Source organism: Camelus dromedarius, chromosome 5 (assembly GCF_036321535.1).
Source record: "Camelus dromedarius isolate mCamDro1 chromosome 5, mCamDro1.pat, whole genome shotgun sequence".
Taxonomy (NCBI): Eukaryota; Metazoa; Chordata; class Mammalia; order Artiodactyla; family Camelidae; genus Camelus; species Camelus dromedarius.
This window is the reverse complement of record NC_087440.1, coordinates 75,375,889-75,520,067: the sequence shown is the minus strand read 5'-3', so window position 1 is coordinate 75,520,067 and position 144,179 is coordinate 75,375,889. Positions and strand designations below refer to the sequence as shown.

At 39.6% G+C, this 144,179-nt stretch overlaps 1 long non-coding RNA gene, 1 other non-coding gene and 1 pseudogene across 2 annotated transcripts; 2 read left to right on the top strand and 1 right to left on the bottom strand.

Annotated features, from left to right (window-relative positions):
• The first annotated feature begins 50,342 nt into the window (after positions 1-50,342).
• Positions 50,343-50,964, top strand: LOC116153386 (large ribosomal subunit protein uL6-like; annotated as a pseudogene).
• A 4,698-nt stretch (positions 50,965-55,662) lies between these two features.
• LOC116153591 (uncharacterized) lies at positions 55,663-143,337 on the bottom strand. Its single transcript, XR_004137453.2, has 5 exons — positions 143,144-143,337; positions 71,736-71,831; positions 63,873-63,980; positions 61,271-61,386; positions 55,663-55,880 (listed from the first exon to the last, which is right to left on the bottom strand). It is a non-coding gene; the product is annotated as an uncharacterized LOC116153591 (long non-coding RNA).
• On the top strand, positions 69,380-69,452 carry TRNAG-ACC (transfer RNA glycine (anticodon ACC)). Its single transcript has one exon. It is a non-coding gene; the product is annotated as a tRNA-Gly (tRNA).
• Positions 143,338-144,179: the final 842 nt, after the last annotated feature.

Sequence of the window (144,179 nt, the reverse complement as noted above, 5' to 3'; positions counted from 1 at the left end):
TGTTGCAGCCAGACTCAATAAAAAGATGAAGAATATTTGCATCATTGCAGAAAACTCTATTAGACAGCTCTGCCCTATATTTTAACCCATAAAGGTAAAATGATCCTCTAATCCTAGTCTTATTCTCTTCTTACTCTTATAGTCCAAAGCAAAGTTTTTATTTTATTTCTACTTTTGAAGAAACAAGTTAAAAAATAGAATGAAACTAATTGTTTCTGAGTGTCTGCCATATGCTAAACATGGTTTCTTGGTTCACCCAAGTAGCTCCATTTAATTCTCCCCAAATAGCCTAAGAGTTCCTTTATTGCCAGGTCTGCTTTCTGAGATGCCTGATCTAGGTCATTTCCATAGTCATCTCTTCACTAATTTTTTTCATCATTAAATAAACACTTACTGGGTCCTTAAAATGGGCCTAGAACTGTTTTAAAGGTTGTCATTTCCCTGGTACTGCCTCGAGGAATCCTACTTTCTCCACCCTTGATCTTCAAGGAAATTCTCCAGCAGTTCCTCCTGTTGGAATGAATGTAACCCATTTTCTGTCTATCTTTCCACTATTTCCCTTTAACAACTCAGTTTCCTTCCCAAACCTGCCTGCTCCCCATCCCAACCCGTAGCCGATAGGCTATAAATCCATTTACTCCGTCTGCCAAAAATGCAAGTATGATCTAAATATCCCCCTTCCTTTTGACAGTATCATTTGGAAATTCACAATTTGCATGTGTATATTAAAAGGCAATCACTATACATTCATTGCTCTCAGAATGTCTAGTTATCTTATTTGAACACTAAATATATATTACAGGCCGTAACCACTCAGCTTCAACCAGTCTTCAGAGGCACTATTTTATTAGAGATGCATTGATTCCTTCATGGAAACTCAAAGCAAAGTGAACTGGAAAGAGTGGTAGTTGAAAGATGGCCACAAATTCCTCGACATTCCTCCCATCCAAAGGTGGAATGTGCTTCTCTTGTCCTTGGATCTGCGCTAGCCGGTAGCTGCTTTAACCAGTGGGGAATGGTGGAAGCTATGCTCTGCCAGTTCTGAGCTTAGCCTTTAAGAGAGCTGGCAGCTTCAACCATGTTCTCTCTTGGTAGCTGAGTCACCATGTTAAGAATGCTGACTATGTGCTAGAAAGACCACATGGAGAAGTCCTGAGACTACAAAGAGAGGGAGTTCAGCCTTCCACATGTCCCTGCAAGATGCCAGGCATGTTAGGGAAGCCACTGTGGACCCTCCAGAGCTGCCCATCCATCCACTGTGTGCCACCCAGTGACCCAAGTCTCTGCCAGGTGGAGCAGAACAGCCCAGCCAAGTTCCTGTCCCAGAAAATCATGATAGATATTTAAAAGTTTGTTGCTGAAGTCATTACACTTTGGAGTAGTTTGTTACACAATAATAGATAACTAGAGCTTAGGGCAACAGATGAGCTGTTAAAACTGGCTGCCTCGTTTGAACATGTTTCACTGTTCCCCTAAAAGAATCTTGAGGAGATAGGAAATAGACAGATTTTATGAAGAGAGTGTCATACATAGCATATGACGCTCCTGGAGATACAAAAATGATGCGGGTGAGAAAGGAGAAGGAAGACCCCACTGGTCCCCTGGATGCTCTGTCCTAGTATTCCACCTGCACTTTATCCAACTTTTAAGAAATAATTCCTTGCTGATATTTCCGTTTACTTGCCTGTCTCCCTATTAGGCTGTAAATTTCCTGAAGTCAGAGTCTCTTGTCTGGATGTGTCCCCAGCATCTAGAGAAAATATTATAAAGGTGTTATAACAGCATTCAGTTTCTATTGGGCAACCTAACCTCCATGTACCACGTACTTCAGTTTTGTCATCTATAAAATGGGGATAATAGTATGGAACCTACCTCACTGGGTGCTGAGCATTGATTGACAAAACATTGTCTTTCATGGATGAACTAAAATATCGATTACATAATAATCTTGCCCTAGGCTAGCCCTGGTGGACTTATAAGACCCAACAGAAGTATCCACTTATACACCAAAGATTAATGAATCACTAGAAAGGATCTCAGAGACCAGACCAGGCAGGGTCCTGAAAGACAGGGCGTTCCAGGAAAGCACATTGTGATGCTAATTGGAGATCTAGCTCTCCTCCAGCTATATGCAACTCGTAATAGGAGCTGACTTGCAGTGGCTCCAAAACTGTTATTGGACTTGAGGCCATTGTGAAAGAGACGACAGGAATGGCTTTTCAAACCTCAGGCTGGAGAGTCATAGCCCAGCTTCAAAAGCTGGTCCCTGCACTGGCCTCTGCTGGCCCAGGATCCAGTTTCCATAGGGTGTAATACATGCAAATGTGGTTCAGTGAAACAAGAGATCAGACAAAAGGTAGAGAAAGCAGGAGGAACAAATGCTGAATCCCTCAGGCTGCACACACATGGTTCTGTTGGGCTGGAGATGGCTTCTGGTGGGCAGATGGCAGGGGCTGAAGCTGCCGAAGCCCTTGTGGTCTCTGCTGGAGACTTCATGAATGAGGCTGAGCTGGACCCATCAAGAAGGGACTCGGCAAGTCCTGGGGAAGGTCAAGCATGCCTGACAGCCATAACTGCTAAACTAGTTTCTAGAAGGAGAAGAAAAATGTTTAAAGCCTACTGAGGAGAGAGTATAGCTTACAGGGTGAGGAGATGTTCTGGGGTTCATACACCCAAGTTCGTCTCCCTGTTCCATTACTTTCTTGAGCAATCTAGTTAACCTCACCAAGCCTCTTTCCCCATCTGAAAAGGGGACAGAAAAATTAGTGCCTGCCTCAAAAGTGTTGTGAGGATTCAGAAATAGCTCAGGACACCTTATTTTGTGATTACCTCATTTAAAATACCTTTTGCCCTCCTCCACTCTTTTTTTTTCCATTGCATTTAATGCCCTTTAACATTTAAAAATGTGTGTGTATATATATGATGCATGTGTGTGAGTGTGTGCATATAAACTTTATATGTATAGTTTATTCTTTATTGTTTCTCTCTATTACCATGCAAGGTTCAAGAAGGCAGGTATATTTATGTTTCGTTTTTTAATGGACGTCCCATGTACTCAGAAGGGTGACAGGTGCATAGAAGGTGCACAGTAAATATTTTTTGAATGAATGATTAAATGGAGGTAAAACACCCGACTCGGTAAACACTCAAGAGCTGCCACTATTATTTGCTCCCTCCTGCTGCTTAAATCCTGTCTGAATTGCACACCCCGAAGTTCCCTGTTCCATAATGCTGAGCTCACTCCTTTCTTACAGCATTGATCTCATTTTTATCTCATTACTTCTGTGTTTGTGTATCTTACTTTCTCTACCAGGGTAAAAGTGGAGCAATTCAAGCAAGAGGTTCAGTGAGTAAAGACCAGGCCAGGATGTGCAGAAGTTAGGAGAACAGGCTTTTGCATGAGGCTTCAGTTTGAATAGCCAGCTCTGCCACTTACTGGGTGCCCCTGGGCATTTACTGTCACTAAGCTTAATTTTCCTCATCAGTTTAACGAGTGTCATAGTGGTTCTGCACTCATGGAATTGTGTTGAGGATTAAATGAGATACTGCTTTAAAACTGCTCAGCTCCGTACCTGCCACACAGTAAAAGAGAAGGAAAGGCCAGCTGTGATTATTTGTTGCCTCCCTTGGGGTATTTTGCACGGTGCCTTTGCATAAAGCACCTAGTAGAGTAAACCATCACTGAACAAATGCATCTCAGATCTGACCTGAAACAACCAGGGCTTCACACAGTTCTCCTAATGTCCTCTCCCCGTGCCCTGCCTCACCCTCTGTCCCAGTCCTCCAAGCCAGCTGAGTTCCAGTCTCCCCTGCGGACTGACTGCCCCCGCCCCCCCCCCATATGTTGCCCTGCTCCCACTCGTAAACCAAAGCTGTCTTTCTTAGAGCAGTCTGGCAGGGCTGCAGGCTACTTTTCAGGCTGGTTCTCCTCCAGCTTGTCAGAGATCAGGTCAAGCTACAAAGGAAGAGAATAGATGCCAAGGACTTAATGCATTATAATGCTTGGTTCCCGGCCCATATTTGTGCTGAGGGACAACAATTACAACAGTATGACCTTGCATAACAAATGGATCTGTCAAACAAGGCCTTGCAAAATGACTTGCATGAATTCAAGCTTAACTTGTGATCTTCCAACACAAGTTATATCCATACTGGTCTACTATACACATTTGTCAAAACTGAAAGGAACAAGAAGCATTCATTCACTCATTTAGTCATTCATTTATTTCTCTACCTGTTCAACAATCACTTGCTAAGCGCTAGAATTAAGACTATGAATAAAACATAATTTGCACTTTGAAGGAGCTTATAGCATCGGGGTGGAGGCCACAGATAATCAGTGTTCTATGTAAAGCAGACTGAACCCAAAGACTTGTAATTAATTCTGGAAAGACGTGCTAATGTCTTAGCTTGGGCTGCTATAACAAAATACCATAACCTGGGTGATTTATAAACAACAGAAATGTATTTCTTACAATTCTTAGAGGCTGGGAAGTCCAAGATCAAAGTGACAGCAGACTCAGTGTCTGGTGAGAGCCTGCTCCCTGGTTCCTAAATGACCACCTTCTATGTCCTCACATGGCAGAAAGGACAGGAGAGGATTATGTGGTCTCTTCTGTAGGGGTACTAATGCCATTCATGTGGACTCTCATGATATAATCACCTCCCAAGGGAGCACCTCCTCATATCACCGCATTGCAGGTTAGGATTTCAACATACAAATTTTGGATGTTCGCAAGCATTCAGCATATAGCAGCTGGTAACTGCTATAGCAGCTGGTAACTGGTATGCTGAGGCAAGAATTTGGAAAATTGGAAGAAATATGGTATTTTATAAGTTTCCCTTTAATCATCTAGGTACCTGTCTCATTTTTAGTTCCCTCTGGCAAGTCAGACTTGAAGTCTCCTCTCTGTATAAGAGGACAAACGTGTTCTATAATCATTGTCCTTGTTGATTTTATCCACTTCTATGTGATCAGTATATTAATTTTTTCTGCTGAAGTAAAAGCAAAACTAAACAAATGGGATCTAATTAAACTTATAACCTTTGGCACAGCAAAGGAAACTATAAACAAGACAAAAAGACAACCTATGGCATGGGATAACATATTTGCAAACGATTTGATTCACAAGGGCTTCATCTCCAGAATATACAAAAAGTTCATACAGCTGAATAACAAAAAAACAAAAAATCCAATCAAAGAATAGGCAGAAGACCTCAACAAACATTTCTCTAATGAAGACATACAGATGGCCAATAGGCATATGAAAAAATGCTCAATATCACTAATTATCAGAGAAATGTAAATCAAAACTACAATGAGGTATCACCTCACACCAGTCAGAATGGCCATCATTAAAAAGTCCACAGACAGTGAATGCCGGAGAGGGTATGGAGAAAAGGGAACCCTCCTACACTGTTGGTGGGAATGCAGTTTGGTGTAGCCATTATGGAAAATAGTATGGAGATTCCTTAAAAAACTGAAAATAGACTTACCCTATGATCTTACAATACCACTCCTGGGCATAAATTCAGAAAAGACAAAAACTCTAATTTGAAAAGATACATGTACCCCAGTATTTATAGCAGCACTATATACAATAGCCAAGACATGGAAACAACCTACATGTCCTTTGACAGATGATTAGATAAAGAAGTTGTGGTATAGTCATACAATGGAATACTACTCAGCCATAAAAAGAATAAAATAATGCTATTTGCAGCAACATGGATGGACATGGAGATCATCATACTAAGTGAAGTAAGCCAGAAAGAGAAAGAAAAATACCATATGATATCACTCATAAGTGGAATCTAAAAGAAAGACATAGATGAACTTGTTTAAAAAACAGTTACAGACTCACAGACAAAGAAAACAAACTTATGGTTACCAGGGGGGAAAAGGAGTGGGGAGGGAAAAATTGGGAGTTTGGGATTTGCAGATACTAACTACAATATATAAAACAGATAAACAACAAGGTGTTACTATATAGCACAAGGAACTATATTCAGTACCTTGTAAGAGCCTATAATGAAAAAGAATATGAAAAGGAATATAAATATATATATATATATACAGACACACACACACACACATATATATATATATAAATCACTATGCCATACATCAGAAATTAACACAAAATTGTAAATCGACTAAATCTCAGTAAAAAAAGAAATTGTATTGCTGCTATAACAAGTTACCAAAAACTTACTATCTTATAACACAACACAACACAAATCTGGTAACTTATAGAAGTCAGGAGTCTGAAATGGGTCTTCCTGGGCTAAAATTAAGGTGTCAGTAGGGCTGCTTTCCTTCCTGGAGTCATGAAAGAAGAATTTGTTTTTTGTCTTTTCCAGCTTCTAATGCATTCCTTGGCTTGTTACTCCCTTCCATCTCCAAAGCAAATTGAGTCTTTTGCCCATCACATCAGTCTGGTGCTGATCCTCTGCCTCCCTCTTCCACATTAAAAAAACCCTTGTGATTACACTGGACCCACCTAGGTAATCCAGGAAACTCTTCTTATGCTAATATCAGTCTATTAGCAACCTTAGTTCCACCTGCAACTTTAATTTCCCTTTGCAAACCAACACAACACACTCACAGGTTCTGGGATTAGGCTGTCAACATATTTGGGGAACTAAGCTGCCTACCACATCTATGGAGGCTTTGCTGTCCACTGTGATTACCATACCCTAAATGTTCAGGATGAAGCAGAGGGAATACTTTTCAGAGTCCCAAGCTATTAGATGCAGATAGTTTTTCATGTGGGTTAGGTAGGATGCAGAGCCAAGTCTCAGAACTCACATCCCAGGACCTAGGCAACACCCTGCTACCTGTCCTCAACTGACAGCTCTCATCAGAAAGCCACAGGACAAGTGTGACTCAGATCCCACACAGCTAGCTCTCTGGAGGTGGTTCCGGACGCTGAATGATCCACTAGTCTTAAGATCTCTCCATTTCAAATGGCCCTTCCTCACTGTCTCCACGTTTCTTCTCCAGCCTATCTTGTACCTGTCTCCAAGCTGGAAAAAACTCTGTGGAAATTGAACTAAAATGTGTCATTCCTACTGACATTAGCATCTATTGAAATGGTTGCTTAGGTCACAAATCTAGGAATCATTCTCAATTCTTCTTTTCCCAGCACCCCACATGAAATCCTACGGTAATTCTTGTTGGTTCCACTTTTAAAATATATACCAAATTTATGTTCCTCTCACTACCTCCACCACGCCCACTCCCCATCAAGCCCCATCACCTTATGCCAGGTCTATTGTGACAGCCTCCTCCACTGGCTTTTCTGTGGAGGAGTTCAGAGTGTGCCTCCCCCCAGATATGCCACTTTGACATAAGGATTAATGTGAGCTGAAAGGCATTTAAGAAGAAGCAAACTCAAGAAAACACTCTGTCCACCCCCTCTCCACTAGGAAGGGCAGGATGACTCTTAAGCACTGGAAGCAAATCTAGACTCTTATCAACAAAAGGCAGCATGATCTACACAAGGCAGAAAAACCTACGTGGCAAACCTTGCTAAAACCATTTTCATCTTTCACCAACTTCCCCCATGTATTTACCTTCCCACAACTTGCCATCCCGAGAAGCTCAAAGCCCCTTTCCTTTTTCTGGTCACTTCTCTGAAAATTTATCATTCCTTTGTTAAGATACTATATATGCCAAGTTCTAGCCACCTCTCTGAGCTGCTCATCACTGAGCACTCCCGTGTGTATATGTGAGGTGTGCAATATACTTACTTCTATTTGTTTTTCTCTTGTTAATCTGTCTTTCATTAATCTAATTTACAGGGACCCCCGCCAGTGAACCTAAGATGGCTAGAAGAAAGAAAAGACTTTTTTCCTCTCCTACATTTACCTTCTCTCTTGCCTTTGGGATGTTCTTAACCCTGAAGACAAAGTGATACATTTTTAAAATAAAAAGCAGATAATGCCACTCTTCTTCCAAAATGACTTTGTTAGTGGTTTTCCATCACACTTAAAATCCACAATCAATACCATTGCTCACCAGGACCTACACAGTCTGGCTTAACCTCTCATCCCCAAACATTCTCTCCTCTTTTTTCCTGATTTAGGGCATTTTACACATGCTAATTTCCTACTGGTACAAAGCCAAAACTGCTCAAATAATGAACCTGGTTTTTGTTCTTTTTTTTTTTTTTTTACCATGCAACAAAACCTTTACTAACATTTTGAACTGGTTCAGTCCTCCTTCTCCAGGGCTTCCTATAGCCAGTCTCTTCACATTATTCAAGGTGCAATTTCTGTTTTGCAAGCTAAAACAGAAGCCATCCAGTTAAATCTGAATTCCAGTTAACAACCAATAATATTTGAGTTTATGTATGTCCTATGAATATACATATTGACCATCTTGTATTTTTATTTGCCAAATCTGGCAATACTATTTAAATATTTTAAATAATTAAGGTTGAACTATCTAAATACCCTCACCTACTTCCCTTTCTATCTTTTCAACATGATTTTGTTATTAATATTATGATTATTGTTACAGCACTTTTATTGATAAATTATTCATTTCTTTTTGCTATCTGTCTACCCAAGTAGGATGTACTCCATGAGGTAGGGACCCTGTTTTAATCACATTATATCTCTAGAACCAGAACTCAGTACAACTTAGGATTTGCACTAAATATTTGTTAAAGAAGTAAATGAATAGATAGCTAAGTTTCTTTGACCTTTGTGTCCTGACTGTATGGGGACCTCCCTCTTCCCCTCAAGCAGTGTCCAGCTATCTGGGCTGGGAGAGGGAAGACACTGAGAATTTGATTATCACAGAAGGTAGTTAAAAAGGGAAAAGCCCCAAATTATGTTGCAAAATATATTCCCATCACGTGTTTATGCAGGTTAGCACTGGACAAACAGAATAGGCTCTCAGCCAACATCAGACCCTCTGCCCTAGGATTACATACACCGTGAATGGCATTTCCCTTCCTGTTTGAGAGAGATGGGGGCAGCTGGCACAGGCCCCTGGAGAAATCCATTTGCGTTTAATTGTCTGGGCACTTAGGAAGGGATAGGGGTCACTTTTCCAGTTCTGCTTTTCCTGTTAATTTAAATGCATACATTTAAGTCAGGTCCTTCTTCCTGCCTGGCTGATAATTACTATATTTGACAGTTGCTAGTCCTCAGCAATGCCTGAAACTTGTGAATAATTTAGGAATGCTGAGTTATTCCCTAATCAAGACAACTGAATAAAAGCGTAATCTGGACCTGTAGCATCAGCAGCTCCTTGCCGAAAATGACAGCTTTAAAACAAAGGAAGTGACAGGCTTTCTGCGGGATAATGCTCATTTTTGGATATGACCTCTTTCTGATATTCATATCACAATAGCTACAAATACCACCTTGATACATAGTTAACAAGAAGGCAGAGGAAACACACTAATCCTATATCCTGGATTATATGAAGTCTTTATTCCAAATAGGCTGGGTCTTTGCTCCACAAAAGCCACATACCATGGTTGCTTTGGAAAATAGGGTCACTGTTCATTTGTTCAGTTACCAAAATGGTATGAAGTGCCTACTATTTGTTAAATATTGTGCCAGGCACCAGGATAAAATGATTTTTTTTTAAAAAAAGATATAGTTCTAAGCAGGACATACAGAAGTCTATCTACGGCAGAAGTAGATACCCAGCAAACAATGCCACAAGAAAATATATACACACATGTATAATTATCCGCTGTAATAAGCTTGAAGAAGAAGAACTTTCAAAATGAGATGAGGCCCTAGCATAGGGAAAGCTGACCTGGATTAGTGGGAGAAGAGAGGATTGATGTCAGGGAAGTTCTCTTTGGGGAAATGACATGGAAGAAGAGATTCAAAGGATGGGTGAAAACTAGTCAGGTGAGGAATAGAAGGAAGAGCCTTCAAACTAACTTATGTGAAACCTCAGTGACAGGTTTGCAGCATTTGAATGAATGAAATGAATAAACGAAAACCAGTATGGTAGGAGCCTAAGGAGCCAGGGCCAGAGTGGGAGAGAAGCAGCTGGAGCAGACAGGCCAGGTCAGAACAGGGCAGGAGGGCGTGCTGGCTGCCAGCAACAGGGTTTAGTGCAAAGGGAAGCCACCTTAGTCAGAAGCAGATGAGTAATGTGATTAGATTTAGATTTTTAAAAGTTTGCTCTGGCTCTTGAAAGAAGACTCTCTTGGAGCTGGCTCTTCAGAGTGGAATGAGGGTTCGACAATCCATCAGGGAGTTAGGAAAGATGTATCAGAATGCTAATATTTTGTATTTAAAATTTCTGTTTCTATGTATGTCTTATAATGCAGCACAGTAAGTAAATAAACATATATTGGAGGTGTATGCTTACTGTAAAATGATAAAACTACGGGATTAAAAAAATCTGATAACCAATGGCTTCGGCAAGTTAGAAGTCCATAGAGAAAAAGACAGATGGATTTGGAGATAGTATCTGTAGGGGAGGAAAAAGGAAAAAACCCTTTCTTCTACCCTCTTAGATATTACATCTGGACCTGCAAATTAGAATCACAAAAGTCAGGTTAACAGAAGAAAAGGTATACAAATTTTATTTGATGTTCATATTTTAATGTTTTATGCAGGGAGGCCTTCATAGAAAAGAAATATAGACCTAAGAACTAGTTAGACCCAGGGCGTTGTATATCATTTTAGCAAAGGGCAATAAATTTGTGGAGAAGGGACAAGACAAAGTAAGGTGGGACTGAATTCTAGGGGCAGCAACTGTGGGAAGGTAAATATATAGAGGAAGCTAATGGAAGATAAAGGTTATTCTGGCAAGACTTGTTTGTGCAGACCCATCTCAGTATTTGCTTTCTCTCTCTAGTGATGAGAGTTATTCTTTCCTCGTATGGGAGAGAGGAAGGGGGACATGTATGTCCTGCTTTTAAGCAGATGGGGAGGGGGAAGAGCCCTTTATACACTTGTTGCTTAATTGTGTTCGGCTTAAAATAATTCTATGGCAAAGGGGCATATTTTGGAGTGACACAGTCTGCTCCCCTTTATACTATGCCACCCTCACTCTGGAAGATGCCACATACAGTTGACCAGGTGAAAAAAAAAAAAAAAAACCTAATCATAAACAGGCAGCCACAATCAGAGGGTCCTCCCAGGACTTTGGATCTTGGAGTCACATTATAGACATCATTTGCTTTCCCTGCCTTCCACATTTCAACATGTCTGGCATGTGTCCGCAGACATGGCCCACCATGATACTGTTAATTATATCTCAGTTTCAGCTTCTTCAGGGAAGGACTGTTTATCTCAAGGTGCTCCCAGGGCCCCTTGAAGTAAATTCTGCATACTTCCCATAGGTTTCATTTTAAGTTCTAATACCCCAGATATACCCTGTGAATATGATAAAAGTTCATCCAGACATTTCCTTGAGTTTTTGACAATGGTCAAATGAAATCTGAATTGCTACTATCCATCTCCCTCCTGACCCTAGACTCTTATAAGGAAGCTTACAAAGAGTAATGGGCTGATGAAAGGCTTTCAGCTTTCAGGATTCACTTTGCATTCTTTACTATGAGGTCATCCATCAAAAGCCCAAGGCTTAGGTGGTCTCCACCACCATCTTCCCTAAGTTGAGATCAGCATCCACTGACTAGAAAATTAGAAGGGGAAAAAAAAAAAAAAAAGTCGGGCATGACTTCCTGTGCAATTGTGAAATTTGCTGGGGCTGTGGTGTGCTTGGATATGACTGAGAAATTTCACTGTCTTTAACCTCAATCTGCATAACAAAGCTGATGTTGGCTGCTTAGCATCATGGGAAGATGTTCAGAACCACCCACACTTGGGATGCTCAACAAAATACAGACAAGCACAGTTCCAAATCCTAGGACTCAGGATGAAGGAGGAAATCACCCTCCCTTGCCTCCTCCCACCGTGCGGAGGGCAGCCAGCCAGGGACGCAGGTGTGCAGCTCATTAAGAACAGAATTAGGCCCAATGGGATAGGCAACAGCCGCACAAAGAATGCTCTGCAAAGTACAGGCACTCCTCCTGCTCTGACCTTGGAAAGGGAGTCAGGAGGAAAATGCTGCCTTCCTCATTTACCTGTTCTCCACTCTGATCAACCCGGCAAGAGCCACAGAATTATTTTACTCCAGATCTGCAGCAGGAGGCCCCCAAGACACAGTTGTTTCTAATGATTTATTGAAGGCAATATCTGCTGAGTATATAGAGGTATGTCAAGAACTGTCCTGAGGGCTGGGGAAGCTAATGAAAATAGCAGAACACTACAAAGGAATCCCAAAATAGGTGGACACAACTAAAACATAATTTCTCTCTTAACATTGTTTCCAAATAAGAAAGCCACAGTGACTACATTTCTCACTTCCACCAACCCCAGTTTCACAGAATATGAGCTTCAAATGGGGGCCTTAAGCAAAATTAGGTCATTTCATGCCAAAGACCTATGGGGTTGCCATCAAATAATAGATTCTAGAAACCAATGCTCAGTGCCTAAAATCTATTCTATAGCCTTGTTTTCAAGAAGGTGGACACAGAGATCTTCAGCCTAGAGTTGTGATCAAAATATGGGCTGGAGGGAAGGAGGGGTGGGAGCTGCTGAGTACAGACTACAGGAAGAACTTGAGTTTTAGTAACCCTACCATCATAATTTATTCTAAAACATTGAAAACAACAAGAAAAATTTCATGCCTGGCTTATTTTCCTGAAAGCTCTTAGGAAGTTTTTTTTTTTAACATCTCTGAGTGACTTGGATACAGTATATAACAAGTATGAGTAATGTCAAATAAAAAATGAATTTGGACATGTAAGGAGAGACTATGTGAAAGGAGTATTGTTGTTACCCCAAAAGGTAAAGACCCTGATTCTTGTCTCCCAAAAGACAAGTTCACAGTCGGGAGATGGTGCCTTGTGTAGCGAAAGATTTTATACGATTTATTTAAAAAAAGGAAGAGTACACCCCCAAGAACGGGAGGCGGGCTGATCCAAGGCAGGAAAAGCAGCATTTTCTGTCTCTCCTTTTATTTTCTCACCTGCGCTTAAAGGTGGTCTCCTGACTGATTGACAGCTCTTGTCCCTGAATGCTTAGTCATGTTTGGCCCCTTTGCGCATGTCCTTACCCATGCTGTACACAGAGAAACCCATGGGGTACGGGGGCCTAAACCTCAATGTTTATTATAATACAGTGAGCATTGGCTTGTGTCTGGGTAAGTCCTTTCTGCTACTGTGCAGTCGTGGCTGTTGGGTTTTAACCAGTTTCTTGCTGGCACTCATTTAGAAGTAAAGACCCTTTATGCTGGAGGCAGGCATAACGCCATCTTCTGGACCATCTTCCCTCTCCTCCACCTGTCTGCCCGGGGCTCCCACTTATCTAACTACCTAACATTGTGAGCGGTGAATGTAGGGCAAATACTGCAATAGGGAAAGGTGGGGCTATTGCAATGGGAAGAGCACTCTGACCATAAGACATAGAAGCGTGTCAAGAGTTAGACTGAAAGGATTTCTTTTATAGAGAGGAGTAAACGAGGATACAAAGAGCCAGGGATGGGGAAGCAGGATGAAAAGGTGGGGTAATGAGAGACTAGAGGAGAGAATGTTTTATCATGAAGCCAGTCTAGTCGCAGGAGGGGCTGTGTCTTAGTGCAGACGGCTATAGCAAATACCATAGACTAGGTGGCTCATAGCCAACAGAAACTCATTTCTCACAGCTCTAGAGGCTGGAAGTTCAAGATCAGGGTGCCTTCACGGTTGAGTTCTGGTGAGACCCTCTTCCGGTGTGAACACTGCTGAGTACTCCTTGTCTCCTCCCGTGGCACTGAGCAGAGACAGGAGGCAAGCTCTCTCATGCACTAATCTCATCCATGAAGGCTCCACCCCCCTCCTCCTCTCAAGACCTCAGCTAATGCTAATCACGTCACAAAGGCCTCCACCTCCTAATGCCATCTCATTGTGGGGGGCTGGGGAGGGTTTCAACATGAATTTTGGGGAGACACAAACATCCAGCCCATAACAGGCTGTTAAGGAGGGCTTATGTGCAGGTTCAGGCTGAGAAGTGAGCAGAGATTCAATAACTGGCCAAAGGAGGGAATTTTAACCACAGTTTGGTTAACAAGCACTTTGCTTCTATTAATGAGTGAAGACAAAACAGTTCAACTAATCATTCATGAGGTGAAGAATGGGAATTTGGAGGGTCTGCATCAGACCTCTTCATGCGTAAACAAGATGGGGGTGTCCATGAGTCTTATCTGAGTTGTATGAAGAATGGAGTTTCTTTGCACTAAATCGTTTCCAGGAACACAAAGGGTGGGGGAGAATTTCTTAATCTTTGTTCTTTTCTGAGACCACAGGGCTCAGGTAAAACTTAACATTCAGTAAGGATAATCATCGAGGTAACGGGGCTGTTTATTTAAAAACAGATTGTCCTAGAAATACTCAGTTTGAATGGAATCTCTTCCAGTGTTTGGACATGGTATTTTGGCTCTTAAGTAATTGGGCATTTGCATCTTTTTACAGAAATCTACAATACAAGAGCCCTTCCAGTGTGCCATTAGAATACTATATTAACCCAACAAAGTCCTCAACTTACATATATTATAGTATAAAAAGTAGCTGCCACGCCGCCAAGGAAACCTCTCATTTATGACCAATCGGGTAAATATCTATTAAGTGCCTACAGTGTGCATCATGCTTATTACCTACATTTTTATGCAAATTCCACCACCCCTCAATTCCCCAACCCAACTAGATTTCAATAAAATCTAGCTTGAACAGCTAGTTCAAGTTATCCTACAACAAATGTATAATTTATATATGAAAGGAACTTTGTCAAAGAAAATGTCCCCTTCCCACCCTATTGCCGTATCTTCATCCGGGTTGGCTCTACAAGATCTGTACCAAGAGATATTGCTTAGCTGCTGGACAAACATATTCAGGTACTTTTAGACAATTCCTGTTTGAGAATATTGCAGTCCAAGGGGCATAGGGAACAACATACAAAATAAAAGTGATAAAAAATTAATTACAACTTAATCCTTAAATGCTTTACAACCTATACACACAACGTACTGAGCTGACATAATTAGCAGTATACATTTAGATAATCCATTTTAAAATATTACTTCTAAACTATAATCACCCTCAATTATGGAACAAGAATAAAGCATCATTTAGTATGTAACAGTGGAAGGGTGAACTGGCTGAGTTACATGTTAAAAAAGCAAGTCCCCCCACCCCACCCCACCCCCTGCAAGTAAATGCTTTGGAAGGGCCCTCCTGCCTCTCCCCTTACCCCTAATTATGCTTCTCCTTCTGCTCCCTCCACCCACCACCCAGAATTATTTCAAAGGAACTAAAAGCTCTTATTTATGGAGTTGCCAGAGTATTAATCATGTCTAATGGTTTTAACACAAAAGCCACCAACCTTTAAATGTGTTCCTTAAAGGCTACATATGCCCTGCTTCCTTTTGTCCACTTGGCTTCTCCTCCTATCCCTAAATTTGCCCATGATTCCAGTAAACCTCCCTCCTTCTGCTAAAATCAGCACCTCTCTTTTCAGTAAACCTGCGCTGGGGTGAGAGGAGAGAGTAGGGAAGGGACAGCAATAGCACAGAGACTAACAGCTTCAGAGAGACACCTTATTAATCTCTATATTCCCTACACCACCATTACTGCAGGGAAGGCAAAAGTTTTCCCTCTTCCCTCTTAGGAATTTTTTGGCTGGGCCTGCAAATTAAACTGACATAAAACAGATTAACAGAAGAAAAGCATACAGAGTTACATAAATTTTACATGACACAGGAACCCTCATGAAGAAATGAAGACCCAAAGAAGGGGCCAATCTACATGCTTTTACACCAGATTGAACAAAGAGAGGCAATTGTGGAACAGTAACTAAAATATTCTGAGTGGCTAAAGCAAGATTTTAACAAGGTTTGTTTGTACAGAGTTCTCTCAGCTTTGACTCCCTATTGAAGAATTTATTTATCTCCTGACACAGGAAAAGCATCTTTCATATGGGAGTTTTTACCTCCTGTTTTCAGGAAGGAAAGGGAAGATCAGAATGCCCTTCTTGTACCTGCTGTTTTGCAATGTCTTTAGCTCGAAATAATTCCCATGCCGAAGTTGCATATCTTAGGGTCCATATTCTGCCAACCTTCACCACCTAACACAGTAGTAGACACACCATAGACACTCAGTCAATATTTATGAAGTGAACGGGGAGGGAGGGAGAAAAGAAGGGAGGGAGGGCGGGAAGGAAATGTTACTCTTCATTAAGAGGCTAGAGAGCTCCCACCTTCTTGGGGGGACTTTACCAGAGGGCAAGTCCATGGCCAACAGTAGAAAGTAAAGCCATGAGGTGGGAGGAGAGCTCACCAGCATTCCCGACTTTCCTTCTGCTCCGTAGGTGCCAAGGGTGGGCGTGTGAGGGTTGCTTCTGGGACACAAAGAAAAGTCAGCTCTGGAAGCTTCTGCTGCCAAGCTAGCCTGAGAATTAATTGCTCTCTCTTAAACAAGTGCAGGGTCCATTAGCGCGGTGATGCGCTCAGGGCCTCGGGGCTCCTTTCTCTGGACCCAAGTGCTGTCATCCATCATCACTGACCGGGGAGAGCTAAGCCACACGGGTGTAAATGGATCTTGGGTGCAGCCTTTGTGAGCTACAAACACTAGAAGCCACCTACAGGTCACAGTTTGGTTTTATTTCCCATTCTGCATAATTTTCTGAGAAGGTATGGGGTAATCAGTAATTACTTAGACTACAATGGCCAGAGTTAATTGTTCCTCTTCCAACTGTGTCAAGAAAACAACAAGGGAATTGAGCCTGTAAGTGGGCTTTGTGTAGCAGGAGGCATAAAATAACACTTAATACTTTAGTTAGGGGGTTTTCGTTTTCAAAACATTCGACCATTTGCGAATGCATTATTCCCACCCGAGAGCCTTCTGAGATAGGTCTGGTCATTGTGCTAATCCTTCAAGCCTGTTAGGAGGGAAACAAAGAGGCTGAAGGCATGTGGTGTCACAGATGTGTCACTGTGAATGAGTGAGCTGTGCCTGTCGGACCATCTAACCACCACGTCAAAAGTGAAGCCGCATCAGAGGGAGCCCGAGGTGGTGAGGCATTGTCCACAGTTAAGCCTGCACAGATGGGGTGTCATTACTGTCCTTTGTCAGTAATCTGTGAAGTTTTGAGGATTAAGCATTCCGTCCCTCCCTAACCACCCCCCAGCTTTAAAAATAGTTAACAAATCCCAGGACTCCTCCTAGTTTTCCTGTCAGAAGAATTAGTTATCCATAAGAAAATGCAGAAAACAAACTCAAATGTAGGAATGAGCATATGCCATTGAAGATACAGATTTGCTTATACTTATATGATTCTATGTGTCTGTATACACACACACACACACACACACACACACCCCTTCTAAGTCATGACATGCTGATAGCAACCTAGGCTACAAAGTCAAAGATGTAAATGAAGCCACATCTCTCCAACATACCCCCATGTAAAAAAAAAAAAAAAACAACTTTCCAGTTCTAATTGCATCAGGGTCCCAGTAAAGCATTAATTTCTCTTTATAACACTCTGTGGCTCCAACCTTTACATAATTTATTTAAGAAATGTATTCCTGTCACAGCATTAATTTCTTGTTAACATCTCGTACTTTTCTGATTATAGATATTTCCCTGCCTATCCAGACTGCATCCTGTCCCTGAAACATCAAGAAGTCACCCCCTGCAAATGGAAAGAGTGATGGTTGGGATGGTGATGTGGGAGCATGATGTGCAGAATGGACATGCTGTAAAAGAGAGAGAAGAATCTATCCCTATCGCTTTTGAGCAGTGTCTCTTCTGGAGATGGATTCTGCCTGGAATAGCTCTTCTGCAATGCCATGCTGAATATTAAAATTTTTGTTCTAGGAAGTCGAAGAGGAGCCGAAGGTGGAAATATCTACATACACCAGAAAAGCAGGTTCTAAACATCTCCTTGGAAAGACAGGGGTCATCCTGTGATAAGAGAGGCACCCTAAATTTTTAAAAATCTGACTCTGTAATCACAAATGATTCCAATACTAAAACAAAGAGAGATGGTTCTGAAGAAATATATTTTGTTAATAAAAAGTCCAAAATTCTAGAATTGTGCTGCGCAATATGGTAGCTATTAGCCGCATATGGCTATTTAAAGTTAAGTTAAAATTAATCAGAATTTAAAATCCAGTCCCTTACTTGCACTAGCCAGATTTTGAGTACTTAATAACCATATGTGACTAGTGGCTACTGTTTTGGACAGTGCAGATATGGGACGTTTCCATCATCACGGGAATTTCAACTGGATGGCCCTATTTGAGAGCACGGAGATTTTTCTAAAACAACTTCAAAATCAGGATGGATCGTAAAGGTTTAAATAAATCAAATTTCTAACCCACAAAAAGTTAAACCATGTTACTAAAAGAACCTTGCGTTATGATCATGAAGTAAGTGTCTGAGACTTTCATAAGCAAGAGGCTAAAAGTACCAAGTGAAAATAAAAATTCAAAGTGAAAAAAGACTCTAGCAATTGCAGACTAATAAAATTCATGTATTTCACCAGCATACCCATACTAATGGCTACAGAGAATGTTGGTGCACAAACAGAAGAATGTGATGATTCTTAGGAAACAGCACGAACTCAAGACAAAATACTTCCCCTTCTCTTTCTGATAAGGCAATTTGGTAAGGCAATACAGTTTCACCAAAGATTTCAGCAAAGCTGTGACAGAGTTTTAGGACACAGCTTGTGGGCAGAATGAAGAAATGTTTGCTAATTCATAAAACTTGTAAATTTTCATGAAGGGTAGGACACTGGAACCTAAATGATATTGATTAAAGTATCCATGTCTGTCTGGAGGGAGGTCCCAAATGGCAGACCTAAAGGTCTAGTTCTTGGTTCTATCCTATTCAATAACTCTATCAAAAGCTTAGATTAAGACATAAATGTCACACTTACCAGATGGAAAATGACAGAAATTTTCACTGGAGGACAGAATCAAGCCGTAAGAGATTCTTAAGATAATTATAAAGAGAGAGAGAGGGACAGAGAGACAAAAAGTAACGTAATAAAATTTAGTAGGAATTAAGGTTATGTACTCCATTTAATATTTGGGGATGTTTTAGCAGTTTATAGCACTACTTTAAGTGATGTTCAGGAGGTCAAGTCCTGAAGGCTCTAGGTGACCTTGTGCTTGCTCTCTCTGTACGTCAGGAATATTGTTACCAAACTCAGGTTTGGCTGCTGGCTGCTCAAAAGCAAATATTCTAGAGACAAATGTTGGCTGGAAAGGAAAAGTTACTTTATTCAGGAGGTCAGCAACCTGGGAAGAATGAGGATGCATGTCCAAAAACCAACTCCAAAGATTCTGCTCAACGATGAGAGTTTTTAAAGGAAGAAAGGGAAAGCTACTTGCAGTTAATCATTTGGGGAGGGGGTCAGAGTCTTTGTCATCTTTCACTGTGTGCAGACCGTCTGACTCCACTGTCCTTTTCTGATGCTCTCTTGGTCACAGAGCCTAGTCACAACTGCTGGAGGAACAGCCTGGTTATCCTTTAATCACATACTCACCATTTTCCCTTCCTTCAATCTAAGAAAAGACTCAACATGTTAAGCACAGAAGAACAAGAACAAACGCCTGGGAAAATATGCAGAAGCTTGAGGGTCCTGAAATCTAGCTATGGTACAGGTTAGGGTGTAAAGCATAACTAGATTCTAAGACCAAGGAGCTGCTTACAAATCTCCACTGTCAAGCATTATTCCATTTCTGTGGGATTGGGGTGAAGGTACATTTTCTGTAACTTCATGCTGATACAGGGCATTACATTCTTAGAGTGCAAGATGTTGACATGGGTCTGTAGCATTTCTTTATTGACAACTTCAGTTGCCTGCTTGCATGTGCTGGCAGAGCCAGCTACAGTTATTTTAATGTCCACAAAGATACATACTTTTATGAGCAATAATGTTAACCCCATTCTCTTGAAGCCAGTTCTTGGAATTGTGCTAGTCATAGATTCAGTACTGCTGAAGATGGAGCAGCTTATGTCATGGCTATAGTCTGGTCATCATGTAGTCAGCTTTTTCCCTCTCATGGCAGTTATAGTAAGTTATAGTAAACAACTCAAGAACGTGCATTAGGAACTGTCATCTATGTCCTTCAGGGAGGAACTGAAGACCCTGTGACTCTATTGTCCTAATGACTAACTGCTTGAGCCTACTCTTTTGTGACTCACAGGAGGCCTGGGAGGCTTCAGCTTTCCTATAAACAAGAGGCAGAGGACATGGAGGGGCTTTTATACCTGGGAGGGTCCCACAGGGTCCTGCTCAAGCTTCAAAATCAGCTTTTATTCATGAAATTATAATTTGGGGCTGCTTTGAGAGAACTACACTGACATGATCAAGAGAAGTCACAAGCCATGGAAACAACCCAAGTGCCCATCAACATATGATTGGTTTAAGAAGATTTAGTATGTACATGCAATGGAATATTATTTAGTCATAAAAAGAATGAAATATTGCCATTTGCAGCAATATGGATGGACTGAGAGAATATCATACTAAGTGAAGTAAGTCAGACAGAGAAAGACAAATATGTGATATCACTTTTTTGTGGAATCCAAAAAAAAAAAAAATACAAAATGAATCTATACACAAAACAGAAACAGACTCACAGACAGTAGAAAACAAACTCAGAGTTACCAAAGAGGAAAGGGTAGGGGGAGGATAAGTTAGGAGTATGGAATTAACAGATGCAAACTATTATACATAAAAGAGATAAGCAACAAGAATTTACGGTTTAACACAGGGAACTATATTCAATATCTTGTTATAACAAATGGAAAATAATCTGAAAATGTCTGAAACACTTTGCTGCACACCTAAAACTAACACAATATTGCAAATTAACTATACTTTAAAAAACCATAAAAAAAGAAGTCATAGTCACCTCAAATTCTCTAGCGTTCAAGCAGAAGGTAATCCATAGTCTTACATCCCAGCCAGGAGGGAAAGGGAGGCAGAAACAAAAGTGAGAAGGTGTCCAGCAAGCCCACTTGAAAGGCATTAGATTTTGAATTCTATGCTAAGTCTCTCAAGGTCTCATCCCCACATTACTTCCTCTAAAATAATTTCATCTTAGTTTTAACCACCATGATTTATTTCCCTTAAAATCAATGGAAAGACATTCCTTTAAGAGAAGGCATTACTCTGCTTGTCCCCTGTCTCTCCTGAAAATTATATTTAAAGGAAGTAATAAAGACCTAGGGTAGATCTTGAGAAAGGTGACTAGAAGAATAAAACATTCAGAAGAAGAATTCCTCAATTCAGTTCAGCAATAAGGCAAAGAGGAGGAAAGAGAGCAGAAATACGCACAAATTAATATGCTAATTGGCATGACATAAATTCCAAATTCAAGAAGCAAATAAAGTGCTTTGGAATTGTCATTTATGTAAGGAATGGGGATTTTTATTCAGCCTCTAGAAAAGACTGATAGAGGACATGAGAGTGAGCTTCAGCTATTTGGAGGGCAATTATAAGAAAGATGAATTAAACTTATTCTGTGTTACTCCAGGGGATAGAATGAGGGCCACTGGGTAAAAGTTATGGGAAGCATATTTCAGCTCAATAGAAAAAAAGGATTTCCTAATAATTAGCTCTGTCCTAAAGTGGAATGAGATCCCTCAAAAGAGCAATCATCATTCTCGGTGGGATGTTCAACAGAAGCCATATGTCGGTGGCACTTGGGAAAGATTCCTGCTACCGGCAGGAGATTAAACCAAATGACCTCTAAGAACCTTTTAACTTCTGAAAGTCTACGACTCTCTTTCCTATTTCCTTTTACCTGCACAGATCCTACAAGGTGGATAAGTAGGGAGTGGCCAGTCTACTCAACATAGAATCATAAATCAGACTTCCCACTGTTCCCCACTTCCTCACTGTCTCCAGGCAAGATAATGTAGCTGACCTCTCAAAACCTGCAATGCATGGGAGTTGGTGATGTATTACACTATCTCTGTATCTTAGATTTATTTAGCTTTTATATTAACAATTTCATTCTTTTCATTTCCCTCCCTTGGATACAATGCGTAACATTGGTTTAACCCTTTTTTAAACATTAAATGTACAGTTGAAAGCACAAGAAGGGCTTATAGTACTTTATGTGGCAATTTGGGACTTGGTTTAACTGTTTGACTCAAACAAACATTTGTAGAGTAATTGCTTGTGTATGTGTGTTCAGTTACTTATAAAATATCTTTATTTTCTTAGACATGGCACCTAATTAAGGATTTAACTGAGGGATTAGGGTTCTTAACATGGTGCTTTGAGATTCTATTCCATTAAAGTAATCTCTAACACCTACTATTTATAAGGCTTACTGCTAATCACTATACGAAACACAAGGATGAATAAGATAAAAACTCTGCCATAAAGAAGTATACAGTTTAATGGCATACAAATAATGGAAGAAAGATAGAATGCAAATGTCTCTACAGAGTTCCATAGTTCTTTGGAGAGAAAATTTGCACCTGGCCAAGAAAAATCAAAGCAGATTTCATCCAAGAGAAGGGCAAAAAGCCATACCATGAAGGGCCATTATGCCTGGAATAATCTGTTTATTCTTGAATTTAAGGAAGTCAATGAATGTTTATGTTAAAGAGAGTCTTACAATAGGAATTATATTTAGGAAAGTTAATCCAGTACCAATGGGCAGCCTATTTAGAGGGTAGAAGGGGTAAGCTTGTAGGTCCTGGTTGGAGGGAAGCAACCAGACCTAGAAACCACATGATGGAAGTAAGAGTGGATGGGAGTAGCCAAACTGAAGACTTTATGCAGGTCAATCAAAGCATCTGAAAATTGACAGAAGTGGTGGAGAAGTCTGTGAACTCAAAATGGAGAGGACAGATTGAGAGAATTTCTAGGCATCACAGGCCTGAATAAGCCTGAAGAATTTGGTGAGTGGAGTAAACAAATGGAGACAAAGGAGCACAGGGGTTATGCTGGCCACAAGGGAAATTTCAGAGAACAAGATCCAAAGTGAGTGTGAAGCATAGTTAATCTAATTTAGGGCTTCATCTTGGTAGCTTAAGTAAAGATGGTGATCACTGGCACTGACAGGTTAGGATGTTGATGGACAGTTAAATTCCCAAGTGTGAAAATAGAATATCAAGTTAACTGGGTGGGAAATGGGAAAGAGTTAAGTGGAAAAGAAGATAGAAATCCAATCATTAAAGGATCTGGAGACAATCTAGGAGACTAGACATATTAATCATGCTTGTTTATTTTCTATATTTTTAATGCTTTGACCTCTGGGGTCTTGCTGATCCTTGAGAGACTGTGCCTCCCAGAGCTAGTCAATTTCCAGAGCTATTAAAGGACTCTTCTGCAAGGGGTCCTTTCATATGCAAACCAATGGATCCAAAGTCCCTACCCCCTAACCATCTCCCTTATCTGTCTTACACTCCAGTCCACCATCTACCTACCTTAATTATCCCAGGGCCAAGCACACAGGACAGCTTCCACACTCCTGAGCCCACTAAAAGTACTGAAACTAGCCAATCCTGAACTGCTTACTCTGCCTTGGTCATTCTTTCCCATGGAAACCACAGTGAAGGCTCCTGCCTACACTTTCCCCTGCTCCCTCTGCCACATAACTGACCCCATGCTTCCTTTTCTTTTCAATGGCAGTTGTCTTAAGCTGATGGCCTTGCCACACCTGAACAGTAATAAAATCTACATTCCAAAATACTAGAGATGACTGAAATGAGAAAAGGGAGAGCTGTTAAGTGTATAGTGAGAATGTCGAAGGCAGGGCACCATTTCAAATAAAGACATTAAGCTAAAGACAGATCATAGCCTGTCAGGAAGATTGGGAAAGACTTTAAAAAATAGAACTATTCACTTGAGAAGTACAAAGATTGAACTGAATATTGCAAGAAATATACCAAACCCCAGCTTGGTTCCCAAAGCTCTGGGAAACACAGGGATTGTAAGAAAAAGAAGTTACCAGATATTTGTCTGGTGTTTATTACCATATTCAGAGGCAATCTATAGTTTAAATTAAACCTGAGTAGAAGATTCAATTATGTGTGTGTAGATTAAATAAAATTTAACCTAGAAAGGTTACCAGAAACAGAGTAATGTGAGAGGAAAATCTAGTTTTAGTTGTGACCAGGGGAGAGGGGTGTTAAAAGCAGGTTAGACACCTAGATGGCACAGAAGCAGGGTAAGATAGGGTGGCAGACACTGTTGCATTAGCAGGATGAGAGTAGGAAAGAGATAAGTGCATCAAAGGGGATGGAGAGTAGAAGGGTTGGTAGCTGTGGTTTAACTATCAAGAAGAGAAATCAAAGAAGAAAGAGGTTCACATTGCTGCAGGGAGACCACCAAGTAAGGAGAGCTTCAACCCTAGAGGAATCTGGAGGACTGTTCAGTAAAAAAAAAAAAAAATGCCACCTAGAATCTCTGTGGTCCCAAACAGTCCTCTCCAAATGAAAGGCTCAGACCAAGGGGAGTTCTTGTGAATAACTTTAATCCAAATAGAACCCTGAGACTAATCATTTATGGGTATAAATATATAATGTGGGTATAATCTGTGCTTAATGATGACCATCACTAGGATCTGAGGAGTTGATCTTGTAGAAAACATAAAAGACATTACAGAGTCACCAGATACTTATCTGGTATTTATTTACCATGCGGGGGTGATTTGAAGTTTAAATTAAAGCTCAGTAGAAGCTTCAACTATGATGCCATAGGGATGTATTTAGCTTAGAGGGTTTTGTTTTTTGTTTGTTTGTTTGTTTGTTTTTAATCTCTGAAAGAGAAAAACAAAATTTTCATGAAGAGTAGCCCTCTTCCTATCTCAGCCCCTATTCTATCTCCAAAATATAACCTACATTAAAAATAAACCTATCAAAATATTTAGACAAAGGCTATAGAATAAAGGAAAACAAGGGCAAAGTAGGTGGGTCAGGAGTGCCAATTGGATCATAACAGGTTGAGATGTGAAGTTGGATGTTCAGGGAGGTAGTCCTGAGAAGGTGAGATATGAACAAATGGTTAAAGCAGATGAAGATGTGAGCCAAGGAGATATACTTTCTAGATGCCAGGCACTGTGCTTTATAGGCACAATCTCATTTTCATCCATATGAAACATTTACTACCATTATCAACACTTGACATGAGGAAATGGAGCAGAGAGAGTAACAAGCATTGCTAAGCTCACATAACTAGTAAGGGCAGATTCCACATGCAGACCCAGGGAGTCTGAGTGTTAAAAACCATGCTCCTTTAAAAGCTCTCTCTCAGCTTTTCACCACTGACTATGATGTTAGTATGAATATAAATTTGGCAGCCACTATGGAAAACAGTACAGAGGTTGTTCAAAAAACTAAAAATAGAACTACCATATGATCTAGCAATTCCATTCCTGGGTATATATCCAAATAAAATGAAAACACCAATTAGAAAAGATACATGTACTCCAATGCTTATAGCAGCATTGTTTACAATAACCAAGATATGGAAGCAAACTAAATGTCCATCAACAGATAAATGGATAAAGATGTGGTGTATATATACAATGGAATACTACTCAGTCATAAAAAAGAATGAAAAATTGCCATTTGCAACAACATGGATGGACCTGGAGGGTATTGTGCTTAGTGAGATAAATCAGACAGAGAAAGACAAATATCGTATGTCATCACTTATATGTGGAATCTAAAAAATAAAACGCACAAGTAACAAAACAGAAACAGACTCACAGATAAAGAGAATAAAGCAGTGGTTACCAGTGCGGAGAGAGAAAGGAGGAAGGATAATATAGGGGAAGTGGAGTTAGAGATACAAACTATTAGATAGAAGATAAATAAGCAACAAGAATATATTGTACAGCATAGGGAATATAGCCAATATTTTATAACAGCTTTAAATGGAGTATAATCTACAAAGATACTGAATCACTATGCTGTACAACTGAAACTAATATAATATTGTAAATCAACTATACTTCCATAATAAATAAAAGCAAACAAACAAACAAGTAAATGCTCCTTCTCTCCCCTTAAGTTCAAACCTGAATTTTACCATCCTCAGCTGGCCCAGCTACATGGAAGGAAGAAACCCCAGAGTAGAGAGTGCTGGATGAATGTCATTCCTGTGTCAGTGTATAACTTCCACCACAGGGAAGGAAAAGAAAGTCCTGGGCACCAGAAAGAGAGCCCCATGGCCAGGCTGTAACCTTCAGTGCACAGTGACATCACCCTTGCAAATGTGGCCCAGTTGGGATCCTGGAACCCAATGATCAGATCAAGGACATCTCCTCCTGGGAGGAAGCAGAGAGGAGGTGATGTTAAGCAAGGAGTTCTCCTTAGTCTCTCAAAATACTCCATTTCAATGGTTCTAAGGTGCCGCCCATTCATATTCATTCATTCATTTACTCTGCAACGACTGGCTGCCTCCTGTGTTCACTGTACCAGGCTCTAGGTGCACACGACAGGAGTGGCCCCTGCACCCCAGGTACTTCCAGTCCAGTGGGGAGGGGAGGGTGAGGAAGTCACAGCTGATGGCAGAATAAGGAATCAGGAGAGAAATTGTAAGCCTTTTGTCGGTGGGGTGAGGAAAATATTACCACCTAAATATGTGAAAGGATTAAAAAATAAATTCTAAGTTTGGAAACTTTAAAATTGAAAAACTATTCAGCTAAGAAGAAAGAAATAATGGACTTATCACTTTTGTCAAATCTAAAGATAGGATCTGAATGCAACATACTGCCTATAAATTATCTGCTCTGAGTGGTTGCCCTGCATCATCCTATGCATCAACAAAGATGTTGTGCTGCAGTAGGAGAAATGGGGATGGAGACCTGAGACTCTACCACTCCCATATACAACAGATGATCCACAGATTATCCAGTGAGCTCTGGGTACTCACAAAAGCCCTTAAAATCAGAGCTTTCTCTTGACTGAAAGAAAAGTGAAAGACAAAGAGATTCAAAGCATGAGAAAGACTAGATGTGCCATTGCTCATTTTACGATGGAGGGGCAGTGTGATGAGGAATGCAGGAGGCCTTGAGTCGAGAGACCAGCTTATGACCAGCAAAGAAATTCAGACCTCAGTCCTATGACCACAAGGAACTGAATTTCCAGACAACCTGAATGATCTCAGAAGCAAATTCATCCCCAAAGGTTCTGGAAAGGAAAGCACTTCTATCTGTATCTTTATTTCAGCCATGTGGGCAAAGGACCAGCTGAGCCATACTATGCCCAGACTACTGATATCCATAACAGTGGTATAAAAAATAGGTGTTGTTTGAAGCTGCTAAAGTTATGAAAATTTATTACAGCAGCAATAGAAAATTGATATAGAAGTCATCGCAGGAATATGACAAATCTGTTCTATGTTGTCATAGAGCCTAAGGCTTAAATCTCAGATCAGTCACTCACAAGATGTGTGACTTTGGACAAGTCACTTTATCTCCCAGAGCATAGTTCTAGGATACAAAGCCTCCAGCTATATATTCTGTCCCTTAAAGGATGCATGGTTTCACTGTGAGAATTAAGTAAGTCGAGATCTAGGAAAATGACTGGTGCTTCATAAACTTTTTTTAAACTAACCAAAGTCCATAATTTATTCAGATTTCTTTAGTTTTCACCGAATGACCTTTTTTCGTTCCAGGATCCCATCCAAGATTCCATATTACATTTAGTTGTCATATCTTCTTTTTAAGCTCCTCTTTCCGTGACAGTTTCTCAGACTTTCCTTGTTTTTGAAGACCTTGACAGCCTTAAGGAGTACTAGGCACATGTTTTATAAGATGCCTCTCTACTGGAATTTGTCAGATATTTTTCTCATGATTACACTGGAGTAATGGGGTTTGGAGAGGAAGATGACGAGGTAAAGTGTCATTTTCATCATACTGTATTAAGGGTACATGCTATCAACATGATTTATGACTGTTGGTATTGGCCTTGATTCCCTAGCTGAAAAAGTCATATTTGTCAGGTTTCTCAACTATGTGGTTTCTCTTTATTACCCCTCTCCATACTGTGCTCTTTGGAAAGACATCATCATGTGCAGCTCACACTTTAGGAATAAGGAGTTATGTTCCACTTCCGTGAGGGTGAAGTATCTCCCCAGGTTATTTGGGGTTCTTCTTCACGGGAGACTTCATCACCAAATTTTAATACACTTAAGTGCACTTTTAGTTCTCAAAGCCCCCAGAATTCTAATTCTACAGTATCATCTTTCTTCCTCTGAGTACAAACCAAAACCTGATGAGAGAAAAAAAAGGATTATCACCCAAGGGGCAGAGTGTTGTGCAGACAGTCATTTTCAAATGACATCTGTTCCAGTCATTATCTTTCCCCCGACAAAAGTACATTTGACTCAGTTCAGGGTTTTGAGAGAAGATCACACAGCTGTCTCTCACCTCTCACTAAACCTGTTTCCCATGTCAAGATGTCAGATGTCAGATTACAATCATCAGCTTTGAAAACCAGCATTCTCAAGAACACTTCAAACCATGCATTTTTGACATGAGCAGCAGAAAAAAGACCATCTATAGTATTTAATTCTCTCTCTGTATTAGTCTAGACTACAGTGGCAATCCTTGGCACAAATGTAATAACCAAGAGAAAAGAGAAAAAATTAAAGTAGAGCTGGATGGACTGAAAAAAAAATGAACTTCCCAATTACCGTTTAGGATAGAGAACTGACTGCCCTTACTGCTGGCTCTAACATATCAAGTTGCAGATCCAGTGGCCAGAGAGCAAAGTGTGGACATCCCACCAGAGAGGCTGTCTCTACAGTATTTCCAGCTCTGTCTCGAGGCAGGAGGTCAGAAATGCTGGGAGACTCTTTCTGTCTACAAAGTTTAGCCCCAATTGTGTTTTAGCCCCAATTTTTGCACATTGGAGAGTTTGGTCAGCTTCAGCAAGCTCTTTGAGGAAGATCTGTGCCTCAAATAACTAGGTTGAGACCTCAAATGTCCCATCAGTGTCGTCATTACCCACTGAGATACTGAGACACAGAGCTATATCAAGTGTTGACAGCCTCCTAGATTTTCCCCTAATAAAGGAAAGATGAAAATTAGCCTATTGGCAGAGGACAGGAAAGGCAAGAGAGATGCCAAGTAATTGTTATGAAACATGTAACATAAACAATCCAAAAGCTCAGGTAAAAAAAAATCTATATCAGGAACTTGTTGTGAGGATGAAAATCCATCATCAGGGGTAAAAGGAGCAACGAAAAACCCTCAGAATTCTATGGAACTGACCAACCAGTTTTTCCCCGAAATTCTGTGGTCAACTCTCCTCTTGGTTGTTTTCCGGAGACACAGGAACGATCTCCAAAGTTTAACTATTGTTGTCATCATCAAAAGTTAAGGTTTGAGCCCTGACTTAGCCTGTGAACATTGTTACCAGTATCAGGGCTCCCTTAATAGCCCTTATATCCCTTCAGGTCCTGGGATAATTTAAAAGAAGACCAGCATGGATCTGGCTTACCAGCTCACACTTGCTATCCTTGGGTGGAGTGAAGGAAGGAGAACAAGGCATGCGAGAAACAGGCATTAGGGCACATCATGCTTGCCTCAAAGGTCTGCAGCACTTTTCTCATAAGATGTATACACTACAGACCTCTTTCCCAGTACAACATCATTTAAGTAATCTCCTAATTCTGACCTCTTTCAAGAGAGTAATATGACTATCCACATCTTCTGCCATGTTCTAGGGCTAGTGGAGAGTATTATTATTAAAAATAATGGGATCAATTGGTGTGATTTGCCACAAGGGACTTTGTCCTTCGTCCTAGAAAGTTACTTTCAAGCCCCTTAGGTGCTCTTGGTATCTTGAGAAATTTATAATAATAATAACACAATAGCTTGAAATTATGATGTCACAGTGTCATCCTAAACACCGTGTATATGTTAATTCACTTAACTTTAATGCGACAATATTATGGGAAAATTGCTCTTTTTCAATCTATGTTTTGCAGATGGAGAAAAAGGCACAAAGAATTAAGTAACTTTATCAAGGTACCATAACTAGTAAGTGAAGGACTGGGTTTTACTTGGGCAGCCTGTCATGAGAGTGTGTGTTCTTAATCATTATACTACCCTTCCCCAGGAGCCAGGTTTGTTGGTCATCTGATGTGAGAGACCCTGCACCCCACCCAGGAATTCTACTCACTGAGTAGAAGAAAAGAGAAAATGCATCATATGAAACATGAGTGCCTACTTGGAGAGGCTATGACCTGACACCTTTATGCTTAAGTGGAGACCCAGGAATCTCAACTGGACATAGCCTAAGACACCAAAGAAAGACAAGTGACAAACAATCATCTGACTTGAACAGAGCCGCTTACTAACATGACCATTCTAAATTTTATCCTTCAAATTTTATTTTTCATGCACACCTCATTTTTGTGGTTCCAAAATGGAGCCAGACTTCATGTACAAGTATCCAACAGACAGGAAACACTCTCCCCTACTGTATATTAGGCAGAGAAAAGCTGTTAACAGGGAATACAGACGAACATCAATAAACCTAAGAAGTTTGTAGACTGTGAATGGGCTCTGGATAAACCAAGTCTCTGCCTAAAACATAGCCTGCAAAGAAACTTGGACACTGGTTCACTGAGTCTGTAGATGCGGATTCTAACCATGGCTTGAACATTGGAACATCTTGGAAAGAATGATGACAGAAAAGAAACAGGGCCGTCCTGTCACCTCAATTTTCCTCTGTGTAGCAAGTTAAGGTTTTCTTTGTTTTCAATTTTCTCTAATTTACAAGATGGAAATTTTCTACCAATTACACTTGTTTTCCTTTCTGAAAGTCCAACCATTGCACTTGACTCTGACAAAATGGATCTTTTCAGTCCTGCCTCCAGGCTTCTGTCTTTGCCCTTCCCTCTCTCTAATATGCCATTCCCCACATTGAGCTCAAGCTCAACTACCACTCCCACCTTCTTTCTTAACAGTTTTAGTAGAGCAATTACGGCTGGAGTCCTCTATAAACTAGTCAGGGATGACTAGGAGGTGATGAAACAAAACTTGCAAGTTTAGACTACTGGCTCAAAGTTTGGGTGGTGAGTAAAAAAATGAGAGCAGGAACATTAATACAGTTGAGAGTAGTGAGTTTTCTGACAAGAAGAACCCTGAGCATATTTGTAGTTAGAAGGAAGCTGGGCTCCACTTGTTAGATGAGAGAAGAAGATGAAAGAAGCAATCAAAGGACAGGTTGACTGCAATTCGAGGAATCAGAGAAAGAAGGAAGTTAACCTTGGAAAAGAGAAGATGGGATTATCATAATGTTAGTGTGAAGGTCTACAAGGGGTTAGACAAATTTGGGAAATTTGGATACCTTCTGACCTCCCACAGCCACTTTCAAGAAAACAAGATTTTTTCACCATCATTACAGGAATAGAAATGTGGGGTTAAGAACTCATTCCTGTCTTGGCGGTATAGAGCTAAAAATTATGCTGAATTAAGTCTGGTTGTTGAAAATGCTTATGTGAAAGTGCTTCGTGTGCTTGACTTAAAATGCCAAATGTAGTCCCTGAAAATGAAAACATAAATGTATACTCTAAAAGGATAAATGTGTTGTAGATGCTGTGAGATACGAACGAAGAATGAGAAAGATACAATGAAGAAGCGCTGACTTTGAAGCACCCTATTCGTTCATTTTCTGGAGGGGTCTGAAAAATCTGTGAATTACCCCTGTAGACCTGTGAAAGTTTTCAATTGCCATAATAAGGGAGGCGAGTTCCTTGAGTTTTTTTTTTTTTTTTTTTTTTTTAAAGCTTGAGCCCTAAGCACATGATATATCTTAAGGAGTAAAACAGCACAATTTCACAGAAGGGAAATTTCTGACCTTAGCAATATGTGACGTCCCAGTGCGTACGAGGATTAAGTGAACAGGCTTCCATAATACAGCAGGGAACTTGCAACAGGCACTGAGGCATGAAATGTGAAAGGAATAACAAAGCGTGTTTGGGTTACAAAAGGCAGCATTAAATGTTTGCTGATGCGACTGCGAGAGCTGAAGGCTTACACATGACACACTCTACACGCATAGAAGAAAAGTGAGAATGAGACTGTGTGTTGAGGATGACACTGCTAAAATATGAGCCAAAGAGAACAAGGGGACAGAGGCATAAGAGGCTGAATACCAAAAAAGCATCAGTGCTGAGGTCCACTTGATGGCAACAGGAGGGAACCCACATGGCAATCTGAGGATTTGTAAGGCTCTAAAGGAGCCACGTGAAACTGTCCAAGGGGACTGTTTCCATCTGCCAAGGCCAAGTGGGACAATGGGAGACCTGGCAGGATTTATGTGGCTTTTCCTAAAGTAGATGCAGTTGCTGATTTCTGGCCCATGTTCCCCACCCAGTTCTGGGATGCATGCATGGATACCAACGCTGGTGTCTGACTTGGAGACACACACAGGGCATTCTATGAGCAGGGCAGGGCAGCATTTGAAAGACCATAGGGAGAGACATCAACACCCCGCAGCCAGGGCATTAAAACCAATGATGGAGAAAACTTCTGAGTTGAGTTCCTGGATCTTCCTGCATGTTGTTAAGTCTCCATCCAGCCACTTTGACTCTTGTGGTCCTTGCTTCCACGTCAGCGATGGAGGGGTTTGGTAATGAGTTCTTACTGTACAGAATCTCTACCAAGGCGGTAGAAAAAGTGCTTCATAATCAACCATTTTACTCCTTGTTAAAAGCAGACAATAGAGAAGACTGAATAACTACAGAAATCCCACTTGAAAAGTGAGTATTATAAGAAGGTTTTAAGATTAAGCAAAAATAATGGCTTTAGTCCCCATCTCAGGATGTGGAGACCATATCAGTCAAAGGAGGACAAAATTGACAATGTAAAAATGATAGTACTTCAAAAAATAGCTTTGCTACAGAATTCTCTGCGGTAGTCCAGGCTTCAGATGAACACCTAATCTTTAGGGGAATCCATCCCAGTGGCAAATCTAAAACAGTTGATGTCCATCCCCACTGAGATTAGACAAAATAAAAAAGGGTAGGGAATCATATAATGCTTTTATATACAATAGAGTACTTTCACGGTAAGCAACAAAAATAAATAAAGCTAACTTAAGCAAAAAGGAAATTTACTGAAAGGATGCTGAGGATAGAGTAAAGATCCAGGCTAAAACCTGGCAGTTCCAGACACATAAGCTGCGGGAAGTACTCAAAGAGCCTCTGTCACTGAAACACTTGCACCAATCATCTCCCCCTCTTCGTGTTGCTCTCCTCAAGATTCGCAGTGCCAGAGAGAGGCTGCTGAGATTAGCTTGAGGCACATGTCTGCCCTTCAAGTAGAGAAAGTGGGTCACCTTGATGTCCAGGGTCCCCCAAGAACAGGCAAATGAAGAGAGGTAATTCACTACAAGGATATCAGGAACTGGTATGAAAGGAGCATGGGTGCTGGGCAAACATCTGCCTCAATTAAAAAAAAAATTGACATAAGAATTTTAATGCAAAAGCAACTAATTCATACCAAGAGACAGTAGGACAATCGCACTGTGATGGTTAATTTTGCAGGTCAGCTTGACTGGACCACAGGGTGCTCAGACCATTTGGTCAAGCACTATTCTGGATGTGTCTGGGAAGGTGTTTCTGGATGAAACCTCTGAAGGAGTAGACTTTTGAGGAAAGCAGACTGCCTTCCCTAATGTGGGTGGGCCTCACCCAATCAGTGGCCTCAAACCCAATCAGGGCTTGAATGGAACAAAAAGACTGATCCTCCCATAACTAAGAGGGAACTCCTTTTGCCTTGAACAGAGACAAAGGCTTTTTTTCCTGCCTTCAGACATGAACTGAAACCTCAGCTCTTTCTGGCTATCAAATTTGCCAGCATTCCAACTGGAACTCACACCTTCAGCTCTTCTAAGTAACCAGCTTGCCAACTGCAAATCTCAGAACCTGTCAGCTTCCAAAACTGTGTGAGCCAAATCCTTATAATTAATTAATTAATTCTCAGTTGGTTCTATTTCTCTGGAGAACCCTAATACTCTCATCTTCTTAAAGTGGAGATACAGAAGCTGATGTCTAGTAAACAGTTGAGGTTTAATGAATGTTTATAACATCTGATATGGACTGTAAATCAGGGCAGGGTCCATGCTGTCTACTCTCTTGGCTATGTTCCCCAAAGTGCTGGGCATAGTAAACAGTGGATGAATGTTTGTGAGCAAAAATGAAATATACACATAAAAACTCTTCCTTTGGTTTCTAAAAGTATACACGCGGCTATGTGCATGGAATGAAGTGTGAATGAATAGATTGGTCAAATAATATCAAGCACCAGCACACAGCATGTGATCTCAGCACAAAAATGGGCAACTGAGTGAGACAACTACAGTCTTCTAGGAAGAGGAATTTAACGTCCTGCTGATAAAAGTATAATCTTCAAGATAAACAACAGGGCCGATGCAGCATGGAGGGACTATCCTCTTCCAAAAAACCAAAATCAAAGTCAGAGCTGGTGATTTCTTGAATGTTGTTGACGTTAACTCAAATGAGCATGCCATCTTTTACTACCATCACTAAGGATCACTTCTAAGTGGAAAATCACTGGCTGACAATTGAGGAAAGTAATATCTGTATCTCATCTCTGAGGATTTTCGGGACCAACTCTTCTAGTTTACTCTCTTCTTTAACTATTCATTTGAATTGTGTCTACATAACCTGAAAATAAACTTTTTGTGATGTCAAATAACAGATTTATTGGAAGCATTTAGTGATTTTGGCCTTGTAAGGACATAGCCATAAAGACACAGAGTATTAATTCCTGATTCCAATATTACAATATTTTTTTTGGTATGGTTACCAAAACTTGAAGTCAGTGCAAATAAAAATTCCCATAAAGACGTAAAATAGAGGTATATAAATTCTTTAATATTCTCCAATCCCTTCATTTTAAGAAAACTGAGACTCAGAAAGAACAAGAAAATTTCCAATTATTACAGAACTAGTTTTTAACATGATTCAGATTGTCTGACTCATTTAATTCATTCTTGCAGAAAACATTAATTAAGAATCACCTTGTGAGAGGCATTGTCTAGAAGTTGAAGACACAGAAAGAACAGCACTCTCATGAAACTTGCATGGAACTTAGAAGGGAGCATCAAACAATAAACAAATAAATAAGAGAGTCCTAGATAATGAAGAGTTCTAAAGAAAATAACAATTCAGGATAATATATCAGAGAATGATGTGGATGTGTCCTCAGAGGGAGTTGTCAGCAAAGAACTCACCGTGAAAGCGACATCTGAGCTGAATTAAAGATCACAAAGAACCAGTCTTGAAAAGACCTGGGTAAAGGGTATTCCAGGCAGGGAAACAGCAGATGCAAGGTCCTTGGGAAAGTATACACTTGATAGATCTGAGGGACAAAGAGAAAGCCAGTGTGACTGGAGTATATGGATGAAGACGTAAGTAGCATGAGATTGAGGTGTTTACAGCCATGATGAGAAATTACGATTTCATGCAAAATGCAAAGGATACTCCCAGTCCAGTGCTCTCCCAGTCCAGTGGCCCCCATTATCATGAAGCTGAACTTTTTCTGGCAACAAATGCCTCCACTTCTGGAAAAATAGCTAAAAAGCAGGTTTGGCTCCTTGGCTGTAGAATTTCATTTATCTGTAACATGAGGCTGTTCAGTAAGCCATAAATGATTCCATAAAACAGATTCCCTCGGATGGCCCAATCCATTTAATCTACCAAAGAGGGGCCATTTGTCTCCCCTGGGCTGAGGCAGGGTTGTATGTCCAACCCGGACGTTATGTAGTCATCTGGGAGGCACAAGCCCAGCAAGTGAGTAATGATGGACTGCTCACCTCTGAGGAGAGCACTTCCTCAACGAACCCGCACCAGCAGCGCGGAGCCTTCCAGCTTCTTCTCTGGAACAGGGGCCAACTCCACAGGCTCCTTAGGGACAAGAGTAATTTTTGCTCACATTTTTTTTCCTGCCTGAGAAAGAGAGAGAGAGACAGCTCTGTTTTAAATCAAGCTCCCAGTCCAGGGCTTGCCTCCATCCTCTAATGGAAACTAAATGAAACAAGTGAAAGTTGTTTTAACACCCAAAGGAGTTAAAAACTCAGTCAGGCAGTCAGTGAATAATTGAGCCAAGTGGTGATCATGGGAGTGGCCAAGTCAAGGTGCTGTCTCAGGTCATCCTGTTTCCCCCTCTGGTAATTCTTTGTTACAGCAAATAGGATCCATTTTACATGTCAGTTTTCTACCAGACTCCCATCCATTCTAATCCCCCCACAGCATCAATTCCATCTCTAAACGAGGATCCATTTTATAAATGTTTATTCCATCTCTCTCTCTGCTGAGCAAGAGAAGTGGAGACTAGGAAATCTGAAAGTATGTATCTTGGTCTTGGGTCAACTTGCTGGTAGAAAACAGACTTTCCCTGTGCAGTCGTATTTATTCTGTAAAACTCAATTTTAAATCTCATATCTCAGAAGTAAATTAGACACTGAATTAAAATAGGGATAAGTGCTGAGAAAGTAATTATAAAACAATATTCCATGGGACAAAACAACAATGGTAACCAAGTATTACTTATTAAGCACTTATTAAGTGCTAACCACCATATTAAAAGTGCGTTAGATACATTTTCTCAAAATATCCCTGTGCAACAGACTGCCTGGAAAGTGGCAAGAGTGGAATTTTGGTCTTTTTAGCTGCAAAGCCTGTAATCTTAACAAAAATTGGAAAATGTGTTAGTTATAAGCTCTTTATTTGAAATGAAAAATTAATGCTATTTTAAGAGGGTAGATGAATTGGAAATGTGGATGATTATTCTGTTTTATCCCCCCCATCAGAGATCAACAAACTACAGTCTGTGGATCAAATCTGGTTCCCCCACCTGATTTTTGTAAATGAAGTTTTATTAGAACACAGCCTTGCCCATTTGCTTATATACTGTCTATGACTGTTATGCTACATTAGCAGAGTTGAGTAGTTGCAAAGAAGACCATCTGGTCCACAAAGTCTAAAATATGTATTATCTGGCCCTTTACAGCAAAAGTTTGTTGACCCTTGCTCTATATTTCTAATAACTCCCTTTACACAAAAATCTTTAGCTTAACTGCAATCGGTCCTGGGGTATCCCTGTCATAAACAAATTACTATACAAGATGGATATTTTGTATGCTGAAGCAGATGCTGTTGGTGCCCTGACAAGATTTCTTTCATCCCCTAACTGTTGTGAGTTTGGCTCTCAGCAGCTCACAGATGCAGGCTTCTCATGACAATTGCCCTCAGGAGCTTAACTGGAACCACTCTCCTGGAAGTTCTTGTGAGGTTATGTTCCCCTTTCAGGGCAGCCCACAGCCAATGACTCACCAATATGGAATATAAAACAACTAGCTACCTTACTTCAAGGTGGGACAAACACGTAGTGCCATGGTCCACAGCTCCCTGTGGGACCAGGCTTAGGCTAGACTTCAGTGGAATCTGCATCTTTGAAGAGCTTCTTCCCGTACCCTATTCTGCCTTCCTCATTCTTTTTCAGGTTTTACTTGCAGCACTCTCCCATCAAATCCCTTGCAGAGGCATCCTTTTCTTAAACTCTGCTTCTTAATTACTTACTTAAGACACATGGTGAATGTACACAGGAGTATTTATCATATTCATGCACAATTCATGAGGAATGTGTGGAAATATGGTGTGTATTATGTGTTGATGTGATGAAGTTGGGAAGCTGGTATAGGGGAGGAAATTTTTTCTCTACCCTCTTAGGTTCAGTAATGGGTATGTGCAAATTAAACTGACAAAAGACAAGTTAACCAGAGAAATAGATTTATTTGTAGCACATGGGAGCCAACAAAAGGCATAGCTGGTTCCTTAAATGGTTGAAGTTAGAGGCTTATATACCTAATTTAGTAAAGAAAAGAGGGGGTGGCAGGGAGAGAAAATGCTTTTATGAAAAGAATCAGTTTTTTAATCAGTTTTTAATCAGTTTTTTTTAATCAGTTTTTTAAGAATCAGTTTTTTAATGGGTTTCTAGAAGAACAATCAAGAGATAAAATTTGTAATGTTTGTCTATACAAATATGAGTGGACTTTTTGTCTCCCTCAGGTTCATAAAATTCCCCAGAGAATGGATTTGGGGTAGGTTTTATTCTCATCTTTCCTTCTGGGGAAGGTATGCCCTGAAGAGGGGATTTATAGTAGCTTTTTTTCCCAGGAGGTGGTGCTTATCGGAGAAACTCCAAGAAGCCTTCTTTTCTGTACCTGTTGATTCTCAGTTTCCTTCATCTCAAAATAATCCAAATGCTAAAGAGGCATTCATATTCTGATGCCCTTCCATATCACCTCTGGAGTCCCGAGTGAATCTCCACATTGGGAAGGAAGAATTAGAAGAAAGGAAGAGGGGCCATCTAGTGCTCATCTACCACAAGCTGGTGTTGTCTTCTGTGGAGACGATCAATTCCAAAGGAACCTCCATTTTCTTCCTTTTTCCCACCAGTAACACTGACTGTCACCCCTAGGACAGCACATCTGGGTCCAGCCTCAGTGATCTCACACGCCCGAAGAAGCTTGAGAACCTTCCACCACGCTGACTTCAGGAACTGCTGTTGCAAGCTTTGTCAGCCTATTATTCCTCAAGGAGCAGAAGGCTCCGAAAGAGCAGCAAATGACTACCGAACACAAAAGAAAACGGCCCTTTTTCAAAATGTACACTGTATCTGGTTCCTAGCCTGCCATGCTTCTTGGCATGTGAACCTGAGAAGCTTACTGGAGTGAAGAAAATAAGAACAGTTTTCTTCTCTGAAACGGTGCACAATTTGTCATGTGCTTTAGGTAAATTGTTTTCTTTGTTGTTTTGCTTATATATCTGAGGCCTAAAAAAATAACCTTCTTGGTTCCTCTCTTCTACAACAGTCACCCCCCACCACCACACCCTGTGAGATTCTGTACCCCCTCTTCAGCACACTCACACACCCCAGGACAGGCAGCTCACTGGAATGTCTATTAATAAATGCCCCAAGGCGTTCTCTTTAGCTGAACAATTAAGAAACATTTCTAAGAGACTGAACCATGTGTGACCTAAATTGGCTTTAAAAATGTTTTTCAGAGCAGAGGGAACAGCATTTGCAGCATAATCGCTTTCCACCTTGACATTAATTATGCACCGTGGTGTTCAGAGAACAGCTCTAAGCCAGGAATATAAGTGTTTGTCAAGTAAACATGTCAAGCAAGGCAGAACACTGCAGAATGAAGAAAATACTAAATACAATGCTGTTATGATCCATTTCTCTACTTTTCTTTTCTTCATAAATCTTCTACCTTCAACCTACACAGGGATGGCATTTTCCTCTTCAAAAAGAGATAAGGTGACTCAACAATACTTATAGTCTGGACTTCTGAAAGAGAAAAGGAGGTGCTTTTTTCCACTTTGTGATTGAAAAGAAAAGGGGCTTGCTGATTTAAAGAGCTGCACGGCCTCAGGGAAGCTTTAGAAAGCATTCTCCATAGGAACAATTCTGTTTCTATGCAGCCTAAGAACTGTAATTTCATTCCCCTTTCTTCCTTATCAAGGACATTTGCGTGATGGCAGGGTCCTAGCAGCTCCTGAGTTTACCTGTTCCTAATCCTCACTTCATTTAGTGTCATTAGCCCTTGTAGGTGGCATCTTCATTAATTGTTATAAATAAAATTCCAATGCCACGAAAGATTCCAGCTTCAGCAAGAGGCTTAATGAGAATATTCCACTATTTATGAGGAAAAATCCTAAAATAGTATCCAAAATGATCAGAAGTTTCCACTGGTTTTCATAATAATTTGTAGTCACTCTTCAACTAAATCTTATGACAAAGCCCAATTTAAAACACACACACACACACACACACACACACCAGGTAAGAGCAGAGCACCCCTGGTTGAGCTGGGCATTACACCTTATACACACAGCCCCCTGTGGTACCTGTGTGGGTAACTCCAAGGTGTCTCAGGGTGCCTGCTAAACTCAGTTACAAGCCAAGGACTTAATTCAATCACAAGATAATGTCTGCTGCATGAAGTCTTTACGCTTACTAACAACAGGCCTATTAAAACCGTGTTCTTTTAAAACCATTCTACAGAAAACCATCCCTGTCTAGCAAGATTTCAATCACTGGAAGACAGGTGAAATACATTTTTCTGGGAAATATTGCCTTTACTTCTTTAGACAAATCTGTTGACAAAGTATCTCTGCCAAGAATCTCAAGTTAGTAGAATCTATGATCACGTTAGACGACCATAACGTTAAAGAAAAGAAAAAAATTAAGCAAGAATTTATTTCTGGTGAAGCTCACAAAATCTGTAAAGCAGTCAAAGCTCTCTAAGGGTCAAAAATATTTAAATTTTCCTTGAGAAGGAAATTAACAAGTACTTGGGAGCTGTGAACGATAATTGGAGGAGACAGAGTGACAGCATAGGGTAGTTCCATGAGGTCAAGTGTAGAGTACCCAGGATCTAAGATGATCGACTCAGTGACAGGTAGACCAGAGCATGAGTAAGAGACAAAGGGGATAAAATTACGTTTAGCTAGAATCGTGTAGCTATTGGTTTGCACTTACGTTTGAAATTCTGTTAAGAGAAGAAGTAGATTTGTTCTGTGTTGCTCCAAGAGCAAAATGAGTGGCATTTATAAGAAACCAGATTTTACACTAATGTAAGAAAAGCCTTTCAAACTAGAGTTGATAAAACAAACAAACTTGGGAAGTAATAAGCTTTGAATAGCAGAGGCACAAAAGTAGAAACTGAGATACCTAAAGGGGATTCTTGAATGGGATCTGGTGCTTCGTATACAAGACCTTAAAAGCCCTTCCCAAAGCTCAGTATAAGTATTGTAATTTGATTGCGTTAAATATGTTAAAAAATAAATTAAAGAATGTTGAAATTTTAAGAGTTTATTTAAGGAAGCATAATTCCAATAGAGCAGCACCAAACTGGAAGGGTGGAAGTGCTCCTCCACTGGAAGCTGGGGAAAGACTTTTACAGGAAAAAAGGAGAAGCAAAGTAAGGGAATTATTGGTGGGCTATCGCTTAAAGCTTAGCTGGCTGTTTGTGATTAGTTGTCCTTAGGTTTCAACGTGTAACCTTGAGGCATTTGCAAGCTTAGATTTTGGTTTGCTTCCTCATAAGTGCCTAAGCATTAGAATCTCTTCAGTCTAGTGGCTTCCTAGCCACTTGGTTAATTAACCAGAATCAACACATTCTATCAAATGTAACTATTAAATGTTCATGAACTACAAAGAGAGCTCAAAGTCTTCATCAATTTGAGGAATGTGGCAAAATCCACATAAATCATAACAAAGGGAAAAATTAGGAGCATCTTTGGGAGCTTTGATGTGACCTCCCAAATGGGTATAAACCAGATTTTCCTTCAACATTCCAATGCCTCATTATCTCACATCACAGTACATCTTGGAAACAAAGAGACTAATCATATACATCACATTTTTTTAAACATAAACATACATCTGAAGTTGTTTTTCAAGCTAAAATTCATATCTTGAGTAATAGGGAAACACACACATACATACACACATACGTGAGGAAAAATAGCATTAAATCATAGAATCTCAGAATTAGTTGTTCCTTTTTTCTCACTTTCTTTAACCTTGTCTGAAAAGCTCTGCATGGTCTGCATACTGTTTAATTTCAATCTGGCCTCCGTTTCCCCCTTTTCTGAACACACCTCTCTTTTATTCAAACTTCAAGTCCCAAGTCAAATACATCTTCCTAAGATAAGCCTTTCCTACCCATCCAATTTAAAGAAACATCCCCTTTTATTTACTATTTATTTGTTCTTGTTTTTCACCTAAATAATTGATTTATTTTCTTAATCTCTGAGTCTGTGCTAGATTAAAAATTCCATATTTGTTTTGTTCACCATTGTAAATTCAAAACCAAAACCACAGAAATCTCAATAAATATTTGGAGAGAAAATGAACAAGTTCTGAAGTATAAGGAGAACCTTGTTCCTGTGGTTGGTTATGGAAAATCTTTTTAAAGTTTTTCAAAGTTTATAACCGTTGTTTTCAAGTGCTTTAAAAAAAAAACCCTTTCATTTAAAAAATTTAATTGTAAACCAATAATAAATTGAATAATTACTATGTGCTGATGTTGTGCTAGGTATTGTGTGGTAGATTAGTAAATGTACACTCTGTTTGAATATATAATGCATGCTCAAACAACTCTCTATAAAATTAGGTGATAAATGATATCTGACAGGTAGGAAACCTGACATCATGGTTCCAACAGGAAAGAGGTGAGACACAGTCAACATGTTTCTAAGTCTTCAGTTTGTGTGTGTGTGTGTGTGTGTGTGTGTGTGTGTGTGTGTAATTGGATACCCCCATAATACCCCATATATATGTTATATGATAGGTGTGTGAAAGACTATTGCAAGACAGTATACAATGAGGACTACATGAATATTATAAAATAATTTGATAATATATATATATAACTTTTAATGGGTCCATAGTCTTCAACAATATACTTACTTAAAAATTTTTAACAAACTTTCAAAAATGTTTATAGGTCCCAAGATACATATTTTCGTTTCTTTACTGTTCTCTCTCAGGTTTATTATCTTTACTATTTCAGCCTGAGTTTGACATTAAAAAGAGAAAAACACTCCATTGGATGAAGAATCCTTAGGAAGGCACCTGACTTACATGTCAGACGAAACTTTCCAGAGGCCATGTAGATTAAGATTTAGGGGGAAGTCATTCAGGAGAGGAGGCAGAGGGGAACGTCTTCCGGGCAGAAAGAACTGCACTGCCAAAGTGAGGAGTGAGAAAGATTATGGCATCTTCCAGAAAGAAATCCATTATTTGTTGGAGTGTGGTATATTTGGCATTGATAAGGAGCAGAAGGGCAAATGATGAAGCTACGGAGGTGAGTCAGGGCCAAATCTGAGAGCTCACTGAAACCAAGTTGAATATTTGGAGGACGTTAGCAACAAAGAGTTGCTTTTGAATGTGACATAAGCAATAATGGAGACTGTTACTTGCCAAGAGAACTCTTTCTTCATAATAAATGATGTTTAATAAGTTTTTAAAAATCTAAAGCAATTATGGCAAAATGTTACGATTTATTCAAACTGAATAGTGTTTTTTAATAGTTTTCTTTATACTTTTGTGTTATGTTTAAAATTTGCATAATAAAAACTTAAGGGAGGCACATACTGAAACATAAATCAAATTCACCCAATAAGTAAGGGCCTTCACTTTGTGCTTTTATATCTCTAGTACTGTTACTGTGAGGAAAGTCTCAGACAGTGGACTTCACTTTAACTCCTAGAAAGAAGAGCCTTTGTAAGTTAAGGGCTGCCTGTCAAGGCATCATTGAAATGATAGGATTTCTTGTTTACAGCAATGTATGTGTTTGCTAACACATATCAGTAGGAAAGAGTCATACAAAAATCATAGGAAGGTAACTGGATAACCCCATAATACATGCAGAAGTGTATGTCTGCCTATTGAACATCCTTCTTACATAAGCATCTTATTAACATTGACTTATTAACATTGATGAATCATTTCCACCTACTGACTGGAGTCCTGGTCCTCCATAGCCAAGAGAAGATACTGGAGGAGAGCAAAATTTGCTACCCCAAATTGTCTCTTTGGCATGTGGATTATATTGAGTGGAAAACAATCAAAGCCCAAAAGATTCAGGAAGTCTTCCTTTTTACCTCTCCCTTTCCTGCCTAAAGAATGAAGAGAGAGGACCTTTTCCCAGAAGGGAGCTATCACCACAGGTAACTATAGTATGAACTAGGTGTATAGACAGGGAGGGACCTAGCAAACATTATTAAAATTCCTCTCTGTGTCTCACTGTCTCTGCGTGATCCAGCAAACATTTATTTACCAAACATTTGCTATTCTATTCTGTGTCAATTGCCTTCCTCCCCTTTGAAGTCCCAAACCACACCCAACATGCTTTTTTGTCTTTAGTTGTAGATGGTATTTAAGGTGAAGGTTGTGGCCATTTTGGTGAGTTACTCAGTTGTTCCAGGTGTCTTCCACGTATCTATGTTAGTAAAACTTCTGTTTGATTTTCTCCTGTTAATCTGTTTCATGTCAATTTAATTCTCAGACTAGCCAGAAAACCTAGAAGGGTAGACTAAAATTTGTCCCTCCCCAAGAATATCTGAAGACTACCATGCACCAGCTTTCACTCCAGTTATAATCTCAGGTTTCAAAACATGTATGGTAATGTATAGTCAGTGTTTTTCCATTAAAATTTGCTTTTAACTCCTAAGCATAAGCCAAAGACACAAGGTAAGGTTCATGCCTGGGGTGGGGGAGCTTCCCTATGAAGCATGACCCAGGCTCCTCACTTAGGTAGTTCCTAACTACCCTCTAACATTCCCTCTAACAAATTTAGATCTGTGCTTCAGAGTATGAAGATGAGATGTGCTTCTTCAAAAGCAGTATCATGGAGTTCCCAGTATTTAGCTATAAAATTACCCAACTGTTTAACAGTCCTCAAATCATCCATGTCATTCCAAGGTTATCTCTACCAACCAGAAATGATGGAAAATGAAAGAATTACTATGGACAAGCATTTGGGAAGGACTCCATCAGATCCTTCTTAGTGTCTTCCTGTCCTCAGAAACAGTACTTCACAGTGACATATTTCCTATCCTAGATTATAATTTATCACACAGTTTTATAGAGAATTGTGTTCCTACTTCTCTTGCTAGACTATGAATTCCTTGAATGGACAGCATAAGGATTATTCACCTTCTGAAATCCAGCAATTAACACACAGCCTGTAACAAAGCAGAAGCTCAGAAAACCTTAACCAACCTCCACTGGCTTGGAACCATCTCTTGTTCCAGAAGAATTAGCCTTTGTGAGAAACCGTTGCTGAGTCAGATATTGGCAAGAACCATTTTATACACTATTGACATATGATTCTTTCCCCATTTCAAAGGTGTTTCTTTCAAAATAAATCTGCCAAGAGCAGAACTCAGGTGTTGACAGTCAGCTGGATGTATCCATTTTCATCAACGGCAGAACTTCCAGTGCGGTCAGGGGTGTGAGTTAAAATTAACACAAACATTTTTTTCCAGTGTTCCCAGCACTGAGAGGGAAGAAATCTTAAAATTAAAGTTTCAGTATTTGGTGAAAATGTAATGAATTTATAATATTCCAAGAGAAATAGGTTTGTCTAAATAGTTTTGCCAGTGGTCCTGGAAAAATATGCTATACCAACCTATTTTAAAAAGAAATTTAAGAGCTCCTTTAAAAGTGAAAGAATTGAGGGCCTGTACTTTCTGTTATTATTCTAATTATCCATCTACAGAACCACAGTGAGCTTTCCTCATTAGTTTTACCTTTTTGGAAAAATATAGCTGGTGGAGGTGATGGAAGCAGCTACACTTTCAGAAAGCAGTAATGCTAAGTTTCCATTCATTCACGTCAATTTGGGTTTTTTCTTTCCCTTTTTCTTTTCATAAGTGTTAATGGTCAGTATTCTCCAGCCCTCACTATAATAATAATAATAAATACTTTAAAATGTAATAGATTGAAGCTTTATGACACCCATAAGCCAAGAAAATATAAGTAATCTTGCTTACAAGTATAGGATGCAAGGTATTCTAGAAAATAGAGGTCCTGATTGCCAGATGGCCCAAATGTACTCCTGCTAATGGGAAACTGAGAGGGTCTGGCTGGTGATAGTTGTCATGGTTTTAATGAGAGATGGAGAGGAAGGAGTGAGGGGAAACCAAGTCGCATAAAAGCCCTTAGCAGTTTTGAAGAGTCTGAAAAATGAAAAAAAAAAGTCTAGAGGCTAGAAGAACTTTTCCAAAAAGGCAATCTTCAAGAAGTGGAGGGAAGAAAAGGAAAATTCCTGAAGTCCTTCTGAATACATGCAACTTCAGTTCCCTACAGAACCTAAAGTGTGATTTGTGATTTGAAAATGATTTGGGTTTGTTTTTTCCTAATTATAAAAGTCATCACCCATGTGAAAAATATGAAAACTATTTAAAGAGTGACTATCACTTATTATACCAATCCCCAAATATAACTTCTGTGACCATTGTGCTATATTTCCTTCCAGATACAGAGACACATACGTGTTTTATATCATCGAGAATATACTGAATACATAAACTTTGTGTTCTACTTTTTCTCACTTTTTCAGTGCCATTAAACTCTTCCTAAATATATCACTATATTGATCTATATTATGTACTCAAAGATTTGCTCAGTGTTGAATATTTTGCTATTTCCAATGGTTTAATTGTTTTAAAAAATCACCCGGAATTCTGAGTCACCAAAAACTGGAAGCAAGATGTCCTTCAATAGTGAATGGATAAACTGTGATACATCCATACAAAGCAATACTACTCAACAACAAAAGGAATGAGCTATCAAGCTACGGCAAAGACATGGATGTATCTTAAATGCATATTGCTAAGCAGAAGAAGCCAGTCTAAAAAGATGATACCCTGTATGATTTCAATCGTGACATTCTGTAAAGGGGACAACTACAGAGATGGTGAGCAGATTAGTAGTTGTCAGTTGCCTTGGAAGTGAGGAAAGGAGTCAATAGGTGAAAAGGAGGGAAACTTTTTAGAGGAATAAAACTGTTCTGTATAATACTGTAATTGTAAACATATGTGTAAAACACATAGTAAGCATGTGCCCAAACCCATCCAACTTTACAGCACAATCTTAAATTTTCTGGTATGGAATAAAAAATTTTAAAAATAATTATCTAACAGGTCAGGGATCCCATGATGGAAATGCAGACTCTGGCAAAACAATCTAACTGTATTATAAACGTATGAAACAACTTCATCGAAAGGGAAGGGAGACCGTCCTGCCCAAAACAGCTTTGGAAATGAAGGCAAAAGGAAGTACACATAAGCACTGTGCTCTTGATAAAACTGTTTCCATGGAACTGTGGATTGACATTTCTGAAACATATGAATAATTGGAATTGAAGAATTAAGTAAATGGATGGTGGGGGATGAGAACTGGATTTCTCACTGTTCTAGTGGGAGGTTACAGACAAACAACGGGTGGAGGCTAAAATGATCCACTGAATGGATTAGAGTTGGAGACATCAACACGAACTCATGTCTACCTTAATAGAAATATAGCTGCTTACATTTAGAAATATTTTAGATATGTGCATTTGCATGGATTGTTCTACATACATTTCCTTGTTCTGTCAGTTGAGAGGGCCTAGAAGTACCACCACAGTAGAAACAAGACCAGATCTTATCTTCTGTCCTTCAATAAAAGGAACAAAGAGTCCTTCATTGAAACAGAAAATATATAAGGTGAGTCTTGAGCATCCAGTAGTGCCAGAAAGTAAAAAAGTGCTAAAAAAAAAACAAAAACCCTCACAATGATAGTGTTATGTCAAAGGACACAGAAATCAACTCAAAAATCTCCCAAACCTGGAAAAATTTGAGCAACAAAATAAAGTACTATTGGATTATAACCAAGCAGTATAAAATAAGTATCTATGAATCCATACTTCCATAAATAAATGATGAAGTAAACATATTAATGGAGGAAGATAGGCACATCTCTCATGGAGAAAAATTCCAAATAATTTATGTAAATACTCTGGCCTTAACATAGGTACAGAATTCCCTACTCCTCATAGTGACTTTCTTCCAAAGAGTGCAGTATGGGAAGGGTGGAAAAAAGAGTGATTTTACAGCGGAGAAACCAGACAAACACAAACACTACCTCAGCCAGGTAAGCAAGGTCAGCATCAACAGTGGTGAGTCACGTGGATGGTATGTACCCCAGATACGACGTGACAAGAATGGACTTTACGTCTGTGGTTCTCCTCCCCAAAACCTCCCAGTTTAAGCCTGAGAAGAATATCTGAGAAACTCTAATAGAGGAGAACTCCACATGAAGGGTGACCAAGTACTTCTCAAAACCGCCAAGATCATCAAAAAACAAAGTAAGTCTGAGAAATTCACAGATTAGAAGAATCTAAAAAGACATGACAACTAAATGTAACGTGATATCCTGAATGGGATCCTGGAACAGAAAAAGGTCATAAGATAAAAGATGGGGAAATAAAGTATGCACTTTAATAAATAGTAATGTTTCAATATCGTTTCATTCATTGTGACCAATGTACCATACTATTGTTAGGTGTTCATGAGAGGGGAAACTGGGTATAGTGCATATGGAAATTCTATGTACTATTTTTTTTGCAACTTTCCTGTAAATCTAAAACTATTTTAAAGTAAAAAGCTTAGTTTTAAAACCACTAGGAATGATACTTTGGCCACAAAGTGTTGTCCATGTTTCTGATTATTTTCTGAGAAATGGAACTGATTAAAAGCGAATTAATATTTTAAGAAGCCATATAGGAATTGCTTGCTATTAAGTTTGCACTAATTTACAATGTCAGTGACAGTGCTTGAGAGAGTCCGGACCTCTGCAGAACCCTTGAATAAAAGTGACTTAGATATTGACTGTTCTTCACAGAAGCCAATTACATAAAAATTCTAGTTTTACTTGACTTGGAATGAAAATAAATCAGAATAACACAGTAAATAAGTGGTCCAGGTAGAGTCACGCTGTGTTAATTTCCACATGGCTCCACTACTTTTTGACCATGTTACTTTGAGCTTAAGCTGCTCTAAGCTTCAATCTTTCTCAGCTGTAAAAGGGTAAAATCAAATAAGTACTTGATGTTAGTTATTATTATTATTGGGTTTTAGACATTCACTCATTTACTTAACAAACATTTATTGAAGAACTACCATTTGTCAAGCACTCTGGAAGATCCTGGAGAGATGGTGGTGAATAAGACACAGTCTCTGACTCTAAGGAGCTTATAATCTAGCAGAGTCAGAGGTGTGCGCAGGAAATTACAACATTATGTGATCAGTGTGAGAACAGGTGAAACACAGGCTACAATGGAAGCACATGGCATGATCAAGAAAGCATTCTCAGCAAAAGGGAGAGCTAAGCCAGAAACCAAAGAATTTGTAAGATTTAGCCTAGGGGTGTGCTGGAACAGGCACGTACCTGCTTGCTAATTATGTATATCTCTTTCTAATTTCATGTTCAGAGAAATCAGCCACAGTGAGAGCACTTACACCATGGAAATGGTCAAAGGCTGCAAATCAGGGCTCTCCCTCTTCTTCACCCTGGAAGGGCAATTGTTAAACATTTACCAGCAGGACACTGCTTGAGCCAATCTAATTTGGAGAAGGAAATGCAGTGGAAGGCAAGGAGCATGATGAATCTGGGAAACTGAAAGGAGTTAGGCTTGGCTCGAGTGTGAAGGGATCATGAAAACAGAGAGATAAGTGAAGACCAGATCACGGTTATAAGCCAAATTAGGTCTTTAGAATGTACCCTGAAGACAACAGGGAGCCACTGAAGGTTATGGAACACGGGATGGGACACAGTTTGCAGGTTAGGAAAATTCTGTTTGGCTTCAGAAGGTAGAGTAAAATTGGAAATAGATATGGTGTGCTTAACATTTTATTTGAGACATAGATTACTTGGATTTGACCATTATCTTTTTCTCCACAGGGTGGTATAATTGAAGTGTTATTATCAGTTCACATATCAAATGCTTGCATTTTTTTCCCTTTGTGTGGTCTACCAGGATTTTGCTTAAGCTCCTTTCTTACAAACTGTCACGAAAGAGTATACTGTGACTTTGCAATGTTGACAGTTTTATTACATTTCTAACAGTTCCTAGAAAGTTTTCTTCATCCTGATCTGTATTTATGAGAGGAGCAAGACCTGAGACTGTGAACTAAGTGAAGAGGTTGTTGGAGAAAACCAGGTGAGAGATAATAGTGACCTGGGCTTGCGTGGTAGTCATTGTGGTTTTGGTGAATGGATTTGGAAAATATTTAAGAGGTAGCTCATGGTGATGGAATGAATGAGAAAGATGAAGGAAAAAGAAAAATGGGGGAAGATGCTCAGATAGCTGGCTGGTCAGTGGTCTCTTATGCCACAAAATAGGAACAAGTGGAGAAATAGTAAACTAGGGCAGGGTGATAGACAGTCCAGAGAACCATGGTGCATGGCACTGGAAGTGGGGAACAGAAGAATGGGGTCAATTTGTTCAGTTTGAAATGCCTTTCTAAGAGGAATTGTGCAGAAGTCAGTGTGTATGTGAGTCTGGAGCTCAAGAGAAAAGAAAAATCACCTTTAAAAAAGTGCAGGAAGAGTCTTTGTCCAGAGCAGCTTGGAGACAAAGCAAGACAGTGAAGCCTACAGAGCCAAAGGAAGAAAAGATCTCTTTGGGAAGGAAGGGCAGTCAGCAGTGTCAAATGCTATGGGGAGGTCAAGAAAGTAAGGACTCAGATATTCTCTCTTTGCCACGTCTATTGAGGATGCAGACCATTCTCAGCAAACAAACTGTCAACATTCGAGAAAATGTCAGTATCACTCCGAAAGGATGCACAGTTGTTCCCAAGAAGAACCCTGTGGAGGAATTCATGACATTAATACAGAACTCAGTCTTCTTGGATAGAAAGAGGCTTCAGGTTGGCAAACAGTGGGGAAACAAAGAAACCAGCAACAGTAGGCAGAATGTGTATCACGTACAGAACACGATTCAAGGACGTTGCCCTGGACTTCCCAATAAAACACAAGGTCTGTGTATGTTCACTTCCCCATCAATGTCATTATTCAGGACAACAGATCTTTTGTTGAAAACCAAAATTTCTTGGGGGAAAAAAACATCCTCAGGGTTTAGATGAGGCCAGTTGATTGTTCAGTATCTCAGGCCCAGATACTTGTCTTGAAGGAAATGACATGGAAATGTATCAAATTCATCTGCTTTGATTCAGCAAACCACAACAGTTAAACTAAGATTATCAGAAACTTTCAGGATGGTATCCGTCTCTGAAAAAGGAACAGTTCAGCGGGTTGATGAAGATTTAAGAGCTACCCAGCTATAGAAACAATATTCCTAAAACCCCATTTGTGATATTGTAATCCACAGCATAGTGATTATTGTCAAAAACACTGTATTATATACTTCAGAGTTGCTAAGAGACTAATCTTAAATGTTCTCACCACAAAAAAGAAATGATGATTATGGAACATGATACAGGTGTTAGCTTAAGCAACAGTGGTAATCATATTTCAATGTATAAATGTATCAAATCAACATGTTGTATGCCTTAAACTTACACAATATTATATGTTAATTATATTTTAATAAAAATAAATTTTAAAAATAAATTATCATAGAATCGTACACTTTAAATGGATGAATTTGTGGTCTGTGATTTATATCTCAATAAAGCTGTTATGAAAATTTATTTAAATTTTTAAAAATGCAATAAAAATAAAGGCCCTCTATTGATAAGAAGGAAGGAAAGAAAAAAAGGAAAGGAAGGATGGAAATATGAAAAGAAGGAAAAAGAAAAAAAGAAAAGATAAAGTATCCATTGGATTTAGCAATAAGCCTCTCTTCAGCATCCACATACAGAGCCATTTCTGTAGAATGGTTAGGGAAAAGTCAGAACACAGAAGAGATTAAAATAGCCAAGGTAGATTATTTTTAGCTTCAATTTATGCTTTCTGCCTGAAAAGGTAAATCATAGATGTCCTTTATAACAAAGGTATAACCTAGCCCAGTACTTCTCAGACTTTCCACCAAAATTTCCTTACTGCAAAGGGGTATGAGTATGTGCATGTCCAGAGATAGAAAATTCTGCAACTCCAAAATTTATCTATATTTATCTTACTAATCTTCCAAATTTGTGTTTGTTATAGTATGAAAATAATGGTTTTCCTACTCCAAAAATTTTTTTGAGGAAAACTCACACTTCCAGGAAAATGTAAGACGTTTAGACTGTGGCTCCAGGGACTTCTGGGGGGGCATATATGAATCCTAGTTTGAGAAGAAGCTGTAGGAAAATTCACACTTCTTTTAATTAGTTCCCTCAGATTGTGTCATAGTTTAATGATGCAAAGAATGGAACGCAACTAAAAGAGGCAGTGTTGACCTGCAGAATGGACACTGGACTAAGACTAGAAATTAGCTTCCCGTCTTGGCTCAGCATGAACTGGAAGTGGACATTTGGGTAAGTCGCTTAAAGCCTCAGTTTCTTCTTCTGTGGAGTCGAGGAGTTGATTTGCATGCACATTAAATTTCTTTCTAGTCCAAATTCTCTTCTCTGTTTGCCAATAGGAATATTAAATAGGCAAAAAGGAAAAAAAAAATAGAGACGAGTTAACATGCTTTCAGTCGTTGCTAAATGCAACTAATGTTCAAGAGTCTGGAACTATGTTCAAAGAGTAGCAACTTTCCTAGTAGGATGCAGCTTAAGTGTGCTTTATTCTGCTAAAAGTTTTCCTGAAAATGGGCCACCATCCACATGTCATTGAAGAAAATATGCATCAAAACAAAGAAAATGGCATAGTTTCTACTTTTTTTTACATGTAGAACATTCTTCAAACTCACAAAAGCCGAACTTCTTTTATTCAGTTAACAAATGTTTATTTTTAAAATGTACTATTTAATTAAATACAGTATACCTTACGGGAAATGCAGAAATGAATGTGACACAAGTACTATACTCAAAGAGTTTACTATATTGAAGAAGAAAGAGAAGTCCACAGCTCTAAAAAAAAGGCAGAATAAAATAAATGTCATGATGGAGATACAAGCCATGTGCTCAAGGTGTGAGTGGTTTTGACCAGGGTCTTTTGATGGAGAAGACAGAATTTTTTGCTTAGTCTAACAGAATAGTTTTCTGCTGGCAAAGAAAGGATAATGCTCACTTCTGGCTGATGGAACAATTGGAGCAGAGAAAAAAAGACATGAAAATGCATTGTATTTACAAGAATCGGTGAGTAAAGCAGTGAGGCTTAGGTAGAAAGGAAATTTCTAAAGGTAAACTCAAAAAGTTGGGTTGGGTCAGATCACAAAAGCCCTTAAACTTGAATTCAGTGGTGTCCAAAGTACAGTGAAATTCTCTGAGGACATTAAAAACGATTCACAGGGGCATGAAAAAATATACTGTACCTTCTATTTGTATTTTATTCTCTTTCCCTTCAAATTCGTATTTCTGTACATGTGTATACTATATACTAGCATACTTAGTGAATGCAAGTATTTTATAAATAAATACATACATCTAATATATTGGATGCACAGTCAAATTTTTTTATTGATAAGTGTACGTAATCAAAAAATTTAAGAACACTGCTATAGACAGGTGGGAACTATTTTAGTTTTTGAGCAAAGAGTACTGTGACTCAACCTGTGTCAGAGGAAGACAACCGTAGCAGGAGGGTAAAGAAGAGTTTCAAGGTAGGAAACTCGAGACAGCTCGATCAGGAGCTAAAAGACTGGGCTGAAATCCTGGCTTTGCCATGCAGCAGGTGTGTAATCTTACTTAAGCAATTCTCCAACTGCAAATGGAAACAATGATAACAAAATTTTAAGAGTCTGAAGTGAGATGAATATATGGAAACATCCAGCCCAGTGATGAGTTACAGTAGATGCTTCAGGGATGTTTGCTGAATTTGAATCTGATGTTCTAACATACATTAGGAGCTTCATGCAAATGGCCAATTACAAGCTGATGATGGGCTAAGAATAGGGCCCTCTCGGAAGCACTAGAAAATTGCAATAACATTGTGTCGTTTTATGAAGAATTAACAGAATCTGTTCACTGATTAGGTGTGAAAATGGGGGAGAAAGAAAAGCCAGTTTGGCTCTGAGGGTTCTTGCATGGATGCATGGAAAGATGGACATTCTATTTATGACGGCAGAACACGGAAAAAGCAGCAGCTGAAAGTACATGTCAGTCTGGTGAATGCTGCGTTGGAGTTACTGGCAAAACATGGAGTTTATTTGGTTTATAAATTTAGACCAAGAATTCAGAGGGGATATCTGGGCTGTGTCTAGAATGAAGCTGTTCTGTGGGTAACGAGGCCATTAGCTGAACCTCCTGGCCCAAGAGCAAGTCATCTAAAAATTGTGGAATGTACTATTCCCAGGTAGTTAACTTGCGTCTTGTGGTCAAAAGCGCTGTGTGTAGAGAGTCTGATTAAATTCTAGGTAACTTCAATCCCATTTCTAATGTTTTGCAGACACAGCCTTATGTACACAGACATACAGTGTCTTTCATTTATTCATGTGGAGCTGGTCTAGGGCCTGATGGTGAGACACAGTTATTTTATCCCATCTCCAGGCAGGGACGCAAGCTTTAATCCTCATAAAAATTACTCCTGGTGCTTGCTATAAATGCAGATCGCTTACCTGAAATATTCTGATTCGGCAGGAATTTGCATTTTTAATAAGTACATTATTTAAAGTAGGCTCCCCGGAAAAGAGGATTCTACATATTTCCACCATGTACATGGACTTTTCTTTTTGTCACGACAGCAGCAATCAGGTCAAATAGATCAGCAAGGAAATGTAATTTCTACTGCCCATGTAGAAACTCTAGTATACGGAGTTGAACAGAAACCAGAAGAGATCTGCTAGAATTAGGAATCACTGCAACTTACCTGAACCATCTTTGAGTACCTGTGACGATGACTGCAGTGATTCTAAAGGAGAGGGAGAATTTTACCACAACTGTTTTGAGGTAATAAAGAACTATTCTGTTGGAGCTGAATCCATCCTTTGCCTGTTTTATGGCATTCCAACTCTAGAAAAACTGTAAAATAAACATGTATTTACAGCCCAATGACTCTTGTCCTTGGGTTTATTACAATGGCATTATTTATTGAGGACATTGGTCATCATGTCCTCTCTTTGAGGACCCTGTGGACAAACTTCTTTCTAGTCTTAGTATTAGGAATTAGAATTAGAAATGCTTTTTCTAGGAGTGCCATCGATCTTAATCTTATATAAAATCCAAATTATCCAATTTGACCAGATTCCCTTTTGCAGATTGCCTGCTAGACTGCTCAGAGCCAAATTAAAGGTTTCTTATGGTAGGAATATGCTTTTTGTAACAAGATGAGGTGTAAATTAATAAACATTTGCATACTACCCTTAGAATTCCTAAAGGATATCACATCTATCTTATTATATCTTTATGAGTTATTCCCATTATTTTAATAGATGAAAGATTGAGACTCAGAGCAACTAAAGGATTTGCCTGAGATTACACAGCAAGTAATTGGGAATCTAGAATCCTAACACACAAATTCTGACTCCAAATCCAGTGGTTGTTTCTTTTTTTCTGCTGGCTTTACAACAAAGAAAAGTCATCTTATTTGTCTTCAATTTATGAAAGTGTGTGTGTGTGTGTGTGTGTGTGTGTGTGTGTGTGTGTGTATTTCTATTTAATCGGCACACCAATCGTGAGAAAGAATTGCTTATATTTACCCAAAGCTTCCACAGATCTAAGATTCTCAGAGGTTTCTGGACTTGCCAAAGGTCAATCAGCACAAATCAAAGAGATCAGACACAAACCTAAAATTCATAACACCCAAGTCTGAGCGTTCCCTTAAGCTATTTCTAACGTGTAATCTGCTATACTCGGGGGTAAACTGATAGACCCTCTGATCACTATTATTACCAAGGTGAAACTAAGAACTGAAACGCCAAAATTCTTATAATTTAATAATTTTATATTTGTTATAATAAAAAAATTTAGAAGATATGAAACCATATCCATCTCCTAGTGGGAACAATAAATGTGCATTGTGCAGAGTTTAGGAAAAGGTAGATAAGGGAGAGATTCCAATAACACCAGAAACAGAAGCAGCACACCAGAGTTCGAGGACAGACAGTCAGGAGGCAGCAACTTTGATACCCAGCCTTGTCACCCGCACAGTTCTGCCCAAGGAGGGCCTCAGAAACGAGACGCAGTTTCACTATGCCTGTCCCTCTGCTTCTTTTCTGTGAAATGAGAAAATGAAAAAAAGTTAAACATATGTGTCTCCAATGGTGTTAATTTGTCAAGAGCCTCAGTTCCCTCTTAATGTGTTACTTTTCTTAAAATAATTATCTGAGAAAAAGGAGTCACTGGAAAATTTTTCAGCATTTTAACGGCATGCCCCCAAAATACGTGCATTGTACAAGCTTTTCATTCTACCCGTCCTAGCTCATCGGAGCTGCGAGTCGTGTTTCCAAGCAGATTGTCATTATAGATGGTGCTGGGGTATGAATGTGGACTAAGTGGAAATGCAAGGCAAATCTGACTGGCCCAACAAAGACAAATGTCCCAGCAGCACTGCCATATTTCACAGAGCATAGTGTTGACTGTAGATCTGCTGACATGATAAATTTTATGGCCAAATGTGGTGGCATTTCACAACCCCGGGTCTACTGAGGATGGTTGGTCCTTCTCTGATAGGGTCAATTGTGATAAGTTGCTCTATTGAACTCCTCATGAAATATGACATTTCAGGTTAGCCAAATTCTCTTGGATGTGCCTGTCCCGTTTAGCCTTAAGACATCTGCCAGAGGAAGTTTTCTAGTTGGAAGGATGAAATGGTACCAGATCTGCTCTTGTCGCCTTTCTTATTATTTTGTCAGCAATGAAGAGGAAAGTTGCAGAATCTCTTTCCCGGGAATACTGTGGACAGACAGTCTTTGGGAGGGTCAAGAGGTGGAGGGTGTTGTCCGGGAGAAAAGAGAAATAAGACTGCCTATTCAAGCCCCTGCATCTTTCATTAATTCCCCTGGCATGGAGCCGCGACTCAGTTTTTCTTTGGGGTTGTTTTTTCTCACACAGAGAAACCAGAGTAGCCAATGAACTGATGCTGTGCATTCCTCAAAGGAAACTGTCCCTCAACCAGAGCAAGCAAGAATGATTTTTTTCATTCACAGAATAACTTAAGTGTCTCGCATAAGGAAAGAAAGTTTGAAAATTTTTTGGGCTACCCCGTTTCTCCAGCTTTTCAAGGTTGGTTTGTGAATGGCAGCAAGAGTGAAAGCACATGGTGCCTGAGGGCTAATGTCCCCATAACTGTCTCCAATTAACTCAGCCTTGCACACAAGAGCACAAACTGTCACGGTTCAGGCTCTGTCACAAAATAATTGTGACCCCGGGCAAACCATTGAACTTCTCCAGGCCATGGGTTTCTCACTTGTAAAGTGAGGCTTGTTATGCTCCAGGATCCCCAAATTCCCTTCCACAGCAAAGCTTCTAGTAGGTAGTACAACAAAGTGCCTAAGAATAGACCCTGGAATCAAGACGGTCTGAGTTCAAAACCTGGATCCATCACACAAATAGCTGAGTGAACTTGAGCAATTCATTTAATCTCTCTAAGCTCCATTTTCCTCATCTGTAAAATGGGGATGATATTATCACCCACCTCTTAGGGCTGAGATGAGAATTAAGTCACTGAATATAGGTAAAGTGCTTATATGCACGAATGGAAGATAGTGAGTTTTCAATGCATGTTAGCTATTATTCTACTGATTCTATGTTGCTGACATTCAGAAAATGGTGACCAGTCCAGCACATTTTTCAGTGACTACGTTTTTTTTTTCATTTTACTAAATAAACTAGTCAACATTTTTTGATGACCTCACCTTCACCTCTAACTGGACTCCTACATGGGGGCAACTTATTTTCGATAAACAATAGGGACAGACTGTGCAGTATTAATCACTATATTTCTATTTCCTTTATCAGTTTATGTCACAACCATACTCACAAATGTTAATGTCTTGTACTCCTCTCTCTCTTTCATAAGACCCACCACTACCTCCTTCCCCAGTGAACACACACAAGCACACACACACATGCCAACCTTAAACATTACACTAATCAGTTTCAAATGATCGGTATCTCTACACAACGTCCTTTTTTCCCCATTCCTATTACAATTGTATATGGGATGCATTTAATAAAGCTTCACTGATGATGATGATGTGACTAAATATGAGGATAATGGTCATAGATTAATAAATTGTACTTACTATTTCCAAAGTATATACACAAGTCATATATGCTTTATTCATTCACCCAGCAAAAATTTTTGAGAGCCTACCAAATATCAGGTCCAGCAAAGGCTCTGCTGGGCCTAAATAATGTAACACACCAAAGTCTTGTCTAAGTTTAAACTCAGGCAAATGTTCAATTATCATCCTACTGCCAAGCCACAGAGTGTTCATTTTGTAAGCAAATAATTACATGTAGAAAACAATTTAAAGTCACTAACTGTTCCCCGTTTAGGATTTTGCCTTAGTCTATAGAGACATCTTTCTACCTGTGACTTCCTCATCTGCATACTAAGGGGTCTGACTAGGCAGCCTCAAAGGTCAGTTCCTGCTCTGATATTCTATAGAACAAAGGCAAAACCAGCTCCCTGTGACTAGGGCTCAAGAAAAGAACAGCCTGAAAATTTAACACGTTCTAAAATATTGATTAGAAGGATGTGAACGAAATTGATTATTTCACGGCGGTCAGCTTGTGGATGAATTTTATTATTACTCGAAAAGTAATGGTCCCTGTCTCTCCTCTTACTTTCTTTCCTATTTGGTTGCACTATTATTATATAGGCTGCCAAAAAAAGTAAAATGTGGTCAACTTTCCTGGAACACTATGTCTGGAGAAGTTCTGAGGGGATCCTCCTGGCTCCTGATTAATTGATGGGTCAATTAAGCAACAAGTGACATATAATGGGAAAATCATAGGCCTTAGTCCAAAGATTGTATTTGAAGTCCCACTTTTTTCTTTTGACTTTATTATATCCAACCGTGGACAATTCACATTTCCTCTCTAAGTTTCAGGTTCAGTATCTAATAAAACACAGGCCTTCACAATTGGCAGGCATGACCCTAGGCTGGCTGTCTATCTCCATCCATTCACGCAAGATAGATGTTTTTAGGCCTTATTTTCCAGATGAGAATTCAGGGGCTCAATGAGGTTAAAAGTGATCATATAGGTGAAAATGTGTTATAAATACCAAAATTCTGTATGTATTTTGTTATAGTTGTTATTACTGTTAGATCACCCCATCCAAATATTAGGGTTTTATGCCTGGCTGATTACTAAAATTCAGACAAAATTAATTGTGATAATGAGTAAATGTTTTTGTTCTTCTCGATTGGAAATACAGGAAAAAAAATCAAGGGGAGAGAGGCACTTTCTTTTTCCACTAAACTGAGCAGTAAAAGGAATGGTTTAGGACTGGCTAATTCACCAGTGGGTATCTGTAGCACATAGAACAGTGCCTGGCATATAGCAGGAGTGAAGTAGCATAAAATCCTTCCAAAGAGTGGTGTGAGTCCAACTGTTCCCTTTAAAAAAAAATGCCTGGTCACATTATTGCAAGATTAACAAAATGCCCACACAGTTTGCTAGCTGAGAGCTGTGGGATGTGTAATCCAAATGCATGTAGTCCCATGACTGTGGCTTGGATATACCTCATAGTTATCTGCTCTGCCTTAAATATTGACTCTGGCTCCTCTGACTGGCTGAGATTTCCAGGACGGCAACAATAATTACAGGCATCGCCTTGTGCCTTTTTGACCCGAATCCAGGTACAGATGGGAGAACACCGGAAATATGAGGACCCAGCCTTCATAATTTCCAAGAAAAAAATGTCCCTCCTATTTCTTCACCTGAACTCTCCCCATCTTTTTCTACACAGTTTCCTCTCCTCACCTCCCTTAGACAATAAGAACTTTAATCAGGTTCTGGGCAGAGAACCAACATCAATTACAAACCACTAATCACAGCATTTTACTGTGTTTTACTTTTGGTAAATATATGTCCAGAAGTATGACTTAGAAAAATGAAGGTATAGTTATAGCATATTTAACAGAATAAATGAAACTAGTATGTATGGGGCAAAGGAGGTTCCTTACAAGATACGATTTTTTTTTCAAATAAGAGAAATGAGAAAGAGATCAAAGGAGAGTTTTCAGAAAACAAAGAAACAGAAAGACATCCATACTGATGACTGACCCAACTATGTATGCCTCTAAAGGCAGGCCACATTTTGAGAAGGCAGAAGACCCACAGACAAAAAAGAAAGAAAAAAAAAACCAAAAAGCAATTTTTAAATCCTCACTTTCCACTAGGAAATCAGTTACTTTTCCATGAATACCAACCGACCACCCTACTTTTACAACATATCTAAGATAGAATCTATTTGGGGGTCAGTTAATTGGACCAACCTGCTCTTCATAATAAGCATGACATTTACACAATGTTTTACACTCCAAATTTGAAAAAAAACCTTCCCATACCTGCCCCATCAAATTACACTGGCTACCGTCTTAGCTTATCAGATTTATGACCTGCGAGCTTCCTGACCACTAGGCAGCTGTCTTGATTTTCCCTAGGTCCACAGCAACGATGGTTGAGAACAAATTCACAAGTGCTAGTTCTGAAATACTGTAGTGGCCTCATGAGACTAGAGCAAGAAAAGTCATTTGTTGTATAACCCTTTGTCTCAAAAACATATAAACTGTGCTTTGGCCTCTAATGGGAGGAACAGTCCTCAGAGCTTTCTGAAAGACTGTCTCCCAAGTTATAATCCTCAGGTTGGCATGAATAAAATTTTTCATTTCTTAGATCGACTATGAGTTATACACTAACATTATCCCATTGTACAGATGAGGAAGCTAAGCCTCAGTGGGATTAAATACCTTGTCCTAGGTTGCACAGCTAACAGTAAGTAGATGAGACCAGATTCAACCCAGTAATCCAGCTCTTAAGCACTGTGTGTTGTCGTCTCAATTGAAATATGCTTATTTAACTTTGTATTTCTTTTCCCAGAGGCAGAAATTTAAGTCCCCAGCCTGTACTATAACTTGAATACAATGAGAACATGTTTACATTTCTATTGGAGCCCCCATTTGTACTCCTTACAGTAGGTAATATTGCATAGTGTTTCACGTATCCTGACTTTGGTACTAAGTTATCTGGATTCAATTATAGGTTCATCTCTTTGCTACCTTTCTGAACTTGACAAGTTATTTAAAATCTCTGGGTCCTGGTTTTCTCATCTTAATTCAGCACAGTGAGAGTAACTACCTTACAGGATTCTGTAAGAATAAAATTACATAATAGACAAAATGCTGGGACAACGTCTAGCACAAATTAAGTCCTCAGTAATTTGGAAATTATCTTTTCCTTGTATCTCTTACATTGTACCCATCATAATTTCCTGTCTTTCCTTTAGATTATTAACTCCACACGGCAGGAACAATATCGTTTTCATCTCTGCAGCTCTAATGCCCGCAGTCTGAAACATAGTAAGAGCACATTAAATGTTTGAGATGGATGAATAAACAAGGCCTTTTCAATGGACCAGCTAACATCTTACATCAGGTGAGGCTTTCAGCCTAGAAACGGATCACAGATGTTCTCTGTTAATTTTCAGAGTGTAAGTCACCACATTCATAGCAGTAAGCTGCAGATGGCAAAGGCATCAAAAACGTCCTACAAACAAATTGACACAACATTGTAAACTATCTGTATTTCAATAAAAATACATATATAAATGTAAAACAACAAAATGTCAAGAATTTTTTAAAAAGAACAAACAAGAGAGAGAGGGGGGCGTCTGTGTTTCTAGCACCTTATACATCTTCAACAAATCTACTTAATGTCATTCCACAGAAGCTAGTGAGAAGTAATGAGGAGAAATGACCCAGAAATTCTCTTGAATTCAGAATAATCTACACTAACCTCACTGTGGGTCAAAGCATAAGCACATGTGGGTAGTTTGTAGCAGTAGTAGTTTATAGTCTGTAGTCCCTTGTAGGTGTTTTTTCATTCCCTTCTCCCTTTTAATTAAACCATTTGGTCGCATGGCCCATCCCACCTTCCTTCTCCCTCTCATCCTCAGAACACAGTCCACATATGCGCTGAAAGAAGGGTCTGCAATACATGCCATATTAGCCTCATTGGAAGGCCTTGTATTTGAACATTTATTTAGTTCTAAGAGAAAAAAATGAACCAGAAAATGTAATAGCACAGCACTGTACCATATACCAAAAAAAGGGGTGGGGGGGTGGGGGGGAGTTGGCCTCTTGGTACCCTTAGGAATTCAGTACCGCAAACATGGAGTGATACCACTCGTGTTTGAAGTTCAGCTCTATTATTTGCTACCTGTGCCTCTTTTTCATGACACAAGTCACTTCTTTGAGCATCTGTTTCCTCATCATTGTGAGGAGATAATAGTACTTTTCACACTGGCTTTTTGTCAGAATTAAATGAAATAAGTATGTAAAACATTTTCACAATGTCTGGCTTGAAATGAGCTATTATTATTATTATTACTACATACATGTCAGGCTCTGGGAATATATAGAGAGACGAAACAAGATACTTGAATCTCCAAGCACATAAATAGTATCAGAAAAATACAGATGAGAGAACAAAGGGGGAAGGTCGCTCTCATTTTACAAATGTGGAAACTGAGGCTTAGAGAAGTTAGCAACTGGCAGTAGGTTAATGTCCTTCAAATTAATTCAGTAAAATTCAGCTTCCTAAAATCTAATTTGTTCTATCTATCAAGTTCGCCAGTCTAATAAAAATGATTTTTATGGTTTGAATAGATGAGGAAACTGAAAATCAAGCAGAATATTTTAAAAGCTTACAAGGAAGGCTGAATTTTGACTTCTGCTAATAAAATTTTTCTAGCAAAACAGAAATGTCAGCATTTATTATGGGAAATTTCTGTTTCTACTGGTTTCTAAACTTCATGTTAACATTATTTCTGTTTTATCAGATTTTAGCAATTTTAGCATTTTTAAGTCTATTTCTAAAATTCTTCTTTCACATTTTCTGGGTCATGGTCAAGGTATTTGAGGTACTAACCATATTATGACCAACCATAGCAAAATATTCTGAACAGTCCCACTTCCTTTACACTCTGAACTTTTTAATCCTTTTATGTTTGGTATTTCAATTGGCCTATCCCAATTATTTCTTATCAGCAAACAGAGTTTCTGCATTTCCTAGGCGATGAGATTTCTTTAGGTTATTTTTATTTCTTCAAGATGCTTTTGGATTTAAGTTTAAACTCTCAATTTAATTTAAATACTTAATGTAATTAAATCTACTTTAAATAACTGAAAATTGGACTCAATCTAAAATAAAGATTTAATTCCATTTTAAGCTGAAATTCAATTTAAAATTAAAATTCAATTTAATATAAAATTCTGACTATTTCACATGCTTTTGAATTTAAATTTAAATTTTAAATGACTACAGATACAAACGGAAAGTTCATATGTTGGCAACAGGATATTAAAAATGCTTAAAGTTTAAAAAAGTACAAAATAACACTCAAAAGCATCCAAATTCAAATCCAAAAGAAGGAGCGGAAACCAATCTAAAATGCATGAAAAAAGTTTCCAATGTTGGTTGGAAAATAGCATTTCTTTTAAAAAATTTATTTTAAAAATCCTTTGACCATTTTCTCAGCCTATCAACTTTAGTGTAATTCATATTCTTGTAAACCTTACAAACATTTACGTAAATTTGGCAAAAACTGGTTATTTGTTTGACAGATCATCTGGAGAACTGACTTGCCTCCTAGATAACTTTCCCAATGTCACACACACACTGGGATCCAGTATTGGAGCCAAAATCTGCCTCAAACACTGATACTGCTTCTTTCTGTACAACACTTCAGAGAATATGAGGGGCAAAGAAACTCAAATGGAAAGTCTACTTTAGCAAGTTTCATGGATTACCAGATGCCAGGCAAAGTGATTTTTAGTTTTGATGACATAATCAGAAAAATTAAGCAATATGTTCTGGGTTATTCCTGACATTTCATGTGAAAAGGTCAACCTCCCCTCAGTGTCCTCCACGTTCTCAGCTAAATATTATTTCCCAAACAACCTCCTAATCAAAGAAGAAGTGAGTTCCATCTTCTGGTTTCCCAGTATTTTATCAGAAACTATATTACTTACCTGTTCACACAAACAGACTCTGAAATATGCCATAATGTTTTTTATTGTCATTTTTATTCCTTAAAGGAGTTGGTAAAATTCTCTTTTAGGAGAAAAGCCAGATGATACCTGATGGAAGAAAAAAAAAAACCCATATTTTGATAGGTAGCCCAAGAAACAGAAAAACAAACAATAGTTGCCTTTTTCTTCCAAAATTTAACAGATTTGTCTCACTATTTTGAACATACGGTTCCTGTTTGGGAAACTCCTTGTCACCAATGTTTGTGATAAAATATTACTAAAATACATATTTATACTATCTCTTTTCTCGAGTTATATAAACCCCTACTTATTTACTGAAAAGAAATGTCATGCTTTTCAATGACTTATTTCCTTTCTGTAATCAAAGGCATTTTAGGAAAAGCCAGGAAAATGAGAGAGAACAGAATGATGCACCACACACCGTGTGTAGGTGCTCAGTAAATGGTATTCTATGTTGATAAGGAGGAGGAAGAGAAAAAAGACTAGGGGGAGTGTAATTCCAAGTACATTCGTTTTCTTAATTTATGCTGCAAGACAGAATTATTTAGTCACACCTCTGCATTTAAGGTAAAATCAGCGATGAGGCAATCTCTAAAATGTAAATCAGGCAGAAGAGAGTAAGTATTAAGATCTACTTGTTAACCATTTTCTTGGTCAGCAGAGAAGAAAATACTCTTTTACGTTTCATGATGAATGTGTTTTAGGAATTCAGAGGGTTAGAGATTTTTTTCATGCCCCAGGGCATGTCAGTGTGATTGTCTTTTTAGTTACCAATTGTCAAGTGCCTACTATGTGCGAGCAATATATTTAATCTTCCAGGTAATATTACCACCACTATTTTGCAGATGAGGAATAAAATCAATGTCTTACACGTGTCTAATGGCTTATAAGCAAAAGAGGCAAAAATTAATAGCTGTAATTCCAGAGCCTGAGTGGAAGTAAATGTTTTCTTAATTCCGAGAGGCAGTGTTCCCTCGTGATTTAGAGAGCATGAACGCCAGTGCCAGACTGCCTGCACCTGAACCCTGACTCTGCCCTTTACTAGCTGTATGACCTTGGGCAAGTTACTTAACTTCTCTGTCCTTCAATTTGCTCATCTGTAAAGCTGGCTGCTTTCATGATTAAGTAATTTAGTATACCTAAGACAGTCAGATCATTTAGTGCCTGCCATCAAGTAAGCACTATATAATCATCAGCTATTATTATTTCTTCCCCAAGATCTATTCCCTCTTTTAGAAAAAAAAAATCCACATTTTCCTTTGGGGAACATTTCCCCACTACTTTTAGTCTGTATGGTTTAAATGGTTTACTCCACCCTAGTTCCTGACATAAATATATGTTCCAAGCCTTCTAACCAGAGTACTGAAGCTCTATCATCACTTGTTCAAGAATGGACTTAAGACACAAGTTAGTCCGACGAAATTTTTGGAGAACTCTTTGGGAAAAAAAAGAAGCTCTTTCAATTGGATTGAGAGCTGTCAGAACTTAAACGTGGAGTTTCCAGGAGCCACCTTCTAGAAAAAGAATGCTTAAGAGTGGATCCCACGTAGGACAAAGCATAAATAAACGATAGAGAAGGAGAGAAACAAATCTAAAGGCATCATTTAAGCCCTTCGATCCAGCTCTGATTGACAAAAATCTACCCATGAACTTTAAAGGTAAATGAGCCAAGTTTACTCTTTGCTTAAGTCAGTTTGACTTGGTCTCTATAACTTCCCTGCTGAAACAAATTAGGACAAAATCACAAGCGGCGTTAAATTTGGTTACGTACCATGTATCATTTGGTCCCTCTCCCCGCTTATTTCCGTCCACTACACAGAGGAGAATGCTGGGGGCTTGAGAAATTAAGTAAATTTCTGATTTTATATATGGATTGATTGATTTACATATTACTTTATTTTTTTTAAAGTATCTAAGGTGGATTATCCACATGCAAGTAGAATTAAGAAAAATTTCACGGACCCTGTTTGAATTCTCTTGCTATGCTGAGTGATCAAGAGGTCAAGTCTCCAATCTTTCCCTAAAAAAAAAAAAGAAAAAAGAAAAGAAAAGAAAGAAATTTCCTGACAGAGAGTTTGGCCTGATCATTAAACTAAATTATCATAAAATTCAAGGATTTTTTTTCTTTCTCCTACAAGCTGTCATGAAATCGCACCCCTCTCTTCCTCTTTTGTATCCATTAAATGAAGAATTATCATGGGGCAGAGACTAGCAGCCCAGGTATTAAGCACACACTTAGCACTTGACCTTGACATATAGACTCTCTGGCTCCACAGAAATGAGGCTTTTGGAAGCACAATTTCAGATGCCAATTTAAAATTCCAAATGCTATTGAAGTAAGAATTTATTTGCACTATTACTCCTTAGTATTACTAGATGTGAGAAAGATGAATTAAATGTGAACTGTCTGATTCCTGGCCAGACTGCAAGTCTATAACATGACATGAAATTTTTGGTCATTACACTATCTCCTATACCAGTGAACCATTTCTGACACAATCCGGTGATAACATTCATGTCCACACTCTAAGAAAATGATCTTTTTTGTCCATTTGAAAGCACCTCACATAATTTATGGTACAACATACCAGGCACCACCATGAAAATAATTCCCTGTAACTTCAGACTTCAGGTGCAACTAATATTGTTTAATTTCCTAACATCCTCTATCTGCAACTGACAAGCCACACCAGTTCCAGTGATCAAATGCTAGAAAAGAAGCAGATAAACTAAGAGAGATAAGAAGGTTATTAATAGCTGCAGAATTAGACAGCCTTGCTGAATAAAAGGGTGGAGTTGGCAGTTTCATAATTGCCTCTAACTGATTTATATGACAAATGTAACAAAGGCAGATGATGTGCGGCAGAGCTCCAAACAGCAATAAGGTAAACACACATCAAAACACAAGAGCAGACATTCTTTTTTTATTCTTTTTTAATTTTAGCTTAATCTTTGAAAGTTTATCTGATTTACTGACCTCCGTGTCTTGATTTTTCTTCTCTAGAGACAGGAGTTTAGCTTGAGCTATGGGACTCATGTGGGGCTGGAAAGAGGGTCTCTTGCCCAGAGCAGTGGGTTCTCTCATGCTAAGGATCCCATGGATCCAACAGTTAAAATACAAGGTGGAGAAAGCCGGAGTTAATGAGCTAAGGACAAAGAGACCAAAATGAATCTGTAACTCAACAGGAAATCTCAAGCAGAAATTAAGTCTTGAAGCACAGAACCAAGGGTAGAAGGGACAGGAAGATGACGTAGGGAACTTTTAGTAAATGCAAACCAGGAGATTATGTAAGTGAATTCTGAAACAGGCACCTTTGGCCTCTGCTGTCCCGAAGGCCTAAGGCCATCGTGAAAGGGCCTTAATGTTTAAAAGGCCAAAGAGTCAGAGGACACAAATTTGAACTAAGGATACCCTGTGATCTCCAAGCTGAAGTGCCAATGGAAGATCCTTCAGAGCAGGGAAATTTTTAAATAATTACCAAAATTAGTGCCTCAGTTATTCATCCATGAAATATAAAACAGTGAATGCAGAATATGCTTTGGAATTCTGCAAGTCTTAGGAGGAGGTCCTGGCTCTTTCTCTGACTTTGAGTGCTGTGGTTACTTTGCTTATGTAACATGCAGCCTCCTGAAAATAAAACTAGTGCTTACCTCATGAGGTTTTAAGAAAAATAAATAACACAATCCCCAGAAAGTGCTGAACACGTTCCACGTTACACAGAAAGTGCTATGTACTTTTTTTTTAAAGAACAGCTTCCTTCAGGTAAAACTGACCCATGACAAACTACACATATTTAAGCTGCACAATATGATAAGTTTTAAGATATGTACACATTTGTTGAACCATCTCCATAATTCAGAAAATAAACATGTCCATCACCCCCCAAGTTCTCTTGTGCTCCTTTCTCTACTTCTTTCCTTCTGCTTTTCCCAATATCACCCCGCTAACATCCCAAGAAACAACTGATTTTGTCACTATAGATTAGTTTTTATTATTTATAAATTATATAGATACATAGATAGATATGGTATGTACTCTTTTGTTTGAGGAGGAAAAGTCTACCTTACCTCACTCAGTATAATATATTCGAGATTTATTGTGTCAGGAGTCCCAACACCACCACCACCCTTAGGTTTGATGATTTGCTAGGCGAACTCACAGAATTCATATAGTCATGATGGTGGCTATGATTTATCGCAGGAAAAAGCATACAAAGTATAATCAGCCAAGGGAAAGGGACATGAGACGAAGTCCAGAGGAAACCAGACACAAACTTCCAAGAGTCTCCTCCCAGTGAAGTCACACAGGGCACAATTAAATCAACCAGCAGCAAGTTACGACAACACACATGTACGGTTATCTACCAGGGAAGCTTATGAGACATTCAGAGACTGAAGCTTTTGCTGGGGGGCTGCTCAGGTAGGCAGCCTCTGTCTGGTTTGAGCCAATGTTCTAGATTCTCACAAGAAGGCACGTGTTTAGTATAAACTATGTTGTTTGCACAAAGAGTTTAGGTACACTGAGTCACTTTTTAACAATCCTGGGAATGGTGGAAACCCTCTCAAAATCCAAGTTCCCAGAAGCCAAACAAAGACCATCCATTTAAGCAGGTCTTTTCAAGGATAGGAGCCTCAAGCCTGCTAGCCTTGCCTCTTGTCTGAATGCTGACTCTTGTTGTTGCAGGTACAAGAAGTCCATCCATTTTCATTGCCGAGTAGCACTTCATTATATGTCTTACAACATCTGGTTTACCCGTTCACCTCCTGATAAACAGGCAGGTTGTTTCCAGTTTGAGCCTGTTACAAATAAAGCTTCTATGAACATCCATGACCTAGCTTTTGTGTGGACCTATCTTTTCACCACTCTTGGGTAAGTACCTAGGAATGAAATAGCAGAGTCACCTGGTAGGTGTATACTGAATGATGTAAGAAACTATCAAACTGTTTTCCAAACTGGCTGTTCCATTTCACATTCCCATCAGCAGTGTATAAAAGCCCCATTTGATCCACATCTTTGTACTTGATAATCTTCATTCTTCCTCATTTTGATATCTCCATTCTTCATTTGATATCTTTGATGTCATTTGATTCTTTAATATCTTCATTCATTCATTATTTTAAAACACTTCTGTCCCAAATCCTCTCTTTTGAGGACTTCAATTATACATATATTAAATCCTTTAAAGTTGTCTCACAGCTCATTCATTTTCTGTTCCTTTTTATTTTCTTTTGGCTTTTTCTCTGTGTCTCATTTTAGATAGTATCTATGACCATGTCTTCAAATGCACTTATCTTTTCTTCAGCAGTGTCTCATCAGCTGTGAGGTACATCAAGAGTAGTTTTTCATTCCAGATATTATGGCTTTCAGGTCCAGAATTTTAATTTGGGTCCTTTTGTATCTTCTATGTCCCTACTTAACATGTTTAATCTTTCCTCTAGCTTCTTTAAAATATGGAATACAAAAAAAAAAAAAAAAAGATTTGGGAGGAGGGTATAGTTCAGTGGTAGAGTGTGTGCTTACCATGCACAAATTCCTGGGTTCAATCCCCAGTACCTCCATTAAAATAAATAAATAAACCTAATTACCTCCCTCACAGCAAAAATGAATGTCTTCATGTTCTTATCTACTAATTCAGTCTACTATTACACTGTGTGGTTGAATTTGATTAATTTTTCTCTTTTTTTATGTGTTGTATTTTCCTGCTTCTTTGCATTCATAATAATTTATTGAATTCTAGACATTGTAAATTTTATTTTGTTAAGTCCTGAATATTTTGGTTTTCCTGTAGATATTCTTGAGCTTTGATCTGGATCAAAGTTAACTTACTTTGAAACAATTTTATATTTTCAGGTTTTCATTTAAGCTTTGTTGTGTAGTAATACATCAGCATTTAGGCTAGGTCTAATTTTATCCCACCGCTGAAGCAAAACCCTTCTGCTTATTCAATCCAACATACCATGAATTATGAAGTTTTCCACTCTGGCTAATGGAGCAGTTACTATTTCTGGCCCTGTGTCAGTTCTGAGCACTCTTTCCTCTAATCATTTTAGACAGCTATTTTCCCAGTCTTAGTAATGTCTCACAGATGCACTAATCAATACTCAAGGGAAGATGTGAGGGAGATCTTCAGATCTCCGAAGCTCCTGACCCTGTAGCTCCCCTTCCTCTGGCTCTAACTTGCCTGGCCTCCCCAGACTCCCAGCTCCACCTCTTTGACTGGGGAGGACATTGTGCTCATTTGCATTCTCCTTCCCGGAGCAGCAGCCTAGACAGCAATTAGGAAATTTTAGGGATCACCCTATTTGTTCTTTATTGACCAATGTCTCAAGAATAGTCTTTTCATAACTTTTTTCTGGTTTTTAATTGTTTCAGGTAGTAAACTAAATTTGGTCCCTACTTCTTCATGTTGGCTGGAAGGCCTATGTACTGTTTTATATTGATATCTTTCATTACTACTTAAGTGGATTTATCTGTAATTTATTATGAAGTATTTAATAAAGCATTAAAAGCAGCCTATGTGTATATGCTTACGTGTTTTAAAACAGAGAGAGATCTTAGAGAACCTCCAGTCCAAAGGTTTCAAAATTTGTTAACGCTGTTTTTTCAACTGTAGGCTACACGATCAGAAGTCTGTGTATATGTGGCCTACATAAAGTTTATTTTGTTGATAAGAACAATAGAGAAAAGCCATGCCTAGCATACAAGAATAGAACTTAATAGGTGAGTTAGTGCATATCAAAGCTTTATTCATACTATTTTTCTTTTTTGCCTGTCATCTTTCAGAGTGTCCCAATTTGATATAATTTTGGTGAAATTAAACCTGGATGGCTCAAAATGATGTAATTAAATATATTCAGCTTCAATTAAAAATCATAATGGATTCAAAGTTGCTAACATAATACATGGTAGCAATAACACCAGAGCAGAAATAGCCTATTAGTTGATGTGTACCAGACAATTATTGAAAAACAGGGGAAGGGAAGTGGATACATGGAACATTTTTCATGAAATACATTCAATCAGGAAGGGAAATGACAGATAGTCTGCATGTAATGTAATATCCTTCTTTTACACATGAGAAAACTGAAGCATAGATTTAAATAATATCCAGAATCACACATTTGATATGTGACTAAATATGGATATAAGCTTATTTGATTTATATCCATATTTGCTTCTTAGCACTGATGATCAATTTACCTGTCAATTTGCTCAGAATGAAAATTCCTTCTTCAGTATGGAACATTTCTCCATTTCAGAATGTGGGACCCAGAGAAAGCCAGTGTTGAGTTCTGACTCATCGATTATTCACATTGTCACAGGGCATCTAATCCGTGATCAATGTTGTTTAGATAATGTGAGAAACCTCATTAATTAGTTCCAGTAATTGTTTTGAGAGCATCTTCTCCATGCCATTCATCATCTTAGGTGCTCGGGATACCAAGGTGACCAAGACAGACAAGATCCTACTCTCAAGGATTTTACCTTTTAGATGGAGTAAGGACAAAAAATAAGTAGAGGAATATAAGACAATCTCAGATAGTGATGAATGATATAATGAACATAATATAGTGATAGAAAGTAGGTGTCATGAAGAATCACACCAATTAATGAATCTGTATTTTTACACTGGAGGTAGATTCTATAGGACTTTTTAACGGAATGTATGAGAGGAGTGAGAGAAGAAACAAATTGGGGCAGAAGGGGAGCAGGTATAGGGAAGAGTATCTGGGTAGGAACTGGACAGGAAAAAGAAATCAAAAATTCTATTTTGGACTAATTAAGTGTGAGGTGTCCAACAGAACAGTCCTTCTCAAACTTTACATGTGCACAAGACTCACCTGGGGCTCTTGTTAAAAGGCAGATTCTGAGTCAGTATGTCTGAGGTGGGCCCCGGATCCAACATTTCTGACATGTCTTGGATAATGCCAGTGATGCTGAAATACAAACCATGCTTTGAGTAGCAGGATCTTAGATAACAAAGGTGAATACAGGTAGGATAGAGATCTCAAGCTCTGTAGAAAGGTAAGGGGTTGAGCTGTAAAATTTGGCAATATTAGATGTATTTCTTAAGGAAAGCCCTAATCGATTGAGAATACACGGAAGCATTAGCAAACCAGAAAGTTTAAAGGGAAATTCTATAAAATTTAGTAGAGAATGGAATTTAGTGGAATTTAGTAGAATTTAGTAGAAGCTGGCATTTGTGTAACACAGAATGGGAGTACAAACGAAGTTACGAAAGAGAAAGGGATTTATGTGGAGTTCAGGAAACAGAGACAGGATGTGGGCTGGTTATCACACCACAGATCTATTTGGCAGGTAAGATGAAAAGGCTCCCTCTGATTATTCCCTTTTGACTAATCTTATCCTGATCCATCCTATAGGAATCCATTTGGAATTTTAGATTTTATAAAAAAAAAAAAAAACAACTGTGAGGGCTTGGAGTGACAGAAGGCAAAGTCAAAAAGTAATACGAGTTTTGACTGGTGAATATTAAACACAGAACTAACAGCTTAAAATTTAATCCTTAGACTAATAGCTAAATGGATCTTTTCGGCGGGATGTGGGGAATGGAGAAATGTGAGCACATGCAGGGACTGAAGAAGTTAAAACTATTGCTGAATTTTGACTGTAAGTTAAAAAAGAGAAGGAAGATCCCCTAAAGGGCCATTCAAAGCATTTAAATTTGAGCTCACCAGAGCATGTACTAATGTTTTAACAGCTGGAGTGGTTAAGCATTCTTCTGTTTTAGCAGTTTTAATAGCTGATGACAAGAGGCCAAGGTTAGACACCCAGAGAGCTGGGCAGCCTCACGGGCAACACCTGAAGTGAGTGAGAGTCTGTCTTGATGAGATGGAACAGTGTCTTCTGAAGAACAAAAATGTTTAATAGACTGTTCTATATATTTAAAGTAGACTTGCCCTTTACTTAAACTTGACCAACAGACTCCACAAAAGCTCTAAGCAATAGTATTGCAGTTGCTGGATTACAAAAAGGGAAGCAGATGATCATCAGTGAACAGACCTACTGACTACCACATGGGAGCACATCTATTTGTGTTCAGACAGACACCACATAAAGCAAAATAGGGATTCGGCCATAAAGTGAAATAGGGATTTAGTAATTATCTGGTCCATTCAGTCAAAGCAGAAGGCAAATTGGAAAATTGAGAAACTGGATTAGGCTCTGTTCCTCTCTCTCTTTCTTATGTTAAGATCTATGCCCTATTATGCCCATTCATCTACAAACTTTTATGTTTCAATATCCTTTACCTTTTACAGGAGCCTAAAAATCAAAAATGACATAGACATCTTCCCAGGAGCACATTATCTAGCAGAGCAGATGCTACACATTCCCCATGTAAATGAGACAGAATGCTAAGTTTTAGAGCTTTTCAACTTTAGCATATATCAGAATCACCTGAAGGGCTTGTTAAACCACAGATTGCTGAGCCTCATCACCAGAGTTTCTGAATCAGTAGACTGGGGGAAAAGGGGGAAGAATCTGCATCTCCAATATGTGCCATCTTAAAAGTAAGACTTATTTTAACTGTTACTGATGCTACTAGTCCAGTGACTACACTTTGAGAACCGCTGTTTTAGAGGATGGCCAATAGAAACAGGACTTTCAGCCAGGGCTCTCAGAGATAGCTTCATTGAGACTGTTAACTGGGAGTTGGGTCTTGAAGGACTGAAAATTACAACATGGGAAATAAGAGAAAAAGGGTATTAGAAATGTAAGTAATTTACTGAGCAATAAGGTAAAACTACAAAGATTTTTCTCTGCCCCTCCATTTTTGTGGTCCTTGAAGATCAAAGAATAAAAGACAGAAAAGAAAGATATTCCCATTTTCACAATGCTTGGAAATTTCAAAAAAGCAAACTTTCAAGGAAGGTCCTCCAGATCCTAATCTTGCAAAATCTTCTCTAATCTTCCTGTCTCTTTTGCTGCTTTTATCACAATGAAATCCACACTCAAAAATAAACAAAGGCATCATTAACCAAAATTCCAGGGCCTGATTTTCTTCTTAGACTTCCATGATTATTATTTTTATTGCCTTCTCCTCTGACCACAATATTAATTTAGGCATTTCAATGCTTTTTGCTAATGTCTAGGATATGAGCTTTTTTAAAAAGAGATACAAAAAATACTTTTAAACTAAATATTAAAAAATTGAATTAGAGGGCTAAAAACAATATAGATGAAAACAATGTAGAATAAAACACAATGGTCCTTAAGACAATTTGCTGGAACAGCAAGAAAAGAACCAGGAAAAAGAAAAGATGCTATTTAGGCATTGCATCTTGAAAAAAAAAATCTAACTCTTAGTTTAATTTTGGAAATAAAATAAAAGAAGTTTTTTTTAAATATTCTACTCTTTAACATATGAAAGCACAGTTTACGCCAATTCTGACAACCGAGAACCCTCAAAATAAGGCCATGGAAAAGTAAATATTGGGAGAATAATGAGTGGTCATATCTCCCTAGATCCTGGATATGACTCAGGAAACAAGAGAAAACAAAGCTGACAAGGCAAGTTGAAGTCAGATTATATATAGGACTTGGGACGACTAGAGAGAACAATCAAACTATATTCCTACCAAGAGAATACATTTTATCTTCTCCCACAAGTAGCCACCTGAAAGCAAAACGAACAGAACAGTGAAGTAGTAGACATTCATTATGTGTCTACTCAGCACCCATCTTTCCTTTTGGAAACTGTCCCTTTCCTGTCCCACGTGGTCCAGCAAGATTGTCAGTCACAGTGCCTCCCCTATCCACTTGCTGTACAAATGGACACAAGACCTGACCTGTTCCCCATTCCTTAAACCACAGTGGGCACTTTTTATCAAGTCAGAGACCATCAATTTCCTTTCAAGAGAATGTTACATAAAATTTGGAAAAAAACTTTTTTGGATAAAGAAGATATGCATTGATTCAACAAATACTTGGTGTGCACATGTTAGCCCTTGGGGACTGAGTGATGAACAAGACAGACACGGCCCTGCCTTCACGGAATTAGGCATTACAAAGATCATTTCAAAATTAGAGGAGGTAAGTGCTATGAAGGAGTGAACAGGTGGTTAGAAAGAGTGTTCAGTGACTACTTCCTTGTCACTCTTGTACCTGTGGGACATGAGCTTAGGGCTGCCATCAGCCCATCACCATGAAAAACACAAAGAGAAGCAGAGTCCAGAGATAGGGGCAGAGAGACACCATCCTTGAGACTCTCTCAGTCTATGCACAGGTAACCCCAGGACTACCCTTGAACGTCCCGTTTTTATAAGTCAAATGGTCCCCTTTTGTCTTCCTGAAGTCAGTTTGCTTTGGTCCATCATTGACAATTACAGGAATCATTAGGTAATAATAAATATATGCCTGTTCTACAAATGGTCAAAAAAAAAAAAAACCCTATACTCCTTGCGAATCTTTGGAAGTCTTGTTTTTCAGCAAAGTCATTTCTCAGCCTGAGTTGTGGGATAGGCAAGGGACATAAAGAAGCTACTGAAGTCATAAGAAAATAGGAATAAAAGAGACAAGGAGAGAAGGAAATGGGAAGGAAGGAAGGTGGGAAGAAGAAAAGAAAGAAAAAACACTGAACTGAAATCCAAGTCCAAAGTATAATTACAGGGAGCGGTTGCTAAGGTGCCTCTTGTCTGAGTCTGAATTTCTTATGAGATTAACTGTTACAGGCAAAGAATATTAAAGATAAAATGGTGCCGCCAAATCCGCTTGCATGTTCACCAACATGTATTTCAATTTGAAAAGCTGATATGTCCATTATAATCAAAGCAGACCCACCAGCTGACCCCTTGTTCACAAAGTACACTTTTTACCACAAAGGGTCCTATGTGTTGACTTCAGAGCAGTATTGCCCACCCCTCCGCCAAACCATTCCTCAATTCTGCTCCCTCCCACCATCCTATGACTGACCTTATATCAATTACAGTTCAAATTAATTTCCCTTTCAATTTCTCTCCCAACTCCCTTGCAGGTCCTGTAAACACAAAATAGTTCAGCAAGAGAGCATGGCTCCATCACACCCTGATAACCTTTCTTACTGCAAGAATAATAGAATGGTGTCCTTCCTGGGCCACTTCCATCAATTTCTATTAAACGTATCCTTCTAGGCTGTCAAGCCACTCATCTCTCCTTCCTGCTATAGAGATGCCAGTGGGTTGGGGGCAGCAGGGAAGAAGTGAAGAGTGTCAGGCAGATGAGAAGTGTAGAAGGGGCTGCAGATACAGGTTGACTGGGGGGAAGGGCATCAAACCACAATCACAGAAACTTCACTTAATCTCACCAAGGCTATTAGGAGCTGCATTTCCAGGTTGCATCTAGCTGCTCAGAAAGATAACTGCTTTGCAGACTTCAATATACCTTAAGAGAATGAGATTTTTCTAAGCCAAAGATTGAATTCCTTCCTACTTTCCCACTTCTTCACTGTAACAAGGGTCTCACGCAAGCAATTTTATTTTTCTTGTGCAACGGGCAGTTGACATCCTGCTAAGTACTTCAGAAGCAGAGAAGACCAAAATACAAGATCTGTGACATTGCCTGCTAGCTGGCTCGTTTTGCTTACCTGATCCACTGAAGGAGCTGCTGGAGAAAGCCTTAATCAGAAGAACTATAAAATTAAGTGCTCTCTGCAGCTTCCAGGATCCGACCCAAGTCAGCAAAGAGCAGCTTTTACTTTTAACCCCGCGCTACTTGCCTTGATGCATTTCAGCTCTTTGTAGTTGTTTGCTGGGTTATAGAGGGAGCACAGGGGAGGGGAAAGATTTGTTGCTGAGCCCTCAAACAATCAAATGTCATCTCAGGGTTAGGGATATAATGTGCGAAGTAAGCACTGCGACTTCACCATCACCAGATGGCATGTCCTCCATGAAACTTCAGCTGATTTTCCTAACGGAGCCCACCCCTCCCTCCTATGTGTTTCCAGAACACTCTGTTGCCACCTCCACTGTATCATTTGTGTCATTGTATTATAATTACCTGTTTGCATACCTGTCTCCTTTCCACTATACTAGGAGTTCCTTAAAATCAGAGGCTGTATTTTGTTTATCTCCAACTCCTGCAGCAAGTCTGCATGTGGCTGATGCCCTACGTATCTGGGTTGGATGAATGAGGAGACCTAAATCAATTTCTCATATAATCCTGGCTGAAGGACCATAAATTGGTTAGCAAAGTAGTTTTTCCATCCTGGAAACTAAATCGAACACATCCACGTATATTACGAGGCAGGGATTCTTTTTAATATATTAATCATTTACAAAATAAAAGTAGTGAAATAGTGGATGACATTCAGATCAGCATTGTCAGCTCAGAGGTTTAAAAAAATGTCCTCTAGCAAATCCCAAAACATCCCTTTAGACTAGGTGTGCCTAGTCCCTCCTCAATCCCCAGAGGGCCATATGCAGTGAGAATTTACATAGTGCAAAGCCTTAAAGGTCTGAGAATCAGCTGGAGCAATGGGGCAACATGCGGTTGTGGGGCTGTTCCCCAAATTCAAGGGCACCACTGACCCAATTACAGGGCCTGGGCCAGGGAGGAGACCACCGGCCAAACCAACCATCCAAGCAGACATGTGAGCTGTACCCTCCTTACCCGGCCCTCTTAAACCTGTCTCCGCAGAGGCCAGCTTGCCACTTTTCCAATTTAGAACACCCTTTCTAAAAACCTCTCAAACACAAGGAAATAAATGCCTAAACACCCAAACCCCACTGCTGTATAGCTTAGGAAATGAGACCCAGGATGGCGTGGCTGTTGGCTCCTTTACCGAGTCTGCACAAGGTGATAGCTGCACAGTCGGGGCGAGTGTTCAGGAGGTCCCCCTGCCCTTCACCGCCCTCTGCCACCTGGTACCACGTCAGAGCCAGCACTCTAAAGTGGGTAACAGGCCACTTCTCTTCAGTTCTCCCAGAACGACCTGTCAGATGGGCCAGCCTCCGCTTTTCCTCACCCTCCATCCCTCTTAGCTCTGGGCGTTCAGGGTCCCTATATTTTTCTTCCTTCCTCAGGGACTGGTTCTTGATCTTTCACTAACACTTATGTACAAAGGTCTAATAACATAAAATTTTAACCCGAAGTTTGATGCTCTAACTCTGAAATTCCCAGGGAATGAAAGAGGATTAAAGCTTAATGGGACTTTCTCAGAATCCCTGAAATAGAAGCTCAGCGCCTCCAAGGATGTCACTAGATTTGGCCTCGGTCCTCCAGTCAGACTATTGCCCAAGACAACAGAAAAGAACAAAAAGTGAAAATTTAGAAGAAAAGCAAGACATTTACAGTAATATCGAGGTCAAAGAGAAAGGAAAACAAAAAAGAGGGTAGAAGGATTAGGATCCCAAGGAAACATCAGTGGCCTTAAAATGGGAAAAGCCTCTTCCCCTGGCCACACCTTTCTCTTGGCATTGTGGAGAGCTGGTACTTCCTTACCAGGGAGACCGAGGCCTTCTCATTTGTCCATACATTTATGCAACAAATCTTTCTCAAGTGCCTACTAGGTACCAAGCACTGTGATAAGTCTGAATTCTGGTTTTTCACTTGGTAAGATAATTTCATTTTTCAGAGAGTTAAATGCTTGAGAGAAGAAGCAAACTTTGAATTGCAGAAGTGACATGCACTGTGGTTAGTGTTCACATTCCAGAATGAGCCATATCTCGGTTCAAGTCCAAGCCCTGACACATCTTTCAGCCTCAGTCTCCTCTTCAGTAAAATGGAGATCCTGTAATCCTTATAATGTCACGCCATCGCAGGTGACAACGGTGAACAAAGTACTTAGCACACTCTGGGGCAAGGAACAATTTTTATTTGAATAGACTGAGGCAAAATCTGAACTGAAGGCAACTCTTTTCTTCTAAAAGACAGGAGAGGAATAGAGGTGACACATTTCAGCATCATTTCATTTTACAGCAGCGTGAAATGACTAAAACTTTGTGAAGGAGAGAAAAAGATGAGAAATCAGCATATATAATGAGCATTTTGGATTATCTCTGGGCTCTGAATAACCATACTATGTTATCACAGAAAAGCAGGAATTGTTAAAACAGTGCTTCTCAAATTTAATGTATGTGAATCACCTGGGGATCCTATTAGGCTACAGGTTAAGATTCAGCAGGTCTGGGGTAGAGCCTGAAATTCTGCATCTCTAACAAGCTCCCGGTGATGGCAATGCTGCTGGTCCACAGAACACATTTTGAGTCATGAGGGGGTGAGATAAAATTCAAGCTGTATTTACATATACATGTAAGTGTGTGTGGTTACATATATTGTATGTGTACATATATTGCATATACATATATTGCAGGCATGCATATATTGTATGTACATTTATACATATATTCCCACATGTTAGCAAGAAACTTAAGTAGCTGGGGTTCCTGGTTTCTTGCTCTGGTTCTGCTACAAAGCAGTGGTTGGCTTTGTTTCTTTGGCTAAGTCTCTTCATTTTCTAAAATGAATGATTGAACTATAGGTTTTCTAAGTTTCCTTCCAACTTTAACCTCCTGTTTGAACATTTTTTTTCCACTGAGGAAAAAAAAAAGAAATTTACTCAAAACCGTATGGGATTTAACAGACATAGAGAAAGTAATTTTTGATCCTCAGATATTCTGTTCACCTAGCCCTCAGGAAAATCCTTATGAAGACCACTGCCTCCAACTCATTTGAAATGTAGGAAATGTAACAGATTGTTTCTCCTACCCAAAACATGAATGTCAATGAAGGGAGCACACATAGACATTATTTAGAAAAAGAGCATTAGACTTCCATTTAGAAAAACTCAGCTCAAATCAATGTCATAAACAAAGCCAAGCGTTCAGCCTCACATCTTTAACAATTCCAAGAAATTTATAGAGAAGCGGGTAGGGGCTGGGGAGAGAGAAGGGCAGCAAGGACCTTTCAAAGCACCCTGGAGGGAGAAGTCACCTTGGCAAACACTCCAGCTGGAGCACCTCTTCAGCCAGTGGAAAGAGACACACCACGTGTTCTTGCAAAACCACCTATGCAAATCGTTCGCATTTTTTCCTTATAAATCCTATCAAGCTATATTATTTATGAGCTAATCCCCTTCATAGCTAGCCTTTCACCTTGTCATATTTTCCTGCATTCTCAGAGCTAATCCTGTCTGACTGGTACCTTTCCTGGCTGCACTGTATAACATGGAGCCATTAAAAGCACTGACTTTGATAGGAAAGGAATCCAAGGGAATCCAATACACAAAGCAAAGGGATTATCCTAGTGATGAGGGAATCAAGACCATTCTTAAATCCATTGATCCTCTGAGTTCTTTTTTTAAAAACTTTTCCTTTTCCAGACACTATGCAAAGTATTTAGAGGCATCTACAAAATAGTAAATGGTGTGAATATTTTGACTAATTTTTTTAATTAGAATGAAAGACATTTGTGGTGACCTGGCCCAGGCTGTCTGTACAATCCCTTCTCGTAAGTCTAAAATACTCCCTTCAGGCAGGCTACTGGAACTGACCTAAGTCATGAATGGCCAGACAGGTGGATGGTGGTGGGAAATTTTGTATAGAGATGATATATTTATCCATTTCAGAGGGTGTGTTAAGAATCAACATTCCCTTAATTTGGTTGAAAGGAATAATAAGTAGATAAGCAAGGGATTTGATCTATTTGTTTCTTTTCTTCTGAAGAGCAGCATCACATTAAATGGTAGATATTTACCCCAAAATTCAGATGCGCTCTTCTTCAAGAAGATAAAGCACCCTGAACTACATCCATGCTTGAGATTTGAGTTGTTAAAAGCCTAATGATAAATGAGACAAAATGAAAAGTGTGGCTAAATTAGGCATATCTATGCATGTGCACATAATTACACAGACTATGTACGTATAATTTGCCTTTAATGGTATTTCCGTCTGTACCTGAAATTCCCAGGTGTCCTCAAACAAGCACAGCTTTGTGATGTCACACCTTTAATGAAGCCCTGTTACCATGGGGATAGCAGAGCTCCCTCTCAGAAATAGCATTGAGTTCTGACAATTGAAGGAGCTGGAGAATTTCAATTAGGCCATAGTCTTAGAACCTTCCAGCAACTACAAATTCGAAAGTTCTGAAGTTCTGAAGTCTGCTAGTTTGCTTGAGAAGATGTTGACTTTGGGTCATGATTCAAAGTAGTGCATGTGTATATATAAATATTTATTCAATCCTTCATCTTCTAATAACCTGTAACATGGAGGTATCTACTGCTCAGTCCTCTCAAGAGCAGCTGACTAGGCTCCGTTAATTCATTCACTGGTTTATTTATTCAGTATATATAGAGAGAGAGATGGAGAGAGTATCTTGTAGATATCTCCAGTGCCTAGCACAACCCATGGCATCTATGAGGTTATACACATGTATTTCTTGCTGCCAATGACCTTGAAGTATAGCAGATAATTATTATAAGTGTCAAAAGACGGAAACACAATGATATAATATGAAGAGAAGTAGGAATCAGAAGACCCACTGGGTACAGAGAAAAATCTTGGAAGGTCAAGTGAGTTAGAAAATATCTCTGGCAAGACTTCAGAAGCAAAGAGGAGAAAATGGTCCATCATGAGCCAAAACAATTAAATTCCCCTCCCTCTGGCCACACTAAAAAGGATTTAGCATGCATGGGGGTCTCAGGCCAGGAATATATTAAACAGTAGCTATGTGGACTGCAGCTTCCCAGAAGGTAAGGCATGTTGCAATTACAGCTTAAGCAACCAGAGAATCAAGACCAGAGCCAGCAGATGTGCAATGGTACAGGGAGAAGCTAATGGTTCGCCTAAGACAAAGCTGAGAGGGATTTCCTGGTTGTTCCCAATGTTCAGTGCTTGCCAGAGAAGTCAAGAAGCTGCATAGAAACTGGCATCCCTCAATATTTCCCCCTAAGTCTCGCTGCCCAGTGGAATGAAACAGAATGAACTTAGTAGAGGTCACCTTGGAATTCTCTGTGCCCATGTGCCCACTTCGTGTTTCTTATGTAGCATTTTCTATTAGCTAAATGTCCTCATATACTTTATGGTAAGTGTGCTTTCCCTATACTTTGGACACTTTCTAAGACTGCTGGGACAGGAGAAAGCAAGTCAGGATTGTGTTGAGAAGGAAGACAAATAATAAAAGACCCCTTCTCTGACATCCCTGGTGTTTTTAGGGAAGTGAAGTGTTTTAAAGTAAGTGAAGTGGGTTGAAGTAAGTCCCACGAAGGTCCTACAATATAAGTGGGAAAAATTCAAAATGTGTAGACTGTTAGCCTACTTAGAAAAAAAGTTTTAACCGAATTTCTCACTTAATTGTCCTTTGCCAGAGTCAATACAGTGTAAAGATTAAGTCCTTGGTTTCTGCAAATGAAGAATCTAGTTCCGATAATGGTACATCCCAGCTTAATAGCTGGGTCATCTCGAGCTTCTTAGTCTCCCTAAGCCTCAATTTCTTCATCTGAAATTAAGGTAAAAACAAAAGCTTATTCATATTGAGGGTTTTCTGGGTGCCAGAGAATACAATACAATACAATACGACATTAACTCATTGAACCCTATTCCACACCCAACAAGGAAGATACTACTTTTTCCTATAGTTTTTTTTAGTATCTGCAATCTTTATTTTTTAGTATTTTAATTTCAATAAAATACTGAATAGAAAATAATAAAGATACTATTATTATGCCCACTTTTCAGATGGAAAAACTTATGTAAAGAAAGACTGAGAACTTACCCAGGGTCACAAGTAGAAAATGGCAGAGCTAGGATTCAAGGTCAGATAGTTGGGCTCTAAAACCACCTGCATTTTTAATTGCTACTCTTAATTCCTAAAACAGTATCACCTGTCCCATTAAAAAGCTTATCTGAGCTAATTATATGTGTTAGGTAAGGCTGCCATAGCAAAATTTCACAGACTGGGTGACTTAAACAGTAGAAATTGATTTTCTCACAGTTCTGGAGGCCAGAAGTCTCAGTTCTAAGTGCATCCTACTGTGGCCTTTCCTCTGTATGCATGTATGGGAGAGAGCGATTTCTCGGGTCTCTTCTCTTCTTACGAGGACACCAGTCCTAAAGTATTAGGCCCCTACCTCAAGACCTTATTTAACTTTGTCTCCCTAAAGGCCTCATCTCCAAAGACAGTCATATTGTGAGTTAGAGTTTCGACATATACATTTTAGGGGGATACAATTCAGTCTATAACACTATAAAAAGAGCTTAGCAATTTGTAATTGATACACATGGTAAGTACTCACATACTAAGCATTCAGCGAATGGTACCTATCGGTATTTCATGAACTATATTTGGTCAACTCTAGAAATGATCAGGTTTAGTGGAAAGATGAAATTGGAAAGTTAAAGTCTGCTGATGCGATGTGAGCAAGTCATTTCATTTCTGTCCATTTCTCTTTTTCTTACGCTGTGAATTAAAACACACCCATCATCAAACATTAGTGTGACCGTGCATTTACAATTATATTCTTACCAAAATCAGTAGAGTCAAAGGAAGAGAGCTTCTGCAGGAACTAGTTATGTCTTCGGGGGTCTAGTGCTTCCTGCGACCTCCAAGGGCTATGGACACCTATAGTCCTCATTGATGGAAACAGGCTCTCCTCTCTGAATGGCTGTCTGCAGTTTGGCCAGGCTACCTGTTCGTACACCAGCATTTCCCGCTGATGTTCTCCACGTCCAGTTGGAAGCCTGTCGTAAGTTGGCCTCTTGTGAAGCTTGTTAAATCCCCTGCAAGCTGCTGATCTATGCAGTCCTAATTGTTGTTGTTCTTTTCAGAGAGGTCACTGCCCACTATGCAGGGCTGTCATTTCAGGCGGGTAGGGCCAAAAGATCTGCTAAGGTTCTACTTTCAGTGTATTTCCTTTCTTTCAATCCCCCATTTTTCCATCTGTTTTATGGTTAATCATACTAACCTGAGTCCCAAGTGGAAATTGGTAATTCCGGGCTCTCAAGGAAGAGAGACAAATTATCTCTCCATTATAAGAATGAATCTTATAAGGACTTACTGTAACTCAGGTTTTTCCACAATTTCTTTGGCCTTTCTGTGCTGAGAGCTGTGTCCTGCATAAGGTTAACCTCCTGATCAATTACCTGTAAATGTCAGCTTCCTCTTGGAAGTGATCATGCACATGTCTCCCTTCATAAAAAGATGAACCTTGTCCTAACCTCAAGGATTTCAGAATATTATTATGAGAAACTAATGAAGCTGTGAAAATATTTTTCCAAGAGGTCTTTAAAGTTGGATTAACTTCTATTGTAAGGTAGTCATAATGTTGTATTTCCTAAATGTGGGAAGGTGGGCCAGGTGACTTTGAAGGGTATTGTTCCATCCCAATATTGCCACAAAGAGTATCCAGCTGAAGGGTTGGATAAGTGAGGCTGAAATCCAGCCAGAGCTTCATTCACCAAGGGGTGCACCCTGACTTAGCACTGTGTCCACCTGGAAGAAAAGCATGTTTTCTAATTTGTGCACAGGTATCACAGGGGTTAAGGAGACTCTGCTCCACTCCTACAAGTCTGAGGTTGTGTTGTTCTCCCAATTTTTAATTTGTTATAACAGCCATTCTATTCCACAACGATTTAATGAGCATCAATTATCTTCCATGACCAAGATCCCCCACTCTTTTGAAATATTTGAAATCATTAGTGGTATTTAGGAACTCTGATTTCAGGGCATTATCCAAACTAAATACAGAATAATGATCCCTGTGCCTGGGGCTTGAGGGAGTGAGAACAGATCGCATCATTAAATATTGCTAAGTCATCACAAGTATTTTTTAAATCTGTGAACTAAGATATATTTCCAGATCTGAACCTTGATAGGTCATAGCATCATGTCTTTATCATATATATTCAGTTCTTCCAGCTACATTTCTTCCCCAAATACTATCATCTTAAAGCAGCCACTAGGTAAGGAGTCAGAAACCTGCATTTAAGCATTGGCTTTACATGCAACTCAACTCATTTTTTGACCTTGAATACAAGTTACTTGAGTTCTTAGGGCACTGCCTTTCCTCTGGACAGTAAAAGAAAAACTAGCCTCTGACTCCACAGGGATGTGGTGAAAATAAATAAGATGTAGGTCTACAGAGTCACTTTAAGCTCTTAGGAATGAAAAAGCTTAAAGAGCTATGAGATTTCAGTAGTTATTCTTTTTTTTTTTTTTTTTTTTAAGCCTTACAAGTGAGAGAGAAAGGTTCCACCTTGGTAAGTTTGGAAGAATAGGACCTCACTATCCCCCCAATCTGTAGCTTTTTCTCGTCTGCATTCACAAAGTCTATTGTAATTCTAGCTGTTGAAATTAATAAGGATCTGTCAGACCCTCAGGCAACAAAGAAAAGTGGTCACGCTCTGTGTGGGGTGAATTATCTGCTACCAGTCAGGCATCATACAACACATGCCCCTACAGGGGCTATGAAAAAACTCAAACGAAACAAAGAAAGTGTTACATTGCAAAAAAGAGGAAGTTGCTAGGATAGAGTTCCCAGCCAGGATATTGATCTGACAGAGTCTAGAGGCCCAAAGATAGAAAATTTCCAGCACTTTCTTTTGGGGGAACTAAAATCACATTTTGCCAGTGTCACAGATACTCTCGCCTAATGCCAAGGTAATTCTTAAAGAGGATCACAAATAACCAGCTGAGACTCCCGATACTCTCCCCTGCCCCAGGATGAGGAATCCCTGACAGGTGATAGATAAGTGCTGTACACACTGTCACTTTATCTCCCTTAAGAGAGCAGCACAATCCATGGAGCTCACACAAACTCTTCTGTAGCTTCGATCCCATACTGGCATTCAAGAGAAAAGCTGACAGTCACAGATTAAAGAAAAACATTATAGTGAAGTGATACTTACAATAGGTGCCTATGACTAAAGATGTGTTTTTGCAAGAATTAACTGGAAAGACACATTGGCATGCTGACGTGGGTCTCTAAACTAGTGGATCAAGCTAACATCTTTGTCTTGGTCTCATTGGGGCTCATGTTTACTTACAGGCTTTGAGTTTCTGCATTTACTCATTCAATAAACGTTCATTGAGCACTGTAATGGAAATTGCTGGCAGTGCCCACAAATCTATTCTCTCTCCTTCCTGAGAAAGTAGCTGTTTAACTAGAACCTAAATTTTCTGACCCATCTTATAGGGAGAGTTGACTACCTAAGTTTGCACTAATGGAGAGTGAATGGAAATGATGGGGCAATTTTAGCATCACTTGCTTAAAAAAAAAAAAATCCTTGACCTGGACTTTTGCTGTCATCTGCCTGCCTACTGAAAATGGCAAAGTCAAACCTACCTACCGCTGTGGACTGTTATGTGAGAAGGAAATAAACATCTGTGTCTTGCAGTTTCTTTGTTATACCAACTCAGCCTACACTTTTACAAATATAAAGGTGCCTTCTGGTATCAAGTTTTATGTGACATGCTGGTGATTCAGCTTAGCAAAAAATACATATGGTGCACGTCCCCATAAAACATATAGTTTAAAGTCTACCTTAGTCTTCTACCTAGGAATCAAAACTCATGAGACAAATGTCTACCATAATCAATAATCAAAATAAAACAGGGCAGGGAGCAAGAGTATAGGAGTGGATAATGACCTGGGCTTTAGTGCTAAGCAAATCTAAATTCAAGCCCTTGCTCTATCTTTTACGAACCATATCCTTGGGGGCAAATCATTTAACTTCTGTAGACCTCATCTTCCTCCTTGTGAAGCAAGGATAATAGAAATAACAATATGTACATAATAGAGTTGTGGTGATGATCAAAAGGACTAGATATGTAAATAGCCTAAACCAGAGCTTGAGTGTTATGAAGTGTGATAATCAGAGTTCAGGCTTATTGTTAACTTCCATGGAGAGGAGCTTAAAGAAAAGATATGAACCTCAGTATCTTATTCAAGTCCTATTTTGTGAGGCAGGTATCATTCCCATTTTGTAGATGAGAAAACTGAATCTCAGATAGAACATCACTTAGGAAATAGCTGACCCAGAATTTCTTTCCAAGTCTCTCTGATTCCAAAGCACATCCTACTGCACAGATGTACCACAGTCAGGACCAGTAAACACTACTCAGTTATTGGTCCAACAGGGCAATTCTTCAAGGTCACACAATACAGCATCCAGCTCTGGACCCCAGTGGTAAGTTGATACCCTTTCCTATGTTCCCACGAACTTTATGCCTCTGTCATAATTCAATTAACTGAGTTAATTCAGTTAATTCAGTTTCATAATTATGTTTTCTCATCTGGCACCCCCTACTAGAGTGTGAACAACTTGAGATAGGGACTATGTCTTCAATACCTCTGTCTCAGGATTTAGTGAGACAGGAGGGAAGGGGGCAGGGCACTACTATAAAAGGAATGACACAGTAACTAGCACTAAGATGGCGAAGAATTCAACTCCTAATAGACCTTGAGGCCCAAGATGGCAGGAGATTTGACTTCCAGTAGACCTTGAGCTTTATTATACAACCGTTGTAATATATTAGCATACAAAATGGCACTGCCACAGGCACCATGACAGTTCTGAGGCTAGCCATAAAAGGTCAAGAAGTGGGCACTGGCCCAATTCTTGGGAATCCCCACCACTTCCCCAAAGTAGTTGGAATAATCCTCCCACTCGTTGGCATATGAAATAACCAAGCCCATAAAAACAGCAACACCACACCTCGTGGCCTCTCGCTCCCTCACCTTCCTAGATGGCCCACACTCTGTCTATGGAGTGTGTATCTACTTTTACTCTAACGACCACCCACCCCACCTTGTGGCCTCTTTGGCCTTCTGAGATGGCCTACACTCGGTCTATGGAGTGTGCGCCTCCCTGAATAAATCTTTTACTCAATTATGGCTCACTCTTGAATTCTTTCCTGCACGAAACCAAGGACCTTCACTTGGTGGGGCCCATCCCAGGGACTCGCCTGAGACATAGGACATGGCCATCTTCTTGTGCCCCATTTTTTCCAGTATCATTAGAACAATGCCTGGTATGTACTAGGCAATCTATTGGTAATTGTTATTAATAATTTCCATGTGAATAAGAGAAAGAAAACTAAAAGCTGGAGTATGAATAAATAAAAACCTACAAATGTGGTTATTTGTTTGATGCAAAGAAAATGGAGGCATTGGTTTTGAAAATAAATGGATGGCAACGAAATATTTAATAAAACCCATTAAGCATAAGAAATTAGTACAGAGAGGCCCCATGATAGAAGTAAATATTTTCCAAAAGTTATATGCCAGTTGCTTTGACCTCAAAAACATAATGAAATGTTATACATTCTCTGTAAGGGTCCAGTTCACAAAAGCTTTTTTAACCTCAGTTGAAACTGAAATATTGTAGGATTGCATTAGAAAAAAAATGTATTGAACAATATGATTGAAACATCAAAAGAGAAAAACAAAACTCAACAAACTGAAAAATCAAGATTCTGTCTTTCAGTGAAAGTAAATTTAATTAGAAAAAGATAAGGAAGAAAATGTTGGCCCTTAAAGGTTCTGAGTGCATTTACTGTGCATTTTCAATGGGTTTAGAGGTTAAAGGCACTGATTCTTTATTCTCCCTAATTCCACATCAAAGCTTCCAGCTTTCATTCCCTTTACTATAGAGATATTGCCAGCAATACTCTTAAACTGAATAGTCTGGATAAGCCCCTTTTTCTCTCACAAGTGGAACAAACAGAGGGAGATAAATCTTTCTAAGATAACTGGAAAAGAACTAGGGGAAAAAAAGAACTATAAATTGGCATAAGAAAGGTTAAAAGGGAAATAAGTAAACTGGCCTGAAAGATAATACCTGGTGAGAACTATGCTGACCTATGATCAATGAAATGATAAGAAAATAGAAAGATGAGGCAAAAGCTTTATAATACTTTTTTTAAGAAAAGGAAAAGGTAGCAGGAAAGATAATGACTCATGTATTCTTCCATGCTGGTCAACAAATAGCATCATCAGCCCAAGGAATTTTGGTTGTTAATAAGAACAAACAGGAGGAACAGATATCTTGCTGCAGGAGAGGAAAAGACGTATGGTATTTTCCAATCACATAAACAGGTTAATTGCAACTTGATTTAATTTTAAGTTCATAGAAACTGAACTGATGTCCTCCATGTCTGTGAAGAGGAGAACACAAAGGATTAATATAAAACGGGTATTTAAACTTGAAAATATAAGGAAGAAACTCTGTGACGTGGTATTCATACAAAGGCTATTGCATGGCAAACTGGAAAATCAGCAAGGAAAATGAAAAACTAAGAGGGAACCACTCTTAACCTTTATGTAAAAATTCAGTCACAGTTTAAAAAGATAGAAATCAAATAATGAAGAATCCTAGAAAATCTTTGAAGCTACCTATATGGGTTTAGCAGAGAAAAAGTGATGCTTCCTGGTTAATTGGGTGAGATACTTTTTTTCTGAGTCTTTGATAACTCACCCTTTGCCCCCACCCACCTCTCTCTCTCTCTCACACACACACACACACACACACACTCACTCACTCAAAGACTATCAATGGAAACATCACTGTCAGCACCAAGGACAGCAGCCTTTCACTTTGACATAGGTGTCAGTGACCGTTAGAAACCAGGTACACCCATCTCAGGGGCTCATTTGAATTCAGGTTAGAAGTCCTTGGGGTTTAGCCCAAAGTTGTGAACACATGACCTACAATACTACCTTTCCTATTCAGCATATGATTATCCGTATTTACTAAAACAGTGGACATTTTACTATGGTCTCAGAGTAAATCACTGACAAAACTGAAGATCAGAGTCTACTAGAGCTTGAAAGACCCTCCAGGAGTCTACAACCCTGCCGCTTCTTTGCAAAGATGAAAAGAATGAGGACAAGAGGTCATGCAAATAGGTTCTAACAGACTCTAATCTGGATATTACAGAAATGGTAATGTTTCTATGTACTTTAAAAAATTAAACAAAATTGAGGGGGTTCTTTCAAGTTCATATTACTTGAAGACTTACAGTGTTTACTCAACCAGACTCTAATAATCATTTGTCACATGAAAAAAGCCAAATAGAAATTTTAAAATCCAGCCCTTGACCCTAACATGTTACCATTTCTTAACAGTAATTTAACAATGGTATATCAGCTTATGGAACTGTTTTTACAAAAACATAACCAATAGCTCCACACCTCATCTGCCACATGCTAAATGTTTCAAAAATATGACTGGAGTTTATCTTTCATTTTTTGTCATGGAGAGGATTATATTACTTGAATTTCCTCTAGATACACATTAAGTGGGAATGCATCTAAGAAGTTAGTGTGTTCACATTCAATTTAGGCATCACCTGTTTTAGGAAACCAAGCCCTTGAAGTCTGGGCTTTATGTCCCTCCTCTTCACTCTCACAGTAACCCTTGCCTATCTATAATAGTGTATTCATCTTATTATGTGAAAATTTTACTTTTAGATGCCTGCCCTCTCGTTCTATGAGCAACTTAAGGGTAGGTGCAAAGGCCTCCCTATTCATTCTCTGTGTCCTCAAAATGTGTTGCATGAAAGACACTGTACTATGTACTGGAGCTGTAACTATGATTAAAACATTATTCCTAACCTCAAAAAGTTTAAAGTTAAGTAAGTGAGAGGTAGAGAAAAGGAACTTTTTATACTGTATCTTAAGAGAGAGTGAAACAGGTTCTGATGTCTAACAGATCAGGGCTTAAACACTAGTTCTGGTATTCTAAATGCCTGGGTAAATTAATTAAATGTAGCTGAAGATGAGATAATGGCAATAATATCTAGCATTTAGACTTGTTTTAAAGATAAAATAATAAGGGAGAACCTATTCCTGACCATAGTTAAGTGCTCAGTGAGTATGAGAATGTGCACACAGCTATAATATTGATGGTGTATGCACAAGACACTGGCAAAACAAAGAGCTGGAGTGCACAGATTTATTACACTTTAATCCAAAGAGTGATAACTGTACTAGTGGATAATAATATAAATCATTTTATTTAACTAGATGGTTATTTAAATAAGCTGATGGGGGCTGCAGCAGTGTAGAAGGAAAGTTATGAAAAGCTCCCCGAAGGAAGTGGCATTTCAGTGAAGCCAGGAAAGATGAGTAGCCACTGACCTCATGCAGAGGGGCAGGAGGTAATCCAGGTTGAGAGAGCACCTTTTGCAAAGACCTAGAGATAAGGAAGCACATAGTGCTTTCAGGCAATTACAAGTAGTTCTGTTTAATGGTGGCATCAAATCAGAGGCATGCTGAGGGGTGGCCAAAGATGAGGCTGGAGGGCAAGCAGTAGCCCACTCATGAGAACCTCAGGTGTCCTGCCCAGGAGCCAGGACTGTATTCTGAGGGCAACTTATAGCCACTAAAGAATTTTATTCATGGATGTAGTGTAATAGAATTTACATTTTAGAGGGATGACTCAATCTGTACTTTGAAGAACAAGTTGGGAGAAAAGTGTAACGATGAAGTGGTTAGACCAGAAACAAGATCCCTGACTAAGAGACTGGTGCAGCAATCTGGGAAACAGCTGAAAGTGGCCTAAATATTTTGTATCCCAAGTGTCTTAGCACACAGTGTCTGACACCAAATGGAATCCTAATATACTTTTGTTGAACTAACTGAATAGTAGGAAAAGGAATTCATATGCCATAGTGGGAAAGAAGCAGCGTCTCTCCTGGCTACATAGAGTCATCCATATCTATCCCTCACTTCTGCATCTTATGCAGTCCCATATAATTAGAAGTTTTGAGAGCTCTTTACGAGAGGAAAGTAAAGAGATAAAATAAGACACCTGTGATCACAAAGTGTAATCACTTTATATTACTGGTGATTCATAGTTAGGATTAACACCCACTTTTATGCTGATTGTGATGTCAGGTTTTATACGTGCAATTTATATAAAATTTGCATATCTTGGGCTATGATTTGACTTACAATCTGCCCCAATCCATGAAACAGCAGAAGATACTAGTGTTTATGTCTATTTATTTATTCCAACACAATACATTTCTACCTGCATATTTTTACATCATCCCTAATTTAAAAAGAAAAGGCTGAAATAAAAATAAAACTTACCAGAAACATAGATCCTCTGTCTCTTTCATGGTATCAGTTTCTGGCTCCTTAAACCTTTTTTTCCTTCACTGTTCAGTTTGTTCAGATTGGTGCTTCATGTGGGATTCTCAGTGCTCATGATCACAGCCAAATACATCGACATAGGGCATCACCTCCTTGTCCAATCTATTATAATTCCAAAGGACTTTCAAAGGGCCTGTGACTTCTGTGGCTTCCCAAAGGCTCTGTGTATCTAATTTCTCCTGACCCCCCATTTCTTGGCATTCGTGTTGAAACAGGTGTGAGCAGACACAGGCAGGTCCATGGAGCCCATGGTTCAGTGCCGGCACAGGCTAAGGGTTACCTTCCTGCAGGAGATGACTCCGACAATGTTTTCCAGGATGCCAGCTTCCAATTAGTGTCATCTTTTGCTCCATGTCTTAGGGCAAATGTCCAGTTTATAGTAAGTAGATTCAGGCTGTTTTGAGAGATGAGCACTAATGCCATAAAAGAGATGCATTTTGACTTCTTCCCATGTGTCAAAGAAGACTGGTCTATCAAGTGAAGGCACGGTCACTGCTGTCCAGTACAAGGTCAGCCCCTTGTTCATGATCTGGGATGCTAATTTATTTTCCAACAATGAAGCCAAATGTGCTTCCAGATGTTGAGCTATGAACACATAGCTCATAGCAATTTCAATTGAAATTGTTGCAAGCATATGAGAAAAAAAAAAACCTCACAGCTAAGACCTACAAATTGTCCTTGGGAGACCATTTGTACTAAGGCAGTGTGTTGATGCAGACAGCAAGGCAAAATTTTTCTTCAACCAGACCCAGGATGGTCTTTTATCAGCTACCCTATTGTTAACAAAAAACAAAAATTCTTAAAATAAATTTCCTAAAGACCATAGATTTCTCTATAGCTGATGGAGGTGAGGGGAGGAAGCACAGGCTACAGGCATGGAAACTTATATAAGACTATGTTCACATGACGCCATAACACAGTTGGTGGGGTCAAGTCAGTGCCAAATATGCTGAAAGATTATTGGATCAAGTTAACTACTTTTTGTTTTCTTGTGTGTTTGTTTTTACTGAATGAGTGGGGTAAGTGATCATTAAAGGATGACCCTGTGTAAGCAGACAGCCTTTCACAAAGGCGTCTATTTAAAGCTGCCTGACACATAAATTTCATAGCAGAACCTAATCCAGGGACAAGCAAAGACATTCCATTCTCTTCCATGGGCCTGGCCCACATACAGAAGCCCAACCTTTGGCAACAACTCCTTGACTACTTTTTAGTCCAGACCACTGGCCAACTTTGGTCTACTCTTCCATGTCCTCATATCCGACTCTGAAGACACTTTATACACTTATTCATCATTAACCCTCCATGAACTGTCTTACATATACTTGTGTACTCACACTATGGTCATGCACACTGTCAGCTATGATCAGAGATATGCCTCAGCATTTTCCCCAGTCCTTAGGTTCCAATAACAGCCAGGCTATCATCCTTCTTTGCCTTCTCCAGTGCAAAAGGGAAAAAAAAAACAACACACATTTACTGTCAACTCCTGTGCAAAGATTAACTTTAGATATGGAGTCACTTTAAGTGTTAAAATATCTGGTAACTCTCCTCCTTTTTAAGTCTTACCTAAAATCTCATCTGCATTTTACCCTCTTTCAACTGCCACAAAAAAATTAAGCTGAGCCATGAGAACAAGAGTTTTACGTGTGAGGCGGAATGGGGTAGCAGAAGAGGCATAGGCTTTGGAACTAGACGGGCATGATTCTGAAGTCCACTTTCCACTGCACACTTGCCTGCTATGAGAGCTTAAGCAAGTTACTTGAACTCCTCCTGCCTCAGTTTCCTCATCTGTAAAAATAATGATTAAATGAGATAAAGCATACAGGGATATTAAGCAGAGACTTTGGGATATAGAATCACTTAATTTCTTTCTTTTTAAATTATTGATGAGAAATCTGAGTTCCCAAGCACTGATGTTAGCACATCTACTCCAGAGCAGTTCTATTCAAATATAAGCACTTGTTATAACCTGAATGTGAATGTATTTTCCAAAAATGGCCACAGTAATACTTCCAGTCCCACTTGCTCTCCCAGCACCTTGCCACACCCCTATCAATTTTTCCTTTCCCTTTAAACTGGGCATACCTTTGTGACTTCCTTGACAAACAGAACGTGATGAGAAGGACTCTGCATGATTCCAAGATTAGCTCATAAAAGCGATACAGCTGCTTCCTGGCTCTCTCTATCTAGATGCTTGCCCTTGGAACCCAGCCACCATGTAAGGAGGCTCAGGACAAATGAAAATGCCACACAAAGATGCTCCAGCCAGCAGTCCCAGCTAAAGTTCCAGCTAACAGCAAATATCAACTGCCAAGTGTATGATGAACAAGCCTTCCGCTGATTCCAGCCTTTGAGATGACTTAGCTGATGCTAAGTGGGAGAGAATGACTTCTTCCAGATTCCGACCCAAACTACAGATATGTAGGAAAAATACATGCTGCTGCTGTTTTAAGCCACAAAATTTGGGGGTAGGTTGTTATACAATAGACAACTAGAACAGTAATTAAATGCACTGCTATTAAGTTTAGAGTCAAAAAAGAATCTTCACAAGATGTCATCTGAAATTCTTGGGATATAAAATGGAAATATACCCTCAAAAACTTCCCAATCCATCTTCCTTATCCTGTAAAAAACGAAGGACCCAAGACACTTTGTGTCTTGCTTGAGATCCTATCTATACCTTTGGTTATGTGTGTGGCTTAAAGCATGTCCAATTCAATACTGCCCTTTCCCCAATATGACTCTGAGTCCTAGGCAAGTTTGTTGGGTTCAAGATTCAAATAATCAACTTGGGCAACTATTCTCCAAGTCTACCAAAGTTCAGTATAAGGGTTCTATGCCCCTTCTGTGCTTTTTTCTTCCTGCTTAGCAGAGAGCCTGATCTAAACTTGGTTGATTTAGTGTGTGAGGCTGGGAGGCCAGATAGGATCCAACAGGCTCAACAGAGCTAACAAGAGTAAAAAGAAGTGTCAAACCATGAAATCAGCAGATGTGACTTGAAGCAAGGAGAGAGGGCAAATGTGCTGAATGTGAGGCTGCTGTTTTTCTACAGTCACTTTTCTGAGTATAAATGCCTAGAAAGTCTGTAACATTGATCAAACGTTTGGCAGAAGCCTGCATCTGGAAGGCAGAGAGTTTTCCATATGATGGTTTTATCTTAACAGGAGCTAATCTGTTATGATAGCCTCACATACATACACAGTCCAGCAATTAGACAATGTTGTGTCATGTAATTGATTGTAGACTCTTGGTCATTGAAGCAGCGATAGGAAAGCGTGTTGAGATGCAGATGTTTTTCCTCATTGCCGCCAGACATGCAAACTGTTTAAATTGGCTAAAAAAGTTTGTTTCTTAAGGCTAACGTGTTCTTCCACTCCCATTCTACACGAAAATCAAGCCAGGACTAAATGCTACCTATCTATCAGAATAGCCCAAGCATTTTCATGGAATAGATATGGGAAAGTGACATGCACACAAGTCTAAAATTTTATGGAAAACAATAAAGGGGAAAATTGAAATGAGAACAAAAAAGAAGAAAGGCAAAGAAGAGAAGAGAGCAGAAGAAAGCATGAAAGAATTAAACTGACTACACTCACCTTAATTGTGGTTCTATGCCTTTCTCTTTTTCCAAAAACCACATCTCAATAAAAAATAAGGCTACATACAAGTTCTGGTGATCAAAGAGTTACCTTTTTTTTTTTTTCCTGGAGTTTTAACTCAATACCTCACAGTAGTTCAGAGTTTTTTTTCTCCTCTCTATTTTCCCTAAATTAGTGTTTAAATCAAGGATTAGCAAACTACACCCCTCATGTTACACTTGTTTTATAAATAAAATGTTGTTGGAATGCATGTTCATTTGTTCAGTATTATCTATGCCTTCTTTTGCACCACAATGATGGAAATGCAATAGAAGCCATATGGCCACAAAGCTGCAAATATTTACCTTGCTGGACTTTAAGAAAAAGTTTTTAGACTCCTAGTTTAAATACTACGAAATACTACCAAGTTTATGGCTCTCCTTCTAAGTTCTGAGAGTTTTAGGGAAATTTTTCATTCTCAATGTGGTTCTCTTTTTCTACTTGCTGGTAGAAGAATCTGATTTTAAAGGCACCATCAATAAGACCACTAACTCTATTACTTCGATGAAATTGAGAATTTGCTCCATGGACACTCTCCACAAAGATTCACTTTAGAATTAGCTTATAGAGGACACAGTTAAAGTTTTTCATAACTTTACTTCCTTCGTCTTGAAACATTTGCAGGATGTTGTAACGATTTTGTTGAACAAGAAGTAGTGGGAATACCTTCCGTGAACCTGACTATATTTAGCCACGGACTGCAGACAACAAAACTACTTCTTTCTACTTGAGCAAATTCTGCCTCAGCAGTAAAGTCAGATTTCTTTCTCATTTAGCTACAAACCGCTGATTTTCTTGTTCTAGGAAAGGAAAGATGAGAAAGCTGAAAGTCAAAACAGCCTGTCTCTTACATAGTTTGGTGCTAGGTCTTTTGAGTTACAAAAATCTCAGGGAGAAACTTGGACCAAAAATGGTGGGGGGAGGGACAGAGTGGAGTATAAAAATCACAGAAAACAGTGAAGCTGTTAATCATTTTTATTGTTCTTACCTGGGTGCTTCTGAAGAGTCATATTTAATGGTTATCTAAGGAAAGTGAATTATTTTCAATGTTTCAAACAGAATGAAATGTAGATACTGGCTACTGTTATGGGACATCTGAAATTGCCTAAAGGGTAATAAAACGCATCTGAAGAAGGACCCAGGAGAAGTAGCAACAATGTTGGTATTTAACACTCAGACACACAAAAATAAATGGCTTGAGAATGAGAATGAAGCCAGAAAATGAAAATCACAAGTTAAAACATGAAGGATAAGGAGTGAGGAAGTTTAGAGAGGCTAAACTTTTTGTTTTGCTTTGTCTGAATTTACAGTGTGGTTTTATACATTGCTCTGAAAGAAAAACAAATTGGGAAAACTTCTGAAAACATCTCCATACGTACCTCAGCGTTCTGATGCCTTCTAACTCACGCAAGCTGGGCACTAATGGCTTATTATAGCACACAAGATGCATGTGTGTCCTCCTAACTCACAAGCAGTTACTCTGTACTTGTCTGTAGATGGTGAACTTCCATCATGTTTAATTGCCAGTTTTGTCCACCCCGGGTGGTTACATTCCCAGATGTCGACTAACTGTAAGGATTGGTCGTCTTCCAGATGTGTTAGGTTTTCACACATCTCTGTCAACTCCAAAAGAGTATGTGAACGTTTTTTTGAATCTATGACCACTGATGGATCTCTCCCAGATGTCTTCCTGGTGAAAGTGCCCCTTTTCTGGACTGTTAAAATACACTAACCACCATCTGCACCCCCAATGTCACCAGTTGGTTTTAGAAAAATGAAATACAGATGCAAATTAGCAATGGGTAATCTCTGGTCCCACCATTTTAGGTCTCGTATAATTGAAGACTTGCTGATGTTACAAACGAACATCAGACTTTAAGTCTGATTGGACCTCAGACTTAAATCCAAATAAAGTAACATCTACATCAGAGACAGACATAGCAAATTGCATAAAATGTTTCCCCAAACTGTGGAAGTAGTTTGGACCCAGACATTTCATGAAATGTGTATTGTATTTTATTTAATAATCACTTTTTATATTGATTTGCCTTTGTTGTTGTTGTTGTTGTTTTTTATTTTAGGTAGAAGAGCCAAGTGTCATAATAGATGAGGCTTGCAAAGTCCCGAATCAGATAAAAAGTTTGGACAAGTTTCAGTTAAGCCTCCAAGCTTCTCGGTATTTATTAAAATTTGGTTGGAACTCTGGGCTTTTGCAAATCCTCCATGTTTGATAGATATGCTAATGTCCCCACCAAGACAGTATAAATAATCTAAGAATAAAGTAAAACTTGGAATAATCCCAAAACAAGCTTTCAAGAGTTTTTCTTTTCCAAAATAGGAAGGCATTTGTCTTTTTTTTTTTGTCTGCTAGATAGAGTCTTCATTTCAACCAGTGATGAAAATGAAGACACTAAAATGTTATTTAATAATTACAGTTACAGATCATTAGCATGGATTCAAATAATTATACTACAACCAGTTTTTAACTTAACAAATGAACTGCATTTGCCCTGTGATGCAGAACATCTGGAAGGACAAGGAATACCTCAATCAATTGTAAGCCCTTTCTAACATCCTAGATATCTGGATAAATTGGTCAATTTTTCCACTTTCTTTAAGATGCTAGGCATCAAATAGATAATACCTTACTGTGAACTAATTCCAGATAGCCATCAAAGAAGGAGTCTCCAAACTGTGCTGTTTTTGAACCAAAGCATTTTTCTCTGATCTATGTTATTAACACACAGAGCAATCATCCGAATAGTTCTTAATGGGGTGCTAATAACTGTAGATCGCATATGAAAATGCCACACTTGATTGAATAAAGCCTCAATAGGCAAGGTATGGTGAAAGACGTCCAAGAACTCACCTAATCACCATACTATTTTTGTAAAAGAGAAATCAAACGCAAGTCCACATATTCTTTGCCAAAACTTTTGCCCACTGATCTACAGGGCTCTTCCAAAATCACTTGACTGCCTTCTTTATCAAACAACTTGATTTATCAGAGAGACAGACTGAAAGAAAGACAGAGATGCCACAGAGAAAAGTATCAAATTGTGGAACCAGATTTCCCTCTAGATTCATAATTTCCTTAATGATGTTTCAGAAGCCACCAGTGGTGAAGAACATAGACTAGGGAGAAACTAAGGGTTGCTTGCAGCCATCTCTACTCTTGTCTATTTGACACATGAACATTGCAGACAAGATTTCACATGAAAAAAAACAAAAGGGAAGTGGTGGGGGTGGGTTAGGGGGTGAGTCTACAGCTAAAAACATTTTGAAAGTAGTCCCCAGAGTATGGTCCCTGGATCAAGAATACAGCATCTCCTGGGGAACTTGTTATAAACGCAAATTTTCAGGCCCCATCTCAGATCTACAGAATCAAAAACCATGGAGGTACGGTCCAGGATTCTGTGTTTCAACAAGTCCTCCAGACAATTTTATGCATGCTGAGACTTGACAACCACTGCATTAGGTGATTCCCACACCATTTCCTCCAAGAAACCTTTTGTAACCAAAGCCTTTGCTCCTTTCCCCGCCTCCATACACCACACACTTACCTGACATGCTCACACAGATGCTGGGTTGGGTGTCTGTTTTAGCCCACATGAGCAGCTACAACAAAAATGCCATACAACAGGCGTTTATATCTCGCAATTCTGCTGACTGGAGAGTCCGAGATCAAGGCACTAACAGATGCTGTGTCTGGTGAGAGACTGCTTCCTGGTCTACAGATGACCATTTTCTTCTTGTATCCTTAATGGCAGAAAAAGAGCTCTTTGTGGTCTCTTTCATAAACGCACTAATTCCATTCAAGAGGGTTTCACCCTCATGACTTAATTACCTCCCCAAATTATCATTTGCAAATACTATCATCTGGAGATTAGGTATTAACACATGAACTTGAAGGGGACACAAACATTCAGTCCATAGCAGTGCCATTCTGCACTTACATCAACCAGAGAACACATGCCATTTTTTGTGTTATTATTTCTCTATGTGTCTACCTCTCCTACAACCACATAAACTCATCAAGAACGGTGCCAGTTCTGGCACTTAGCATAATGGCTAGCACAAATAGGTGTTAGGTAAACATTCATGAAATAAATAATGGATACACTGATATCTGTGTATTTGCTTTATTTATTCCTTCTTTTTTTTTTAATTGAAGTACCATCAGTTACAATGTGTCAATTTCTGGTGTACAGTTCAATGTCCCAGTCATGCATATACATGTATATGTATATATTCATTTTCATATTCTTTTTCATTAAAGGTTATTACAAGATATTGAACATAGTTCCCCGTGCTATACAGTAGAAACTTTTTTAAATCTATTTTTATATATAGTGGCTAACATTTATAAATCTCAAACTCCCAAATTTATCCCTTCCCACCCCCTCTCCTTGGTAACTATAAGATTGTTTACTGTCTGCAAGTCTGTTTCTGTTTTGTAGATGAGTTCATAGTGTCCTTTTTTTTAGATTCCACATATGAGTGATATCATGTGGTATTTTTCTTTATCTTTCTGGCTTATTTTACTTAGAATGATGATCTCTAGATCCATCCATGCTGCTGCAAATGGTGTTATTTTATTCTTTTTTATGGCTGAGTAGTATTCCTTTGTATAAATATACCACAGCTTCTTTATCCAGTCATCTGTCGATGGACATTTAGGTCACTACCATGTCTTGGCTATTGTATATAGTTTTGCTGTGAACATTGGGGTGCATATATCTTTTTGAATTAGAGTGTCCTCTGGATACATGCCCAGGAGTGGGATTGCTGGATCAAATGGTAAGCCTATCTTTAGTCTTTTGAGCAATCTCCATACTGTTTCCCATAATGGCTGTAGGTTTATTTGTTTATATTATACCTTCTTCAAATAAACAATCGAGGTCTCATATAAGCACACTCACACAAATGCAATATGACCAAAATTAAAGCAAGTAACCAAGACAAAGATAATCAAGATCAGAAGGTTTGATCAATCAACCTAGGAGTCATCTTTCTATCTCTATTAATGTTTGTAACACCCAGGGTCACTGCTCTAGTGCTTAGTTCTTCCCAAGAAATTCTCTGACCCTCAGGTTCTTGTGAGAGTGGGCTATGCATCACGCCCAGGGACAGCAATAGTAACTTCTAAGGGGAAGGACTGGGGTATGTATTTCTAAAAATGGATGGGTGAGAGTCAGGGTTATTAAGGAGATTGCTTAAGTATTTTTCATATTCTTTTCACCATAATCCACAGTAAAGTAATACACTCTCCCTTTTGTCCCAGCACATACATACATACATATGCACACATGTTTTCAGAAGCTGCTCATCTTTACTCCATGTGTTGCCCTCTGGCATTTTCTCTTCTGTTTTATTTTATTCTACTCTATCTCACTAAAGTTAAAGTGTCTGAGACATAACAAATAAATTTCACGACCCATTATTGGGTTGCAAAGTACAGTTTAAAAAGTACTACACTATATAACGTATCAGATGATTTTAATGTAATTAAGTGGGTTTTGGTTTTCTCTGTTTTTAACGAAATCATAATTTTCCAAATAATCTCTTCTCAAACTTAATCTCCCCTTTATCTTCCAAATGTGGAGAGCACTAGTGACTCCCCCTCCCCCAACAACCAACGCTGCAGTTGAATCTTCCAGAAATCCCAGTTCTACAGCTTAGTAACTATGTGACTTTGGACAAGTTACTCATCTGTCCTGAGTGCTACTTTCCTTAACTGTAAAACAGAGGTCCTAAGATCCCTTTTACAAGATTGTAATAAGGCTTAGAGAAAAATGCGTGAAAAGCATCTCACCATAGGAATTTAATCAATAATAACTTTTATTATCATCTCAGACCCCTGAGAGGACCATCAACTAATATTTTTAAGGCACTCTGAGATATCCATGTAAAAGGGGGCATCAAAAGTCTATGCTGCAGATCAAACTGTGCAGAAACAAAAATTCCTACTCAAACTGTGGTTCTATCCCTTAGGACCAGAATCCTTGCAGCCCAAAAGGAGTCCCACGTGTCAGGAGCTGGCAAGGTCTCTTTTGGGAATAGAATGTGGATCTCCTAGGTCTTTCCAACTAGCACCTTGCACCAACAATAAAGCACCATCCCCTCCATCCCACGAGGTTCTTTGGAGTTTAAAGACCCATTTGCTGCCTGCTCATTTGCTACAGCTACTGGTGAAATTCCATGTCCCTGTTAGGCTTATCAAACCTGGTGCCTAAAGATTCCTGTTACATTTCATTTGTGGAAAGATAGCTCTGAAAAAAAAAACATTAATAAAAATGTTGAGGTTCCATCTGCTTGTGTGATCCTGAGATATTGGATTGGATACTTAATAACTGAGCAGAATTTAAAATGTCAACTGTGAAAGCAGACCAAAATATACAAATTGCAATCCGAGCAGGTGCTTTACATAAAACAGGACCTATAGTATTTCTTACAAGCAGATGCCCACCACCACTCCAATCCCAGACGCTAAACACTCCATCCCTCCCAACTTTCCCAGAGCTTTGGAGCCCTTTTGAAAATACTGAAACCAAGTGTGTGTTCAAATGTTGGAGGCATGGAAGAAGCTGATAAGGAAAAATAGTTTAGACTGCTGGGGCTAGCCCCTTAGGCAAAAATACACCTCATAACCTGGGAAACATGGTACATAAATTACACTTTCCCTTACAGTGCTAAACTATGTTCATCCCTTTGTCACTCCTCTTGAAATTTCACCAAAGATTGTATTAGTTTAATGAGCAGCATTTATCTTTTTTTTAAAAATGGAGGGTTGTGGAGCTACCAAATAGGCACACACCAGGGCAAATAAATTAAATGAGACAATTTTCCTCCTAATGCCAGGGTAAAATCAGAAGATGAATTTAGGAAATTATAGAGCACGCTGCTTCCAAAGAGCTCCTCTCTGGAGGCACTTTAGCATGTCAGGCACTGCCTAGACTCTGGGGAGTCAAGTGATTTGAAAAAGTCACAGTTCTGCCTCACATGGGACTGACAGAAACACAAGGAATAGATTTTTTATCTCCTTGTACCCTCTCCATCCCCTCCACAGTGCCTAGCACAGAGAAAGAACATGCGTTCATAGACTTCTTAACCAAAACAGATAATAGGAGGTCTAGTCAGAGACAGATCATGCTTCACATAGTTAGCTAGAACCTTGGATATTACAGGTCATCCAGCCCAAATCTTTGATTTTATAGATAATGACATTGAGGCACAGATCAATGAGGTTATGCAACAAATTATTCAACTAGGGACAGAATGAAGGTTACATCCTGTTTTCTGGCTCTTAATCCAGTGTGCCTTCTAATTGGACCCAGAGGCTGACAGCTAAACTAAATTCTGGGAACAGTCAGTTTGACTCAGCCTGAACTTGCTACAAATGTTCAGGCTTACTAAGATGTACACATTTCTGATTGCTCTCCCAAGTCTATGCCCGCATCATTCCTCCTCACTGTCATTCTACCTTGGCCATATTAAGCCACAGCAATGACTTTCAGGGTCACTGAAAAGCAATTTATTTCATCTTAAAAAAAAAAAAAAAAAAAACAAGGGAAATGTTAATATCATAAGATCTCTGTCTAAAATGCCCCTGGGCAAGTTTCCTCTCTGACTTTATTCTCTCTTATTTCCAACTTCCTTTTTATCCCCCTCTCTCTGTGTCAGGTTGCCAGGATGACTTTGATCTTCAAGACAGGCTTCCTCTCCTTCCCTGATTCCAACAGAGCTCCCACCAGCCACCGAGAGACAATTCCACAGAAACCCATCAATTTTTCAAGGCTAAGATCAGTCCCTGTGCTCTGTCCACAGGGGCAGGGAGGGTCCCCGGCACAAAAGATAGATGTAACTCGGAAGAAAGTATAAGCGTGCATGCGTATCAGCGGGTCCCTAAAACCTAAAGCAGTTTGTCTTCATTGAACCCAGAGATCACAGCTTCCCAGGCTTTCTGTTTTGAGACAACCTCAGGAAACCAACTTTCATATCAAACCAAAAACACAGAGTAAATAGAGCTCTATGTGTTGTTCAAAACAGCCGCTGCACATCTGAGCTGCGGCCCAATTACTTCCAGTTGATAAGAACTGCATTTCAAACGAAGAGATGATTTCGGCTTAGGGAGGCCCTTTGGTTATAGGAAAACAGAACAACTCACAGAGAAGTGTCTCTTTTCACTTCCCATTTTCATAAACATTACAGTCAATTCTGGGTAATAAAAATGTAAAGTTTAATCAGTACCGAACAAACATTTTGGCAAGAAACTGAAAATGGTTTATTGGTGAGAAATAAACAAAAGGGCACTATCCATTTAAAGTCAAACTCATGCCAATTCTCCTTTGCACTTCAGTTTTTCTCTCTCCTCCACTTCAACACACCTGTTCCAAAGGACACATGAGGTCAGGAGAGGGGGAAAAAAAGAGATACAGAGAACTAAAAGAACTGGATGACTGGTTTACAAATAATAAACCTCTATCTGTAAATTATTTACTTTGCAGGAGAAAATTCATTTCATTTAAAACATTAACAGATGTGAAGAGCTCTGAGTTCTATAGAATAAAAGCAACTAAGTTAAAACACCTTTGAAAATAAACAAGAAAGGGGAAACATCCTTCACATCCCTGCCCTTTCCATCTTCCAAGAAGTAGCAATCTTAAGACCCTGGGAGGGGAACCATAATTTTTATTTGAAAACCTCTAAGGGCGGTCCTTTTGTATTTCTCTTTCTTTCTTCGCAGATCACAGCAGCAATTTTCTTTTATAGTCAGCTATTTATAGTTTTCTTTTCTCAAAACCTTGGTCAGAAAGAAACCGGGCAAAAAGCATTTCTTTCAAAAGCCACAGCATTTTGTAGCACTCCTTAAAACTATTAACTACAATCAAAAGGCAAAAAAGACAGAGAGCTCCCAAACTTGTTCAACTCATTTTTTTTTTTTTTTTTTTTGGCCATTTGGTCTGTTCTACTCAAAGACATGAAAACCGAACAAATATTCTCCTCCTGCTTCCTGGCTGGATATGTGGGAAGAGGTACCACTCAAATAGTATCTTTCCTATTCAGAAATGAAAATGCAGCAGCGAAGTATCATGGGGTTGGCATAAGTCTCAGTCCTGTTTCCTGTGTCTCAGACATTTCACAGAAGCTTCAACAATCTCTCGAGAGACTGGGGTGTGTAGAGTCAAGATTTAGAGGCCTGTCTGCCACCAGCAATCCCCTGGCATACAGTCATTTCTTTTGTGCCCATAGAAGAGTGGCAAAAAGCATGATTTGAAGTCAGACATAATGTGACTCTCAGTTGTGGCTCTACCTCTTGAGAATTTTGTGACCTTGGGAAAAATACTTGACCTCTTTCAGCCTTGGGTGCCCCACTCATAAAATAGAAATAATTTGACCCTTAGGAAATAGATAAGGCTTTGCACATTGTGACCACGTGAAGCACAGACAATGCTTATTCCCTGCAATATTGTCTCAGCCTGGGCTTGTACACAAGAAGATGACACTTCACAGGCTGCTGTTAATTGGGACCATGTGACTGAGTTCTGGACAATGGGATATGGGCAGAAGTAATTTAAGTCATGTCCAGACCTAGTTATAAAAGTTCTGTCTCCCTCTAGATCTCTTCATGGCATCTCTTGAAGTCAGGTAGAGGCCTGAGGACCTGTCAGCTTAGATACCAGAGTAACAGAGCTCCAACCTACATTGGATGTAGAGAGTGGGAGAAATCAAACTTGCCATGTTAAGTTATTGAGATTCTGAGATTAATCTGCTACTACAGCATAATCAAGCCTATCCTGATGATAACCCCCTGAGTCAGCTCAGGTCCTCCAAAAAGCAGATGCTAAGACAGAGTTAGAAGCACAAGACATCTAAGGAAGGAACCACTGGTGACAGATAAAGAGGAGAGGGAGCAGGATTAAGCAAGAAGAGTCTTCAGACCATGATGCAGGCTAGGTCTGACACCCATGGAAAGAGAGGGGGAAGGAAGGAAGGAAGGAAGGAAGGAAGGAAGGAAGGGCGGGAGGAAGAAAGGAGGGAAGAAAGGAAGGGAGGGAGGAAGGGAGGGAGGAAGGGAGGGAGGAAGGAAGGTTGGGTGTTGGGGTGTCAGACTGTGGTGCAGCTCTGTGAAGATCCAGGCAGGGGATGGGCACTCTAGAGCAAAGAGTGCCCCCTAGAGGAGCTCTGTATTGGGCAGAAACGTCCCACCACTAGCCCCTCCACTGACTTCAGTCTCTAGCTAGCAGCAACATGGGAAGAACATGTCCTCCTTGTGAACAGCACAATGGATCCCAAAGGTGTAGCCTCTGGGGCTTGTCAGCTAACTACGAGCCTTGCCTCTGGGTCCCTTTTGAAGGGAGACCTGAGCTGTGTACCTCCAAGTCTACTACAACCTCTCAATAAATACCAGCTATTTTCCACATTCCACAACCCTTTGCCTCACTCTCTGATGTTGCATTAATCAGGGGTGTCTGCCTCACTAGAAAGTGAGCTCCTTGGGGCCTCATCAATGGCTTACTCAGCCCTCCACATCAGTGTTTGGTTGGCATAAAGTAAGAACTTAATAAATGTCAAATGAGGGAGTGAGTGACTGAGTGACAGTGCGGGTCCTTGGAGGAAGAGAGGCAACGCCCCAGAAGTTAATGCTGAGAGGAGCCAATCCTTAAGATAGTGGGCTCCTTCCTTCAGAGGGAGGCTGCCGCCGTACATACCTGAAGTCAGAATTTCAGGACTGGACACCATGAGAGAAGTCTGCATGCTCCAGAGTCCCTCAGGTTACGGAAAAAACAAAGTGCCGTGACAGTTTCCATCTCTTCATTCTGAGCTCTGTGCAGATCTTTGGGGTTTTTAGATTTGCTACATTAGGTTTAGGAATATAGAATAAAGTCAGAGAGACAAGGAGAGGGAAGATGAAGAAACAAGATGAAAAAGCAGAGCACAGACTAGGAGAATAAGGGAGGCAGCAGGGGGCTCCTGGGGTTTAAGAGTCCTTATCAGACGTGCTGGGGAATATCTGGGTGGTGCTCGGATGCCCTGTAAGATGTGACTTTTTGAAAGCCCTCAGTCCAAACTTCCAACCCAGAATAGCTGTGTGGCCCTAGACAGCTCATCTAATCTCTCTAGCACTAGGAAGTATGTTCTGGGAAGGTCAGAATCATGTCTGCCCTGTTTATACTCTGTCCCCAGTGCCCAGCCTGGTTCTGGGAGCATGACTGACACTCAAGTTATGTCATAGTGAAGGTCTCAGAATATGGGTCAGACTAAGTGGATTTGAACCCTGGCTCTGACATTGACTGACTATGTGGCCTGAGGAAAGCGACTTAAACTTTTTCTGCCTGACTTCTCCATCTGTAAAGTGATGACATAAATGGTAAGTACTTCTTAGGGTTGTTATGAAGATGGAAATGAAATAATCCAGCTGAGCACTTAGAACAGGGTCTGGCACATAGCATGTATCCAATAAATACTAGCTATTATTATAATTATTACTGTTGAATGCGTGAATCTCTCTGCCTGCAGTTTCTTACCTATAGAAGAAGACTGAACATCTACCTTGTGCATTTGTTCTGAGGATTAAAAGAGATAATATAAATAAGAAAAACCTTAGTTCATTGCCTGACACAAAGTTGATCTCAGGAAGTGATAACTATTCGCAGCCTCATTCTTCCAAAATTTAACCCAGGCATCGCTCTGTGTGGAATTATTCCCCTGAAGGCTCTTGTTCAAGGCTGCGACAGCCCTTGCTAGACTTGTACACAAGACGGCCCTCCAGGTATCCTCCAGGGGTTCCTGGAGTGCACTTCTAGTCTCTGTAGTGAAGCCACTGGGAGGATCTAAGTCCTGAGCCAGGAAGCTCTTGTGCTCAGGATCAGGGTCCCATCCCCTTCACTCCGTTTGCCAGCCACCCTGAGCACCACACAGCCCTCAGAACTCTCTCCCTCGACTCTCACAAAGGGGCTGCTGGCTGTCACTAGCTCATTTTCCCGAAGGAAAAAAAAGTGTCAGCAAATACGTCTTTCTCCCTGGCCCAGGCCCCTCAATTGCTCTCTGCAGCTTGCACCTTTATAGATGCCCCAGTCAAGCTGCCTTCGGTAATGCATTCTCCATTGGCTCTCTGCTTACAGCTGAAGAATTCTGTGATGCAGATTCAAGGAAGAATATTATATAAACTGATGTTGCATTCTCTCTCTATTCTAAATCTTCACCTCGGGACATTCTTCTAGAAGTTAAGAAGTCCCAAAGTCAATGGAGATCACAGCAATCGAAAGAACAGTCATTTGTTTTCCACTGCAGAGGATGCAGACCCTGCCAGTGCTGTGCTTCCATTATGGATGAGTTCATGTTTAATGCTTCAGCAAACGCTAGAGGGAAAGAGAAAGGATTAGACAAGATGCTGCTCAAACCACTGGCACCAAGCGTGGTCGAGGGCCAAGACCATCAAGCCTGCCTCTCAGGACGGAAAACCCTTCCTTTCTCCTTATGGAGGCCATTTTATGCAAAGAAAACACCGAGACACACAATCTTACTGGTACAAATGTATCTCACAGGACAGTGGGCCAGAAAATGCGGAGTCTGACATTGATTAACCAGCGCCCACAAAACACAAAAAGCATCCCCATTTCAAGGCCTGCCTGGTAGGGAAGGACACAGTGAGAACCAGGAAGTGGGTCTAAGAGACAAGTTAGCTGCTTCTCGCTACCTTTCATTCTTTTATTGACTAGTTACTTGATGGATTTCCCATATATATGTCTTTGAAGAGGAATTTGAAGGATGACAGTGATTTCTCTCCTTTAAGTCTAATGATGACATGAACAAATAAAAAAAAAAAGATAAAATTTTAAATGACCAGGAAAGCAAGATTTGTAAATGGGTAATGCCCATATATATATACACACACGTACACACACATATGTGTATATATATATATATATGTGTGTATACACACACACACAGAGTGTGGGGAATAGGGGAGTGTCATTTGCTCCCTTGACTGGATGCCTTCCGAAGAAGCCAGTCATCCCCTGTCATTAAGTCCAAAGAGTGTTACCAGCCCTCATTTTACTTGTCTTCCCAGTAGTTTCAACAAGGCTGCATTCTAAAGTGGTACTCTGTACTCTTTCCTCTTTCCTCTGCCAAAATGATTTCTTCCTTTGTCATGACTTTAAACACCATATGCCAATGAAAATCAAGAGTTACAGCCCCAGTCCAGACTTCCCCCTAAACCTGGACTTACTCACCCCTCCACCTGGCGTCTCAGAGAAAGGCAGCTCATGTTCAGCGCGTCCTAGACTAGACTCAGGAGCTTCGTGTGGCTGCCTCCCACCCATTTCATTCTCCTTCTGCCTTCCATCCAGCAGCCTGGGCCACAGAACTTCCTTTGTCACTACGCAGACATCCATCTATCTGTGTGCATCATACTGCAGTTTATGAGAATATGTATTTGGTCTTCCTGACCTTTTCGGGCACAGAGCTGAAACTCTTGGAATTTCCTAAGTGTTGAAGTTCATCAAGGTGTCTTTTGTTATGTTAATGAGGTAACTCTTGGAAAGCACCTAAGGAAGAGGGCCAGTTGCCAGTGGCGACAATCTGGTGAATAGAGGGTTGGAACTTTCAGTTCCTCATCTGCCCCACCCAGCCTCCAGGGAGGGGAGAGGAGCTGGAGATTGAATCAATTACCAACTGCCAGTGATTTAATCAATCGTGCCTTTGTAATGAGCTCTACGTAAAACCCCAAAATGTTCGCAGCACTTCCAGGTTGGTGAACATGTGGAAATTCTGGGAGAATGAGGCTCTGGGAGAGGGCATGGAAGCTCTGTATCCTTCCCCCTACCTTGCCCTAAGCACCTCTTCCATCTGGCTGTTGCTCAGTTATATCCTTTTTTAATAAACTGGTAATCACTTAGTAGGTAACATGTTTCTATGAGTCCTGTGAGCCACTCTAGCAAATTAATCAAAACCAGGGAGGGAAGTTGTGGGAACCTCTGATTTATAGCCATGCCTGCAGAAACACAAGTAGCAACCTGGACCTGTGATTGGCATCTGACATGGAAGGCTTGTCAGGCTGAGCCCTTAACCTGTGGAATCTGGTGTCATCTCTGGGTAGACAGTGTCAGAATTGAGTTCAATTGTAGGGTACCCAGTTGATGTTAGAGAATTGCTTGGTAGCGTGGGAAACCACACACACACACACACACACACACACACACACACACACACACACACACAAACACATTGGAATTGGTACCAGAGTCTTCATATGTAAACCTTGATTTAATTAATGTCCATCTACCTTATTAGATTCACAAATGCATGGACTATGGGCTTTAATATCAAGAGACCTGTTGGTGTAGCACAGTGCCAGGTACACAGTAGTTCTCAATCAATATTCAACGAATAACAGAAGAAAATTAAATAATATATGCAAAATATCTGGCACATGTGTATCACTATAGTTCTCTCCTTCTTCTGGGCTCAATGATTCCACTAGAGGAAAGTAGAAGCATGGATGATAAAATGAAAAAAAAAAAAAATTCCCACAAATATTTATATTAAGTGGTGGAATATTTTTATCCAGAGAATTCTTTTTAAAGATAGCAATGAAGCCACACCATGACCATCGGCCTTTAGGCCCTAAGTCTTGCTTTTCAGGTGTTCTAGGAAAAGAGAGTTCTTTGCTTCCAAATCCAAGAAAACACAAGAAATGTCTCTGTCTTGGTTCTCACACAAATCCTTTTCTAACCTCCAGGTTTTCCACTCTTCTCTGATCATCTGTGTTCCCTTCTACATAGAAGCCTTCAGAGTTCATAGACCTTTTGCTGAGACTACCATTACTATATGCGATTGTTCAAAATCCAGACTTTGCACAGAGTGATTATGCAACCAAAAAAAGGTAAAAAAGTATATGAAAAATCTATGTGGTTAACATCTCCCTCACTGGTGAGAAACCATGTCTTCTGTGCCCTATGTGTGTTGCCGAGTCAGAGGCCCTAACCCAACTATGACTCCGCAGTCTTCGTGGTTTAACTGTTTCGTTCCCACTTGTCTGTACGCTGTAGCAACCTCTCAGTAAACTTGGAAAGCTTCTGCTGCTAGCTACGCTGTAATTACTCTTACCATGAACCGGATTTTCCCTCAAGAGAAGGGGAAAATTCTTGGTTTGACTTAAGACTCTCATTTTGCTTTGAAAGCAAAGAAAAGAACGAAAACAGAAACGAAAGGTGACTTTTCCTATTCCCAATTCCCTTCAGCCCAGGCACCTGATACCCACGTATGGTTCAGAGTTCATCCCACCCACAGACCTCCCATGCTCAGAGCCTTGCTGTGCTTTTGACGATTACCACGGCAAAATAAGTCTGGGAGAAGTGTGGTTCTTGTCCTTGGGGTGGTCTCACTGCCCCTTTATATGCACTGCTTCTTTCCTTCTATTGTGTGAAGCCATTGACCAACATAAGCATTATTCATCATTATTCACTTCTGCAACCCCCCGGCCCCTGCAGTAGGCCATCAAATATTATTTCAGGTGGTCTGAGGGTCAGGCAGGAGTTCCTCCATGCCGTAAATGACACAGAAGAAACAGACACTGAAACTACAAATGCCTGTTATTCACTAAACTAGGTGATCTGGCCTCAAAAACTCACAGATGTTGTCACCCCCAGATAGTATTTTTCTCCCATTTTTTAGGCACAGCAGACCTCTATTTTAACCCTACACATTCTTGCCTTCTACTTCTTTCCTTTATTCTAATGGGTGAAATATATTTCTTTGATAAATTTAAGTTCAGATTTAATGAGGATTAATAAATTCATACTTCAAGAGGATTACTGCTTTGTAAAAAGGAGTACAGGTGAACAGAAGCCTGGATTTGGACCCCAAGACTTAAATTCCAGGTAACAACTTGCTAGGTCAACTGGGCAAGTCTCTCAACAACTGTGAGTTTAATTAATCTCACCTCACAACGTGGAAATAAGACTTTCCCTTTCCCCATCTCCTATGTATATTCTGAGGATCGATAGAAAAACAGCAATAAAATTACACTGGAATGAAGGCAGTGCGTAAATCCAAGGTTATACGCCTCACTCATCACCATCATCATCGTCTTTACTCCATGAAGTGCCTTAATGCTTTTCATGTCGTACTGCTGCCATCTAATGGCAGAGCCGAAAGAACGTGCCGCTTTCTTAAAGTGGTACAGTCTGGTTTTGCATTTGCTTACATTTGTATTCATCCAGACTAAAGTCAGAAAATGTGCAGGCTCAGGGACAAAAAAAAAAATTAAACAGAAATGATTGCACTTGTTATACTTGGCAAGTGGAATTCAGCCCCAACCTTGAATAAATGGGGCAGAAATGAACCCAAGGTCTAGATTAAAGGGAAGGACCACCAGGTGGTCCTATTCATTTTTTATTAGTCCAAATGTGTTCTGCATGTAACAAACCATGCTCCTATTAACTTCCAGACAGAAAATGAAAACATTTAGGGCAAGCTGCAGACTTATTGTCAGAATAGGCAGGAGCATGGCATTTTAAAGCTCTTGAGACAGAAAACGGGATCTGTTGGTGTAAGAAGTTGTTAGTGGCAACCGGTTGCAGCAATTGAGCTGGAGCGAGTGGCTTGGCAGAACGTCTTTCCGAGGATTTCAGACTCTACCGTCACTCCCAAAAGGGCAAGAATTTCTCCCAGACTTTACGAAGAGACAAATGCTCTGACTCCTCTTTGGTCTCCTTCTCAAAACATTCTAGCTAGACTTTGCAAAAACTAGTATCTTGCATTTTTCATTTCCATGGTAACTTTCCTATGGAGGTATTCCAAAGTTCTTACAAAAACAGGCAGCTCTGATTGAGCTACATCCAGGAAATGAGGCGATGGCTTTATTTCAGGCCCATAAGCAGAAATCTGCCCTTTCTGATGAGTATCTGTCTGCAGAAAGTCAATGGAGCTCCAAGTGCAAGGACAATGGGACGCACACTTGGAAAGAAATGTCTCATTAACACAGATCAGGGAGACGGCTTAACTCACGCTTTGTTCTGAGAGCGAGGAAAGCTCAACCCAGCCCAGTGAGAGAACCCCTCTGTCAAATATAACTTGGGGCTTTATGAAGACGGCAGAAGATTTTGGAGAACGACTAGATTTATTACCCTTTGAAACCAGAACTAGGTATATTTCACTGTACATTAAACTTAGAATAAATTTTCAGTATGATAGAAAGGCTTAGTGAAAGATGAAAACCCACACTAAGAGAAAAGTAGAGACAGAAATATAATTGTTAAATTGGAAGAATCAATTTGAGCTCATAATTTTAAGCAAGCAATAGATTTTCCAGCTCTGTCCATGATTCAAAAGCAGAACCTTCACCTTTTCCGAAAACTCAGGCATGATTCTGGTCTGTACAACCAATTGGTCAACAGTCTAGACACACCATCTTGGCTAGTCTGGGAAGGTGTTACTTTGCAATTGAGTCTCGTAAGATTATCACAAGCGTTGGATGAAAATAGAGCACACAGCACATCAACTGTCAGTTTAGAAAGGTAACCCTGGGAAGGACTCAAAATAAGGAAAAGAATAAGAACAGAAAAAAGAATTAGGATAAAAATTAAAAATAAGTTTAGCAACAAGAAAAAGAATAAGAATGAGAATAGAGATGAAAAACTACATTTCAGTTCACACTGTTTACATTATGGTACCAAGTTTTACTGTAAGTAGACTAGTCTGTTAACTATTGAGATATTTTGTATGTGTTCCCCCTGCATCCTAGCATATTTAAGCATTTTTTGAAGTCTCCAGGAGATCTGTGCTTAATTAAATCATAAGAAGAGTTTTAAGAAGCAAGTTTATGTTTGCAGCGAATGTCTCAGTATTTGGGGAAGTTAATGTTGTTAAATCTGTAAGTTTTTATTTATCATGATCTCATAGTATGTGAATATTTAAAAGAATATTATTTATTGATTTAAAAAATCATTGTTAGAAAAATTTAGATATTAAATAAACAGCAAAGAAGTAATAAAAAGGCTTTTCTATATATGAGTCACTTGGGTATTAAGAATCTTTTTTAGAGACAGTTATACAATAGCCCTAAGTGGGTTTTGCAAATGCTCAGCTACTCTTCTCAGTGGGACTGGTAGGAACCTTTCTTAGTCCATGTATCTGAGCAAGTGGTCCCCAGGTTTTACTGACCCTCTCCCGAGAGCCCTTATCATCTCTGGGGAGATGTTACTCTCTCATTTCCAGGCCCTTATTTTTTCCCTAAGGTGGCCATAGTTTTGCATCAATGTTTCTAACTGTGGCTGTGTTTCACTTCCTCTATCCTAATCAAAGTTGCAATGTTTTCCACCATGTTGACCTCGTGGGAATTACAGGACAACCCTGTCCTTACTGTCACTTTCGTGTGAATAGGGTTTATGTTAGTGAAGGACTTCTTGATTATTCGTCAGAAGTCCCTACTCAAACTGCCTTAAACAAAGCAAACAAACAGAAAATATTTGCTCGTGTGCCCCGCAGGCAAGGGTGTGGCTGGGATGGCTAGCCAGGCTCAAGTGCTACTAGATCTCTCGTCTCTGCTTCTCTCTGAATACTGGCTTTATTTTCTCTTTATGTAAACAAACTTCCTCCTCATTGTGGTAAATGCAGCTGCCTGATCAATGGACTCACATTCTAACAACTGCCTGACTCAGACAACAGTGTTTTTCTCTCCCAACTTGAGTTGATAAGATCCCATGGAAGGAATAATATTGGCCAGACTAGGAGCCTGTCCAGCCCAAAGAAGAGTGAGGACTATCCTTCGCTTACTTTGGCTCATAGATTGGTATCTGTCATCTAATGGTTGAGGTTTGCTTCCAAAAGAAATAGAGGAGGCTCAGAGATGGTTACTGGGGAGATTGTCATGATCTAGGAAATTGTCGTGAATAACCCAACTTGTATCCAATATAGAGTGTGCAGATACAAGGCAGTGCCAAAGATCCCAACACTGACAGCATCTGCCAATGGAAATTCAGTCTCAACCATTTAAAAGCACCTACGGTCTGCATACGAATATTCTGATGGAAATCAAATAATAATCCAAATACTAAGATATCTATTTGAGTTTGTTTTAATGAGCAAAACAATATTCCTCTTAAATGTACTTACATGGTTAATCTAAAAGACGTTCTGTGTGTAAACAAATTAAGAAAATTCTACTTCTGAGCTTCAATTTATATAGCCAAGGTAGGCTCACAAGTGTCTGGAATACTAAGAGGTTGGAACAAATTTTTTGAGCTTCTCACACTGCCAAGGCCTAGAGATGAATTGCAATGAATTAGATTACGTCCTCTAGCCATATCTGTTTCTCCCGTGTCATAATAAAACCTGAAATTGCATTTAAATGTAATCATATAAAGATAAAACTTAGGTAGCATTAAGTCTTCAGGCTCCTTTATGGATGGAGACTGAGAGACAATTAAGAGAAAACACAAATATATCTGGATGCAAATTAAAATTCTGAGTGAGCGGTGAGAAGCCCCAGAAGCACCAATGAAGCAACTATAAAGTCTTAGTTAACCACTTGATTGGAAGCTAAGTGGATGCCTTGCAGATATTTTTGCATAAGAGAGCTGCAAGCCTTAGTGGAGCTAAAACAAAAACTTGTCCTTTTCATAAGAAAACGGTGTGATGCGTCCTCCTCAGTGAATCGGGAGCTTTGATAAGTGCTTCTTGCCCTCTGAATTGTTTCTCCAACAGAAGGAATAAATTCCTACTGAGCTTTGTATATTTTTCTCAATCTCTGCTTTTGATCAAGGTCACATGTTTTTTGAAAACATGGCTAGGACTTCTTAATGCCTTATCATTCTAAGCCTGACTCAGATTCTGGAGGGGAAATACAGTTGTCTCTCCGTGTCTGCACGGGATTGGTTCTAGGACCCCTCTCAGGTACCAATATCTGCGGATGCTCAAATCTCTTATATAAAATGCATAGTATTTGCATATAACCCACACACATACTGCCATATAGAGTCATCCTTCAGTATCTGTTTTTCCACATTTGCAGATTCAACCGACCTCGGATGGTGTGGTGCTAATTGAAAGAATCCCAGGTATAATTGGACCCGCACAGTTCAAACCTGTGTTGTTCAAGAGTCAAATGCACTTTTAATCATCTCTAGATTACTTACAATACCTAATACAATGCAAATGCAATGTAAACAGTTGTAAATACAATGTAAATGTTATATAAAAAGTCCTGTATACAGAGTTTCTAGAGAGTGGCAAATTCAAGTATTGCTTTTTAAAATTTTCTGGAAGTTTTTATTTATTTTTTTAAACAAATATTTTTACTCTGCAATTGGTTGAAGCCACAAAGGCAGAACCCACGGAAATGGAGGCCAGCTGTATTAGGTGTGAAAATTAGCATTTACTTCTAGAAGCCCAAGCCTAGAGCTAAATATTCAGCCTCACAAGGACTCAAATGCCTATCTACCTTATTCCTGCAATCCCCACCTCCCCCTGGGAAGCCACAGGAAAAGAAGCAGTAAAAGATTTCCATGAAGACTTATCAAGGGCCACTAATTGGTACCTAGAAAACTCTTCTATCAGGATTTACTTGGGTTCCAGGAACAAGGGCTCAGATATTTAAAACTTGAATAGGAGATGATCTAAAAAGGATATTTAAGTCCAGTTTTCTGAAACCAGGTTGAGGGGTACACAGTCAGACACCACCGTGTGGACCTCCCATTACCTTAGGCCCTTACCTTAGACTCAGGAGCCCATGAAGGCACATAGGTGAGCTGTTGTCCTTTAGAGCAGCAGCAGCAGCAGCAGCAAGATGCAGACCCGCCCCTACTGAAACCCTTCTGTTTGAAATCTGGGCCCTGTCTCTCCCTGCCACACTCATTCCCCCAGGCACTCATTGAACACGCTCTATATTGCAGCCATTGTTGAGAATTCAGCTCATTCTCAGCCACACTGAGATTACAGCTAGGAACAAAAACAGGGTCTCTGCCCTCATGGCATTTACATCCATGTGGGGAGCACCAGAAAATAAACATCTGAACCAACAAATTAGATAATTACAGACGATTTCTATAAAGTACATGAAACTGAGTAAAAAAACTGGAGGTGAAGGGATGGGGCTATTTTATATTGGACGTTTATGGAAACTCTCTGCTGGGTGACATTTAAACTGAAACCTGAACGATGAGAAAGAGCCAGCCACATAAGGACCTGGAAGAAGAGCTTTGCAAGAGGAGGAAACAAGGGACAAGTGCAAAGCGACTGAGATGGGGAGAAGCTGGGTGGCTGAAGCACATTGGAGGTGGGAGGGAGGGGTGCAGCAGGGAGTGGGAAACAGAGAGGTGGGCGGAAGAGAACTTCTGGAGCCCCAGGGGCTGCTCCATTACCACCCACATCTTTCCATTATTACACATATAACAATATACCATCAAAGTTAATTTACTCTGCTCTCTGAGTAGATGGTGAGTTCCTTAAGTACACTATATCTGATTCACGATAATAATTATGCCTCCCATTTATTGAGGTGTACCAGGCACTAAGCTAGCTACCTCGCATACATTATCTCCAATCTTCACAACAACTCTGCATGGTAAGTATTACTAGCATAATTTTAACACACTAAAATACCAGCAAAGCGCTTTGCCCAAGGCAAAGCAGAGACTTAAATCTTTGTCTTGTCCGGCTCTGAAATCCACCCACTTTTTACTATCCCACATTGTCTTGACCTCATTGCACTCGACAATCTTTGTAGTCCCAGCTCCTAGCACACTGCCTGCCACACTACATAAACTCAGATGTGTAACAAACATGTAGCACTGAACTGGAGTGAACTTAGTGTAAGCCCACACAAGAGGAGCCTGAACTCATGAGGCCACAGGTTTGGGGAGACAAACAAGACCACGTGCGGTGGTACAGGTAGGATGTATTTGAAACATGTTGGAAACTGGCAGAGAGGAGACCATCCTTAATAAAACTAAATGAAAGCTATGGGGTTTCCAGAGAGCTAACGTGTGACACACTGACACAGCTGCATAGTGTGTTCTGAAAAAATTAATGGGATTTTAAAGAGAGAGGCTGCTCAGTGTGCTTGCAAAATGGAGCTACAGAAGAATGCACCCGATGACGAGGAGAAAAGAGCAGTGAGAGGGGAGGATGGCACTGTTGTAATTGCCTGTAATTTCTACTCCCCTCCTCCTCCTGACTTTAATTAGGACACTTGCGAGACACACACATTTGTAAGAGTGACAGAGCTAATTGAAGAAAACCACATGTCTCATCAACAACCAAATCAGGAATAATAATCAAAGCAGCAGAAGCAAAATTGGAAGCCATGGAGCTGTCAAAAGCAGGAGGAACTCAAATACAATGAGGCATGTAATTTAGAAAAAGCGAGAGGGCTGTGCGGAGGCATTCAAAATGGGACATGAAATAAAACAGATAACTTGACTCAAACTGCAACTTTCACTCCCACAATCTGGTCACAATTAAATCTGATCAAATTCATCTAATCTTTTCGGCCAGTGCTCTGGGGACTGCTGCATTATGCCATTTCATTGCCAGGAATAGTCCAGTTAAGTGAAAGCCACTCACTCCCTAAGCTCTTCATTACGTGACGTGGTTCTCCTGTCACCACAGTGGTTGGTGCAGTCCTGAGTAGAGATGGGAAATGACAGGCCCTCATCTTTCATTTTTAATACTGCTTGCTTTCAGAGGTCATTATTAAGTTACTCCTCCATCTTCTGTTTGCAAATCCATAGTAAAAGATGAACCAGTAGGTTCAATTAGGGAAGAATTCTCCCTACTCACAGTTTCTGAACTGACTGGACATCCACTGCTTGCCTCCCCAGCATCCATTCTCCCTCCCTTCAATAGCCCTGCCCAACTCTCAGCCAACAAGGTCAAGGAAGGGCTCCATTCAGATCTAATCCAGTGCAAGAAAGTGCAGTTTGGTTGGGGGGTAGGAGGGTGGGGGCGGGAGTGACAAGTGACCCAAACTGACCAATTAGAATCTCAACAACTTCCTAGGCCTATTGGGACAATGTTACTTGATCTTTCTCTGATTTGACCCTTGGAGCTGTTTATAAAACTTTTCAGGGGAGGAAAATTCTCCTGTATCCTCTTAGGTTCTCCAGGTGGGTCTGCAAAATAAAGAGACAACAGACAGATTAACAGGAGAAGAGGGTCACAAATGTATTGTGCTAAAAGTTTTACATGGCACAAGGGGACTTCAAGGAAAGAAGAGAAAATCTCCAAAGAAACAGCTACGCTTGAAGGCTTTTATATTATTTGGACAAAAGAGGATACATTTAAAGAGAAGTGTTGGAAAAACTGGATAGCTACATGTAAATCAATGAAGTTAGAACACTCCCTCACACCATACACAAAAATAAACTCAAAATGGCTTAGAGACTTAAATATAAGACAAGACACTATAAACCTCCTAGAAGAAAACATAGGCAAAACATTTTCTGACATAAATCTCAGCAATGTTGTTCTAGGGCAGTCTACCCAGGCAACAGAAATAAAAGCAAAAATAAACAAATGGGACCTAATTAAACATAAGCTTTTGCACAGCAAAGGAAACCATAAGCAAAACAAAACGACAATCTACGGAATAAGAGAACATATTTGCAAAAGATGAGACTGACAAGGGCTTAATTTCCAGAATATATAAACAGCTCATGTAACTTAATAACAACAACAACGAAAACAAACCACCCAATCCAAAACTGGGCAGAAGACATGAACAAGCAATTCTCCAAAGAAGACATACAGATGGCCAATAGGCATATGAAAAAATGCTCAATATCACTAATTATCAGAGAAATACAAATCAAAACTATAATGAGGTATCACCTTACACCAGTCAGAATGGTCATCATTCAAAAGTCCACAAACAATAATTGCTGGAGAGGGTGTGGAGAAAAGGGAACCCTCCTACACTGTTGGTTGGAATGTAGTTTGGTGCAGCTATTATGGAAAACAGTATGGAGATTACTCAAAAGGACTGAAAATAGACTTACCATATGATCCAGCAATCCCACTCCTGGGCATATATCTAGAGGGATCTCTAATTTGAAAAGATACATGCACCCCAATGTTCATAGCAGCACTATTTACAATAGCCAAGACATGGAAACAGACTAAATGTCCATCAACAGATGACTGAATAAAGAAGCTGTGGTATATTTATACAATGGAATACGACTCAGCCATAAAAAAGAATAAAATAACGCCATTTGCAGCAACATGGATGGACCTGAGATTGTCATTCTAAATGAAACTAAGCCAGAAAGAGAAAGAAAAATACCATATAATATCACTCATATGTGGAATCTAAAAAAAGAAGACACTAATGAACTTATCTACAAAACAGAACAGACTCAAAGACGTAGTAATGGTTACCAGGGGTAAAGAGGGTGGGAAGGGATAAACTGGGAGTTCAAGATTTGCAAATATTAACTACTATATATAAAACAGATAAACAACAAGGTTCCTCTGTATAGCACAGAGAACAATATTCAATATCTTGTAGTAACCGATAATAAAAAAGAACGTGACAACAAATATACATATGCATATGTATGACTGAAACATTATGCTGTACACCAGAAATTGACACAACATTGCAAACTGACTATACTTCAATTTATAAATAAATAAATAAATAAATAAATAAATAAATAAATAAATAAATAAATAAAGAGAAGTGACAGGACAAAGGAAAGGGACTCTGAGCTTCTAGGGGCAGCAAACTGGAGGAAGGCAAACATACAGGGAAACTAATCATAAGTGAGGGCGAGTCATAAGGTTTGCTTGTGTAGGTTGTTTCTCATCTCCAGTGATAAGGTTGTCATCCTTTTCCTGGTATTAGAACTGGGTGGGGGATTGTGGGGGAACCTTCATAAAGAGAATTTATGATACATTTTCAGGCAGACAGGGGGACAGCAGAAAGTTCATCCTGTGTCTGCTTTTTCTCAGTTGCATGTAGCTCGAAATAATCTGTATGCCAGAGTGGTATATTTTGCAGTGGCATATTCTGATCTACACAATCTTGCCACCACATGGAGATTGGGAATGAAATAATTATCTCTCATGAAAAAAAAGGGGAAAAAAAGACATCTTGTCACACTTTATAAATCCTGAACCAGCTATTCCTAAAATCTGGTCTACTCCTCGACTTTTTAGTTACATATATATATTTACAGTCTAGTAGATTTTCCTTTTTTTGCTTAAACCAGATGAAGTTTGGTTTTCAGTGCTTTCAGACAAGATTTCTAACTATGATTTATTAATGTAACACTAAACATAACAATAAAAGAGAAATAAAAATAATAGTTAATACTCTTGAGTAATCTTTATGTACCTAAATGTCCACCAACAGATGACTGAATAAAGAAGCTGTGGCATATTTATATGATGGAATACTACTCAGCCATAAAAAAGAATAAAATACAGGATCCTCTTAATTATTTTGATATCCAGTATGTATTATTATTTCCATCTTACCAGCACAGAAATTGATATTAGAGATTTAGTACAATTTTCTACAGGGTGAGAGAGATGAAATTGGGACCCAAGATTTTGCTTGAAAACCCATGTTCTCAAAATCCATTGCAACGGCAATAATAGAAGAGAATGGGTCACAATCTCAATTCTAAACTTCTTATATTCATCAGTGAATAAGTGGAGAAAAATGTCTTGCCTGTTTTCTTCCTTTTTCTCAGAGTACCTCTAAATATCCTTGATAAATTCCTTTAAGCTTTTTCATCAAACCCCTTTCCTCACATATACTATCACAGATTTGCAGATAGTTTTCTTAAGCACAATCCCACAACAGAAGCACAATGCAGAAACTGAAATACTTGTCATTATTCAGGTTCTCAACCACCCAAACAGATGTGTACAAACCGAGGTCGCAATCCCAGAGAGAGAGCCACAGAATTTTAGAGACTGCTCAATAGAAAAAGAGAATTGACCATTACAGTGTACAAAAGTTATCTGAAACTAGCCATGCGAAGTCATAACAGAGTGCTATTTTCTGGGTCAGTTACCATAACCAGTGCTAAACAGTCATTTTAATTCTATTACTAGAGTCAGAAGGTACCAGGTGGTTCCTCAGCTCCCTTTACTGATTTATGGAAACCATCTGTAAACCTGAACTCATACCTTATTCCAAATTTACATCACTATAGCTCACCAGCATTTAGGGTTGTTGTGAGGTAGGCTTTACCCAGTTTATTGCCAACAGGAGTACTCATGGCACTTCTTCTTAAATAGCATCAGTCTTGCCTGATGTGGCAGGTACATTCCCAGAAAGGATATGGAAACATAAGAGTCCTTAATCAAATGTAGGGAAGACTCTTTATAGAAACAAAATTCTCTCCCTCTTTCTTAACAATGATGGGTCACCAAACTGGTAACCAGCCCTAAAGCTTAAAATCAAAATGCATTCTCACAACATTCTAATGGAAAATAAGCAGTACTTTTTAAAAGAAAATGCTGGATCTGAATATAATTCTAATCATTCTATGGATATGAGCAAAATAAATAAATATATATATATATATATATAAGAAAAAGGCTCTATAACATGAAGAAAAGGGAACATGAACTCAAAAGGCAGAGGCAAAATATGTGTTTGAAATATACTTATTGCAGAAAGCATAAATAAAACTTAGACCTTATTTTATGCTTATAATGAAGTAAAATATGAACACCCTATGAAGCAAAAGATAAAAGAGTAATATCCTCAACAGACATGAAAATGGAGCTGAATGAGAGGCAGGAAGTAATAAAGTGGGAGGCAGATGAGGTAAAAAAGAACATTGACAAAATGAAAATTCTAACAGAATTTGAAAATGTATTAGAAATAGTAAGTTGACAGTACAGAAAATAAGTAAAACAGAAGACAAATCAGCTTGCCCAAATGCAAAGAGAAAAGGACAAAGAAATTAAAAGGACAAGAAAAATAATGACAGCTTTGAGCAAAGAATAAAGATGCAACTTATAATTTACTGGAGAAGAAACGAATTATACTGAAAGAGAATAAAAAAATCAAAGGTATAATGGGAGAAAAACCTTCCTGATGTGAAAGATCTGAATCTGCAAATTCACCAGATATCAGATAACACTGATGAAGAGACCAAAATCTAGCTCTACCCCATGAAAATCTTACATTTCAAGCATAAAGGGGAAAAAACCCAGTAGCATTCATCACAGGAATGAAATGTTGGCTACCAGGCAACCAAAAATCAAACTGGCCTCAGATTTCTCCTTTACAATATAAAATGCCATAAACAGAGGCAGGCTGGCCATGAAGTTAATAAAGTTTAAGCTTCAAGACCCCACCCTTGCATGGTGCCTTCCGAAATAAATCTTAATTTTCGTAACTAGTTTCATGTTGCCGGTTTTGTATCCTTTTTCTGAAAGAGCTTCCCTCAGATTGTGCCTGCTTCAGATTTCACAAAACCTAGATCTGCCTCCGGTCAGAAGACAGCAGGACAACAACTATAAGATTCTGTCCACAATAGGTTGTGACTGAAGAATTAAAACCACAGAAAGTGAGAATTCTAATATGAAAAGTAAGGGATAAAGGAAGGTAGGAAAGGAGTGAGGATATATTAAAATTTGCAGTGCCACACAAAGTGTAAGATCTGTGATCACTCTTGTATTTCAAAAGATTCACCAATATAAGAGATTTACCAAAATAAAGATTTCAAGAATGAGTAAACTGTCATTTTAAAAAAGCAGGGGAGGGGGGAGGGTATAGCTCAAGTGGTAGAGCGCATGCTTAGCATGCACAAGGTCCTGGGTTCAATTCCCAGTACCTCCTCTAACCATAAATAAATAAATAAACCTAATTACCTCCCCCCACCCAAAAAATAAACAATGAAATTTTTAAAAAGCAGGGGGTAGGGTTGTTGATGACTGGCATTGAAATCATTAATGTATGAAATTAAGTCTAAAGAATCACTATAAATGTGGTTACAAAATATAAGAAAAATGTCATAAACACTGAAAAGAATACATAATCAATATTCTAATATAATTATAAAAGTAGAAAGTTTTGACACAGGTTGAGATGAGAGCTTTCAGATTCAGCAAGAGTTCTACGTGGTCTTAAAATAAATTCCAGACATTCTTCTTTCCCAGCTTCAACCTAACCTTAATCTATTTCTCCTGAGAAAAACACCAGCTAAGAGGTCATCAGGGTGACTGATCATAGAAAGAGGATTTGAAGCCTGGGATTCTGATGATGTCCCTGAAGACAGCAGAGATACAGGACAATTTCCCTCTGAATCCAAGGAAATCCTGCCAACCTGAAGCCAAGAGACCTGGAGCAAGGTTCTGGATCTCTTATTCTCCGACAGGGCTTGTACTGAAGAAATCCCTGGAATCCAAGGAAGAAAGGGGGTTCCAGCTCCTGTTTGTGGTCTTGGGAAAACCTGCAGATTTCCCTGTTTTATGAAGAGCTGTTAGAGGCACTACACAGGTGGACTGGGTTCCTCCTTGACTCTGATGACTCTGAAGCTGGGAATGGTTGCAACCAATGAAATCAGGGAGCAAAGACGCTTCTTCCAGGTGTTCGCCAGAGGACTGACAGCTTGTCACTTGCTCACCCTTGACCCACAGGGAAGGAACGGGTGCTGCCGTGCCAACCATCATCCATGGGCTCGCTGCCTCTCAAAGTACTCACTAGAAAGCTAAGTAGAGCACAGGCAAAGGGAATTAACAATGCACCCAAGGGAACCCAGCAATCCAAAAGCAGAAGAAAACACACTCCCAGTTAGGTACCTTCAAGGGAGATAGGATTCCTGGAGGACAACGTGACTTTCATGTTTATAAAGTGAGTTTGTTGATCCAAGAAAAGGATTGTGTTTTTGAAAACTAAATTAGTGACTTAGAAGATCAATTGCAAGAAATACCTCACAACCCAGAGGAAATGTACTCAGAGAAGGAAATGAAAAAGGAAAGATACAATTTTTAAAAGTTGGACAAGTAATGGGAGTTTCAGGAAGAGAAAAATGAATAGCCAGAAGATCGGCAAAAATAGCCAAGGAAGTGTTCCTGGTCGGAACACTTGATGCTGCAGATTAAAAGGGCTGAGTTCCAGAGGGATGAGGACGGGAAAGAGGGAAAGAAAGAGGAAGAGATGGGGGGGGGGGGGGGAGACAGACAGAGAGAAATAAACAAAAGGAAAAGAATAAAAGTGTTGTGGCCTGAATTTATTACCCCTCAAATTCATATGGTGGAATTCTAATCCCCTGTAACTATCTTTGGAGATAGGGCCCTTAAAGAAGTAATTAAGTTAAACGGCATCATTAGGGTAGGCTCTAATCCAATATGATTGGTTGCCTTACAAGAAGAAAAGATTAGGACACAGACATGCACAGAGAGAAAATCATGTGAAAGAACAGAGAGAAGACAGCCACCTATAAGCCAAGGAAGGAGGCCTCAGAGTCAACCCAGACGACATCTTGATATTGTCCTTCTAGCCTCCAAGACCATGAGGAAGTAAATTTCTAACATGTCAGCCACGCCGTCTGTGGTACTTCGTTACGGCACCCCTAGCAAATTCATACAAACACTAACATTACATTTTTCATCTGTAATTTTAGATGCTAGAAAACAGGAGAACAATACCTATTAGTTAATGAGAGAAAAGGATTAGAACAAAATATTCTTATGCTCAGAGGAAAGAGGTCTATTTGCAGATATATAAAGGATTCTGAGACCATATCCCCCACAGAACCCAACTGAGGGAAATACTTAGGAAAGGACTCTAATCAAATAAGTGAACGGAACAGATGGCAAGATAAGGACAAGGACAAGGAGAGAAAACAGCAGTAGGCAATAAACTTTGAATGGATAATGACAGTCATTAGGAATTTGTAATATTAAGAATTCTTGAACCAAAGGAGTCACATAGCAAAGCTGAAACTAACACTAGTGTGGAACTAAAAGTATAAACTATCGCAGCAAAATCTATGACTTGAGATGGAGCAGGGAATCACAATAAACAGTTTGACAGCATGTTAATAAAAATGGCATAGACACTGCTTTAGGCAATTCATTTAATTAAATCGTCACAACTCTGTGAATAAAGCTATATTATTATCACCTTTTTACAGATAAAGAAACTGAGGAAGAGAAAACAGCTTGCCCAAGACTGCACAGCTAGAAAGTCACACTGGAGTCTGCTTTTCACTACGGCACTGCCCTGCCAAGAGGAGAGAATTAAGGCATTCTAGCGGATGTCTACGTAAAAGGTGTATGGGGAGGTCAAAGTGATCTAAAATGTTTAATTGATTGTGCACATTTGAGTGTACACATGTAATTTACTGAACAAACTGGGGCAGTTTTAAATTAAAGGGGCACAATTACTAATTATGCCAGGAAAATAGAAATAAACCAGGATTTGCATAAGCAAATCAGGACATATAATCATCTTGTATCTTTAGGTCTCAACTTAATGACTGAGAGCAGTAAGTAACCTTGGTTGACAGATATGGTTAATTTCTTTATTTCATATAATAGTAGAGAAATATAAATTCAATTATGCATCTCAGGAATAGTAAGATTGCAAAGATTGTAGAAGGGAAAATTACCAAGAAACTACTAAACATGGAAAGAAAAGGAAATCATTGGTAAGTTGGTCAAACACACAACAATAAAGAATAAGCAAGAAAAAGGAAAAACAAAGTAAGGTGGAAGGAATAAAACTAAGTTTTTCAATTCTTAAATGTAAACCACCTTAATTTTTTTCTAATAGAGAATGTAAGATTAGAACAACAAATGAAAATATGCTAGATATTTTTATAAAAATAAAATACATAAAACGAAGCAAAAATATTTTTTTAAACAAGAGTATAGCACTAACCAAGAAATAAAAATTTATAAAATACAATGCGCCAAAATTATTCTGCTCGTCAAAAGACACCATTGGGAAACTAACAGGCAAGCCACAAACTGAGAAAAAATAAAAGTAATACATGTATCTGACAAAGCACTAATATGCAGATCATGTAAACAATTCCTACAACTCAATATTAAAAGATAAAAGAACAGCTTTAATAAGGTGGAAAATAATAGACATTCCACACAGGAAGATACACAACTTAGCAATAAGTAAATGAGAAAGTGCTCATTATTAACAGCCATCAGAAAAATCTAAATTAAGCCCACAGGGAGTTGCTGTCACACACCTACTAGCATGGCTAAAATTTAAAAGACTGACAAAATCAAATGTTAGTAAGGATGTGGAGCGAACTGTCATACACTGGGGGGAAAGATGATGTAACCACTTTGTAAATCATTCTAGGATTTCCCCACACCTACCTTATGATGCAGCATTTCCACTCGGGTATTTATGCAAGAAAAAAATGAAAATATATGTCTACAAAAAGACTTGAATATAAATGTTCATAGCAGCTTTATTTATAATAGCCAAAAACTGGTAATATACCAAATGTCCCTGGACAGTAGAATTAAAAAATTGTGGTTTAGTCACACATTGACTACTACTCAGCAAAGGAAAGCAATGATTTCTTGATAATTACAACATGGATGAAGCTTCTTTCGAAAGAAGCCAGACACATACCCTAATTAAGTCTACAGGCAAAACTAATCTATGGTTAAAGAAATCAGAATATTTGTTGTCTTTGGAAGAAGGGGTAGGGATTGATTGTAAAGAAACACGAAATATCTGCGATGATGTACTGTAGCTTAAGAATACACGCACTTAACTGTTCTAGCTCTCTTATTTCATGAGTCCTTGGAGCATGGTGTAGATAAGGAAGAGGTTGTAAAGTCAGGCAATCAGACCAGTTACCACTGCATGTGACATCCAGGCCATACTGAATCCATTTCATACTTTAGGAAGAGGGATTCTGTGAGCACTCCAGGGGCTTGCTCAGTAAGGAGAGAGGACAGATCACTCATGTTCAACAGCAGGCAGCCAGCCCTCAAGTTACCTTGATAGCCGACGGCAGATAGCTGCCGGGAAGAAAGACTACTTAGTGAGGGCTGGTGCCCAAGGACAGTCACAACTCAGCTATGGGGTTCTTGACATAGCAGGGATCAGAAAGGGGAGGGTAGACAAGATAGACAAACTCTTGGCTTGTCAAAACAATGAAAAATGAAAACAGAATAAACACAAATTAGAAATAAGAAATGACTTAGAAAAGAGAATACTTTTTCGGCTGAGTTTCATGTCAGCACCCATCTCCTTCGCCTTGTGCCAGGTAGCCAAAGCCCAGAGATGGATGTAAGAGAAGAGATTACGGCTGGAGAGCCAGGTAGCAACCTCTCTCCCTCACCATGTCACACTATGGCTTTTGGTCCAAAGAGGGATTTCTCTATCCATGGCTAAGGAAAATGAGAGCCACGGGGGAAGAGATGGGGAAAAAAAAAGTGGAGGATTCCATAAGGAGGGTCTCAGGCCCTCCTTCCCCCACACAGCTGTTTACATTCAGCAAGAGTCCCTGGGTTTGGGGGGGGGGGGTGTCAAGTGAGTGTGGGGATATTGCTCTTCGACCACCTCATGCACCAGCTGGTCTCAGAGGTAGCGTAATAGTTACAGGCACCAAGGATGGCACAGAGCAGAAGGTTAACAGTGAAGGGGCCCTGCCTGCCAGACCAAGTGCATCTCCACAGCTTCTTGTGTTGACCAACAATCAAAGGTCAGACCTGGAAACGTATGTCTAGGCAGATTCCTGTGTGGACATAACGACCCTGAGAGCTGCTAGCCTCCACCTCCCCGACACACGCAAACGTGGCCACAGCAACGTGTAAGTCCTCCTAAACTTGCACCTGAGAGAGAACCAGCTGAAGGAGATTTGGAAAAAAGTTAGGTTGTAATATAGAAGAATATAGAAGAATAAATCCTGTGTTATTCAAGTCTTTCTTTCAGTTTCTTGTCAATGCTTTCCACTTACAGAAATGTGTTTTAGACAATATTATTTGTTTAATCTCACTCTCTTGCCAGCAAGACCTTAAAGGTCTGTGAATCATAACATTTAATACTGCTTCTCCACCCCTCCAACCCACACCCCCCACCAAGAATTGTTCAGGTATGTAAGGACAGGAGAGAGACAGAGGGAAGAGAGGCAAGGGGAGGAGAGCAGGGGGGAGCGCTTAGCCTGAGTGTTCAGATCTGCCGAAGGGACAATGTTATGTAGCCCTAATATCTTATTAGCAGCAGAGAGTAATTGAGAAAGGCAAAGGTCTTCAACGAATAGAGGAGAAACCTAACAGCCTTGCAATCAGATCATCTCAAAGTGAATTCCTAATTTTGCTTGAAAAATTATTAATTTCCACATCAGAAATATGCATATTTTAAAATTAAGAAGTCTGTACTTTTGCTCTAACTGGCTTCTACTCCTTAAAGCCACAAGTTGGACGTTAGTCCTTGTTACCTGAAGTTCAAGGGTCAAAAACTAATACCAAGCCAAAAGCCGAGTAATTTCTTAACAATATAATTAACACAGAATGGAATGTACACCTCTGATCAAATCTACAAAAAGTCCAGCTAAATATTCATCTTTCATCTATAGATATAATTGTGTTTTATACTAAAGGTATATATTTTAGAAATGAAAAAATAGATTTTTTTTATTGTGGTATAGTCAGTTTACAATGTTGTGTCAACTTCTGGTGTACAGCACAACTCTTCAGTCATCCATAAATATACATACATTGATTTTCATGTTCTTGAAAAAGTAGATTTTAATGATGTAAAGCATTTTTCACCATTCACCACTTGCGGACAGCAATGCAGACTGTCACTTGGTTTTCTGTTTCAAATTCACCTTAAAGGGTTTTGCAACTATATTTGTAGCAAATAGTTCATCACAGGACCAATCTATTTTCTGCTGCTTCTAATTGAAAAAAATGAAAAATTTTAATGAAGCAAATTTCTTTGAAACATAGGACCATGAATAAATAATTTCCATGAGAAAACTGAAAAAAAAAAAAAATACTGAGTAACTTATATGCCTCCAACCTTTGTGCTAGGCCAAGATTCAGAACACAACTTGATTCTTAAAGAAAGTACTGGGTCAAGGTTATGGTCACCAATTCCAGGCACCACCTTGGAAATGCAGATTAGAAAATCTAGCAGTAATGGAAGAAAATGTTAAGTGGCTTAATTTAAATTTTTATAGAGGGTTGGGGCACAGGTAAAGACAGTCACTATTCTGGGCTGGCATTAGAAATGCAGAGAACTGGCCTAGAAAATAAAGCTTTATTTAATAAGGAAGTCTTGCTAAAGGGGCTTTTGAAGATAATCTTCATTAGAATTCCAACCAAAGGAGAATAAAAGGAGACTATGTGGAAAAGGAGGCATCAAAGAAAACACTATCAACTTACTTTCCATAAATATACTTATAAGGGAGTATATTTTTTACACCATAAAATACCAAAACCACCACAGAAAGCCACTAAATAGAGATTCTTCTTTGTCTGATCCATAGCTGTCTGTAAATATTAATCCTGGGTAGTTGAAGAGCCCCATGGGGGCCTAAGACATGAAGGAGACAAAGAAGCAAAAAACAACTCACTAGCTCAATGCATTCACTTCATGATGAAGAGACGCTGCTTTAGGACAAGAAGTAATGATTCCCCCAACCAGAAAATCCAGACAAACCAAATGTGATTATTGGACCGGAGCTGTTTGGCAAGAATTCTCAAATGTAATGTCCTTACCCACATGTGAACATGGAGAAGCCACTCAAGGCACAGCTGCTTCCCTTTCATCCCAAATGAAAGTCCTGGAACCCTAGGATTTGCAATTGATTTTGTTGCAATACTAACATAAAAGCTGGGAGACTTCTATTATGATTTACCACCACCCACTCTGGTATGCATGACCAGGATATATGAGATTATGAAGGGAGTTGAAAAAAAAACAGGTATATGTAGGCCCTGAAAAATCCAGATTAGTAATCTACAAAGGGTACAGTACCCTGGTTCCAGACTAGATGTTTTGAATATGGCTTTAGTAAGAAAATCTCAATGCAATATTTCACTATTATCTCAATGTCTTTTAATATCGTAGCAAAAAAATAATAATAATACAAAAAGAATCACTTGCTACCATCTTCATCATCTTTAAAGAGACACACATTTATTCTGGGAGATTTCCATACCCTATTCTTGCAGCTCACCATCTGGGGATCCCTAGAGTTCTGCTCCAAAATGGCAGAAATTGTATAATCTTACTAGAATATAAATTCCAAGGAGGGAGAGTTTCTGTATTCCCTGCTAAATTCCCAAACTTAACACGTATCAAGTGCTTAATAAATATTTGTTAATTGCATGAATAATCAACTAAAGGAAGTGTACAGGCAAAATGTACCGAAGCTAAAAATTTTCAATATCACTTGACATATCTGGTTGATGAACCTGTAGTATGTCAAAGGAAGAGCTGTAACATTGCTCAGTCATGAACAATAATAGCAAAGAAATATGACCTGAGTAGCTAGAATTTTGAAACACGGATGCTCAGAAAGCTCCCCTGATTCTGATTCAAGTCACCCTAAATATATGAAAATAAATATCCAGAAAATTCTGGTACTGAGCATGCAAAGATAACCTTGTCCCTTAGAGCTTCCTTGGACATTGTCAGAGATGCTTTGATAGACTCCAAACCAAGACTGTCTTAAGCAATAAAGACTTTTCATTTTCTCACATGATAAAAAGTCTGCAGATAGGTGATCGAGATTTGGAGAAACTGTTTAGGAACACTATCAAGGGCCTAGATTCTTTTCTATCCTTCTGCAAGATTCTCTTCAGCATATTGGTTCTTCATCTCTAAGCTTTTAGCCTCATGCTTTCAAGATGGCTGACATAGCACCAATCATAAAATCTTTGCACAGCACTTCATAGCAGAAAAATAGAACCAGCCTCATCACCATCTCTTGTCTTACCAGACAGCAAAATCTTTTCCCAAATTAACACAGTAGATTTTCTTCTATGCATCATTGCTTAAGACCTGTTCTCATGCTTGCCCTTAAAGTAAGCACCAGCAAAGGGAATTGCATTATGCTGCCTCCTTTAGACAAAATATGATTCATCCTGAGGTTGGGAAGTAGTTCACCTTTCCTAGAAAAAAAAGTGAAGCTTTTATGATAAAAAAGGTGGAATGGGAGTTAAGGCTAGATAGGCAACTAAGAGTGCCTAGATCCCGAATTACTTTTAGAGCCTTGTGTGGCATGGATTTATACCTTGGCTCCTTCTGTCCCTGTAAGATTATCATCTCTCTTATTCTCACATTAGTCCCTGAGATAGACTGAGTGAGCCTCAAACTCTCATTGTAATCAAAGAACTGAATCTATACACTAGGGAAAGGGAAAAGAGTCATATTTTTTTAGAGCATATGTATTTATAATGTATATGCATAAAAATATGTGTATCTATGAGGGATGTGTGTGTGTGTGTGTGTGTGTGTGTATATATATATATACACACACACAAATAAAGGTTTACATCAACATCTATCTTTATGGCTGAACTTGGAAAATTACATTGAACACTAACACAAAGCGCTCCCCTCGTTATGTACCTACTCAACTATGTGAGGGACTATGTGATGGCTTCAGTCTATTTACCCAGGGATTTCCCAACAATCAGCACCACTGAAAATAATTACAATTGCATTTAAATAAATGCTAACTATCCCAAAGCTAACAAAGGGTGGAATTAAATCCAATTCTGATTTCCTCTCCTTTAGTCTGGAAAGAGCTGTTTCCACTGTTGTCCACTACCCTGGAAGCTCTCATTTGCTCTGAAAGTCGTTAGACTACAGTTATCGGCTAATGAGGCAGTAAGTGTTTGGAAGCAGCCTGAACTACTTCAGCATATCCGAGTTAAAATAAGGCAAATTACTAGTGAAATCAAATTGGTTTAAACTGTGAAGTGAGTGTGAAAACTATTCCCCTGAAAACTAGTATTGGGTCGAATTGCTGCACTGGGACAACTGGGGACGACTTCAACTTGCAAGCGAAAAATGTTACTTTTAATGAATTTCATTCTTTAGAAGGCAGTATATGTTCATTACCCTGGAAGTCCAAAGGTTTTATTCATAGAAGAAAAAAAAAGATACCCAGAGAGGTAATAATACATCATTCCCCCACTAGAGACAAAATTTATTATCCACACTGGGACATGCTGGGGAGAGGAAAGGGGAGAGTATTAATAATTACAATGGGATAACACATGTAAAATAGGGTGTTCGCTCACCCTTAGTATCTGATGCCTTTAGGAAGAGTGTCAAAAGCATGACAGAAGAAGGGAATCTCTACCTCCATACTCATGAAAAGCTAGAAATCCACTTCTTTAGCACATTTTGGAGGGAAAAGAATCACATGCTAGTTAAATACTTAGTTACATGGTATTGAGGTCAAAGAAAATTAAGCTTTCTTCACTTTTCCCTCTCCCACCCACATACAAAATGTCCAATTCTTCTTTTAAGCAAATAGGAGGCCACTATTAACAGAGATATAATATAAAAAATATCCAACTTCAGATACAGGGATTCGATGACTCAAACCCTTGGATGATTAGTGGAATCTGGCCCACAGATGTGTTCTGTTTCACTTCAGAGGGTTTTTCTTTTTTCTTGAATTTGAATTACTTGCCAGTATAGAAAGAAAGATTAGAATATTTCACTTACACACTTGCATTTCTATCTTGTCTTCAACAACACGATCTGACAACGGGTCTACACTTCTGTGCGTGACAGTGAGTGGTAGAGCTGACTAGCTGCTCGCTCCTTGTCTGGATGGTCTTAGAATGAGAGGAGGAGTTGTGCACAAAAGGGTTTATGGGAAATATTCTTGGGAGATACACTGTGAGAAAGGGAGGAAGGCGGAATTTGGTAGAGGGAACTGTGTTTGTCTTTTAAGGTCTCAGGCAATCCTACGAGGAGCTCTGGAGTGGAGACGGGCCTTCAGGACTGTCCCCCACGGAGGCACAGTGTCACTTGTCTCTGGAAAACTCAACCTGATTTGGTCGCTAATCCTGAACTTCTCCTGTTAATTGACCTGGCTTCATACACCGAGAGCACAATTAAGGGATCCAGCCCTTTGGGACCAAATCATAGGCTCCATTTCTCACCCTCTCCCACCTGATAGGGGAAGAATACAGATGTTCCCTAGATAACTAAAAGCAGACTTCTCCAATATTCCAGGTATTTGTTTGTTCCAGACTTACGGGATTAGTGCATAAGTGGACTACACGACATGGGTTGTATTAATTACCTACTGCTGCATAACGGATTACTCCAAACATCAGCAGCATAAAACAGCAAACATTTATTATCTCACAGTTTCTGTTGATCAGGAATCCAAGCCTGGCTTCCCTGGATGCTTCTGCCTCTAGAACTCTTACAAGTTTGCAACCAGGACTGCATTCTCATGTGAAGGCTCAACCGATGGAGAAGCTGCTTATAAGCTCACTCACGTGGTTGCTGTCAAGATTCAGCACCTCAGAAACTGTTAGGCTGGGGCCTCAATTTCTTCCCGGCTATTAGCCTGGAGCGTTCCTCAGCTGCTTGCCCCAGGGCAGCTCACAGCATGGCAACTGGCTTCCACCACATCAAGCAAGCAAGAGGGAGCCAGAGTGCTACCAGGACAGGAGTCATCGACCTGCTGTAGCTTCATTTTGGAAGTGACATCCTAACACTTTTGCCTCATTCCATCCATTAAAATCAAGTGACCGGATCCATCAGACAGCTGAGGGGAAGGGATTACATAAGAATATGCATACCAGGATATGAAGATCATTGGATGTTATCTCAGAAGCCACCTGGACCTTAACAAGAAGCTTACGGTCTAGTTGGAGACAGAAGAACAGACATACACGTTAAATGCTGAATAGCCATGCATATGGTAATAATAAAACTAGATGAAACTAAAAAAAAAATTAAATGAAACTACAAGTTTTGTTTGTTTGTTTTAGGAGGCAAAATATATATGGAACACCAAGGGAGAGGTAAAGGCAACTGGTGCCATTTTAGTAGGTTAGGTAAAGAACTTGCAATGAGCTGCAGTAATCAGGGAAGGCTACATGCAGGTGATGGGCCTGGAGGTAAGTCATTTGAATGGACAATTATGGTCACAGTTTCCGTAATTAGAACGGTATTAATCAAGGATCCTTTAACAACAATAGGAAAGACAAGATGCACAAATGTGACCCAGACATGCGGCATGTGACCGAATGCCGACAATTAGCTTAGATATGTTTCTAACTGCAGCCCCCCTCTTCTTGATTATAAAGCCTAGTAAGACTCCTTTAGATCTTGCCCTTAAACAAAAGACTAAAGAGTAATGCAAAGAGAAAGGTTAGGATGGGAAAAGGATACAGAAAATGGAACCGGAACACTTTCGATTGATTGTACGTGCAAGGCACTACAGCTTCAGCGCAGGAGTCTGTAGGTTTCTCTCCAAAATGGCATGACCGGTCCTGAGCCTGCTACATCTTTAGATAAGAATAATTAATACTAAGAGCTTGTTATGTGCCAGACACTGTTTCAGTGCCTCGCATCTCAGTTTGAGAGTGAACAACAGCACATGAATCAAGTCGACTGGCCGCTCTCTGGTCTTCCCTTTGCTCCCTTCTCCCTGTTTATATGTTTCTTTCCATTCAAGCCAGAGACTCTTTCTTCCCTGAACCATTAAACTCACTCTCCAGAGAGTCCAGACTCCAGTCACTTACAGCTCAGTGTGTTCTTAAGTCACACCTAAGGTACTTTCATTAGGAACCTTATTACTGACTTCCAAATGAAAGGCATTTTTTCCTATAAAAGATATTTCAGGCATCCGTGGGCACATAGGAGCCATATTTCCCATTTGGAGGATCAAGGGAGTGGTTATTTCAGTTCCTGAAATGAAACCATATGAGGAATCACCTACTCATCAGGCTGGCCTTGGACTTGACCCATGTAACAGGCATTTGGTTAATAAATAGGGCCTTTCAGTCATATACACGTTGACCTCCTGATCTGGCCCAAAGGGGCCACTGTTTTCCATTCACTAATGAGGGAGACCGGCTTCTTCCTGCGCCAGTTAGAAGTGTAATATTTTGTTTCTCTTTAAATCCCTAAAACCTGAGAGAACAAAGTTGTCAGAAACTCCTGCTGGTAAGTATCGAAGACAATCTGAGCCATTAGAGAAAAATTTTGTTTTTCCTCTTCCCAGGGAAGCTGGGCAGGGTCATATAACAAGCCGGCTGGAGGCCTCTCAGTGGCTGCAGCCCCTGCACCCTCTCCCCCGGTCTCCCCTGTGAAATGTGCAGGCTTGTGTCAGGGCTGACACCGACTTTTCAAAAGCCCCCACTTTTCCTCATTAGGAAGGAGAAGCCCACCCATTTGTGTCCCCACCAGGAGAGTCCAGTTTGCAGCATTTTGGTTTGCAATAAGCTTTTTCTAGAAGGGGTTGAAAAGGAAGTGAAATGTTTACTTTTGATCTAGGGTGATCTTTCAGGGCTCAGCCTCTACACATGTCACTACCTTTGACAATCAACAATGAACAAGGGATTTATGTTTTGAACATTTGCTATCGAAGCTTTTTCAATCATATTCCTGTTTAAAGCTGTGTATGTAACTGAAAGAAACAGGAGGGGCATTTTAAAGGGGAACTCTGTCCAACCACAAAACTTTTTTCCCTTATGAGCAGTCCCGATCACACTAAAAACTTCAATCAAGAGGAGCCACTATTCTGATCCTAAGTTCTTAAAATTCCGTGAGACTCAGGTACTTGAATCTTGGTCTCTGGTTTGGCTGGATAAATGGTCATGATCTGTCTGCTCAGTTCACAAAGTGTTATTTTTAATTGGACTCTGTATTTCCAAGATGAGAAATGTAAAGATGGCTAACTCAGCCTCTACAGAATGCAAAGCAGGAGAATCACTGGGCCGTGAGGGGTGGGTCCACCCATCTTGCCATCTAACATTTTGGATTCTCTCCGTTAGTCTTTACTTCTCCCTGAACATACAAATATGCATCCATGCTATCATTAGTCAGGAAGAGTCTTCACCTTGGCTTGGCTAACATTTTCTGGGCTTCCGTCCAAGAAGAAAAAAAAAAACCTTACTCCACTTTTAACAGTAGGGCTTCTTCTCACCTCTGCAGAAGCTAAACATCACACAGTTTATGGCACCAGCCTTTGAAAAAAAAAAAACAAACCCTATGTTTTCCTAACTAAAGGGAAAGAAAGGTCAATATAAATATTGAGAGGCAAGAAATGGCTTTTGGCAGCCAAGCAAAGTGAGAGAATGAAGTTAGCATTTGCTTAGTACCTACTGTGTGTTGAGCACTCTGTTTTCATTTTCTCAAGAGAGGTTCTTTTTGGTTATTGTTTTGTTTTTTGTTTTTTGGGTATTTTATGGTCTGCACCTGATCATACATCAGTACTTTTTTTTTTTCTTAGAGCAACATTCATCCACTCAAATTAGTGTTTCTGCCTCAATTGCTTTATTGGCTGTGAAGAATGAATTCAAAATGTTCGTGTGAATAGAAAAGGAGAAGAAACATTGTAGAATTTGTCAGGACAAGAGATTTGCAAGCATTTTTAACCAGAAAAAAAAGGGAACTCATGGTACTCTCTGTCATGTTAATCATAAGATAATGCACTCTTCTTTCAACAGAAGTTCTCATTTCTGGCTCTGATTTAGCATAAATCAGATTTCTAACCCAGGGAACTAGGTTATAGACTAAAAAATGTGAGTCTGTGAGAAGACTGGATCTCTATAATAGTTTCCTTCAACTAGTAAAACATTTACCAAGACACAACTCAAAGCAATTATTTATAAGAAAAAGAAGGAATTTAAAAGACACTGTAACGTGGAATAAGGCAATTTTTAACTTCCGCGTTTATCAAACATAACATAGTGTCGGACACTACTTGAAACATGTCAAAAATATCCTTATTTAATCCTAAAAGTGGTAGTGATGTTTTATTCTTCATCTCATAATTGAGGAAATTGAAGACAGAGATTAAGCAAATTGCCCAATGTCTCTTAGCTGCTAAGTGTCTGGGCTGGGATTAGAACAAGGCACTTAAGTCTAAAGAATCGATACCTTCAATCACCGTGTGATCTGGCCTCTATTCTAAGATGACTGTAAAATACAGAGCAGATCAATCAAAAGCCTTTTATACATACAATGAGAACACAAAACTCAAGCTGCATAGGCCTGTATATTTGAATGTGAGGCCACGGATTGCAGCTGAGACCTGAAAAGCCAGGACAACTGGCCAGCTGCTTGAGAGAGAAGTCCGGCAGTCCTAAAAACAAAGGTCCAGTCTTGAGACTCCCCCGTGAAATTAACAGAGCGTTCTGCAAAGCCACAGAGAGCCTGAACGTGTTTGCTGTTCTGGTTTTCATGCTTCATGAACAATGGTGGACCTGAATAAAGCCTAGAAACAGTTAAGGAGAAAGGTAACTTTGTATCTGTTGATAAGCCAGGAGTGTAAGACAGCAAGTGTTCAACATAGAAAAGTGGAGAGGGAAAAATCAAGCTCAGTGCTTTTGAGTGAACACATCAGGCAAGCAAAGCAGATTCTCCTTCCCCAGGAGTGCTAGTTTCTTGAATATGCTGACTCAGGAGGTAACATAATCCGAAACTATAACAATGTTTGGAAAAAATAAGTCTAACAAGAGGAGTTAACTTCATAGGTGACACATTAATAGTGAGTTACTAGAAGAAGCTGGTGTGCCTGGCAAGCATCTTCTCTATATCTTACTTTGCTCTATCCTTTGTAATTCTAGGGTTAAAATGTCTGTAATTTCAGGAATTCGTTTGCAGCCTCATTTAGAATCTCTCTCGTCCCGTTAGGCCCCACATTAGACTATAAGCATCTGGAGAGCACAGACCCGATCACCAGCACCCTTGCATTACTCATAGCATGCTCAGGTATGTGGATATTAAGTACTCAGAAATAATCATAAAAATAAAAAAAAAAAAAGAATGAGAATCCCAACTCAAAGTTAGAACATTGGGTCTACATTCAAAAATATTAATTTCATTTCAGACTCACCTACTGACTGGCAGCCCCATACGTCTACTCTGATCTTTCCCCTGAAATGCATTATCTTACTTCCTACCAAACTACAGATAATCTTGCGGATTATCTGTAAGAGCAGAGACAAGAAAGGTTTCTAAATTCTACAGAAATATCAAGCAAGATTTGAACCTGTCCATCCAATTCTAAAATTCCTGCTTTTTGAGCTTCACCAGGCTACCTCTCTTAGAATCCTCACTACCCTGAACCTACCTTGAAAGTCCAAGCTTTGCTTTTGACTTCTCACCAACCTTTCTGCCCCTCTTCTACCCCTTTCCCAGGAACACCAACAAGGTGCCTCATAGCCCCCGCGCCTGCAGGGGATGAGGTAGGAAAGAAGGGGTGGAATGATCGGTCGATATGCTACTTGCGCAGAGAAGAGTTAACACAGCCGACTGCATGTATGTGAGGCCGCTAGCTTGGCCCTTGGCTGACATCTGGAAACTGGAGTTTTGGAAGTGTTCCCATTATTTCCAGAACTGATAAGAATGGCTCGCTGTGCCTAAACTATTTGCACAAACAATACAGCTTATTCTGAACACCTGCTTTTTATTCTGGGAGTCTGGAATTTTAACATGTCAGGCAGAGGGTACCTACATGATTAGTCCACAACTTAAAAACCTGGATATTAAGTCTCTAATAAGCTTTCTTGTGAAATAACATTTCACATACATTTTCACAGCTGGTGGCTGGGGAAATGAAGAGCATCCTTGTATGACTACGCTGGGAGAGGCTTGAGCCTGGTTTCCTCCAGACTTGGCTCCACATGCCTTTTCCCTTCGCTCATTTTATTTTGTATCTTCTTGCTGTAATAAATCTTAGCCATGTCCACTATGTTCTGAGTCCTGTAGTCCTGTGAGTACTCCCAGCAAACTATCGAAACTGTGGGTGTTCTTGGGAGACCCCTAACAAACTACTGATGGCAGCTCTGCTGAAAATTTTCTTGGAGGAAGAGAGAGGATTGAAGAATGAAGTTTGGAGACTCTCTGGAGATTCCTAGAATAATTCCAGGGATTATTCTGGAACTCTGTTGCCCACACTATGCTGTTTGATGTTTGGGGGTGGGGTGGGGGAGAAATTCCCGTTATCCTCAAGAACATTACACTTTTTCTTAGCTATAGAACAAGGTTTTGCTGGCACTTCAAAATGGCCAGAAAGCAAGGATACAGTGTAGCCTCCAGCATCTGTCCTTAAGGAGATAGGCAGTGTGAATGCTCTAAAAACAGTTTCAGAGTGTTTACAAACCATGGCGTCCTCTGGGATGGGAAAGCTCTCTATAAACTAAAGGTGATCTGCCTGCATTTTGTTCTTAAAATAAACATGCTTTTGATTTAAAAAATGGCCTTTCTTGCTGTTGAAAAATTTCAAGAGAGTTTCCTTTTTCTCCACCCCCCTATGATTAAAATAAGCACGTATCTGGATTTGTGTGTCTAATGACAACAAAAGACATAGTGGGGCCATCACCAATATCTCAATCATTGGAACATCTCCTGAGGAGCAAAGCAGGGTAATAAACGTAACTGCATCAGAGAACACCGGGGAGGACAAAATTACCTTCACAAGGAAGAGGAAACTCTAGAAACTTTTTCCCTATCAATATCAGATTGGAAGAAGCAAACTGATAGATTAAAGGGCTATAGACTGAGTTCAATTTTCTTGATGAGTGCTGTTGAATTAGTTGTTATGTGGAGGCTTTTTTTTTTTTTTTTATCGTTTTTCTGCAATGCAATAAGGGTTGCATGGATTTTATCCAAACCAGGCTAGGGAACTAGGGCTTTCTACATCTACTGCCAGATTAGATCCTTGCCTAATAAATGAGGTTTTTGAATCTTGACTGCGGCAATTTACTCCAGAGAGTTTCCTGCTGTCAGTTTCTCTAGAGTGGGAAGACTGGGAGGGGGGAGAGGGAGGAAGGTGGGGGGACAGCCTTATTACTCCCAATATGCTCTGTGCTGTTGCGCCTGGCTGTGCATATGCCGGGGACTCACGGCATATGGCCCAGGGGCCGCCAGTGGCCCGCTTAGCAGCTGTCTCCAGTATATTTTGACATAAAAGCCATTATATTTTTGGCTGGCTAATTGCTTTTTATTAAACAATTGTTGGAAGTTGGCTGATAACTTATATGAATTTAAAATGAAAGCCTCGCTGAGAACTTCTGAAAGCAAACAGTGTTGGTCCACCTGGGAAAATCTGAAAGGGCTGACATTTCATCTGCCAAAGAGAACTGGTATCCAGCACAGAGGATGACAGTTTCCATTTCCCAAAGTACTGGGTTCTCCTGAAAGGCCAATGCATGGCTCTGGGAGAGGACAAATGAAATGTTATCCTCTTTAAGGTCTGCTGGGGAAATAGAAGTAAAACAACAACAACAACAAAATCTTCTCCCAACCCAGAAATCCTCTCCATAAAGATAGTAGGAAAAAAACCACTTTTATTATTGAAAAAGCATTAACCAGAATGCAATGCTCACCACAAGCAATCCAGGGAGAGTTTGCAAAGACAGAAAGAAATTCATCCTTTTATAGAGCCAAGCAGACATAGCCCATTACATGTGCTCAAGATAAACCATAACTAATCCTCACTAAGAGGGCTGGACACCACCATTTGTCACACATAATTCACCCTAACTACACCCGGTTGTTGGGGTGACCATCTCTGTCGGCCACGTGACTTTATCCAAGAGGGAGGAGTGAGGGATATTGATGGCAGGAGGGAGTTTTACAACTTGTTACAAGGCACCCACTGAAGTTAGTCCCATCCTCCCCGAGAAACTGGGAGGGAGGGTGACATCTCCTTTGATGTTTATGTTTCAAAGAGAAGGCCCCCAGGTCCTTGAGAAAGACAATCCTGGGTCACAAGGCTGACAAAGTCTTACTGTTTCTAAAAAGGATGCATTTCAAAGAGACAGAGAACATACTTACATTTATGAATTTTCCAAGGTAAATGTCCTGACAAAAGGGACAGGAGGAAAAGCGCTTCCTTTGTTTTCAACAGAGAGAACTGAGTCTCTTATTTTTCACTCATATTTGTCCTTGCAGGTCTTATTTTCCAATGATAGGTATTAGGGTTTCTCTAGGGACCAGGCTGTACCCCAGCTTCCCAAACCACTGGAAATAAAATTAAAGGCAATGAATTATTTTGCTCGTTTTTATACCTAAGTCCTTCTTAAGAAAGAAAAAGAAAGGCAAGGAGGGATTAAAGAGGAAAAAATATAAAGAAAATAAAATGGAAATGGCATGGCAGTTCATGGATTTTTTTTCAAGTTATTTAGCAATTTTTAAATGGATCTCAAAGGTAGAGAGGAGAATTGACCTTAAAAAAGGAAAAATGGAGAAGAAACACAGATTCTGCCCTTAACTCCAGTCCCAGATCCCCTAAATGTTGACCACAGGGGGAAGCAGGAAAGAAAGTATAAAAGACTTTGGAGCAATTCATCACCAATCCAATAAAAACTCTTCAAACTGCAGGTCCTATGGGCTTATCACTCCAGGCATGGTGAAGTCTCCAGTCCTCTATGATACCAAGTCTTTCTTTTTAGGCCCTCCTCCCTGGGCCCCTCTACCTGAAACAATTCCTGGGCCTGCCCCATCTCTATCCACCTCTTCATCTAGTTAACTCCTTCTCACCCTTCATGTCTTAGCCTCAATGCCATTTCCTCTGAAGCCCCACAGGTTAGACCCTGTCTTACTTGCTCCCATGGTCCCCTGTGCATTCCTTATGTAACACATCACACTTGCACTCACAAGTAAGTCAATTTCAAGTGCGACCAGAGGTCCAGGCAATAGCACAGATGAGGGAGGCAGTGGGGATCTGAGACCACAGCAGCACATGAGCTACCCACATAAAGACCTTCAACTCACTTTTTTCTAAAAGGTGCGCTGGACACAACACGTATCAGCTGTTCAAATCAACTAAGCGGTTGTGGAGCTATGGCAAGGGAGGCAGAAGGCAAATGCCCAATCACACAGCAAGAGTTAAAGGATGGACTCTACTGGGGAAACTTGCAAACTGAGGCTCATCCAAAATAAGTCTACTGTCCCACATTCATTTGTCATCCCTCAGAGAGCCTGCAGGGGCAAGGGAGAAGCTTGTGGACACAAAGTTTCTGTCCTGGGAGGGATGCGGGACGCTGCCCTCCTGCTGTTCTGCCTTCTTATAGTACAAGCAGGAGAGCAACCTCACTGGTGGAAAAACACAAAGACAGGAAGTAAGTCCCAGGCAGTAGGTGGAGGGAGAGAGTACCAGCCTGCAAAGAACTGTCAGAGTACCAGCTGCCAGCACCTGGCAACCTTGGGAGAAGGCAGAAGCTGGCTGCTGGAGGGTGGGGACCCCAGCCCCATAAGAAGTTGTGTTTGGGTGCAGTGCCTCCCAGCAGGAAGGGAGAAGCTAGCCTTTTCCCAGACGCAGTGACTTTCCAGGATCATTCCTCAATCCTCCTCCTCCCTCTTCCACGGCGAGCCCCTAGCCCATACCTCTGATTGCTCTGTCTTCCTTTCCCACGAGAGTGTATCATTTCTGCCTTTACACAGTTGAAATCTTGGAGCCTCCGTGCCTGGCATGTAGTAGCAGCAGAAAAACACATGTATGGAATAAATGAAGAATCATCTTCATAGTTTAAAGTAACCTAGGCTTGCCAGCTGGATGTTTTACTGTCTCTCAAAAAGTTGTCCTGTGAAAACTGCAACGTGGGAGGCAGGAAGGAAAGCATTCATTGTTATCTGGTTGTTATGACTTTCCCCGCCCTCCCCCTTTCAGTCAAGCCTCCTTTATTCTCCAGGGCTTTGCCCTATCTCATTAATGTTAGTATCTCACCTTTCCTCAGCCCTCCGCAGTGATGGGACGTCCGTTCCACTGCCTAATCGCTCTTACTCTTCATCTTTCAAAATGTCCACCCTAAACTTTTTCCTCTGTCGCTTCAGGCCATTTCATGCCTCTTCTGAGACTTAATCATCTTTCTCTTTGCCTGGGTTAGCTCAGAGAAGTAGACTGAAAAATGCAGAAAGGCTTTAGAAAAATAAAGGAGAAATCCTGTATTGGGCACATTCTTACATCTGGTAAAAGGTTCATTCATCACTCATCCCCCTTTTCCACTGGGAGTTGCAGTCCTCCTGGTGCAGGATTTAATGTCAAGTCATGAGCAGGGGAATGAATAGATCTGCCTGCCAACCTGATCCCCGTATAAAATTAGAGCTGAGAGCCTGCGATTTCATCTAAATACCCAGCCTGCTTGCAAAAGACCAGAACTTTTCTATCAAGGTCACCCTCCCTTCAGATCAATAAGCAGAGGAGACTGCAGATGTTAAGGACCCGTCTGGGTCAAGTTAAGACCACAAGGGAAGCCTTAAGGAGGTGAGAGGGTTAAGACCTGGAGTTCACAGGCGTTTAGATCTCAAATATTTCTCGATAACAAAGAGCATTTAGCTTCCTCAGACTGTACCTGCGTTCAGGCTATTTGAGTCTGGGAAAAACCATAAAGCAAACCATCAAAACAGGACCGTGACCATTACC